The following is a 144,179-nucleotide window of genomic DNA, read 5'->3' on the forward strand; positions in this document are numbered from 1 at the left end:
TCGTCTTTTTAGGGACTGGACGTATAAATGATTAATGCTCTCACACCTCTATTCTCTTGACCATAATCGCTGTGATATTACAATCATACGGGCACATGTGCATGGTTACACCGAAGGGTGGTCCAGGCCACGGTGTAAACAAATATGTTTCTGGTTCCTTGTGGGTCAGAGAGTTGACTGGGTGTATCTTCGTTTTCATTAAGTTGATGAATATATTAGCACTCCTGGTGAAAGTTTTGCTGCAGCCGCGGTTTTGTGGTGCGGATGTCCAGATACCCAGTTGTTGTCGATGTCGATGTCGATGTTGGATTATTAAAGCCACAAAGTAAACACTGTTGCAACATTTTTGGCTTGTGGTTTTACACTCTTCAAAAAAGGAAACCCATAGGTGATTTTGAGAATATTGGACTCATGTAGCTGCGGCAAAAACGATACAAATATACTATTTCTTTCCAAAATGTCATCTTTGAGGAAATCATCATGCCACGACTGAGTGCCGCCAATCGAAACATCGCCATAGGCCGCCTTGAAGTTGGGGAGTCGCAGTCTGCAGTTGCCCGACATTTCAACGTTCATCAGAACACCATATCTTGCCTTTGGGATCGTTTCCTGCAAAACAATTCCACCCAAGATCGCCAAAGAAGTGACCGTCCAAGAGTTACAACCCAAGCCCAGGACCGCTACATCCTGTTTGCTCGGTGTCCCCTCATTACGCAGACAGCCGGTCTACTCCCATTTGTGAGAACTCCCAATTGTGAGATTCCCAGTTATGAGACAGTGGAGTAGGTATTTAACAAAGAAAACACACCATACCCCCCTGCCTGATAGAATGGATTAACCCAAGCTAATTACTGATTTGCTATGTAACTGAATCTTTTGGAGGTAACTTAATGAAACTTTATAAGATAAATTGATTAACATACTCCAGTAAATGTCCTTAAAAATTAAACACTTTGATAATGATAATAACATATGTTTCACCAAAATGACTTTCAAACTTCATGATAGCCAATAAACATGTGTTATCATAATTTTACATATAACATTCTTCTGAATAAATAACATTTTTAATGAACTATTTCTTCTGTGTAAATATAATCTTTGATAATCAATTTCATTAATCAACTCATCAATGAACTATGCCTCCTGTGGGTACTGGGCTGGGCTGATCCCACTTTCATTGTAGGGATGTGGTAACACCACCTATGTGCACTGAACCATTAATTAATGTGTCTCACAACTGGGAGTTCTCACAAATGGGAGGACACCAGACAGCCAGTTCGCAGACACATTAAACAACAACATTAACGGTTCAGTGAACAGCGTGTAGAGAACGGGGGAATTTGACAGCAAATCGGTACATCAACGAAGTACTTGCACGTCACATGTTTCCGATTATGGCCCGACAGAGGTTGATTAATGCTCTCACACCTCTATTCTCTTGACCATAATCGCTGTGATATTACAACCATACGGGCACATGTGTATGGTTACACCGAAGAGTGGTCCAGGCCACGGTGTAACCACGACAGGTCGACATATTCGAGTTGTTCCAGCAGGACAACGCTGCTTCACATACAGCACGGGTCACGGTCCGCTACCTTGCCAATTCTAAAGTCAGTGTCTTGCCATGGCCTTCCCTATCACCAGATTTAAACCCGATCAAACACCTGTGGGATTAACTCTATCGACGTGTACGTCAACGTCAAAACACGCCTCAGACACTTCCACAACTGTTCTTCGTATTGCAGGAAGAATGGGGAAGAATTCCGCAAGAGCGACTTCGTCGACTTATCCAGTCTGTGTCGAGACAGTTCCGATCAGTAATTGCTGCCAATGGTGGCCATGCAAAGTACTGACTTTGACGTCATCTTGTGGACTCAAGTAATATAGACAGAAACACAACAATATAGGCTGATGTTGTGTTGGCGAACTCTTTGTCTATAGACGTGTGAATATTCACCTTTAACATTTTACATGAAATAATTGCTCTTAAACTATCTCAATAAATTCTTCTTAAAATGGCTTTTGTATTTCTTTTTTTCTTTTTTTTTTGAAGAGAGTACTTGAATATCAAATAGTCGTTCACTTTCTAAGCATGACGCGACAGTGTAGGCAGTGTACGAAGGAAGATAACACTCCAGCTATGACAGCAGTATTTACAAAATCTGGGCCAGACAATCCAGTGATTGACATCATGAGCATCAATGAACGCAAATAGGATACGTGGACATGGATGAACAAGTCAGCGAGCCTGATCATCAGTTACCTTGCCACTGGTATAGGTTGCTGGAGATCTGCATTCTTATCTGGAATACCTACAGCTTGATGATGATGATGATGATGTATCCTTTCACTCACTCACTCTCAAGGGTAAGAGGTTGAAGTTAGTTGACTTGTCACGCCGAAGACCCGGGTTCGAATCCTACATGGGTGCAGTTTGAAACCCATTCTTACCAAACTCTCCAAGACTGTGGTGAGTAATATATGATATCGGCTCGTGTCGATATATACGATATCAAAACGTAAGGTGAGATTCAAGACCTAAGAGTGATGAAAGACTGTACTCACCCAAACCCTTTAGCCAGCGAACAAATACACACAGTGTTGCGGGCTGTCTTATGAAGTAAGTTTATAATCTCAAGGCACCTTTGTCGTATCTTTCAATTATTTTTCATTATTCATCCTACCGGCAACATTTCATATCACAGGTGCATGCAGCTGATGTGCTCAGTAGTACGAGAGAGGCTCTTGATTTCGCTAATGCTAGGGTTACACTATGTTCCCGGCGGCCACGGCAGCCCCCTTTCCCCGAAACGTAGTGTGCCGTGGGATTTTGGCTATTTTACCCTCCAAAGTCAAGTTTTGTTCGGTCCTGCCAAGTTTTGTCACGGTCTATCACGGTATCCGTGATCGGCCGTTGGGAAAAAGGGGCTGCTGAGTCCCGGAAGCTCAAAGGCGCACTACGGTTCAGCCCGCAGTCCACTACGGATGCCATTACGTTTCCTCCTGTCCTGTTGCGTTCTGTTGGGTTCCCTCACGTTTCTCACGTTTTGATCAAGGTTTAGACACGTTTTGGGCGTTCTGGCAAGACTTTATACGTATGAAACGCGGACACCGACCAGCTTTCGAGCACGTTTGTGCCCACGGTATAAAACTAAGGCCTCCCCAGCAATAGCAGCCATTGTATCCTGAGAGACAAGAGCAGCATGAACCCCCAAAATGAAGAAGATTTTGTGTTTGTATGTTTGCTGGGGCATACATCGAGTCCTTGCGTCACCAAGGCCAGCATCAGCTGCAGAGAGGGAATGCCAGAGAACGCAATGTGCCGCATCTCGCCTGCCCTGTAAACCGTCACACGCTTGGATGCGTCGTCATAGAACGGAGAAATAGGCTATCATACAACCTAGCTTGCCGTGATAACCGTGACAAAACGGGCAGCAAGGGTGAAACAACCGTGACAAAACGCCAAACAAACGTGGGCGAACGTGACAAAACTTGAAAGGACCGTGAGATGCCGGGGAATACACATGCCACTACGGACCCACTACGGACCGTCTACAAGTTTTGTCACGGCCTATTACGTGCTGACACGTTTTGTTGCGTTCCCCCCGTTTTACTACGGTGTACTAGGTTTCTCATGAGTACTGTGACTGCCGTGGCAGATATTTGAACAGTTTACAAATCTGGCACGGCATCCACGGCAGTCACGGACTGTCACGTTAGCTCATTCAGTTTATCATAATGCTCTCAAAGACTCAAGGAACGCTGTCATTTTTTAAAAATATTTTTGGCATGTATTTTTTACATTTTTGTTGCATTTTGTATTGTTGATTATTTATTTATTTATGCTTCTTCTTCTTCTTCTTCTTCTTCTTCTTCTTCTTCTTCTTCTTCTTCTTCTTAGGGACCGAACGTATAAATGATTAATGGCATCACTCCTCTATATTACACTCATAGGGGCAGATATGTATGTTTACGCCGTATTGGGACCCAGCCCCAGGGGTAGACGAATATATTCGAGGTTCCTTGTGAACCACCCCTGAAGATCCGGGCTACATCTGATCTTCAGGAACCCATGCTTGTCGTAAGAGGCGACTAACAGGATCGGGTTGTCAGGCTTGGCTGACACAAGTCACCGTATCCCAATTGCGCAGATCGATGCTAATGATGTTTATCACTGGATTGTCTAGTCAAAACTCGATTATTTGCAGATCGCCACCATATAGCTGGTATTATACCCGAGTACGGCGTTAAATAACAACCAACCAAGCAATCTTTGTGAACCAGCAAGTTCCCTGGGCTTTGTCTTCGTTTTCATTCATTTGATGATTTTATTGGCGCTTCGGATGGACGTTTAGCTGCAGCCTCGGTTTTGTGGCGTGGATTTCAAGATGAACGCTGTTAGTATGACACATTCGTCCCCACTCGCCCCTTTCCGTAACCTGCAAGAAGACTCGTCCCCCTCTCGATGCTTGTTATGTGCGAAAATACGACAAACCACTCAGAACGCGCGTAAATGACTGCGGTGCTTTGGTAAAAATAATCCTGAGTACTTAAATCGTTTATGGCATTATGGCATTGTTTAGAAAATCATGAAAAATATATATCGTCATATTGAAAGTACAAAGAACTTAGCTAACAGGATTTTGCTGCCTATTATGGTGTTTTTGATAAGAATCATGCGATTGACGGCGAGAGATTCAAATACACGCACGTGCGTTTGTTGACATAACGGCTCTCATGGGTCCAACTGAGGGTATTTCTGACGATCTTGCGTGCTTGCTATGGAGATTGTACGTGCGCTTCCAACAATTTTAGGAAATGTAATTATAAATCGCTACGAGTTTCAAAACAGTAATATTATATCTGTATGTAACTAATCAACTTTAATCTTTAACATTGGGCATATATTTCAATTCTCTGGGAATATTTTAGTCTGACCTTCTTGTGGTCATTCATATACTTTTCAGCGAATCCAGTTAAAAGTCCACTTGTGGTATGACAGCAAGGTTACACGTATGTTCAGTTTGAGAAATATTATAAAAGTCATTTTTTTGAGTTTCTGCTTTGGGATTTAATGTAGCGGGGTTTTTTTTACAAATTTTATTTGCATATTCAATAAAACAAATCCCATTTGTGATTATTAAACCCTTTTCAGGAATATAATTGGAAATATAAGGTGAATATCTGGTAATAATTGCGTCACAGAACATGTCTTTAGCAAATATGTTTTTTTTCCTTTCTTTTAGTTGTACCAAGGAGGTTTAATTCTTTAGAATAAATAGCAAAAACAAAAACAGCAATACAATGTATGAGTACTTCGGTGATATTAAGTACCATTGGAATCAAACAGGAATAGAGTTATCGTTCCTGTTTGAAGTAGTTCTGATGTTCCTACGCCAATATGAAATCCTTCAGAGGGGCACGAGTCGCTATTCGGCTTGTCCCCGAATAATACGAGTTGGTCACGAATGCCGCGGTGGCTGAGCAGTCTAGGCGTCCGACTTTGTGTGCTGGCGATTGGGTGCCTGGCTCTGAGGGTGCGGGTTCGAATCCCGGATTGGACTCAATCACTAAAAAACGGCTCTGACCTCTTTACCATCATCAAGGCCTTCGCAATAAAATCATACAAAAAAGGTTAATTGATTTGCGGTTGAGTCGCCCGGCATAAAACCCGATTGTAAATAGGTTAGGATATCATTATCTCTGAAGTAATTGAAAACATATTTAAATACACATTTTTCAAAAACCTTAGACAGACAACTCGTAAGCGCGACCGGTCGGTAGTTGGAACATTCGGTCTATTCTTTTATGAAGAGGTATGACTGACGCTTCTTTCCAGATGGATGGAAATTTAGATTTTTGAAGAGACAAGTTAAATAATTTCGTTAGCAAAGGAGATGAACTTTTCGCAGTTGCTCTGAGAAATCGATTCCCTATACCATCTGGCCCTGTTGCTTTTGATGGATCAAGAGAGAGAAGAATGTCTTGAATCACTTCAAGTGTAAGATTAATAGAACTAAGTGTATCTGCAGTAGATGCAAATTGGATGTCTGGAGGTTGTAGTCTACTGTAGCTTGATTTACAAAGAAATCGTTTAAAACATTAACAATGACTTCGGGGTGGTCGTAGATAAGATCATTTGATATGATTGGCGGAAAGTAGTTGCATTCAGATTTCCTTTGAACATATTGTTTGACCAAGTCTTAGTACCTACGGGTGTATTTGTTCTATCATCTATTCTCAAATCACATTTTCTTTTAGAATCGCGTTTCAAACTGATCACTTTGTTTCTACTTGATCGGAAATTTACCCAATCGGAAGGACGATTACGTCTTTTAGCTTTTTTATGAAAACGGTTGTGTTTTCGCATTGCAGAACGGATTTCGTTATTTATCCATAAAGGATCTTTGGTTCTTACATTAACCGGTCTATTCGGTGTTGTGATATTTAAAATATGCTTTACTTCGGTCGTTAGATCTTCAGCTACTTTGTCAATATCAGAAGAAAACATTTCGGCTGCATCAATTTCATTAAGACGTCTACCAGCACGTTCTGTATCCATTAAATTATAGTCGTAGACTGTTCTTTAATTGTTGCCTCGTTTTGATTAAGTTTATCTCTTATCGCCATATAGCTTGGACAATGATCACTACATACAGGGCCCAAGACGCCTGAGCTAAGCACGTTATTTTCACGTGTAACAAAAATCTTAATGTGCTAGAGCTATGCGTAATTCTTGTTGGTGCATTGATAATCTGACTTATCCCATAGAAAACGCTTCAGTGTTTCAATCTTAATGTTGTTTACATTTAGAACATCTATGTTAAAATCGCCGGTGATAACGGTAATCAAATTTATGCAGTTGTTATGAATATATGCTAAGGATGAAAAAATGAACATTATTTTTTTCGAAAACTCAAAATTTAAACTCGCTCGCCCATGGGTGAACATAGGCCCATGCGGTGCTTTGGTAAAAATAATCCTGAGTACTTAAATCGTTTATGGCATTATGGCATTGTTTAAAAAATCATGAAAACTATATATCGTCATATTGAAAGTACAAAGAACTTAGCTAACAGGATTTTGCTGCCTATTATGGTGTTTTTGATAAGATCTCATGCGATTGATGGCGATAGATTCAAGTACACGCACGTGCGTTTGTTGACATAACGGCTCTCAAGGGTCCAACTGAGGGTGTTTCTGACGATCTTGCGTGCTTGCTATGGAGATTGTACGTGCGCTTCCAACAATTTTTAGGAAATGTAATTATAAATCAAAAGTTTCAAAACAATAATATTATATGTGTATGTAACTAATCAACTTTAATCTTTAACATTGGTCATATATTTCAATTCTCTGGGAATATTTTAGTCCGACCTTCTTGTGGTCATTCATATATTTTCAGCGAATTCAGTTAAAAGTCCACTTGTGGTATGACAGCAAGGTTACAAGTATGTTCAGTTTGAGAAATATCATACAAGTCATTTTTTGAGTTTCTGCTTTGGGATTTAATGTAGCGGGGTTTTTTTTACAAATTTTATTTGCATATTCAATAAAACAAATCCCATTTGTGATTATTAAACCCTTTTCAGAAATATGATTGGAAATATAAGGTGAATATCTGGTAATAATTACGTCAGAATATGTCTTTAACAAATATGTTTTTTTTTGTTTCTTTTAGTTGTACCAAGGAAGTTTAATTCTTTAGAATAAATAGCAAAAACATAAACAGCAATACAATGTATGAGTACTTCGGTGATATTAAGTACCATTGGAATCAAACGGGAATAGAGTTATCGTTCCTGTTTGAAGTAGTTCTGATGTTCCTACGCCAATATGAAATCCTTCCAGAGGGGCACGAGTCGCTATTCGGCTTGTCCCGGAAAAACACGAGTTGGTCACGAATGAGGGGCACGAGTCGCTATTCGGCTTATGCCGGAATAACACGAGCTGGTCACGAATGGAATGAGTATGACAATGAGTTTAGTAAAACGAAAAATTGTGCTCCTTTATAATAACAGCGAGTGAGTGCTTTCAGCAACATTCCAGCAGTTTCAGCAATATCACGGCGGGGGCACCAGAAATGGGCTTCAAACATTGCATCCATGTCGGGAATCAAACCCGGGTCTTCGGCGTGACGAGCCAACGCTTTAACCACTAGACTACCCAACCGCCCCTGTAATTATAGAAGTGAGGTAATGCAGGTATGTTTCAGTGTAGTCTGGGCAATGGCGGTCGGTGTCCATCGTACTGTCAGAGAGTAACGAAATAAATATGTAATTAAAAACAAAGAATGATAAGTATTTGTCATTAATCCAAACATCAGTCAGAGGGCTGGAAATATCATCTAAAAACTATATTTTCACAGAACATGTTAGGAAAAAATAATGTCATGAAACAAAGAAGTTATTAGTCACAAAAAGTGTGGTTTGTCCAACGAATTGCTGAAAAACACAATTTTTCTTTCAGCAGTTAACAAAAGTAAAAATTGCAGGTCACAAACAAACCGCTGTTGCAATATCTTTGACCTTTAAATATTTGAAGCTTATGGTTTTACTTGAATATCAAAGAGTCGTTCCCTTCCGAGCCTGACGCGAGTTGACAAAAGGAAGATAACTCATGCCGGTTTATACAACGGCAGTAAGTTCAAAATCGGATAAACAAAAATTAAAACCGTTTCCATAAATTTATGGTTGACATCCCCCAAACACGACTTTCATTCTTGTGTGTCATCTAGTTTCGCCAACATTCATGAACCTTTTGATTTAGAGAGTAAATATTACGATTGGAGCTGCTCTTTACTGATTGTGCGTGTAAAAACGGACTCAGTGAAAAGATGTAAGAGTCGGCAAGATCATAAGCTTTCCATCAGCAGAATACGGATATTGGGTCTGGAAAAGGCAAACCATGCCAAATGTCTGGGAGCACGTGCACCAATCTAGGCCATCACAAGACTCTCTGAATCAATATAATGTACAGATTTCTTTTACTCTTTTATTTTTGACGAGTCTACACTTCTAACTAAGCATCTTTAATAGAATGAATAAGTTTCACTGAGAAAATATCCAAAAACATGTAACACTATTTCGATTTGCGTAGCGATCCTTTGTTTACATAGGTTGTACGGCTCCACGTGCTGTCATCGAAGCCGACGGAGAGCAAACGATGCAGCCAGTTGCAGCCAGTTTGATATCTAAATATGTGCTGTCATAGACCTAACTGTCTCAGTTGTGGAAGAATATATATGTAACAATGTAAAACATTATGAAAGGAGCGCCGAAAATCTTTCGTGAGTCCAGTCTCTTCTTATTATGAATATGCGCGTTTGATTACAAACAAGAGAAAAGTCCGGTCACGTGAAATGGAAATTAGCCTGTGGCAGTGATGTTATATTAAGTCATCGCTGTGCCGGAGTGTGCAGATACTCCTGTCACGTCCAAGCGGGGTAACTCTGCACTACGAAATGCCGCGCCCAAGACCTGGCCAACCAGACTTCCTCGTTTGCTGTAGGATTATGCTGACAGTCCATCAAAATAATTTATCTTACAACATTATTACTGAGCCCTTATTGTCTTTGAGGCGGTGGGGTATCCTTGTGATTAAAGCGTTCGCTCATTCGAAGACCCGGGTTCGATTCCTTACATGGGTACAATATGTGAATCCCAATTTCTGGTGTCCACTGCCCTGCTATTGCTGGAATATTGCTTAAAGCGGCATTAAACCAAACTCACTCACCCAAGGGCCGGGGGGTAGCCTTGTGGTTAAAACGTTCGCTCGTTCGAAGACCCGGGTTCGATTCCCTACATGGATACAATGTGTAAAACCCATTTCTAGTGTCCCACGCCGTGATAATGCTTGAATACTGCTAAAAGCGGCGTAAAATGTAACTCACTCACTCCTTATGTTCCATATTAACTTCCTGTCCAAACCGACGAGCAAAGTATCCACTTGAAACTTTTGTTTGACAAAAAATTTACAAACGCTATCAAAAGGTTCCTAAAACATGCACAGTTTGGGTCTAAAACGCAATACCCACATCAAAAACATGACCATCGAATAACCATATATTTTTTTTCATTTTTAACTATTAACAAACACAGGTGTCCTCTTTCATTTGCCAGACAGTTTGGTACCAGATGTTCAAACAAACAAGCACATAGAAGCTGAAATATTAGACTCAGCTGTGGTTTTCCATAAAGGTGATGCGATCGACCAAATTTTGGAGTTTTTCGTTCACCGTTAACGCGGTTAATTATATAATATTTCCTTGCGATATGTTGGTTTCATGTTGAATTCTTTACCATACAGATTACCAGGTAATTATGACTTACTATTATTTGGAATTCGACACATAAAACAAGGCTAAAATATGTCAAATCGTTTTTGGAAGCCTGTCCTGTTAAGCTCCACTCCAACAAAGCTTATTTTCAAGGTAAATGTGTAATCCCAGCAATGTATTTGAGCGAGTGAGTATGGTTTTACGAGGCTTTCAGTAATATTCCAGCAATACCGTGGCGAGGACTCGACAAATGGGCTTCACACATTGTGCCCATGTGTGGAATCGAACCCTACTGCTTGATGAGCGAACGCTTTAACGACTGGGCTACCCTACCGCCCCTGCTATGTGAGTGAGTTGGTTTGACGTCGCTTTGTACAGTATTCCAGATATCAGGACCACAACGCTTCAGCTGAAAGTGGGTGAGGTGAAATGGGGTGAGGTGAGGTGAGGTGAGGTGAGGTGAGGTGAAATGGGGTTTAACGTCATACTTAAGAATATTTCGCTCATATGACGACGTGCATGCGTGTGTGTGTGGCTGCTTGTACTAGCCCAGATTTAAGCTGGTTTTATAGTGCTAGCTCACTGAGATACCATGCCGCAGTGAAGCATGAATACCCCACTCAGACACATTATGCTGACTCCGAGCCGACCAGTCCTTGTTGTACCCATTAATACCAAGCGCCAGGCAGGGACCAACAAGTACCATATATAACGTCTTCTGGTATGACGCAGCTGGGGATCGAACCCGCGACCTTCCGCTCTCCTGGCGGACGCTCTAACCACTACACCACGGACGCAGTCCTGAGAGTGATCAAAACTACAGTCCTTTGTGGAAACCACGAGCATGGATATAGTGCTGCCAAACATAGTAAATATAATCAGGATGGGCCGGATTCGAATGGTTTGTTGGGGACGTAGATCTGCATATCGAAGTGCGGTGCCTTAGCCGACTAGGCCTTCCGAGCAATATGTAAACTACCGGGCAAAAGAAAGTTATAGTATGACCAGAAATAATTGAGAATTTTAGGAATATTTTTAATTGGATTTCTAGTATAAACAACCTTGACCAGCTATCAAGTGCTTGGTTTCATTCAAGAGAGACATCTCCGTGAATCCTTTTTCATTAGTTTGTTTACTTGCTAGCAGACGACATTTTCAGTGATCCTCAGTATGGATGATTTAGAGAAGAGGAAGTTGAGTTTAGAGTATTATAACAAGGACATCAGATCAGCTAAAGGCATCCCTTTGTCCACTGTTTATCGTGTTTTGAAAAAAATATTGCAAATGGATATGGCATTGAGCACCAGGGAGGCGCAGGTAGGCCCAGAAAATTGACTGTCAGTGACAGGAGGCGGCTTAGTATTCTTGTTTCTAAAAACAAACGAAGGAGTTTAGAAAACTTAAGGCTGGATATGATTGATAGAGGAACTGTGGCTGTCTGTAAGGAGACAATTAGAACTGAGATGCATGCAATGGGTTGGCAGAAAAGTCGAGGAATTCCATCACCGATCATGAAACCTGAACAAAAGGAGCGAAGGTTGAACTGGTGCTTACAGCATAGAAATTGTAACTGGGACAATGTGATTTTCTCAGATGAAAGTTCTGTGTGGCTGTTTCCTAATACACTGAAATTCTGGACCAAACAAACTGAAAAACCTTTGTGTCCAAAGTACAATCCGAAATTTAACGTGTCGGGTGGCATATCTGTGTTAGGGGCAACGCCCTCTGTGTATTTGAAGGGAATATGAACAGTGAGCGGTACACAGATATTCTCGAGGGACATTTTTTTTATTCGATCTGCTCACGTGTTCTATGGAAATTGTTGGATTTTCAACCAGGACAACGACCCAAAACATCGTTCAAAGCATTCACAGGCCTGGTTTCGGACCCAAAATATGACATTATTAGATTGGCCAAGCTATAGCCCTGACCTAAATCCAATAGAAAATGTTTGGGGACTTATGAAGGAAAGTATCAATAAGAAAAATCTGACAAATATTGCTGAAATGAAATAAGAGGTGGTCCGATATTGGGACAGCATGGACCACGACTTTCTAACTTCTTTGATCAGTAGTATGCCCCGCCGCATTGAAGCCTGCATTGCTGCCCATGGTGACTTGACAAAATACTAACTGTTCACCTGTCTTTGAATCTGGAGTTATGTTCTGCTAATATTCACATTTAATACGTGAGTAATGAGTGAACATTTTTTTAAATATTACAATCTTTCAATTCTCAATAATTTCTGGTTGTACTGTGTATCATCGACTTCACGAAACCAAAAAATAGAAATAAAGACGTATGTGAGATTTATGATAATTATTACAACCAGAAATCATTTCCCACAAATTTTTAAATCCATTGTAATGCTGGTCTTGCTTTTGCCGCAATTCATTATGAATGAGCCATGGGGTCAAAATTACAAATTATACAAATCAGAGTTCATTCAAAAAGTGCATAAAGAGTCGCATTATGAGACACAAGTCAAGGGACACGTCATCAGTAGCGGGTGTGACCACCCTGGGCATCATTACACGCCAACAGACGTCTCCTCACTGACGTCGTCAGTCGAGGATGACTTCAGCAGGAATCCTGTCGGTGGTGGTACACACTGGAGGTGGTACACACTGTCTTTAGCTGACGACCAAGATGATCCCTGAGATGTTCATCTATTCTGAACAGACTGAACCGACGTTCATCTATAAAGAGCACTCTCTCCCAGTCACGTCGCTGCCACCGACGTACAGTTCGTGCCCATTGCAGTCTGTGTTGACGGTGTACACGGGTCAAGGCAATTCCACGGAATGGGCGGTAGGCTCGTATACCAAGCCTGTCAAGAACTGTTCGTCTGCTGATGGCGTGTTCTAGTACTGTCGCCGCCGCTGACGTCGCCGTCACGAATCTTTTACGGAGGAGGATCTGTCAGATGTACCTATCTTCGGCCTGTGTCGTGACTCTTGGTCTTCCCGATCTAGGGCGGTCTTGGATCTGGCCTGTTTGCTGGTAGCGGTTTATCAATTTGCTGATGGTAGCCTGGCTGCAGTTGAAAGTTCTTGCCAGCAGATGCTGTGAAGCCCCCATATTGGGTGAGTTAGTGAGCTTAGATAGGTACGGTTTAGAAATATACAATTTATAGTTAAGTTTTCAATTTTTAATTTTCTTGCAAGGGATTAGTCAACAGAAAGTTTTTCTAAAATAAGAAATTATTGAAAACTACAAACGATATTTAGTCATGTATTAGTAAATGTCTGTGTGTGTGTTTTGTAATGCCTTAAAATATCCAGATCAATGTAGTGTGACATATGCTATAAGAGGTCCGTTGGTTACCTGGACACGGACCTCTAAATGTAACAGGAATAAAAATGAAAAAATATTTTTAAAAAGTAATAACTTTCTTTTGCCCGATAGTTTATATTTCTCCGTTTTCAGATGGGACGGTGGGGGTAGCCTAGTGGTTAAAACCTTCGCCTGGGTTCGATTCCCCACATGGGTACAATGTGTGAAGCCCATTCCTGGTATCCCCGCCGTCTAAGGCCATTTTGAAAAGTTCACATCCTGACATTTGATGGGGCGGTAGGGTAGCCTAGTGGTTAAAGCGTTGGCTCATCACGCCGGAGACCTGGGTTCGATACCCCACATGTGCACAATGTGTGAAGCCCATTTATTGTGTCCGCCGCCGTGATATTGCTGGAATATTGCGAAAAGCGGCGTAAAACTGATCTTAGTCAGTCAGACATTTAATTGGTCCCCCGACAGCACGAATCATGTTAAACCTTGCTAAATGAGCTTTGTCTGTCTGCTACGTTATTATCACTTGTATTTTAACCAAAACTATGGAATCCAAGAAGGTACATTGTCGCGTTGTCGCGCTGAGGTTTATTTTGGTAATTATGGTAATCATTATCATCCAGCGTATCATGTTTGGAATACTCACCAATTTACTTTTCTTTAAATGTATTTTCTATTTAGGTTTTAAATTAAAACAGGGAGGATTAGTAATTAAAAGATTCGGTAGCCACACTCATTTGACCCTGAAGTATATAATACGTGTGGGCGGTGAGAGAATAAATAACAGTTGTTTGGTGAACTGAGACATTATGTACCAGCATTCACCTCATAGTTACGGTAATCATTAATTATCAGCATTAACATTTAATAATTACATGTATTAACATTTTCATGTGATATTTATTTTGTAACAATGCATTATGTTAATCGTGTTTTTGTTATCTGTTATCCTGCCGATTCTTTCGTATATGATAATTATGAGTCGTTATGAGGCATGTGATTTCATCAGCTCTCGAAACTGTATGGGCGAGTCCTCAAAATAGTTTAAAAAATCCAACTTTGGCATATTTTAATGTCAATTGTAATTATCTTTTTGATCATAATTGCTCTATTGCAATTTGCACCATATAAACTTCTCACGTGTCAATAAATATTCGTAAAATAATATTTTCTTTCTTAGTTTATCTTTCCGAAAATGCATGTATGTGTACCAAATTATTTTTTCAACAGATGTCTGTACAGTCTAAATTATATGGCAAACAACATATATCTAGGAATTATGAATATATATTTTTTGGATATTATTATGAAACATATGACTGTCAGCTCACTCGCCACAACAAAATATTCCCAAATATACACACGAGTCCTAATATACGTGTATATTGGACCCAGCATTGGTCAAGGATTTGCGAAAGTTCGGATTTAAGGACGGGCTTGCTGAAACGATTTGGCATATTTTAGCCTTATTTTACGCATCAAATTTTAAATTATATTAATAGTGAGTGAGTGAGTATGCTTTTAAGGCGCTTTTAGCAATAATCCATCTATATCACGGCGGGGGACACCAGAAATGGGCTTCACGCTATATTAATATGTTAACCTGCATGGAAGCCATTGTGAAACCAACACATTGCAAAGAAACTTGGGCTGGGACGGGTCCAAATTTTCTACCCGGGTACCCAATCCCAAGTACCCCATCCCTATTACCCTACCCGACCCGGATACCCGTTTCGTTAATTGCTGGCATCAAATTTGCAAGAAATGACAATATTTATATTCTTCAGCTTGGAGGCTAGAATTTCGAGTTTTTCAACATCTTAACCATGTATATATATTATTCAAAAGAAGTGACTGTAAATTATGTCTAAATCTTCAAAGATAATACAACCTAACCATGAACGAATAACATATTACATAGTTTAATCTATTTGTCACATGATCATAATGGGTCCGGGTATTGAGAGGAATACCCGGGTCTAACTCATTACCCACCCGTCTCGGGTTTCCGGGTTACCCGATCCAGCCCTAAAAGAAACGTCATACAACTAACAGTGTTATAATAGAATTAAGCAAGTTTACATATAAATACAAATTTCTACAAAACCATACCAATGAACGCACAGCCGATCTGTTGTATAAGATCACTTCCCCTGCATTGTATAGCATCATTTCCCCTGCATTGTATAACATCGCACCACCCCCACCCCCACCCCCCCCCGGATTGTATAACATCACTTCAACTGCATTGTATAACATCACTTCCCCTGCATTGGATATATAACATCAATTCCCCTTGCATTGTATAACATCACTTTCCCTGCATTGTATAACATCACTTCCCCTGCATTGTATAACATTACTTTCCCTGCATTGTATAACATCACTTCAACTGCATTGTATAACAACACTTCCTCTGCATTGTATAACATCACTTTCCTGCATTGTATAACACCACTTTCCCTGCATTGTATAACATCACTTCCCTTGCATTGTATAACAACACTTAACCTGCATTGTATAACATCACTTCCTCTGTATTGTATAACATCACTTCCCTTGCATTGTATAACATCACTTAACCTGCATTGGATAACATCACTTAACCTGCATTTTATAACATAACTTCCCCTGCATTGTATAACATCACTTCCTCTGCATTGGATAACATCACTTAACCTGCATTTTATAACATCACTTCCCCTGCATTGTATAACATCACTTCCTATGCATTGCATAACATCACTTCCTATGCGTTGTATACCAACACTTCCTCTGCATTGTATAACATCACTTCCCTTGCATTGTATAGCATCACGTTCCCTTCATTGTATAGCATCACTGCCAGCAGGTCTGGTGTGACACAATGTGTCAGTACCACACCTCGTTGGGCACTGACGTATAGCATCACTGCCGGCAGGTCTGATGTGACACAGTGTACCACACCTCGTTGGGCACTGACGTATAGCATCACTTCCGGCAGGTCTGATGTGACACAATGTACCACACCTCGTTGGGCACTGACGTATAGCATCACTGCCGGCAGGTCTGATGTGACACAATGTACCACACCTCGTTGGGCACTGACGTATAGCATCACTGCCGGCAGGTCTGATGTGACACAATGTGTCAGTACCACACCTCGTTGGGCACTGACGTAGAGCTTCTCAGAATTCCATGTCTGATGCAGACACACAACCTGACACCTCTACAAGTCCGAGGTCAGTAACAGAGGCAGGGGCTATGTAACCGATAATAAAACTTCACTTATATCTGCATATCAATCCCACTGTACTGTTAATATCGAAATGAGAGAATGAAGCTAACCTCTACAGCATGAGAGCAACAGCCCCCTACATCATCCCTATAGATTCCATCTGTAACTTCTAGAACATGAGAGCAACAGCCCCCTATAACATCCCTATAGACTCCAGCTGTAACGTCAGAAAGAACAAACGGACAGGCAGACGGATGGATGTTATATTTTCGTCTCACTGCGGTACATCATACAACAGAACACGTTTGAAATAGGAGATAACGGAAACAAATACACTGCCGTGCGGCGTAAAACTAAACTCACTCACTCACTCTAATGGCTCTATCCCCTACATGTATCAAACCCAGGTGCGACGATGTAGGGGCCTCACATTCCTTGCTTGACACATGCGAATCTGTCGATCTCGACTTGTTAATGACATGACTCGAAATGGTCTTTATAGAGCCGGATACCGACAGCACACAGCTGTTTCATCGTTGCACTGTGTTCCTGTTGATGCAGTGACCCAATGCGGTTGATAGTGATGAGTGAGTGAATGAGTTTAGTTTTACACCGCACTCAGCAATATCCCAGGTATATGGCGGCTGTCTGTATATAATCGAGTTGCAGGCCTACCTTTTAGAATTCAGCTTCAACCACTAGACAACACTGCCCTCAAATTACAAATTACATCACAACGTACCTTTATATGATGTACCTTTAGTCAGCACCAAATTACTGAAACGTTGTTACCAAAATAATTGTACTCTTTGACTTCAGACTGCTGTTTGGTTATCGAGTGTGCCTAAGCGGTGGGCGAGCTGGCTAAAACGCCAGGCTAGTGATCCATCGAGCTTGAGGTGTCGGGATCGAGCCCACTTGTGACCGGGTGTAAAAACCTTGGAGTCAACTTTGTGTGCGGACTCTTCAGTGTTGTCACAATCCCTAGTATACAGTACACAACCCTGTGCACATAAAATGAATCCGTTGAGATTGATAATACGATGTGCCGTTGAGATCAGAGGGGCGTGTCACGCTTAGAAACAGCGTTAGAAAGATACTAGGGTAGGGTCTATATACCTATATGTTTTTCTAACGCTGTTTCTAAGCGTGACACGCCCCTGTGGTTGAGATTGACATCCAGTTATCGAGGGAAATACCAGCGCCTTGAGCATGTACACAACCCTGTGCACATAAAATGAATCCGTTGGTATATGACCAGATGATTGCCACATGAATACGTGCAAACACCTAGTTGCGGGTACAGCAACATGCAGTGAAGTTGGACAAAGTACTGTGACTATGTGTCCCAGTCCACCCAGCTGTGAATGGGTACCTCGTAAGAATGAGAAAGCCGTGAAACTCAGTGCGCCTAGTGGCTGCAAGAGTTGTATGATCCCTGGGGAGTTGAGATTGATAATACGATGTGCCGTTGAGATTGACATCCAGTTATCGAGAGAAACACCAGCGCCTTGAGCATGTACTAGTCACGTGGATATGTGCGCTATATAAATATTATATAATAGTAATGATAATAATAATAAGTTGCTCACAGTGTGATATCTTCCACAGTGAGATACCATGCTGCAGATTTACAAGGGTACCTGGTAGGAACAGATTCGCTGGCCTTGATTCATCCCTTTAGTGGCTAGCTCCAGGAAGGGTACAGACAAGTACCGTCGTTTATTTCAAAGTACTTTTGTTTGACAGAGCCAGGGATCGAACCAATGACCTTCCGCTCTGTGGACAGACACTCTACCAACTACACCAACTATAGTCTGTCATACAGACCTTGAAGCAAATATAAGAAAGCCCACGCAAGTCTAGAAAATGTGGCAAGTCTAGATTTCCAATCTGAAAATGAAGAAAGTCTCAGGGCTCCTTTTCATTATATTTTTTTTTAACTATGTACTTTTTTTCTGTAAAATATGTTCATTTCAGAGAATAGTTGTTAGTCCACACCAACTAGTGTACAACCAGCTAGTCCTATATACACAGACACCCTGTGGCATTACTGTTATGTATGTAGCAGCCAGTGGCTGTCGTAATGTTACGTATTGGAGATCAGTAATTGATCACTCTATATAAAATACCGAGTTTCATATTCCATATTTTCAATTTTTATATGCACATAAATAATGATACCATAAATAAAACTAACATGTTGTGTATATGTAGGTCAAGGAATATACTGCTTAGGTGTTCTTCTTGACTCAACTTTCATTCGCAAATATAGATTGTGTGGGCAGGCGAGTAATATTTTGAGAGCACAGGGTTCATTCGGCAGCCGTCCAAACGGAGGCGTGACCGCTTCGAGCATTCGGCAATCAAGGCGGAAAGTACCGATTGAAGAACGAGACGTCTCGAGCTTACACGTGGGAGAACCCGGCAAACACAGTGATGGATCAAATACATTCTCATTCGGTTAGAAGCAATCAGAGGTGATACAGGACTTTAGGATGCCTCCGATAGGCAGTGGGAAGGATGACCATCTTTTGGCCTCGGTGGACGGCAATAAACAAGCAAACGGACAGTCGTCAACACAAACTGACATTCAACCGAACACTGTTGTTGAGTTGAAAAAGCGGATCACGTTGTGGAATGGAGTAGCGATCATTGTGGGCTCTATCATAGGCTCGGGAATATTTGTCAGCCCTAAAGGTGTATTGAAACATACAGGATCGGTAAGTTGTGTTCAGTTTTATGTTTCCTTTGTTTATGAAGAAAACATTCAGTGATTTCGAGGGCGGCATGTCCCATATGTTACGAGTGTCAGACCCGCTTATATAGACTTTCAATATTGTAAACAAGACCGGCGTGTCCATAGACATGCCAACAATGATGCAATACCTAGCCCGGTGCATGTAACGATCGCATAAACGTGTTGAGCTTAAACGAACAGACAAACTAATCATATGTGAATGAAAGATCTGTAATTGTGTTTATTTTGTGATCATTAAAAGCAATGCTTTTGTGTGATTAGTATTTTTGTATGCAGATGTACTGGTAAAATCCTTCCTGAATCTTGGCCATTTCACTCAAGTCACTGTTGACAAAATTGACAATCTGCAAAGACGGGTCATGGAGAGACGGCAGCGTCTGATTTAATTATGTGTAGTTAAAATTATTACTATCCCCATATATTGTTTATATTTTATTATTATTTTTCTACAAGTAATGGTATTATTATCTGCTGAGCAGATAGATGCAAATTTGCCAAGATGGGATCTTCACAAACAAAGCATTCATTCACTAATTTCATAAGTTGTTCCAAATAATGATTCTTCATATTGACAAGTATGTACCACAACATATCATGCAGAAGCGATTATTTACAAACCACCCTTGCAGAGAGCAGCATTAAACAACACACACACAAAACATATAATAAAGAGCTCGTTTACAGTTGTCATTAACAACCCAGGGTTTTTAAATAGCTCTTTGAAACTGGGAGTCCTGGGGACTCTGGGCATATGTATTCTGAGAGTCCATTTCCAAAATTGGGAGTCCATCAATTTGCATGAAATTAATGAACCTGGATGCTTCCCATTTGATAATGATTATGTTATAATATGTGTTACTTTCAATGTCATTAGAATAATGATTGTAAGCAGAATGTTTATATTTTAATATCGGGTATCATTACAAACTCCTCGAAAATATTATATTGCGTCCAAAAGGACTCACTGGATTTTAATTTAGGGGTACTTCATCATATTTCTGTGTCCAATACGCAGGAATCACGCGTGCCGTAAAACCCTGACAATCCCTGCTTGTAAGGAAGGTGGCTAACAAGATTATGTGGTCGGCCTTGTTGAAATGCCTGGTGAATAGCATGTTATGTAAATCAGTGGTCATAATGCCAGTCACTGTATTGTCTGGTCCAAACTCTATTATTTACAGATCACTGTCATGTAGCTTGAAAAATAGACTAAGGCTTAGTCTCTTAATATATATAATTTTGATAGTAACAAACAAGCCCATTTATATTGAAAAGGAGCCCTAGGGAGACCAGAGTGGGGAAATCTAGACTTGCTTTATTTAGGGCTTTAGCACTGCAGAGAGGGCTTGGCAGTAGGGAAATTAATGTGGTTCAGGGACTGTGAGACAGAATCTAGACTTGTTTTATTTAGGGCTTTAGCACTGCAGAGAGGGCTTGGCAGTAGGGAAATTAATGTGGTTCAGGGACTGTGAGTGTCAGACAGACTACATGAAAAATTGCTGAGTGAAATGTTAAACAGGATACAAAGAAAACATATATAAACACATTATGTCAAAATATATTTTCTTAAGATCCTGTTTGGTGAGGAAGTTAGATAACTAAATGTCAAAGAGTTGGACGACATAACAACCCTGTGATCTATTTAATGACCTAAATACACAACTCAGTCTGTAGATAAACAATTCCATGGCTCTGGGATTCCAAAGACATTAGAAGATGGTGTTTGCGACTCTATGGGGATCAAACATACCGTGGGTAGCTGTCAACCCCTGAAAGTTCCAAGGAGTGAGAATCTGGGGTCCATGGTGATTTCCTGGTGGGGTGTGATGGCTAAGCTTAACCTTCCCTTTCCTCCCCCCCCCCCCCTCCCCTTTCAGACAAAAATGCATATTTGGGTTATTTAATGGTGATTTTTATGTCTTTTGATGCACCTTTAAAAGCCAATATCCAAACTTAAAACCACAAAATTATATTTCATAATTGTCTTATAAACCAGACAATTCCATTCTATAACAATGTTTTCTTAGTATAATAGCACGTTACATTCTTAACAAACATATTTTTGCTTAAATTTCAATAATGCATAAGTTTAGAAAGGTAATGTGTGAGTGCTTGACATTGAGGTAAAATGCGTGAGAGTTGACAGGTATGAAGACAAAGATTGGTCTTGAGTTTGGTGCCCATGTTTAACTAGGCCATAACCTGTCACTAACTAGCCAGCTTTGGAACGTGACATTAATTAAACTCCACTTCATCTTACATCTATAGGACTGAAGAAACAGAACAAATGTTCAGCAGGGTTATTGAAAATAAACTTGAATTTTGTTGATGGTCACAGCAAAAAAATGATTATTTTCTTTATTTTTAGAACAGTAAAACTTGTCTGGCCTTTAAAGATTTGCTATTGTAGTTAATAAGCTGATTCTTACATTTCTCACATTGTCGTGACACTTTTCGTGCTTTTGAACTGACATGTAAATGCACATATGTGCATACAATCTTATGGCATGTGGCCTAATCTCCTGTGTAGGCTGGATTTAGAATCAGATTGGTTCAGTTTCTAGGATCATTGTGGTAGTAAATGTCCTGATGATATATTTGAGTCCAGGTCCACGTTTAGCAATTTACATCAAAAGATGGTGATGAAATATAGGCACCCTTACAGAATAGTATCATCCCACCGGTTGCCTGTAACACAGCTGTCACTGATTTTGGCAAGTGTTAGTTGGTGCTATTTTTACCTGTTGCTAGTTAGCTTCAGGAACTTAGGAAACTAGGTTTCCAATCAGCAAAGATCTTGTTGGTATTGAGGGGGAATCCCCTTTAATAGTCACAGATGATTCTTACCAAAGCCTTCACTTGGAAAATTCATATGTGTTAGTAGATGTGTTTGTGCAGTAATTTACTTCCGTACACAGAAATATGACATATGTTATATATATATATATTGCTGGATAGTTTCTACATATGGAACATTTTGATCAGTCACAGCTGCCACGGCCTCACAACTTCTAGCTTCAGTAAATAAGTAAAAACAAAAGCAAATATCGTAATTCCAACAGAGAAAAATGTTAAGTGTAATACCGGTCAGATACCTTATTTGACCTTAATCCCAAATATAACATATGTTACATTTACCACTTTCTAAAATGGCATTGTGTATTTCACAGAAATATGTGTATGGATTGTTTTTGCAACAATGAATTTCAGTTAGTTAGTGTTGGAAATTGGTTAAAATCTCATTATTGATGATTGGTCCATTACAATCAATCAGTTATTGAAAATAATTGGTTGGTGCCATTTTTCTATTATGTTTGTTAATGCACACCAAAAAATAAAGAAAACATTATATAGTTCTTTGGTCTTTTTTGCAAATTGTACAAAATGCATTTGCAAATTTCACATCTTAAAATGATGGTGGTGGAATTGGGTTTAACATCGTGCTTAAGAATATTTCGCTCATATGACGACGTGCATGCATGTGTATGTGTATGTGGGGCTACTTGTACTAGCCCAGACTGAAGCTGGTTTTATAGTGCTAGCCCACTGAGATACCATGCCGCAGTGAAGCATGAATACCCCACTCAGACACATTATACAGACTCCGAGCCAACCAGTCCTTGTTGTACCCATTAATGCCGAGTGCCAGGGACCAACAAGTACCATATTTTAGGTCGGGGATCGAACCCATGACCTTCCGCACTCCAGGCGGACGCTCTAACCGCTACACCACTTAAAATGATGACTATTATGTCAGAAACATTAATTTCATCATGACTGGTGAAATGTTAAATGAAATGTAATTTTAATGACAGAAACAAATCAACCTTGTGAAAAATATTGTTAATGGAAACAAGTGTTCCAAAATTGTGTTCTATTATGAGAAAACATGATGAGTTGTTTGGTTGTTAAGTCACTGCGACCAATGATACGTTGATTGATCATTGTTTCGCAACGTAATTGAACACAGATGTCACTAGTGCTATCTCCACTGATGCAAGAGAGATGGCACCAATGTGAATCACTTGAAACTTAGTTGAACATATTTGAGAGTCAAACACTTGTTATAATATCCTGTATTTATAAATATAAGATTGTTGCAAAGTCTTGTGACGTCAAACAAGGTTATATTTACAGCTTAAGATGTATAGCGTCTGACCCTCTGACAAATCTGGCAGATTCGCCAACGGTCCGATAGAAGTCTACAACCCGCCAGCCCCAGTGTCTGACTGTATATTTCACAATGACTTTGACTGAAGTTGTTATATGTGACATGTGACACTTGTTGGCTATTTATAAATCTTATGTTTGTGAATAATTTCAATGCCAATATATAAGAAATGTTAAATCTGATTGTGTGTTTAATTTTATTCTATGGGTCCTGTGAATTTTCAGTGGGTCAGACAGACATCTGAAACTTACAGGACCCAATGTCCTGTTACTTTGAAACACCCTTCGTGAACACTGTATGGTATATTCCTTTGTAATGATGGGGCGGTGGGGTAGCCTAGTGGTTAAAGCGTTCGCTTGTCACGCCGAAGACCCGGGTTCGATTCCCCACATGGTTACAATGTGTGAAGCCCATTTCTGGTGTCCCTGCCATGATATTGGTGGAATATTGCTAAAAGCGGAGCAAAACCCAACTCTCTCACTCACTTTGTAATGATACTGACAAATACGTTCCTCAAATAAGGTATCTGACTGGTATTACACTTAAAATTTTTGTCTGTTGGAATTACGATATTTGCTTTTGTTTTTACTTATTTACTGAAGCTAGAAGTTGTGAGGCCGTGGCAGCTGTGACTGATCAAAATGTTCCATATGTAGAAACTATCCAGCAATATATATCAGGGATAGAAATACTTTTTTTTCTAAGTGTGCCTTAGGGCACCAGACAAATATTTTAGGTGTGCCTTTCAGAAATCGAGTATGCCCACATGTTTTTAGAATAAATGACAATGATGATGATATTTGAAATTTATTGTTAAATAAAAAAATGGGTTTATGAGCATTCAAATATGTATGGTATTATTTAATTTGGAAAAAAATAATTCTTTTGGGGATTAAATGACTAAATGTGAGTTATGTCACTGAAAAATCATGCGTGTCAAAGGGGCACCGAGAACATGTTTTAGCCGTGCCATTTCAATATTTGCCGTGCCATGGCACACTAATATATGGGGTATTTCGAACCCTGTATATACAAATACATTGAAAGCTGCAGCTAAAATAACTCAATGTTGGATTATTATTTTTGTGATTATAATCAATGTTTCAGCCAATCATTGCATCAAAATTCTTTGAAGTTATATTGTTGGACATTTTTTTTAACCATCACAGGTACATTTGTGTTCATAGACCCATGAAGATCCGGGTTAGAATTAGTCTTCAGCAACCCATGCTTGTTGTAAGAGCCAACTAATGGGATCAAACAAACAAACAGTATATGATGATAGTAAATAAGAGTCCGACTATTTTAGATTCTGGGGGTAGACATGATTTTATCAATTTTTGTGCTTCAAACAAAACACACAAAAAAGATTTGTGCTGATTGCTAGTTTCTGGCTTAGTTTACAGGAATATAGTATCAATATAGACGCAGTAATATTTATGTCCACATTATAGAACAGAAAATTGATTAAGTTGTAAAGAACCATGTCTAATCTATAATTTATCTCATATGTGACATTTTCATTGACCAAGTTTGTAAGCACATGTTCATTTACCTGACATCTCTGAAGGATACTTTGTATTTTGTTATTGTGCAGAAAGCTTTACTCTTAGACCTTGTAAGCATTAATCAACTACAAAATGACACGTCAGTTTGCCGGTAGCTCCATATTGAAAATACTTTTTAAAGACAAACTCGCTTCACATTCTTCGATCCTCCAACAAGTGTCACTCCATGCACAGGTCAAACCAGTTGAAATTATAGTCCATGTATAGCAAACTTTGATTCGGGAAGAAATTTTTCAATACTTTAAAACTTGTAGTGTTGTTTCCCTTTAAGGATATATGTGTAACCATGGTAACTGACATAAGCAAGCTTTCATTGTTGTCCATATAAAGTGAAGTTCCTTGATGTTCAGTGAGTGAGTGAGTGAAATTAGTTTTACCCCACTTTTAGCAATATTCCAGCAATATTACGTCTGGGACATAAGAACTGAGCTTCACACATTGTACCCATGTGGGGATTCGAACCTGGGTCTTTAGCGTGACGAGCCAACGCTTTAACCACTAGGCTACCCCACCGCCCCCTGTATTTATACTAGAAGTGAAGTAATGCATGCATGTTTCAGTGTACTCTGTACCATTTGTGCGCTGATTCACTTCAGGTATTCCCTCCACATAAAGCTGACAAACAATTAGGTCACTGAAATATTGTTCAAACCGTGACAATCCAAATCACTGTGAAGAAGATATATAGAGAATACTACACGAGGTCTCATTACATACGAATTAGAGTGTCCTTCCTATGGTATCTCAGAAACCATAGGAAGGTCACGAGTTTCGTATAATTCGTATGTTTTGAGACCGAGTGTAGTATTTTATTTATTACCCACGTCCTACATGCTTTAAATTGACAAAATAGTATTTTTGTTATTTTTATGGTTTCAAACTGAAACAGGTTTCATAAACAGGTTGCGGAAGAATGTTGTTCTGTAGTACACTTTTTGCATGACGTCACTACGCCTTGCTCGTCTGCCCCCTTGGTAACCGACGTCACGATGCATGTCAGTTGTCATCCACCTCGGACAGCCTCCTACATTATACTACTCCATAGCACCCTGTTTCTTGGTTTGCAGTTGCTTCACTCAGCTAACATCACTGGTGGAAACTTTGCGTTTATGTTTTTCGACGCATATAATGTCTCAGTTGGACTCACAATTAAACAGCGACACGGCAATGCTCGCAATGTTTACATTCCCACAATGCATTTAAGTTGTAGAATGAATGAATTCACGTGTTTGTTATGAATGATAAATAGTTACGTCAGAATGTGACCTAATTGAGAGGTCATCAGTTATCCAATCAAATCGTTAGAATCTCAGGTTAAGTCGTTACGACACAGGTCGACGCGATACGACACTCCTGTGACGTACGAGATTAGTATGCAACTACCCATACGTTGACCTCGTGGGTAATAAATATATATATCTGCCTGGTAACACATTCACATGAAATACATGTGCTTGTCCTGTTTAATTATTCAGTTCACTGCAAGCTCACTTTCTGGACATGACTTGTTTCTAGCCAGTGTGTAATTGGTATAAGATCTCATGAATATGGTTGACAGAGTCAGGCAGGCATGAGTGAGTGGCCCAGTGGTTATAACCATCTTATTTGTAGTTCCTGCAAGATGCACACGGTCACAGTGGTTGGGTAGACAGAGGGTTAGATTGGATCATCGTCTGTGTCTTGCCCAAACACTTTAGAAATTGGTGCTTGTTGTTAGTAGCAAAGTTACCTGGAAGGCTGTCAGCATAATGGGGGAGGTGGGGTAGCCTAAGGGTTAAAGTGTTCACTTACTCCACCGAAGACCCGGGTTTGATTCCCACATAGATATAACGTGTGAGACCCGTTTCGGGTGTATCCTGCCTGATATTGCTGCAATATTGCGAAAGGCAGCATAAAACCTTATTTACTCACTCACTCAGCATTAAAGGGATACAACAAGGATTGACTGGCTCCGTCAATATACAGTTTACTGGACTGGTATGGTATGGTATGGTATGGTATGGTTTGTTATGGTATGGTATGGTATGGTTATGTTATGTTTGTTATAGTATGGTTATGTTATGTTTGGTGTGTGTGTGTGTGCATGCAGCATACCAGCACAACAGTCACCTATATGCCCACTCAAACACACCTTCATATAAATGTAATAATCTTGAAACTCAGAAACTTCTAGAAATGCTTTATTCAGGTGATGCATGAAGTTTGTCCTTATCTGACTCTCCACACTGAGAATCTTGAACCAGTTAAAGCCCGTTTCCACCAAGACAAGAACTGTAATATTTCACCAGGGTAGATTAACACTGTATATTTTCCTACAATTGTCCTGAACGTCCCATCAATACTTGTCGTGAATACTTTAAAGAAAAGTTGTACCTCACTGCAGAACATGATGCATGGTTGACTGTCATTGTTTACTGCGAACAGCTGTTTTTCTGCCGTCTTCCCACCTGGTGTTGTGCACGTTACTAAGCAATCTAGAATGACAACATGCTGAGTATCAGCAGGTGTGTTGTGATACGAAACATAACCATATGGACCCATGATACTATTGTATCATGGTACATCACAAGGTATATTTAGTTAGTGAGTGAGTTTAGTTTTACGCCTCACTCAGCAATATTCCAGCCATATGGTATTATGATGGCGGTCTGTAAATAATCGAGTCTGGACCAGAACATCCAGTGATCAACAGCATGAGCATCAATCTGCGTAATTGGGAACCGATGACGTGTCAACCAAGTCAGCGAGCCTGACCACCTGATCCCATTAGTCACCTCTTACGACACGCATGGGTTACTGAAGATCAATATTCTAACCTGGACCTTCATGGGTCATCAGTAATATGAAAGAATATTATATGAAAGAAAGGATTGGGGTTTCTTCTTCTTTGATGCTAGTTTCTCACCATAGTCATGAACTTTTTCAGAAAGTTCCACCAGGATTTAATAGGGCATGTAGCGTAAGTTAAACTTGGGTTATACTTTCTCAGTAAAGGACAGATTCTAGTCCTTTTGTTGGGTTGAGTCCCATCCTGGATTTGAACCTTCACCAATATGAGTCCGGCACGTAATCGCTAGCAGTGTAGCACACAGGGTCAGCGATCTAACTTACTCGGCCACTCGTCTTCCAGATTGGATGTTCCGGGAAGGGACTCAGCCTAGCAAAAGTACAAGACTCTGTACTTTACTGAGAAGGTGTAATCTAAAATATAACATATGTTACATTTGTCCAATTACTAAATGACATTCTGTATTCTTAGCAGGGCATGTTGAGTACAGATTAACAATGGGGGAGGACCGTTAGTGGTTAAAGCTGATGTTATAATATTAGTGATATGGCATAGGCGGATCCAGAGAGGGTTGCAGGACCATTGAAACTCTCGTGAAATTGAAGTGTGCACCCCTTTCTCAAAAAGCTGTATCCACCCCTGTAAGGACTTCGTACACATTTTTGGTTTTGAGGGTTTGCCTTATTTTATCAGTATAAGACCAAAGGACCAAAGATGTTTGTTTCTTTATCTGGGTGCCCTTGTACAAAGCATTCTTAGCGCTAAGGTGACCGTTACACCCATACTTTAACACTGACTTAAGTTAGTCTTAGTGCTAAGGTGACTGTTACACCCATACTTTAACACTGACACTGAGCTTAAGGTGACAGTTACCCATACTTTAACACTGACTTAAGGTAGTCTTAGCGCTGAGGTGACCGTTACACCCATACTTTAACACTGACTCAAGGTAGTCTTAGTGCTAAGGTTGTTTTAACAACAGCACCCTGATATGTAAAGTGTCGATGATGGTGTCGGTTTTGGTATTGTATGCTATTAGGATTTACTCAGTATTCAGTGAATCCAACCGTATCTCTTCATAAATTCAGTTCATTATTTGCAATCCACAGAATTAAATCAATTTGTTTTTACTCAATTCGGTTGTTATTTATTAAATTAAAATATACACAATAGAATATTTCCATGTCAGGCAAGAAAATAGTCAACATTCTGATGAAATATTTTTAGAGTAATGTGGTCCCTGGTGATTGTCCTGATAAATTGACACTGTCAACATCGTCAAAACATGTCAACGAGTATATTTTGTTATTGTTTCTCTGAATGTAATGAATAATACTGGTGATGACCTTTTATTGTATTCATTACTGAACAGTCATATTCATTATCCAATATCCGTGACAGTATCATATTCCCCTTGTAGTGTATATGTGGTATATAGCATGCACTACCAGTGCACGGAACCCGTGAAGATCCGGGTTAGAGAAGCGGTATTCAGTTTCCCATGCTTGTAAGAGGCGACAAACAGGACTGGATGGTCAGGCTCGCTGACGTGGTTGATACATGTAGTTGTATCCCGATTGCGTAGATAGATGCTCATGCTGTTGATCATTGGATTGTATTGTCCAGACGCGATTATTTACGGACTGCTAAATTAAAGCCGGAACATTGCTGAGTGTGGTGTTAAAACAGCAAACAAACAAAAGGGATGCTCCAAATCCGCTATGACTAGCATGAGGCAGATATCATGCGTATCACGAATACTGGGTTGAGTTGAGTTGAGTTGGGCTTTACGTCACATCGGCATTATTCCAGCCATATAGTGACGAGAACAAGTCTGCATTAATATACATTGTAAGTACAAAGTGGTTTCGTTTCAAAGACACACGAATACTGGGTAACGAGTGTGGATATTGGCTGACAAATACAATAACATGTCAGCAGTTGATGTATTATTCAATAAATTCAGTGAAACAATCACAAAATACATTTTATTACATGCTGCTGACAGAATTAATTTCTTATGATAATGACCTGTGATCACGTTACAGTCAAATCAAATATATAACAGTGTTGACTGTTATCTAGCCTGGCGTGGATATATTCCGTTTAGCTTATTTTGTTTTGATAAATAACATTCAACTCCAGGTAAAAACACTAATTTGTATAAAAAAATCATGAATATTTATTTCTAGTTTTAAGCAATAATGAATAAAATTCACATAGGGATACAGTTTGAATAACTTATTACGCGAGTGAATCGTAAAAGCCCTAGTATGCAAATACCTCTTCTCCATTTTTCATATTTTGTTAGTGTCATGTTGCAGGTTTAACATCAATATTAATGGCTATTGGGCAATGATATGAGAAGCTCAGATCCATTAAATCATTTGTTTGCACCTGTCTGTGGTTGCGTCAAGGACGCCCTGACTTCAGTGTTAATTTGAACCACTGGGCATAACGAGTTTGTTTGACAGGTGAAGAGGACGTATTCACAGGTGTTGTCTTAAACGCGTTCACATCACGGAAAACGGCTCAGCTTCAAGTCTGTTTCAATAATTCACTCACACATTTGATGATGCAACACCAGGCAAGATGCATGACTCACTGTACCTAAGCCCCAACTATTGACTCTTTAAATCAGAAATTCAAAAGAAATTGCTGCGAAAATGGGGAAACATTTGTTTAGCGAACATAGTGGCTGATGCAATATTAGCAATCAATGAGAAAATGTCAGGTATTTTTATGTGTTTTATTACATGTTAACAAGGAGGATTGGCTTCAAAGAAGGAAACTTTTCAAATCAATCTTAGGGTCATAAAAGGACTTCTGTGTCTTGACATGCATCCATAATGTTCACCACCATTCCAACAGTGTCAGACTTAACTAGCACAAGGAGAAAATTGTTAGATGGCATCAGTGATGATGAAAGACTTGAGTTTTATGTTTGGGAAATATATCATTAATTAAAAGTCTGGTAAGTTTAGCTGAATGAAACAAATTGTCGTTAGTTAAGGAAGGGCTGATGCAAGACTTGGAGATTATGTTTCGAAAATAATTTATTATTATTAATTTAAGGTTTGGTAAGTCTAGCTGAATGAGCTAATTGTTGTGTGTCGTTAGTCTGGGAAAGGATGATGCAAGACCTGAGTTTTATGTTTCGGAAATAATTTATTAATCAAAGGTCAGATAAGTCTAGCCGAATGGCAAAATGTGTCGTATCTCGTTAGTTGGGGAAAGGATGATGCAAGACCTGAGTTTTATATTTGGGAAATAATTTATTTATTAATGGTATGGTAAGTCTAGCCAAATGGGAACAATGCTGTACATCGTTATAGTTGTGGAAGGGATCATGATGAAAGTCTTGATTTATATATTTGGGAAATAGTTTGTTAATTAAAACAATGAGTTATGGAAGCTCCAGCTGGTTGTGAAAATTGTAGATGTCGTTAGTTGTTGAGGGGATCGTGCAAGACTTCATTTTGCCTTTATGTTAACATATAATCAACCCGATAAATTAACACCATGGTCTCTTTGTAAGTCTAGCTCAAAGTGAAAATTGTTGGAATTGTCCTAAGCTGTGATGATGATGTTGTAAGATTTGTCTTTGTCTTTTGGGAAACAAATAATCAACATGATTAATTAACACCATGGTCTCTCGTAAGTCTAGCTCAATGTGAAAATCATAGGAATTGTCTAAAGCAATGGGGGAAAGGTGCAAGACTTGAGTTTGATATTTGGGAAATTATTGATTAAAATAATGAGGTCTCGTAAGTCAAGCTGGATCAGGAATTGTCATATATCGTAGTTGTGGAAGGGATTATGCAAGACTCGATTTTGCCTTTTGGAAAACTACTAATCAACATGATAAATTAACACCATGGTCTCTTTGTAAGTCTAGCTCAAAGTGAACATTGTTGGACTTATCCTTAGCTATGAAGATGATGATGCAAGATTTGCCTTTTGGGAAACAAATAATCAGCATGATAGTAAACCCTGAGGTCTTTCGTCCAGCTCAGTGTGGAAATTGTAGGAATTGTCTAAAGCTGCGAAGGGGATGATGCAAGACTTTGGGTGGTTGGAAAATAATCATTCTGACGTTGAATCGTACGAACAGCTTATATTTTTTACATGTATGTTCTTACCAATATTATCAAATATTGTCTGATCCCGACGTGATTGTTTTCAGACTGCTGTCATATAGGTGGAAATTGCTGAGTGAAGCGTAAAGGGGATAAAACATCATTATCAAGGTTTATCATGTCCAGACTTAATGACTGACAGACTGCCATCAGCATATCGTTGGGTTTGGTGGGAAAGAACTTACTGGTACAAAATTATGAAACATTGGCCTCATCATGCTCAGTGAGAACCAGATCGAATATTTTGCACTGGTGAGAGATTTACATCTTTTGATTGAAAGCATGGGTTGTTAATGAACGACAGATGTCTCGTTTTTAGTATGGATGATTTATTGCCATGTTTGTTAGAACAGGATCTGAAACATATAATATACATACAAATGGATACACGCATACATAAGTATGTAAGGGTACATCAGATTTACAAGTAATTATACTTTTATTCATTAGTATCAGACAGATGATGTAGTTATTTCATATTTTTATCAAATACATTCAAGGATTGCTTTTAAAGTTACACATACTATATATACGTGTCTGTATACATGCATAACATTATAATATGCATAATTATTGTTTGCATAGATACACAAAGAGACATTATAAACAACACCATGTTGGTTATACAGGGACTTTAGTAGGGATGGTAGTTGTATAACTGCTTCTAGATACAAATATAACGTTTATGTTTGTGTGTATTTATATTCACGTACATGTTTCTGTTCATATTCTGACCACTGTTGCCACAAATCATCCCTACTAATAACACAACCAGTGTTCATGATCACTACCTGTTACCATGGTTACATGGTGCAGGTTTATAAACTCCAGTGTTAGAAGTAAAAGGCGGCCCTACATCTATGACATGGTTGCCACCCACACCCTATTTGATACAGTATCTGAATTCTTGGTACATATCATTATGAAAATTGCTGGGACTCTAAAGGGCTCTCCATTGTGTCAACGATCCTGAAACTTCAAATGCAAGGATTAGTCTGTCTCACAGTCCCTGAACCACATTATTTTAACTAAATCCTTGCCCTCCCTGCAATGCTAAAGTCCTAAATGAAGCAAGTCTTCATTTCAACAGGTCTCTTTTTCAATCTAAATGAGTTTATTTGTTGCAATCAACATTTCATATATTCACAGATTAAGCGTTAGTCTAGCGTAGAGTTCAAATTTATGTAGAAATCTGTATTGAAAGGAAAAAAAACTTCATCAATGTTATCCCTCCATAAAAATGATCAATTTAAAAATTCGAAAGATAGTGTCATATTGATTCAAAAACAAATATCCAGCTTGTCGACCATCTGCACCATTATTTACATTTATGTGTAGATTCGCGATGTTTTGTTCACGTGACTATTCATCAACATGTCATGGAGGTGTCAATATGGCAGTTTTCAATATGGCCAAACAAAAACTATTCAGAAGACTAGAAATGTTGTTTTAAGGATTTTGGAAGCCTGTTTGTTTCAAAACTGCCAAGTATCTGTCATAGGCAGGGATGAGAATTTTCTGCTAATCCACAGAATTCCGCGGATTTCATCGGGCTGGGGTCACACTTGGGAATCGCCCCCAACACCACAGGCTCATTTTCCTCTTTTTTCACTCATACCCATTCTCATCCCTGCATAGTGCATTATACAGAGCAAATTGGACATTGTGTTTCAACAATGTGTAGACTATAGTTGAATGACTATGTTGAATAGTGCACTCTGATTTCATTAATTACTCAAAAATTGATTGGTCTTCCCAAACCAACCAGAGCCGCCATATAGCTGGAATATTGCTGAATGCAGTGTTTAACAACCAACCAACCAACCAACCAACCAACCAACCAACAACCAACCGAACCATCTTGTAGTCACATACAATGTTCCATTTTCAAACACAAACAATTTTCACCTCCCTCAGATTTCAACATGAACAACTGCTTTAATCTGCTACCAGGTTAACTTTGTATATAATTAGTGGCGTTGGGGTAGCCTAGTGGTTAAAGCGTTCGCTTGTCACTAGAGGTGTGACGATACGGAAATGTCACGATACGATACGTATCGCGATATCTTAGAACGATACGATTCAATTCAATGCATATCACGATATGCTATCTTTAGTTATTTTCTTTGAAATAAAGTATATTTTGATAGCAAGTAACAGTGTAATTTTGTACATAACCGATTTCTAGTGAACATTAACAATTATAAGGTCAATGATACATATCACGATATGAACAAAAGTATCGATATATATATTGTCAGATAAAGTATCATGATTATCGATACTACGATGTATCGTCACAGCTCTACTTGTCACGTTGAAGGCCTGGGTTTGATTCCCCAAATGGGTACAATGTGTGAAGCCCATTTCTAGTGTCCCCCCAAAGTGATATTGGTGGAATATTGCTAAAAGCGGCGTAAACCCAACTCACTCATATATGATTATGTAGAAGGTGAACCACAGTACCTGTGCAGTCAGACTGTGTCAGTGCGTGTGTTTATTATCCTAAATTGAAATGTATTACCCAACTAGAACAATGTACATTGTCAACCTCAGCTCCAGTTGCTCTGAATTAATGTTCGTCTCTGGGGCTATGAGTGACTTTTTCTAAAGTTGTTTACGCCAGTGTCCTTCAGGAATAATATGTTATGTCTTACGGGACACGCCTATCTAATGCATTACACATTCCATCAAATGTACCTAGCATTCTACCATGCATTCTCTCAAAAAGCCTTAAACTGACAGCTTGCATAGAATAGATTCCGATGTCAGTGTCTTGGTGCATTGACACGGAAGCAATACCGGGGTAACGATGTTTGTTTCCGACATTCCAGCTGACCATTGTTTCACTTGTGAAATGTTTATCACTTTATCACATCTGGGAAATGAAGCAAAACTATCATCTGTGTACTTGACCTACTTGTCATATACTTATTGATCCTAAAATTATTTATCGTATCTTTTGCAGGCAATCTAAAAAAGGTGTCATCTCTAATCTAGTTAGAATTTATTTTTTTATGGTTATGTGGGAGTCATGATGTCATCACCTATTGTACTATATGAGTGTGTGGGAAGACAACAAGAAATGCATATTTTGTTTGTGTGTTATTATGTTGACTTGCACAGATTGATGTTCATGCTGTTGATCACTGGATTGTCTAGTCCAGATTCGATTATTTACAGACCACCGCCATATAGCTGGAATATTGCTGAGTGCGGTGAAAACTCACTCACTCACTCACTCCCAGATTAAGCTGATGTAATGTGATACAGCTGTAATTCTGTTTAAAGTGACATTAATGATTAAACCATAATCGCTCACTCTCTCACTCACTCACTCACTCACTGTATATATACTCAACCCGGAAGATCCGGGTAATATAAGTAAAGTGATAGTAATAGTGACTGCGTAGATGGCGCTCATATCCAGGCACACTCCCTGCTGTCGGCACAACGTACATTACTATTGGTCTTCATCAACCCATGATTGTTAATTAACAGGATCAGATGGTCAGGCTCGCTAACTTGATTACACTTGTCTTCATATCCCAATTGCGTAGATTGATGCTCATGATGTTGATCATTGGATTGTCAGGTCCAGACTCAATTATTTACAGACCACCACCATATAGCTGTAATATTATAGGTTTCGCTTTAAGAAATGTTAACCTACTTCCACCAGGTGCAACCTAAGATAAAAACCAGCCAAATTCCAGTTGCACTGCTTTTATTGCAATATGTAATGTAAGAAATATGCTAATGAATTATTTAGATGTTTTATTCAGAGTTTATCCACTCAAAAATTGATTTTCACCTGGTGCTAGTTAGACTAATAACTAGGTTGCACTTTGTAATATTGGGTTGCACCAAGCAACAAAGCACTAAATCGAGCCCTGTATTATGACTTTGTATCATCTAACTCCTAATAACTCTTGGTTGTTTCCAGGTGGGGTTGTCATTGGTTGTCTGGGCAGGATGTGGGTTGCTGTCACTGATCGGAGCAGTGTGTTATGCTGAGCTCGGAACAACCATCGCCAGGTCCGGAGGAGACTATGCCTACATCCTGGAGGCATTCGGACCAGTCTGTGCTTTCCTTCAACTCTGGGTAAGATTGTTACCTTGCTGTAAATTTTCGGTTTCGATGTTTACATTTTCACCTTGCAGTAATCAAGTTTACTGGGGACGGAGGACTATGTATTCAGCAGCGTCCATACGTATGTCCGACCGTATGTACGTCCCGATTCTTGTAAACGCGATATTTCATGAACTGTTGTGCCCAATGTCTTCAAATTTGGTGACAGCCTACATTTGGGGATTACACCGACACCAGTCGATTTTGGTGACCTTGACCTTATTTTCAAGGTCACCACGACACTTTGACCACTTTTCAAACTCTTGTTAACGCAATATCTCGAGGAACTATTGTACCCAATGTCTTCAAATTTGGTGACATCCTACACTAGGGGATTACGCAGACAACAGTCGATATAGGTGACGTTGACCCTATCTTCAAGGTCACCATGCCACTTTGACCACTTTTTGAACTCTTGTTAACGCAATATGTCATAAAACATTGTACCCAATGTCTTCAATTATGTCGACAGCCTACATTGGGTGATTATACGGACACCAGTCATTTCAGGCATCTTTTATCTTTTATCAAAAATATATAAAGTAGTAAATGTGTTATAAATATTTCGTTCTTCTTTAGCGGCGGGGACATTGCCATATTAGTGGCAAACACTTGTCATATATTGAATGAATCTTAAGTTCATCAAATAACATATGTCCATAAAGTCTTTTCTGAAACTGCTGTGGATCAGTGGATGAAGCTAAACATTTCACGTAATTTCACACACCATCTAGTTCAGAAAGATCAACTTCAATTTTCAATATGGCCCGGCATGGCAGCCATATTTAAAAACCTATTTATAGACATTTCTTTGTCATGTTTGTGCAGAATGTAATGAAGTTCTGGATATTATTGGGTTACGCCGCTATTAACAATATTCCAGGAATATCGGGCTTCACACATTGTACCCATATGGGGAATCAAACCCAGGTGCTCAGTGTGATGAGCGAACACTTTAACCACAAGGCTACCCCACCGCCCGCTTACTAAATGAAAAGCTTCTATTATAAGTAGCCAAAATCTAATGGTGGAAAATCTTACGTTGTCCTCAAGCTGTTGCAGTGTAATCATCTGTTTGTGATTTGAGGTTATCTTGGTCAAATCTCAGTTCCTTCTGTTATCACAAATTACGGTCAAGGACAAATATCAGAACTCTAATGGCCATAGTTCGATGCTACCACATACATGAAAAACAAAGTAAACATGCTTCAAAACAATAAACAAACTGGTGTGTGTTTGTGTGCCTTAAAACATACTTCTATAAATACTATGATGAATAATATTTCAGAAAATAATAAACTGTGATATTGCTGGAATATTGCTAGGGCAGAAAAAACTAAACTCACTCACTCACTCACTCAGTAGAGATTAATCCTCATCACAAAGAGGTTCAGGTTTTAATCACTCACTGATAAAGTGTCTAGACAGACCCTGGAAATATGCACCATAACGATTCACTGTCCCCTGTTTAGAAAAATACACCACTAACTTTCTGCTGAGTAATCGCACTTGGTATCTCTCAGACTCATTTCCGAACTTTCAATTTTAAATTATAGTTAAGCATGTTAATATGTTTAACTTACACTTGAATTATGCCGGATGCATTTTAGAATGCATGGTGTTTTGAGCCATAGACTAATGCTTGTCTCTGAATATATTTAAATTTAATAGTTACAAATAAATCCATTTAAATTCAAAAGGAGCCCAGTGAGGGAGCCTGAAGAAATCTAGACTTGCTTTATTTAGGACTTTAGCATTGCAGAGAGACTAGACAGTAGGAAAAGTAATGTGGTTCAGGGATTGTGGGACTGACTAGTTGAACCAGAGAATAACAGGTTGTACTTTTAATTGTTTAATGTAACCATTATGCTTACATAGATTACATAGTGTTCCCCCCTAGGATTCAGAAAGGGCAGGGTAAATTAAACAAAAAGGGCACTTCATAATCTAAAAGGGCACTTTGGTGAGGATTATTGAAAAAATAACAATCACAAAATGTATATGAAGTCAAATGCTCTTATAATTTTATTTCTAAAGTTCATTTATTACTCTTCTCATTTTGTATTTTAAGATCAAAATTTGGAAAAAAAAGCATTTCAAGACATTAACCTGTTGTCACATTTGTTTACAATTTCACAAAACATGCAAACAACAATTTACAGTCTTCTTTTCTTTCTTGCCAAGCATCTGTTCACAACTTTTTTTCAAGTCAATGTCTGAAACTGACGATGCATTCAGGCTAATCATGAGAAGTCCGTTGCAATTTTGAACACTGAGTCTGTTTCTATGATCTGTCACAATCAGTTTCACTTTTGAGAACACACTCTCAACTTCAGAAGTGGACAATCACAGTTGCATGAATGGACAGTAATTGAACAATGTTTGGATTCAAGTTTCCAAGTTGAGGCTTGAGTCTTCAAAATGGTGGAGGGTGAACTGGTGTCAAGCTCCTTTACTTGACTCCACTCAATCTGTGTTTGGTCGACATTAAGTCCATTTCTGCCCTTGGTGTTCCACTTAGAACAAAATGAACAAAACATCATTCCCTTCTTTTTGTCATCTTCTGAGTACCTCGACCGGGGACGGTTTTGTTGCCACTTTGTGTCAAATGCAGTCTTGTGACCACCATCTTTCTTCTGTGTTGGATTAACTGACTCTGTCTCGTGTGCCCTTGAATTTTCATAGGAAACTACCTCTGACTCGTCCGGTCTGAAAAAAAAAAAAAGTACAAAGTTCATATACTAGTACCATATTCAAAATATTCTTAGATATTAAATTTGCAACATAATTATTAAAACAAAAATATCACACAATAATACACCTGAACGTAAGTATCTACTGTGGAGAGCCTCGACATTGTTTGAAATCGTAAAATAGTTTTACGCCTTCAAGACTTACATTTTTATGAAATCGACAGTAAACACTAAAAACAAGGCTACCAAGTGAAGCTGTTATGCAAGCTGTATTAACTATTTCATTTCCCAGGACAAACAACAAAATAATTCAAGATCAATTTCAAATTGCCGATGGATTCAAAATGGCCCGGACATTTCGAGTTTCAGATTTTCACCTAAACAGCACAGTCACATGAATATCGGTCCCCCAAACGTACCAAAATACATCCCATGTAGTTCACACATCGTTGTCTTTAATAAATGAAGGTCTTATTTGAAAGGCATGTGAAATTGAAAAGGAAATCAGCGGCCGAAAAATCCACGAACTTAGAGGCACATACCTGTTAGGAGCGAAGAAATCTATTAGTCGTGACACTTCCTTGCTTCAACCTTCACCGCTTCTTCTCTTTTCCATTTGATTCTTTCCTTGGTAGGCATTGTGATTTGTAAGCGAATTAAACACATTTGACTTAAGCCATGGTTTAAATGCCAATTTCTAATCATTATCAAAACAATTTGGTGTCTCCCATTGAAAGGGAGAGAACTCCGTCCTTAATAAAATCCGAGAAAATACACACGGGTTGTTGTAAAATCAAGCACAGCTGGAAAAAACTGGGATTGAGGCGAAAAGGACAGGCGCAAAACAAAAGGGCGCCAAAAATCAAAGGGCAGCTGCGGCCCAAAAATCAAAGGGCAGGCATGGGATGCCCTCTAAATGTCTCATGAGGGGCCTCACTGGTGTGAGGTTAGGATGGTCGCCGAGAGCCGGAAGTGTCTCATGACCGCCAAACCAAAAAGCGTTAAAATATGGTACTTGTTGGTGCCTGGAGCCGCATTAATGGGTACAACAAGGAGGCTCGAGTCAGTATACTGTGTCTGAGTGGGGTATTCATGCTTCACCGCGGCATGGTATCTCAGTGGCGTTAGCACTATAAAACCAGCTTCAGTCTGGGCTAGTACAAGCAGCCGCATTAATACATGCATGCACATCGTCATATGAAGAAATATTGGTCGGCCGCGACAAAATCTGTGGCGTTAGTGTCCCAATTTCACCTCACCTCATAGTGTCATATTTTAATCCATTTAAAAAGAAAGTCTAGAATAGGGCTGGCAAGCTTCAAACTATCGATGCATTGCAATTGTTGAGTCTCTGATAAGGCTCCTTTTAATTATGAAAACCAAACTGCAACTTATGCATCGATAGTATCAATAGTTTACGTAATTGACTTCCGTTGATAAAGCGAAGCGCTTAGATACAGAGATGTTTTGGTACAGACTTGCAGCTTCATTGAGGTTATGTTTTATCTGTTAACTTGATTTGTGTTTCAAGTTTCTTGTCACTCATTAAAAGAGACTGAAACTACTTCAACTTGTTTTTATTTCATATAAACTACACATTCATTTGGGAAGTGAATTCAAATGAGACAATTCAAGGAGAGAAAAAAATCTATTGCAATAGTGGGTCGAAATAGTCACAATAGTATGTTGCAATAGACTATCGCTATCACAATAGTAAATGGTTCCCCTCAACAGTCACCCCTGGTCTACACACACTTTTGTGCCCATATTTTCATAACGTAGCTTCTTAAAGATGTTACACTGAATTATCCAGTCTGTCATACAGACCCTGGGGGCGGTGGGGTAGCCTAGTGGTTAAAGCGTTGGCTCGTCACGGCGAAGACCCGGGTTCGAATCCCCACATGGGCACAATGTGTTAAGCCCATTTCTGGTGTCCCCCGCCGTGATATTGCTGGAATATTGCTAAAAGCGGCGTAAAACTAAACTCAGTCAGTCAGTCAGTCAGTCATACAGACCCTGAAACAAATATATCCAAGAAAGTCTAGAATATGTGGCAAGTTTCACAGTTTCAGGAATGAAGAAAATCTCTGGGCTCCTTTTAATTATGTTTTATGAATATTTTTTTGTTGTTGACAGTTTCTTTCAGTAAAATATATATGTCCATTTCATAGACTAGATGTTATAGTGTAATATACTAAGTCTATAAATCATCCTAAAGTTAGATCAATCTGTTTTCGTTTGTGTGCTCTGACTATAACTGTTTGATCTAAGTATTTTTTATATAACTGCTCAGAGCCTAATGGACACCAGCTGATGTGTGTACAGGTGTTGTGTATTCATTCTGCTGACAGTAAACTGTCAGATTGACATAGGTAATGAAACAGACCATGTGGTTGATGTGACGTGATACTAATTTACTGCTGGTGCCACTGTCACTGGTGCTAGTTTCACTATGAACTATTGGCCACGTAGCAAGGATGGAAATTACCAGTGGCTTGATAGCCAGTGTTATACAATCAAAGGGCTTCAACAATCGTTATCCCCCTGTCATGTAATGTGGGGGGATGTAGTAAATGCCTCATCTGTCTGTCCATTCATCTGTAATCATTTGCTTCTGGAACTTAACTCGAAAACCTTTCAGTATCTTTCAACAAAACTTGGCAGATATATCAAACAAATCCCAAAGTGGTGCCTTTTGCTATTTGCGGAATTTTGGCATTTTTTTTAATTTTTATTTTCCATGGAAACAATTTGGACTCGGTCACAAAAGGGAGGGATGGGCATCGTTTCCAAAACTTGGCAGATATATCAAACAGATCTTGAAGTGGTCCCTTTTGGGCATTTGCTTTTTGTATGATTTGCATGGAAACAATTTGGACCTAAGAAGTCTTTATAAAAATCAAGTTGGACTTTAACTGTCAGATGAATTGTTCTTTCAAATTTGTGGGGGGAGGGGGGATTTGTCATCTTCTGATGACTCTTGTGGTAATTAATGTTTGATTTATGTTGATAGTTATCATGTGATATGTTTTGGAAACAAAATAATATTTCCATTTATTTCTCATTTCCAGGTAAATTTGATAATTATTCGACCTACAGCTCAAGCAATCGTGGCCTTGACCTTTGCAAATTATGCACTCCAACCCTTCTTCGCGGACTGTGTTGCACCCGACGCTGCTGTTCGCCTGTTGGCTGCATTGTGCATCAGTAAGTAGCCTGTGTTTACATCTGTACAAGCCCCGAGAAAATCCATTTGCAATCTCAAATCCTCAGAAACCCATGCTTTTTCGTAAGAGGCAACTAACCAGTCTTCAGGAGACAAGGGCGGTGGGGTAGCCCAGTGGTTAGAGTGTTCACTCGTCACGCCATCGGTCCAGGTTCGATTCCCCGTATGGGTACAACTTGTGAAGCCCATTTCTGGTGTCCCCACCATTATATTGCTGGAATATTGCTAAAAGCACCATAAAACCATACTCACTCACTCAGAGACGAATGGATGATCAGACTTGCTGACTTTGATCGTACATATGAATGATCCCAATTGCATAGATCGATGCTCGTGGTGTCAATCGCTGGATTGTCTGGTCCTGAACCTGTTTCATTACAGACTGATTTAAAGTAGTCCAGACTGCTGGACAATAATTCTAAATAAATAATAATAGATTCAACATGGATAAGATACCAGAGTGTTATTAAAGTGCAGTAACATCTGGTACAGGCTTCGGCTACACTCTCATGTCAAGCTGACATGCTGTGATGTACCTGCTTCTAGCGGCCTGTTACGATTTACCCACTTATTCAGTAAATTATACAGTATGCCTTCATGAGATCAATTCAACCGCATCCGTGGTGTAGTGGTTAGAGCGTCCACCTGGAGAGCGGAAGGTCGTGGGTTTGATCCCTAGCCGCGTCATACCTAAAGACTGAAATATTTTACTTGTTGGTCCCTGCCTGGCACTCGGCATTAATGAGTACAACAAGGACAGGTCAGCTCGGAGTCAGTATAATGTGTCTGAGTAGGGTATTCATGCTTAACTGCGGCATGGTTTCTCAGTGAGCTAGCGCTATAAAACCAGCTTAAGTCTGGGCTAGTACAAGCAGCCACACATACACATACACATGCATGCACGTCGACATATGAGCGAAATATTCTTAAGTATGACGTTAAACCCCATTTCACCTCACCTCACCTCATGAGATCAATTCATTATCTGTGAATATTAGAATCAAATATTCATGAATTTTTTAGTGTGTTTTATATGCGTTTGGGTATTATTTATCAAAATGCAATATGCGAAATGGAATATATCCAAACCAAGCAGAATGATAGCCATCACGCATTTGATCACACATCAAAAAATTAACAACCCGGGTTCGATTCCCCACATGGGTACAATATGTGAAACTGGTGTCCCTTGCCGTGATATTATTGGAATATTGCTAACAGTGGAGTAAAGCTAGTCACACACTTTCAGGGCTCCAGATAATTTTTCAACATCAGGAGTAGGTACTCCATGTTCTCACTTCAGGAGTACTGGAAAAACTTGAGAGTGCATTTAGAGTACTGAGTGGAATTTAATGGCGTATCAGTAATCTTGTGTTTCGTTTTATATATGCACCAACATTGCTAGTCTTGTGTAAACTGGTCAATAAACAATAAAACAATACTTTTCAGATAAATATGTTTGTAAATGATTCTAAGACCATACACCATTGCTGTAGTGCATAACTGCTACGTTTTCTAAATTATTTCCTACCGTATCGTGCATATTTTTTATCCGTACATACGCCGATACGGCCCTTATCTGGAGCCCTGCACTTTCCTTCAGAATCTCTCCTAATCTGCCTCAACTTCCTCCATCTCCTCCCGCCGTGATGTTGCTGGAATATTGCTAAAAGCGGCTTAAAGCCAAAACTCACTCAGTCCTCCATCTCCTCCGCCTGTTCTTCCAAAATATTTTATTTGAAAAAGAGATTTTGTTCGAGTTTGTATTGACTCAGGGTGAGTGATGTGTGATTTCTGTCCATCCATCCATTTTGTTTCCAAAGCTTAACTCGGACTATCATGTTAGCTGGTTTTGCAAGACTATAAAGCATGTTCAAATTATGTGCATTTTGGTAATTAACAAATAATCCATTTCATTTTGATTTTGATAAACAGGGGCGGATACAGCTTTTTGAGAAAGGGGGGGTGCACACTATTGAGAAAAGGAGGTGTGCACACTTAAATTTCACCTGAGTTTCAGTGGTCATTTAACAAACTTTCAGCACAAAAGGGGAGGTGTGCACCCCTGCACCACCACCCCAACCCCCCCCTCTGGATCCGCCAATGATAAACCTTGTGAAAGTTAACTGTACTGGGTATAGGAACTTGTTGTGTCATTAGTGACATCTGCTCATCTTTGAGCAATGTAAATCTAATTAGGCCAGACCAATTTTATTTCTTGTTTTACAGATTTTTATCCTCAGAAAACCAAAAGGCAGGAGGCAAAAAAATAAAAAATTAAAATCACCAGTCAAAGTAATATTCCTTTTAAATACCAAAAGTATTTTCATTTTTGGCAATTTATGAAGTGTATTTGGGGCAAGAAAAATATTTAAAAACATTTGGGGGTAAGTTTACATTTTTGGCCAATAAAAACATGATTTTATTTTTTGAACGGGGAAAATTAATTTATTTATTTTTCTTATTCTTGAAACAATACAACGGAAGGATCCTTAAACAAGAAATTATATTGGTCTGGCCTTACTGAACAGTTACTGTGATGTGATAACACCATTATGGCCAACTCTAACAGTCAAATAAGTGGCAGTTAATGACAACTTTGATGTTCCACCTGCACCAGCATGTAGTCAGACTGGAACTTGGGTAGCTAATTGTCACTCGTGGAAGCGTTGTAGAATAATGCCACTATTGTTAAACTTGATCAGAAGGATGCCAATTTCTTCATTCACTTAAGGCCAAATGCCTAAAAGTATATTTCTCAAAAATCGTTAAGTATGAGAGAATCAGAAGGTTCGTAAGTTTTTGAGTAGGACATGGAATTTTAGCTAGAGAACATAAAGACCTTGAGACAGGGTTAGAAATCTCTTTGAAAAGTCTACTAGCCATGAGGACTAGTGACTCTCACCAAACTACTAGTCCTCACACAATTTTGGTAGTCCTCAAATTTCAATCTTTTATAAACCAAATAATTAATTTGACTTAGTCAAGCAATATTTGCAGAGGTGTGGTATCATAACAAACAAACACACAATATGTTTTGGCATAGTTTAATTCAGTCATGACAGATGGATATGATCATATTATTCAAATAACACAACTACAACGTAAATAAGTTAATATTTAATGAAAATGCAAGCTTACACATTTATATTGTCCAGATAAATCTCGAAGGGAGCAAACAATGCAGCGATTTTTTCCATTTGTAACATGTCATAATTATCCCCTTACGTTCTTCTTTTCTATTTTTCATGTTTACGCAATCGGAAAACTATTATAAAGATATTTCTCAAATAATATGTATGGTCGTCTATTTCCCGATAACATTGGCCTTCCGCTCGTTCACGTGATACAACAGTGGGAAATACCTCCGTTTTCGAAGCTTCGTATAAAAAACATGTGAGGCGATTCGTTTGATGTCGGGTATCGTTCGAAAGCTCTGAACATCAACTATATCACTATACCCTTGCCAAGAGTATTTTCACTCAGTATTTCAGTTGTAAGAAGCGATTTGATTGGTTAAAGATTGGTTTCTAATGACGCTTTTCTGTCATAGTCTGCTACGAGTATCGTGATTGGTCAAAATCACACACGTAACCTAAGGCAGCCAATCATATTACAGCAATGAATACCGACTTCGTAAACGAAAACTTTTAGATTCAGACGAAAGTTTTGGGTAAATTCATGCTATTCTGAACGTGTTACGCACAATATCACTACCTATACGTATATTCTGGACCTTAGTGGACGTATCGTGCTAGGTTATGACCTGTGACAAAAATGCTTCATGCATATATTTTAGCGTTAAACATCGTGTCGAAGTTGGAGGCGACGAAAGCCGAGATGTCACTTGAATTACATTACACGATCGCACAATAAAGATGGGAATAGTAAGTTATAATGTAGGTTTGACAACTTTTATGAGTACCGTTATTGAATATATTCTTCAGTTTATTCAATTTGTTTAATTATCATCTCGAAACATCGTTACTTTGCTCTTTGACAACTTTGATGTGGACCTGTTGCCGAAGCATGTGTCCGAGAATTGTTTTTTCCAATCAGATTGCGAAAAATATCTTTTAATTTTAAGTTTGTCGATAATATATGGTCATTTGAAATGTAATAAGTGTTTTTAGACATTGTGAAAAGTGATAGATTTAATTAATGAATCATATGTTAGTTAGGTTCCTAAAGTTATATATCATTTTGATGCAACTACTGCCTAGTAGCCCGGCGGACTAGTATTGTTAGATGTTTTGGTAGTCCTCCGGGAGATTTACTACCCTTGGGCTAGCGGACTAGCGTAGATTTCGAACCCTGCTTGAGACTATACCTGGAATAAGTGAGAAGTTTAATGTTTATATGATAGGTATCGTAAATGTAACATAGAAGTGTGGCATTTTGAACAATTGTTTCAATAGAAGAGGAGATTATGTGTGGCTTACAAGATCCAGAATAATCAGAAATATTCTGAATATTCTGCAATTTTTTGTGATTGTTGTTGTGACTCCGTTCAGGGACAGATTTGACAGGTATTCGGTTACTATGGGAACTTGGTCAACCCTAAGTGCATTTCCAGATGTCTCAGCGAGGAATCAGATTTAAGTGCAGAAGTGTAGTGTTCTTAGTGACTGTTTATCTGGAGTTTCACAGATCCACTGATAAGAAGGGAATCCTCACAATCACAAAGAAATTTTGTGTCTGTGGCTTCTTTCATGTGCAGTAGAGCGCAAGAAATGTTCTGCCTTGAGGAAGGTATTTGGCAGTTGTAAAGGACCTGATCATTGTGCCAAGATGTGTGGACATTCTGGTAACTATGGTAACAAAACAAGAGTCGTTATAACAAACCTAGACTAATGCTTAGTTTCTGAATATATATAATTTTGATAGTAACAAACAAGCCCATTTAAATTGAAAAGGAGCCCTAGGGAGACCAGAGATTCAGAACCTGAACCTGAGGAAATCTAGACTTGCTTTATTTAGGTCTTTAGTACTGCAGAGAGGGCTTGGCAGTAGGGACAATAATGTGGTCCAGGGACTGTGAGACAGACTATAACAAACCCAGCAGACTAATTTTAGTTTGTTTTAACCATATTTTGTTACACATATTTCGATTAAGCTACACATCAAGTAATCAGAGAAAAAGCAGTTCTTTATTTCTGTCAGATGGTTATTACCATGATCGTTATGAATGTCGTTTACTGCGTAAAATGCTCAGTTGTTGACGACGGCAGTTTGGCAATGGTCCAGATTGACTGTAGTACCAATGTGAATAATCCACCATGGCAATACTTTCCAGATGTAGCATGGGTAATGTGACAGAAAGGGTGGGAATGAGGCATGGCAACTAGAGATGATTGCATTACTGGTTGCCAAGAATCCTTGTAACAGTAAAAAGTAAAGTGATGATTTTGTTGTTGTTGATGACAGAAGTGGCTGCCATGTACCAATGTTGGCATCTGGGTGTCTCAGCTGATGGATATTGTCACCTTGAATGTTGATAACTTTGAAAAACAACAACCTTGGAATTCTGGGATAGACTTGTTCTCTAACAACCATGGTGGTCCTTACAGTTAGTGTGTCTCCAAATTAGATCTCCTGTTTAGAACTGGGCTTCACTGCCCCTTGAGACACAGAGAGATCATGACAGGAATCTGAAGAGTTGTTTCAGCATAGCTAGGAGTAAGGCATGAGGGTCAAACAAATGCAACTCCATCAATACAGAAAGGAAGAGTCATGCCTGGAATGTCTTTAGACATATGGAAGGCTCATGCCTGACCCCTGGCAAGATGGTTGACATGGCACATGGGTCCAGCGACTCAACAATACAGCTTGGGTATCTTTCAACAGGTCAAACGCTGGGTGTCGGTCCAGTATTGCATGTAAGTGTCATGCACTAATATACAACACTGGAACCTTGGAGGGGTGAGGGGGAAGAGAGAAGATGTGATGGCGTAGCCGAGCTTGTCACACCGAAGGTCTGGGTTTGATTCCCCATATGGGTACAATGTATAAAGCCCTTTTCTGGTGTCCCAGTTGCGATATTGCTGGAATATTGCTTAAAGCGGCATAAACTAAACTCACTCACTCTCTCACTCACACCTGGTGTGTAATCTGAGCAAACACGGACAAAAAATATTTCCGATATTTTTGTTGTGAAGTTTCATACTTACACAAAGAGTTTTTTCTAGGAAAAGCTGGGCAGTGGGGTAGCCTAGTGGTTAAAGTGTTAGCTCTTCACGCTGTAGACCCAGGTTCGATTCCCCACATGGGCACAATGTGTGAAGCCCATTTCTGGTGTCCCCCGCCGTGATATTGCTGGAATATTGCTAAAAGTGGCATAAAACTAAACTCAGTTAGTCAGTCTAGGAAAAGCTAGTGGTGCATTAACAGTGTTTTTCAAACGCTTCACACTCAAATACTGGGGCATTGACTGTCCAGTGTATTTCCAATCTAAAAAATGTCTGTAACCTCATTGAAACCCTAGACCATACACTCCCACATATGTCAAACATGACCAGAGTATTGTCTATGTGGCTTTATATGGAGCTGCATCACCATTTTAGACTATGCACAGCGTACAGACAATGATGTAATGTACAATGGGATGCTCATGAAACAGTGACAGGTAACTAAGGGTGGGTATTGCACAGAATTTTCATACTGCAATATATTGCGATGCGAAAGCATGTATTGCGATATGTATTGCAATATATTGCCTGAAGTATTTTTAAACAAAAAACTACTTATAAGCGAGTTAATGCTTGATTTATAGAGCAAAACCACAACAAAATCACTATGCTTGATTAAGTTTTAATAACAACTTTTAATCATGATAAAATAAAAATGTGAAGAATATTTGGCACAAATGAAACAAGGAAATAACCGAAGATTTCCGAGTGTTATGAAGTCAAAATACCGGTTTTCAACCAGCATATCGCAATGCGTATCGTTTTCATGTCTGAACCGGTAAATTGCGCAGCCCTACAGGTAACTGCACTAAAACATTTTAAAATTGTCACAAGCAAATGGCATTACTTACCTCTCTGCCCTTCACGGCTACTATCTCTACTTCTTCCCCTCCAGGACCCGTGAAGATCCGGGGTAGAATAGGTCTTCAGCAACCCATGCTTGCCACAAAAGGCAACTATGTTTGTCGTAAGAGGCAACTAACGGGATCGGGTGGTCAGGCTCACTGACTTGGTTGACACATGTCATTGGTTCCCAGTTGCGCAGATCGATGCTCATGCTGTTGATCACTGGATTGTCTGGTCCAGACTCGATTATTTACAGACCGCCGCCATTTAGCTGGAATATTGCTGAGTGCTCACTCACTCACTCTTCCCCTCCAGACACAGGTTATTGGTAGTTACACACTGAATATGTCTGGAGTGTGATTCTGGTTGATAAACATGATGAGTTCTATACTTTATTGACTAATGATGATATATTGGATATCAGAGTGAGTGAGTTTAGTTTAACGCCGCACTCAGCAATATTCCAGCAATATGGCAGATATCTGATATCAGTAGGGAGAGAGGGAGTCAATGAGCTGGATTTTATGCAGCAATATCACGGCAGGGGACACCAGAATGGGCTTAACACATTGTACCTATGTAGGGAATCAAGCCCTGGCCTTCAGTGTGATAAGCGAACACTTGAACTACTAGACTACCCTACTGTCCCTGATGAGATTCCATATGAGATTCCATATTCACTCACTCACTCACTCATTCACACTCACACTCACTCACTCATTCACACTCACACTCACTCACTCATTCACACTCTCACTCACTCACTCATTCACACTCACACACTCACTCTCACTCACTCTCACTCACTCTCACTCACTCACTCACTCACTCACTCACTCACTCACACTCACTCACTCATGCTTACACCAGATACTCTCCTGAAACACTTGTTCTCAGCTGACACACTATGATATATAACCTGAATAACTTATACACTCTTCAAAGTTGATATACCTGTCAACTTTCAGTAGTATTTTGCCGAGGTAATCAGTATTATTGATGAAGTGTCAACATTTAAAGAGTGTTCAGCCCACAAAGAATACCAGCAGCTGTGTTCATTACAAACACTGTAAAGTCCTCAAACCAGCTCACCGATGCATTAAAGCATAGAAATTACATGTTGTGATAATATCCTTTTTATGGCTCTCCGCTTTCGGATGTGGGAGCCGTGCGAATTTACACATGTCAGCAGATGGGTACACAAACTCTGTGATCTAGACTACAAGTTGTCCAACTTCCATATTTATGGAAGCCGTGGTGGCTGCGCGGGTTAGGCGTCTGACTTTGTGTGGTGGCAATTAGGTGCCTGACTCTGAGGTTGTGGGTTTGAATCCCGGATGGGACACAACCCAAAAGGTACTAGAACTTTACTAAAAAAAGTGTAATCCCAAATATAACATATATTACAATATCGTTTTTGTATACATGCTGACTTTTAACAGCTCGTCCAGAGTAATGTTCCCAAAACTAAAGTATGCAGAGAGTTTTTCAGATTTCTTTATTGGTTTCATGCCACTACCAACTAATCGAGCTCCATGACAAAAACCTGTAAACATTTTAATCTGGACCAGAAAATCTCGTGATTTTTGTGAACAATCATCCAGATGGTCAGGGTACGATAAGATGCAACCAACCGCCACCCAATCCATTTGGTCAACTCCGTGAACCAGAATATGTTGCAAAAGATCTATTCTGACATGGAATTGTCACAGCGTGTTGTCAGAATAATGAATTGTTGGGTTGTTATTCAGAGAATGCAAAAAGAACACCTTGAAAGTGACAAGTGACCCCTTAAACATCCTGACAGAACAAGTGTAACCCTTATATTATGGACCGCCTCCGTGGTGTAGTGGTTAGAGCGTCCGCCCGGAGAGCGGAAGGTCGCGGGTTCGATCCCCGACCGCGTCATACCAAAAGACGTTAAAATATGGTACTTGTTGGTCCCTGCCTGGCGTTCGGCATTAATGGGTACAACAAGGACTGGTCGGCTCGGAGTCAGTATAATGTGTCTGAGTGGGGTATTTATGCTTCACTGCATCATGGTATCTCAGTGGGCTAGCACTATAAAACCAGCTTAAGTCTGGGCTAGTACAAGCAGCCGCACATACACATACACACGCATGCACGTCGTCATATGAGCAAAATTTTCTCAAGCATGAAGTTAAACCCAATTTCACCTCACCTCACCTCACCTTATATTATGAAAGATAAATTTGAGTTGGATATCCAATATTTTACTTCTGAAGTATATTTAAAATTGGTTCATGCGGTACCATATACACTGGTATTTTGATATCTGGATGAATTCTGGCAGAAACTGGCACTGGACATTACAAGTCTTTGCACTTCACACATGAATAGGATTCAGATTCATGGTGTGATATACTTTCATGATTATTTAGTCAATAATTTCCTTCAGGAACAGTCATCGATATGTTTGCCTCCTTGGTCCGAGGTTTCCATCAAACAAGCCAAACAAGCAAGTCAAACATTGTCTCAGCTCGTAATGATGTGGAGGTTCTTGGGATAACCTGTAGAGCCTGGCTGTGATTGCCAGTGCTATCTATAACATTGTCATTGATTTTATTAATGCTATTCATTGGAAAGGCTCACAGAAACAGAAGGAAGTGCATTCTTGTGCTACAATAGCCCTCTCATTTGAAAGTCAGGTAGTTCTCTGAGACAAAGGTTTATACTGCAATGTCATTATGTGGGTGTGTGTTCGATATGTTATATTTGTAGGAATGTGTGGTTGGATCCTTACGTCATTTATTGTAACCGATAGAACATTAACTTCTCGAGGTGAAGATCTCGGAGCTTAAAGTGTTTGTATCTTTGTCCTGTCTTCAGGCATTGGGTTTTTACTGTCCTGTGTGTTTATCACTAAAGTTGATCAGTGTTATTTATACTGCTTATCCTTCATCAAACTTTCTGGCACTCACCCACTCAAAAACTCACTCAAAATATCACTCACTCACTCACCCACTCAAAAACTCACTCAAAATATTACTCACTCACTCACCCACTCAAAAACTCACTCAAAATATCACTCACTCAAAACTCACTCAAAACTCACTCACCCAATTTTGTGATCCCATCTACAATACATTGACACTTTTACTAGTTTTTCTTTTGAATTTTTAAAAGGCTTTTGAAGACAAATGTCAAATCTGAAAAAAGGCAATTAGCAAACACATATGCAAGCTGATAGGTCGACTGAATTCAAGTCTTTCTGAGAGCATGAAGACACAAAACATCAGATCTTTTATTCCAGCTCATTACCTCTCTACGTGAACACTGACATCAGAGAACCACAGTCAGAGCATTACAGAACCACAGTCAGAGCATCACAGAACCACAGTCAGAGCATCACAGAACCACAGTCAAAGCATCACAGAACCACAGTCAGATCATCACAGAACCACAGTCAGAGCATCACAGAACCACAGTCAGAGCATCACAGAACCACAGTCAGAGCATCACAGAACCACAGTCAGATCATCACAGAACCACAGTCAGAGCATCACAGAACCACGGTCAAAGCATCACAGAACCACAGTCATCACAGAACCACAGTCAAAGCATCACAGAACCACAGTCAGAGCATCACAGAACCACAGTCAGAGCATCACAGAACCACAGTCAAAGCATCACAGAACCACAGTCAGAGCATCACAGAACCACAGTCAAAGCATCACAGAACCACAGTCAGATCATCACAGAACCACAGTCAGAGCATCACAGAACCACAGTCAAAGCATCACAGAACCACAGTCAGAGCATCACAGAACCACAGTCAGAGCATCACAGAACCACAGTCAGAGCATCACAGAACCACAGTCAGAGCATCACAGAACCACAGTCAAAGCATCACAGAACCACAGTCACAGCATCACAGAACCACAGTCAGAGCATCACAGAACCACAGTCAGAGCATCACAGAACCACAGTCAGAGCATCACAGAACCACAGTCAAAGCATCACAGAACCACAGTCAGAGCATCACAGAACCACAGTCAGAGCATCACAGAACCACGGTCAGAGCATCACAGAACCACAGTCAAAGCATCCTGGGAGAACCACAGTCAAAGCATCACAGAACCACAGTCAGAGCATCACAGAACCACAGTCAGAGCATCACAGAACCACAGTCAGAGCATCACAGAACCACAGTCAGAGCATCACAGAACCACAGTCAGAGCATCACAGAACCACAGTCCAAGCATCACAGAACCACAGTCAAAGCATCACAGAACCACAGTCAGAGCATCACAGAACCACAGTCAGAGCATCACAGAACACAGTCAGAGCATCACAGAACCACAGTCAGAGCATCACAGAACCACAGTCAGAGCATCACAGAACCACAGTCAGAGCATCACAGAACCACAGTCAGAGCATCACAGAACCACAGTCAGAGCATCACAGAACCACAGTCAGAGCATCACAGAACCACAGTCAGAGCATCACAGAACAACAGTCAAAGCATCACAGAACCACAGTCAGAGCATCACAGAACCACAGTCAGAGCATCACAGAACCACAGTCAAAGCATCACAGAACCACAGTCAAAGCATCCCACAGAACCACAGTCAAAGCATCACAGAACCACAGTCAAAGCATCACAGAACCACAGTCAAAGCATCACAGAACCACAGTAAGAGCATCACAGAACCACGGTCAAAGCATCACAGAACAACAGTCAGAGCATCACAGAACCGCAGGCAGAACATCACAGAACCACAGTCAGAGCATCACAGAACCACAGTCAGAGCATCACAGAACCACAGTCAGAGCATCACAGAACAACAATCAGAGCATCCTGGAGAACCACAGTCAGAGCATCACAGAACCACAGTCAGAGCATCACAGAACCACAGTCAAAGCATCACAGAACCACAGTCAGAGCATCACAGAACCACAGTCAGAGCATCACAGAACCACAGTCAGAGCATCACAGAACCACAGTCAGAGCATCACAGAACCACAGTCAAAGCATCACAGAACCACAGTCAGATCATCACAGAACCACAGTCAAAGCATCACAGAAGTCCACAGTCAAAGCATCCCACAGAACCACAGTCAGATCATCACAGAACCACAGTCAGAGCATCACAGAACCACAGTCAGAGCATCACAGAACCACAGTCAGAGCATCACAGAACCACAGTCAGAGCATCACAGAACCACAGTCAGAGCATCACAGAACCACAGTCAGAGCATCACAGAACCACAGTCAAAGCATCCAGAAGCACAGTCAAAGCATCACAGAACCACAGTCAGGCGTCCACAGAACCACGGTCAGAACATCCACAGAACCACAGTCAGAGCATCACAGAACCGCAGTCAAAGCATCACAGAACCACAGTCAGAGCATCACAGAACCACAATCAAAGCATCACAGAACCACAGTCAGAGCATCACAGAACCACAGTCAGAGCGTCACAGAACCACAGTCAGAGCATCACAGAACCACAGTCAGATCATCACAGAACCACAGTCAGAGCATCACAGAACCACAGTCAAAGCATCACAGAACCGCAGTCAAAGCATCACAGAACCACAGTCAGATCATCACAGAACCACAGTCAGAGCGTCACAGAACCACAGTCAGAGCATCACAGAACCAGTCAGAGCATCACAGAACCACAGTCAAAGCATCACAGAACAGCAGTCAAAGCATCACAGGGAACACAGTCAGCAGCAGAATCACACAGAACCACAGTCAAAGCATCACAGAGAACCGCCAGTCAAAGCATCACAGAACCACGGTCAAAGCATCACCAGAACCGCCAGTCAAAGCATCCCACAGAACCACAGTCAAAGCATCACAGAACCACAGTCAGATCATCACAGAACCACAGTCAGAGCATCACAGAACCACAGTCAAAGCATCACAGAACCACAGTCAAAGCATCACAGAACCACAGTCAGATCATCACAGAACCACAGTCAGAGCATCACAGAACCACAGTCAGAGCATCACAGAACCACAGTCAAAGCATCACAGAACCGCAGTCAAAGCATCACAGAACCACAGTCAGATCATCACAGAACCACAGTCAGAACATCACAGAACCACAGTAAGAGCATCACAGAACCACGGTCAAAGCATCACAGAACCACAGTCAGAACATCACAGAACCACAGTCCAGGCGTCCTGGAACCACAGTCAGGCGTCACAGAACCACAGTCAGAACATCACAGAACCACAGTCAGAACATCACAGAACCACAGTCAGAGCGTCACAGAACCACAGTCAGAACATCACAGAACCACAGTCAGAGCATCACAGAACCACAGTCAGAGCATCACAGAACCACAGTCAGAGCATCACAGAACCACAGTCAGAGCATCAGAACCACAGTCAGAGCATCACAGAACCACAGTCAGAGCATCACAGAACCACAGTCAGAGCATCACAGAACCACAGTCAGAGCATCACAGAACCACAGTCAGAGCATCACAGAACCACAGTCAGAGCATTCAGAACCAGTCAGAGCTACAGATAATTTTTGGGGTCATTGAGTTATGTGTGCGCTTGTGTTCATCTCAAATGGGTATCCTAATTTTCCTTTGAGTAACCAAATAAATTGGACCCACCTCACTCAAACTCAATTGGATATTTTGCCATTTTCCATTAATTGTGAAAACATAATAAAGTTTAAATGTTGGTTTACGTGTTTGTTGTATATATTTGATCAGTAAAATGCAGAAACGATAAGAATGACTGCAAGTTGCCAAGTACATGTGCTGAAATAGAACCTCTCAATATACTTCAGCTATCCTCAATAACCTCCAAGCTAAGATTTGACATTTTTGTGTGTACGTATGTAAACCCAAATTTATTGAGTATGTACAAAAATTCAAGCATACTTGTACACAGCAGACATAATAGGTATTGGGTTTTCACATAAATAATTTATGCACATATGCAGCTTATCTGTACCTCTGCACAGTGTCGTTAAACTATCAAACGATTGATACCTGTGTCAAGATTTGAGGACACGTCCATAGAAGGTCAAGTCAGCCAATCAGCAGTGATTCTTCTGAAGTCATTTACACCTGGGTGTTGTATTTCTGTATCATAAGATACATAATATCATAGTATCATACATAATATCATAAATAAAATCATAAGATACATAATATCATACATAATATCTATCAAATCTTCATATGTAAATGACCTGAGGTAATCAGTGTTGTATTTTTGCAGGTATTCTGACATTTGTGAACATGGCCAGTGTGAAGGCTGCCACGCGGATCCAGGACCTGTTCACAATAGCCAAGCTTCTCGCCTTAATCACCATCACCATCGCTGGCATCGTAATGATAAGCCTAGGTGGGTACAACGATATAAAAATATTCTGACACTGTCATCGTGATGGGTCCGTATAGTCTGGTGCCCAATCATCATTGCTGGCATCGTAATGATAAGCCTAGGTGCGTACAACGATATGAAAATATTCTGACACTGTCATCATTTTGGTCTGCCTAGTCTGGTTGGTACTAAAATAGATCAGTGATTGGTCATTTCAACCTGCAAGATGGTGACTCCTGCTTAGTGTAGACCAGCAGTTGAACATGTTTTTCCCAATCCAAGCTACATTCATATCTATTCAACAAAGCCCTCAACATTGTCGTATAGGGGGTTTTGAGATTTGTTCATACTGTAAAGATTCATGTGACTGGATTCTAGCCTTATACATTTTCGAATTTGCATGTATGTGTATGCCTTCATCATGGAGTAACACACAGGGAGTATCATTGTTTTGTCATCAAATAAATGGAGTTTGCCTACCTATTGAAATTTGAGATGAAATTCTCTTATTCATCAGCAAATGCGAAGACTTAGAAACTGATTTGGGACAGGTCAGTGGACAACATTGTTGTGAAGGTTCAAGTTGTACTTTAGTCGCATTATGTTGTATCGTAATGGGGAAAAACATATTGTATATATTTAAAGTTCACAATACATGGCAGTCTGGTGTTTAACTTGTACACAGAAGGCCCTGATGAACATGATGAAAGAACTTTAATCTCAGTCATCAAACTATCTCCCATTGGAGATGTGGATTAGAATTAGTCTTCAGCAACCCAGGCTTGTCTGCCTCAGTGAAGATCTGGGTTCAGATTGGTCTTCAGCAACCCATGCTTGTCTGCCTCAGTGAAGATCTGGGTTAAATTGGTCTTCAGCAACCCATGCTTGTCTGCCTCAGTGAAGATCTGAGATAAGATTGGTCTTCAGCAACCCATGCTTGTCTGCCTCAGTGAAGATCTGAGTTAAGATTGGTCTTCAGCAACCCAGGCTTGTCTGCCGCAGTGAAGATCTGAGTTAAGATTGGTCTTCAGCAACCCAGGCTTGTCTGCCTCAGTGAAGATCTGAGTTAAGATTGGTCTTCAGCAACCCAGGCTTGTCTGCCTCAGTGAAGATCTGAGTTAAGATTGGTCTTCAGCAACCCAGGCTTGTCTGCCGCAGTGAAGATCTGAGTTAAGATTGGCCTTTAGCAACCCAGGCTTGTCTGCCTCAGTGAAGATCTGGGTTAAGATTGGTCTTCAGCAACCCATGCTTGTCTGCCTCAGTGAAGATCTGGGTTAAATTGGTCTTCAGCAACCCATGCTTGTCTGCCTCAGTGAAGATCTGAGATAAGATTGGTCTTCAGCAACCCATGCTTGTCTGCCTCAGTGAAGATCTGAGTTAAGATTGGTCTTCAGCAACCCAGGCTTGTCTGCCTCAGTGAAGATCTGGGTTCAGATTGGTCTTCAGCAACCCATGCTTGTCTGCCTCAGTGAAGATCTGGGTTAAGATTGGCCTTTAGCAACCCATGCTTGTCTGCCTCAGTGAAGATCTGGGTTCAGATTGGTCTTCAGCAACCCATGCTTGTCTGCCTCAGTGAAGATCTGGGTTAAATTGGTCTTCAGCAACCCATGCTTGTCTGCCTCAGTGAAGATCTGAGATAAGATTGGTCTTCAGCAACCCATGCTTGTCTGCCTCAGTGAAGATCTGAGTTAAGATTGGTCTTCAGCAACCCAGGCTTGTCTGCCGCAGTGAAGATCTGAGTTAAGATTGGTCTTCAGAAACCCAGGCTTGTCTGCCTCAGTGAAGATCTGAGTTAAGATTGGTCTTCAGCAACCCAGGCTTGTCTGCGCCCAGTGAAGATCTGAGTTAAGATTGGTCTTCAGCAACCCAGGCTTGTCTGCGCAGTGAAGATCTGAGTTAAGATTGGCCTTTAGCAACCCAGGCTTGTCTGCCTCAGTGAAGATCTGGGTTAAGATTGTCTTCAGCAACCCATGCTTGTCTGCCTCAGTGAAGATCTGGGTTAAAATTGGTCTTCAGCAACCCATGCTTGTCTGCCTCAGTGAAGATCTGAGATAAGATTGGTCTTCAGCAACCCATGCTTGTCTGCCTCAGTGAAGATCTGAGTTAAGATTGGTCTTCAGCAACCCAGGCTTGTCTGCCGCAGTGAAGATCTGAGTTAAGATTGGTCTTCAGAAACCCAGGCTTGTCTGCCTCAGTGAAGATCTGAGTTAAGATTGGTCTTCAGCAACCCAGGCTTGTCTGCCGCAGTGAAGATCTGAGTTAAGATTGGTCTTCAGCAACCCAGGCTTGTCTGCCGCAGTGAAGATCTGAGTTAAGATTGGCCTTTAGCAACCCAGGCTTGTCTGCCTCAGTGAAGATCTGGGTTAAGATTGGTCTTCAGCAACCCATGCTTGTCTGCCTCAGTGAAGATCTGGGTTAAAATTGGTCTTCAGCAACCCATGCTTGTCTGCCTCAGTGAAGATCTGAGATAAGATTGGTCTTCAGCAACCCATGCTTGTCTGCCTCAGTGAAGATCTGAGTTAAGATTGGTCTTCAGCAACCCAGGCTTGTCTGCCGCAGTGAAGATCTGAGTTAAGATTGGTCTTCAGAAACCCAGGCTTGTCTGCCTCAGTGAAGATCTGAGTTAAGATTGGCCTTTAGCAACGCAGGCTTGTCTGCCTCAGTGAAGATCTGGGTTAAGATTGGTCTTCAGCAACCCATGCTTGTCTGCCGCAGTGAAGATCTGGGTTAAGATTGGTCTTCAGAAACCCAGGCTTGTCTGCCTCAGTGAAGATCTGGGTTAAGATTGGTCTTCAGAAACCCAGGCTTGTCTGCCTCAGTGAAGATCTGAGTTAAGATTGGCCTTTAGCAACCCAGGCTTGTCTGCCTCAGTGAAGATCTGGGTTAAGATTGGTCTTAAGCAACCCATCCTTGTCTGCCTCAGTGAAGATCTGGGTTCAGATTGGTCTTCAGCAACCCAGGCTTGTCTGCCTCAGTGAAGATCTGGGTTAAGATTGGTTTTCAGCAACCCATGCTTGTCTGCCTCATTGAAGATCTGGGTTAAGATTGGTCTTCAGCAACCCAGGCTTGTCTGCCTCAGTGAAGATCTGGGTTCAGATTGGTCTTCAGCAACCCATACTTATCTGCCTCAGTGAAGATCTGGGTTCAGATTGGTCTTCAGCAACCCAGGCTTGTCTGCCTCAGTGAAGATCTGGGTTATGATTGGTCTTCAGCAACCCAGGCTTGTCTGCCTCAGTGAAGATCTGGGTTAAGATTATTGGTCTTTAGCAACCCAGGCTTGTCTGTCTCAGTGAAGATCTGAGTTAAGATTGGCCTTAAGCAACCAATGCTTGTCTGCCTCAGTGAAGATCTGAGTTAAGATTGGCCTTAAGCAACCCAGGCTTGTTTGCCTCAGTGAAGATCTTAGTTAAGATTTGCCTTAAGCAACCAATGCTTGTCTGCCTCAGTGAAGATCTGAGTTAAGATTGGCCTTAAGCAACCAATGCTTGTCTGCCTCAGTGAAGATCTGAGCTAAGATTTGCCTTAAGCAACCCATGCTTGTCTGCCTCAGTGAAGATCTGAGTTAAGATTGGCCTTAAGCAACCCAGGCTTGTCTGCCTCGGTGAAGATCTGAGTTAAGATTTGCCTTAAGCAACCAATGCTTGTCTGCCTCAGTGAAGATCTGAGCTAAGATTGGCCTTAAGCAACCAATGCTTGTCTGCCTCAGTGAAGATCTGGGTTAAGATTGGCCTTAAGCAACCAATGCTTGTCTGCCTCAGTGAAGATCTGAGTTAAGATTGGCCTTAAGCAACCAATGCTTGTCTGCCTCAGTGAAGATCTGAGTTAAGATTTGCCTTAAGCAACCCATGCTTGTCTGCCTCAGTGAAGATCTGAGTTAAGATTGGCCTTAAGCAGCCCATGCTTGTCTGCCTCAGTGAAGATCTGAGTTAAGATTGGCCTTAAGCAACCCATGCTTGTCTGCCTCAGTGAAGATCTGAGTTAAGATTGGCCTTAAGCAACCCATGCTTGTCTGCCTCAGTGAAGATCTGAGTTAAGATTCTTAAGCAACCCATGCTTGTCTGCCTCAGTGAAGAGAGTTAAGATTGGCCTTCAGCAACCCAGGCTTGTCTGCCTCAGTGAAGATCTGAGTTAAGATTGTGCCAGCAACCCATGCTTGTCTGCCTCAGTGAAGATCTGGGTTCAGATTGGTTCAGCAACCCATGCTTGTCTGCCTCAGTGAAGATCTTAAGATTGGTCTTCAGCAACCCATGCTTGTCTGCCTCAGTGAAGATCTGGGTTCAGATTTGCCTTCAGCAACCCAGGCTTGTCTGCCTCAGTGAAGATCTGAGTTAAGATTGGCCTTAAGCAGCCCATGCTTGTCTGCCTCAGTGAAGATCTGCCTGGTTCTCAGTGAAGATCTGAGTTCAGATTGGCCTTAAGCAACCCAGGCTTGTCTGCCTCAGTGAAGATCTGAGTTAAGATTGGCCTTAAGCAACCAATGCTTGTCTGCCTCAGTGAAGATCTGAGTTAAGATTGGCCTTAAGCAGCCCATGCTTGTCTGCCTCAGTGAAGATCTGAGTTAAGATTGGCCTTAAGCAACCAATGCTTGTCTGCCTCAGTGAAGATCTGAGTTAAGATTGGCCTTAAGCAACCCATGCTTGTCTGCCTCAGTGAAGATCTGGGTTAAGATTGGCCTTAAGGATCCCAGGCTTGTTTGCCTCAGTAAAGATCTGAGTTAAGATTGCCCTTAAGCAGCCCATGCTAACATGAGGCAACTAGCGGGATCAATTACAGATGCTTACTGACTTGTTTGAAGTGTGTCACCATATCCCAATCATTGGTGGATCCAGAGGTTCAAGGGGTTCGGGACACACACACACACACCACCACCCCACCCCCACCCCTTTGACACAACAACACCCCCCACCCCCCGTCAAAATTCCTGGATCCGCCGATGCCAATGGGGTTGATACTCATGGTGTAAAAGTGGGCAGTGGTTGAAGTGTTCTCTGATCACGCCAAAAAGAGATCGATTAAACACATGGGTACCATGAGTGAAGCCCATTTCTGGCGTCCCCTACCGTGATATTGCTGGAATATTGCCAAAAGCGGTGTAAAACCAAACTCATTCACTCACTCAAGATGTAAATAAATCACTGAATTGTCTGGTCCCTGCATCCATCATTTACAGACTGTCATCATACTGCTGATTGCAGTGTTTAGAACAAATAAAGTATCGACCAAGTTATTAAAAACACAGTACATTTACTGTTTTATTACAGGTGAAACGGAGCACCTGGACACAGGCTTTGAAGGGTCATCTGGCAGCGTGGGAGATATATCATTAGCTTTCTACTCCGGTCTCTTTGCTTATGCTGGATGGTGAGTCTCTGTCAGAGAGATATTTGCTAATTGTGTTTTGATTCATTTATATATGTACAACTTTCTTAGTCAAGAAATGGCTGAAATACTGCCGATGTGATTTTAAATTTTAAATCACTCACTCACTCTTTCAGAGAGAGAAGAATTAGGGTTTGAGTCAGCCATTCTTGACAGCTTTGAAGAGTATTTCAGCTGCAGGATTTAAACATTAGCTCTTGGTTTTGCACTTTAAACGGAAACTGTCATATTATAGCTTGATGAATGTCTAACTTACAGAGCAGCTGAAACCCTTTCTACAGGATGCGCTTTTTGGGGGGTCATGAAAATTTTGCTTATCTGCAGTAATATATACAGTAACCAATTTTGATGACAGTGAGTGAGAGAAAGACTGTATGGAGTATGCAGACACCTGAAGTCGCCACTTGTTAGATAGAAAACCCTTTTGTCACCTGTCCAGCTGGCGCTGTGACTAAACAGTGGTTTTAGTACTGATCATGGTGTTTGAGGTAGCAGGGTGGATTCCCATCCTGTTTCAGACCATTGAACTGTGAATGCAGGTTTTTTTTTCCAATTCTAATGTTAAACCCTTCAGCAGCTCTCACTTGAATGTAGGGTCAGTGGGATAGCCTAGTGGTTAAAGCATTCGCCAGTCACGCCGAAGACCCAGGTTCAATTGCCCACAAATAGTTCAATGTGTGGAGCCCATTTCTGGTGTCACCCTGCTGTGATATTAATGGAATATTGCTGAAAGCAGCTTAAAAATAAACTCACTCACTCTCACTCTCGGGGCGGTGGGGTAGCCTAGTGGTTAAAGCGTTCGCTCGTCACGCCGAAGACCCGGGTTCGATTCCCCACATGGGTACAACTTGTGAAGCCCATTTCTGGTGTCCCCGGCCGTGATATTGCTGGAATATTGCTAAAAACAGCGTAAAACAAAACTCAGCCAGCCAGCACTCTCGCTCTCACTCACTCACTTTCACAAGGTTGTTGTGATATAGCTACATACCTACAATGCTAAAAGATAGGCAGTAGTTTATAAGAATGGTTATCATATTGATGAATGCTTTGTTTTTCTTCCACAGGAATTTTCTCAACTTTGTAACAGAAGAAATGATAGATCCTTTTAAGTGAGTACTTCTTTTGTTTTGCTGGAATATAGATCTCATATATATGGGATATACTATAAGTTGTTCACTGGTCACCAGGGGGGCATGGGTTGATGTACCCTCTATGTTTGTTTATTATTATCATTATTATAAATGAACCAATCGAAACATTTTCCTTGCAGGTTAAAGGATACTGGTTATGTTGTAAACAGTAATACTATTGTTGAAATGTTTCTATTTGACTGGGGGGTGGGGTAGTCTAGTGGTTAAAGCGTTGGCTCGTCACGCCGAAGACACGCCGAAGACCCGGGTTCGAATCCCTACATGGGTACAATGAGTGAAGCCCATTTCTGGTGTCCCCCGCCGTGATATTGCTGGAATATTGCTAAAAGCGGCGTAAAACCAAACTCAGTCAGTCAGTCAGTTCTATTTGACTGTTTTAAATGTTTAAGGGAGTGTTGTTGTGCAGTGGTTGTTTCTATGTTATTCAATCTTATTCCTTGCTTCAGAAACCTGCCGCGGGCTATCTACATCTCCATCCCCATAGTAACGGTGGTCTATGTGATGGCCAACGTGGCATACTTCGCAGTCATTTCACCGGCAGATATCTTAGCGTCAAATGCTGTTGCCGTGGTGAGTAGATTGTACGAAATTGAAATGTTCTTTCTAAGTCCACTTCTTTTCTGAATCTACTTTGATTGGTATGTTTGGTATGTTTGTTGTTTAGCATTGCCCTTAGGAAGTTCCAGATAGCAGACTGAAGTAATTCATTCTTGGTCAGGCATTCCGTGAAGGTCCAGGTTAGAATTGGTCTTCAACAACCCATGCTTGTCATAAGAGGCGACTAATGGGATCGAATGGTCAGGCTCACTGACTTGGTTGACACACGTCATCGTATCCCACTTGCGTAGATCGATGCTCATGCTGTTGATCACTGGATTGTCTGGTCCAAACTTGATTACTTACAGACCGCGGACACATATAGCTGGAATATTGCTGGATGCTTTGTTAAACAATGGGCAAAACAAAAAATCTTTGCTATTCATGCATTAATGTTTCTTAGTAAAAACAACCGGTCATACCAGGAAAACGTGGTTGACCTCCTCTAGTTACAGGAGGAAGCAGTGTGGGGTGGTAACCTAGTTTTTAAAGTATATCCTCGTCACCCACGGGTTCAATTACCCACATAGGTACAAAGTGTGAAGACCATTTCTGGTGTCCATCGTCATAATATCGCTGGATTATTGCTAAAAGTGGCATAAAACCTGACCCACCCACTCATAACATGAGTGAATGAGTGAGTGAGTATGGTTTTATGCTGCTTTTAGCAATATTTCAGCAATACCACGTCGGGGGACACCTGAAATGGGCTTCACACATCTTACACGTAAGGGGAATCGACCCAGGACTTCGGCGTGACGGGCTAACGCTTTAACCACTAGGCTGAATTTTCGATTTTCCACATGCTGGTATCATCGTGATGATAAGGATGATAAGGACTGATAAATATCATCATCACTGGTATCGGTGTTATGATCTTTGCCTGAATTTGTCAAATCCAATTCTAAATGACTACAAGCTGATGTTAATCAAATCTCCAGAATCAGACTGACTGACTGACTGAGTTTGGTTTTACGCCGCTTTTAGCAATATTCCAGCAACATCACGGCGGGGGACACCAGAAATGGGCTTCACACATTGTACCCATGTGGGGATTCGAACCCGGGTCTTCGGCGTGACGGGCCAACGCTTTAACCATTAGGCTACCCCACCGCCCCTCCATAATCAGAAACACTGTCTGAATGGTCTGAGTTGTGAATATCAAGAAGTGGTTGACCTAGTGCTAGTATTCAGATGAAAGGATACAATTGTACTGGTCTATCACAGCTGGTATGTGTATTCATGAATCACAATGAAACAAAGAGTCAAGCTTATTTTGGCGCATTCATGTATGAGAGAAGAAATATGATACTTGGTATGAACAGATCATGTTATCAAAATGTATGAAGTGTTTGAAATTGAAAAGTAATATCTTGTCCTAGTGACATTAAACCCTTGATGTCAGAAAGCCCTAGATTCCTCTGTGAGGAACTAGATCAATGGGTCATGTACTTGAAATGTAAGCCTTGGACCTAGAGGATGGATCAGATGGTATAAAACACGACACCTGTTATTGTGAACAAAATACTGCAGATGCTGTGTTCTTCCATCACAGAATGTCATGCTTGTTGTGAAACTTGTTGCTTCATTGATGGGCATTATCACTTGCTTGACAGCGACATTAGAATCTATGTCGAAGCGTCACTTTCACAGAATAAAGAAGTTATATACTAGTATCCATAAAACTATCATCATTCTTTGTCAAGTGCTGCCTGTGCACTAACATCACAGAATAGATTTCATGAATCCCATGTTTGTCATGTCAAAGGTCATTAAAACATGGTACTTGTTTGTTCTCTGCCTGGCATTCTACACCGAGAGTATAAAACAAGGATATGCAGCTAGGGTAAGGTGTCTGAGTGGGGTATTATGGTATCTCAGTGAACCAGCACTGTCAGTCGAGACTGGTATAAACGCCAACACACACATGCACGCACATCACTATATGGGTGCGGGCGGTGGGTTAGCCAAGTGGTTAAAGCGTTTGCTTGTCACGCCGAAGACCCGGGTTCGAATTCCTGACATGGGTACAATGTGTGAAGCCCATTTCTGGAGTTCCCCGCCTTGATATTGCTGGAATATTGTTAAAAGCGGCGTAAAACTAAACTCATTCATTCATTCTATGTGAGTGCAAAACCATGGAGTTAACATTAAGCCTCACCTCACCTCACTATGTTTAATGCAGTGTTTTGTGTTTTCCAGACATTTGGAGATCGCCTGTTTGGTGTCATGTCCTGGATAATGCCAGTGTTTGTGGCACTCTCCACATTTGGAGGAGTGAATGGACTTCTCTTCACCTCAGGAAGGTAGGAAAGCATCACATAACCTTTGAACTTTAGTGAGTGAGTGCGTTACGATTTTGTGGTTCATGAGTGGACAACAGTGAACAACGTAAGTAGACTAAGGTTACCTTGTGGTTACTATGGTAACTGCTCAACAAACTTAGAAAAATAGGAGCAAACACAGAATTTAGGAATGCCAGACTTTCAGCAGTTGTAATGGAATAGTCTTGTGGTAGTAGTAAAATGATCTTTGATACATAATGTTCCACTGCTGCGTGTGACCCAGTGCACATTACTTTGATATTCTGTGTGTATTCATCTGTGATCCAGCTTGCAATTCCATGCTTGAGCAAACCTTCCACCCCTGTTGCATTAGTCATTACATGTTTAGATATGCTTACTTCAGCGGATCACTTTGGTTCTGTTTCCTAGAGTGTAAGTTTTGTGAATCATGTTCCCTGTAGTGTTGTTTCAAGACTATTGCTGGTTGAAACCATTTTCACTTAAACCATGTGATAAAACTGGAATATTGCTGAAAGATAATTTTATTTCGTTCACTTTTCAGTCTCTTGCAGATGTTAAGGTTGTTTTATATTTTTGTTTTTCAGAATGTTTTTTGTTGGGGCTCGTGAGGGGCATTTACCAGACTTCCTAGCTATGATCAACGTGAATCATTTCACACCACTACCTGCAATGTTTTTTACGGTAATTGTCATGCACATTGTCTTACCATTAAATCTATCACAAACCTTAGTGACTATGTATATTAACAGGCCTTCCAATGTGTCAGTCAGACACAGGTAGCACAGTCGACTAGGGTGCCAAAATTTGCTACATGGAGTTGTGTCCCTTGGGCACACAAGAAACTCTGGGTTTGAATCCCGGCATGTCTGATTAGGTTTCCAGGTTTGTCAGGACCATACCTTGTGGGTTTCACCAAGGTGATACACAACCAAGACCTGCATCTATCTGACAGGCTGGAATACTGTTCTAACTGGCTTTAAACCCACCTCACTCAGTATTTGCGGGGGATAGTTGGGTAGCCTAGTGGTTAAAGCGTTCACTCATCACACCGAAGGCACGGATTCGATTCCCCACATAGGTATAATGTGTGAAGCCATTTCTGGTGTCCCCCGCCATGATATTGCTGGAATATTGCTAAACACGGCTTAAAACCCAACTCACTCACTCACTCAGTATTTGTTAGTCCTTGGTACTCCAGATTTGGGAAGTTTTGTTTGTTTGTTGTTTAACGCTGCTCTCAACGATATTCCAGCTATGTGGCTGTGATCTGTAAATAATTGAGTCTGGACCACACAATCCAGTGATCAACAGCATGAGGATCGGTCACCTTGGGTAGTGACATCCCTTGCATTGATATTGGTGTAGGGTAGACTCTTTGTCCAGCCACAGATAGATATCAAGTATATGCAAATGATTGCCAAAAGTGATTGTTAATCCCTATGTAGTAGTGATTGTTGTCATGGTTACAATATTCCTTGTTAATCCCTGCTGTAGTAATGATTTTTGTCATGGTTACAGTATTTTTGTTAATCCCATTGTAATTATTATTGTTGTCATGGTTACAGTGTTCGTCATTCCTGATGTAGTAATGATTGTTGTCATGGTTACAGGGTGGCATGTCCATCTTGATGCTGGTGTCCAGTGATGTGTACGCCCTCATCAATTATCTCAGCTTCGTCCAGTGGCTGTCTGTTGGGGCATCCATCTTAGGGATGTTGTATCTCCGCAAAACTAAACCGAATCTGCCCAGACCTATTAAGGTGAGTGTTTGTGTACCTGTATCACCTGTAACAGCAGGAAGATGATACTGCCAGTGCCCCGTTTCTTGTGTTACCAGCTGCTGTGCTGGCCTCCGATAATTGTCCCTATCCCTACCTTTCAGCACAGAGTTATGGACTGATCACTTCAGGATGTCCATTCCGAGACTAACACGTGATCTCTGAATAAATATAGTTATGCTAATAACAACTAACTCCATTTGAAATGAAAAGGAGCCCCAGTTACCTTCGGACCTGAACCTGAGAAAAATCTAGACTTGCTTCATTTAGGGCCTTTGCATTACAGAAAGGGTTGGGCAGAAGGCATAGTAATGTGGTTCAGGGACTGTGAGACAGTACCCCCACCCTACCTCAAAATGTTTTGGTGACATTTTTCCAATCCACACGCCTCCTGCCCACCTACAACCAATTGCCAGTCCTGAAGAAATGTTCAAAATTATAAATCTTCTTTTTAAAAAAGGAACTGTGTAATTATTTAATTAACATTTAAATTCAGATTACATTATTACTAAAAGAGTCAACATGAACATGAAAATGGCCTACATTTCTGACAGTAAAAGGTCACAACCTCATGAGGATGCAATGGCAGATTGGGTACCACTGTGCCCTCTGCTTACTTTCATGTGAACACAAGTGACCTTGACTATGTGCGGCCTAAGGATTGGTGTTTAGAAGGAATGGAGTTTTATGGGTGTCAACGTCTTTACTATGACGAACACAACGTTTCGGAGTGTATCCTTACTCCTTCATCAGGTGAAGACCGCCTCCGTGGTGTAGTGGTTAGAGCGTCCGCCTGGAGAGCAGAAGGTCGCGGGTTCGATCCCCGACCGCGTCATACCAAAAGACGTTAAAATATGATACTTGTTGGTCCCTGCCTGGCGCTCGGCATTAATGGGTACAACAAGGACTGGTCGGCTCGGAGTCAGTATAATGTGTCTGAGTGGGGTATTCATGCTTCACTGCGGCATAGTATCTCAGTGGGCTAGCACTATAAAACCAGCTTAAGTCTGGGCTAGTACAAGCAGCCGCACATACACATACACACGCATGCACGTCATCATATGAGCAGAATATTCTCCAGCGCGACGTTAAACCCAATTTCACCTCACCTCTCTGCCTCATAGCAATCATTCACCTGATGAAGGAGTAAGGATTTCCTCTGAAATGTTGTGTTCTTCATAGTACAGAAGTTGACGTCCATAAAACTCTCTTCCTTCAGTGTATCACTTCTAAGGAGTAAGGATTATCTCTGAAATGTTGTGTTCTTCATAGTACAGAAGTTGACGTCCATAAAACTCTCTTCCTTCAGTGTATCACTTCTAATTGCCATTCAAAGACTTACTGTGTAACCTGAATAATGTCATACAGGTCCTGTGTGGCCTGTTGCCTGGGTCTCACTTGTCTATTTACAAACTGCCATAAGGCCAGACCAATTTTATTTCTTGTTTTACGTATTTTTGTTCTCAGAAAACCTGAAGGTAGGAGGGGGAAAATAAATCACCAGTCAATCACATTCTAAGTAATATTCCAATGCAAAAATTAGGACCTTTTATTTTTGGAGCGTGGAAAATTTATTTGTATTTTTTTCTTATTCTTGAAAAAATACAACCGGCGGATCCATAAACCAAGAAATAAAATTGGTCTGGCCTAATAGTAATTGTCGCTGTTGGTGGCATAAAATAACATCCATTCTGTAGCCAGTTGTGATTATTGCGTTTGTGTTTTTCGTTGATCATGTTATTATATATAGACATATATTATAGTCTGTCAATATATTGTCTTTCATTTTTCAGTTTCCCGTGTTTATTCCTGTTATATTTTTGGTGGCTGTCGTCTTCTTGCTGATCGTGCCGCTCTACGCGGCCCCTCGGGACACTGGGGATGGGAGTCCTAATTGTGTGTTCCGGAATTCCTGTATATATAATCGGCGTCAAGTGGAAGAGTAAACCCAAGTCTTTCAACACTTTTGTTCGTAAGTAGCACTTCATCTTGCAATTTATTTGTCAAAGAAACCGCTGCCATCACAATTTGACATTTGGACTATCTTCCCATGGGAGAGTTAACTGACTATGAAAGTCCAAGCTTTGCCGAACTAGGTTGGAATTTCAGGGCTCCTTAGACGACCGGCAATGCATGTACCGGTATATGAGTTATGTCCCTCTCATTGACCAATCAGGTTCCACCTCTCATATCACTTGCATTCAATCAAAATGGCGGTACCCAGTCAAGATGGTCTGATCAAATTGATCAAACAAGGTCTCTCTTTCCCTGCCTCACAGAAGCTCCATGTGTATGGGTTGTAGCAAAATGCTTGAGCACATCAATTTGAAATATGAACAGATGTGGAAAATATCTGTACACAATTTCTGCTCATTCTGTAGTCATCCAAAGTCTACATAGTTGTCGCTCAAATTCTGCTTGGTAGTTGCTCAAAATGTGCTTGGTAGTTGCTCAAACTGTGCTTGTAGTTGCTCAAAATGCGTTTGGTAGTTGCTCAAAATGTGCCCGTAGTTGCTCAATATATGCTTGGTAGTTGCTCAAAATGTGCTTGGTAGTTGCTCAAAATCATCTTGGTAGTTGCTCAAAATCTGCATGGTAGTTGCCACATTGTTTACAAACAGGATGTTGATTTAGTTACTTGATTTTGATTGGACTAAACAAAACATTTGGCCTGAGGTGGGTCTATGGGACCCGTAAACTGCCCGTAACTCAATTTCCGTGCAGTCACTGTGTGGCGGCAGGCGGCGGTTGTACAATCACCACACGATTCTACGGGCGCTGTAGCCTCTACGATTTTGTCACGAAGTGTGACAAATTTGAAAACATTGTAAACACGTAGGTGGCACTGCACGGCCACCACACGAATGCCGCTTGCTGATCGTGCGGTAATGCAGCCTCCGTGCAGTGCCCGTGAAATTGCACGGACATTGTGTGGTCATCCCACACATGATGGACCAATCATTTTTACCATGGGTATATATACATTAGCAATCCCTAGCAGTTCTATCATTTGTCTCAGTTCATGAGAAAGGTGTACATGATAAACCGATCTCCGTACGATTTCTGTGCAGCATCCATGCAGGTTTGTTTCGGCCTGTCCCCAAGGAAATCGCACTATGCCCGTAGACAATGTAAACACAAATGTCTTAGCCCACGGTCATCCACGATGCCTAAAAAATCTTGCAGAAAAATGTAGACCCATTTGTCGTATGGTGCCTGTGGCAAATGTTATCCAGGTCTTGGAGAAAGGGTCATCAGTGGCTCACTTGTGTAAGTTGTCACATTTGTGTGTAAAGTTGTGTCACTTGGACATTCCGTACCTAAACTCAGCTAGGCCCTGACCCAGTGATAGCTTGTATATATAACGATGGCCTGACCTCATGAACTATTTACTAATTTGGCTTTCCATATATTCCAAGCCCTTTTTTATCCAATTGTTTTATGACCCCTGCTTCTATAACTGACAAAAATACCTTGTCATTGTCAAAATAACAAACATCAGTGACTGAAACAGATTATTTCATCCCGAAAAAACGAACCGACACTATCAATTTGATGCCACTTAAAAAATTTAGTAGTGGGTTAGAGAAGAGTCATTTATAGCATGAGACGATAGCCCTGAGATGCTCTGTGAAGTACAAGAATATATTACCCACCAGGTGTTTGTCCTTGTGACACAAACAGTCCATAAATTCTTGTTCTTCTGGAGAATATAATACATTCTTGTACTTAACTGTATCTTAAGTCATAAATCATACCACAGAAAGAATTACTTACACAAAAAGAAATCAAGAAATGTGTTCAGTTTTACCGTGACCTTCAGCGATTTTGTTTCTCAGACCCCTTCACACTGTCATAGTTTCCATGATTTTATCAAGCCTTCCACCATGTGTTTGTGACCCCAAACATTTAAGGAGAATCCCAAGATGAATATCTGAGCCCTCCTTTGTGATGGAGTTGCTGGATGATGTGCCATACGAGGGGTGTCACGATTCGGTTCGGTTCAGCGAAAATCGAATCAATAGATGTACGATTCGATTTTGATTTCAAATGCATCCATTTCGATTCGATTCATAAAGTATCGTTTACTTTCTAATACTAAGAGTTTATTTCACCTGAAATCGTAAGAAATTATGTTGAAATTCGCTGCTATAAGTGTGGCCAGTGAGAGGGTATTCTCCACTGCCGGAGACATTGTAAGTGCCAAGAGGGCATGTCTTTCAAGTGAAAATCCCTTGCACAGAACATGGTCATTCCAAATGACTTACAGTGACATTACTGTCACAATGAACACTTGACACCAGAGTTCGTGACTGAAACTTAATTTCATGATCACTTGTTCAGTGAGTATTTGTTGACAACTTGTCTTGACAGTGTTCTAATTGTGCATTGTGCCAATTTTCCAAACTTTGCCAAATTAAACTGATATTACAACAATTTTGACTTTGTCCTCAGCTTTGGTGAATCGAATCGAAATTAGTCGAATCGAACGAATTGAATCGATAATCGTATCTAATCGATGTGACAGTGAATCATGACACCCCTATGCCATACAACCCTGAACACATCACCTGTAGTGATTGGCCGCACTCAGCATTATTCCAGCTATATGGCGGAGGTCTGTAAATAATCGAGTCTGGACCAGACAATCCAGTGATCAACAGCATGAGTATCGATCTACGCAATTAGGATGCGATAACATGTGTCAACCAAGTCAGCGAGCCTGACCACACGATCCCATTAGTCGCCTCTTACGACAAGCATGGGTTGCTGAAGGCCAGTTCTAACACGGATCTTCACGGGTCTCATCTTATTATGAGAAGTGTCTTGAATAGAAGGCACTATTCAATTTGATTCAGTTTGACAACTGTTTAATTACATCACTTTTACACAAAGTATGTCGAACAAGGTTCAGCGGATCAGAGCACATGGTTCAGAGGAATGACACGGGTCACAACAATAATAAGTAGGATTAGGAATGGACATTAAACGGAAAAGGAACATATAAACGAAATGGGATTTAAAATTATCCCCGAAACTCTGGAACACTTCCTGACACTTTAGGACAAGAAGGGTAAAGTAAAAAAACACTCAAAGGCATCATTAAAGTTTAGGACAAACATATTTCATTATAAGCAATTTCGACTACAATTTACAGCAAGGGGTCATGAATTCATCAATTCATTATAAGTGTATTATGAACCTCGTTTACTGTATTTCCCAGACTGGAAACAGAATTCAGACTCCTCTTCACAACAAAACTTGGAATGAGTTTAAAATGAGAAATGGACTGAGATTTGAAATCAGTGTCAGATAAGAGTACTCTGGTATAACTCCACTGTGGACAACTGAAGACAGCTGTGCCATGACCGATATAGCTTTGTATCTTATCTTATCAAGCTGTTACAGATGCACGCACACCCTCTTATAGTTTCCTTTTTGCACTGTCATCAGCTATCGATTTTGTCTCTGTAAGGAAATTTAATGGAAGTATAAAAATGCCTTTCAAACACTTCAATGGAAATATTCTTTGACATATCGATACACAGTGATTAAAACATAAACTAGCTTGGAGAATCTGTCGGGAAATATCATGGATGATTGGTTTAGATTATATATGGATACCTCTTGAAAAAAATGGATATTACCGTCAGTTTGGATTGGTTTCATATTTTTTGTATTTTCTTTATTTTGTGTATGTGTTTGTGAGATTTTGTTTAACTGGTGGGCGTGGAAGCCTATTGTTCACTTTTAGGTCTGTATTCAAGGGAGCGATTCCCTACGTGTCTAACCCTGCAGTGATATTGATTGAGGATGGCTAAAATGCACTGAAGCCAAACTCACTCACTCACTCACTCTCTGTGTTGTAGCAGAGTGTCACCCCAACCCAAATGTGTTTTAGCAATGATAATGGTGAATAAGGTTATGAAGCCAGTTAATCCCACCTGTCAAAGTGACACATTTACTCGCTCATAAACTAACAGAATTCTAGTAAATGAGAATTATATAATGACGGTTAGAATATGACAAGATCACGAGAATGAGAAATCGGATCTCACACCTCGTCAACATTGTTGAGTGCTGCTGTACCTAAAGCAGTAAATGTCATGTCACATATGGTTCCAACATTTTCTTATTTTTGTTCTTACATATTACTTTGTCATACAGTTCCTATGTAACATTGCCAAGCATGGCCAGGACACGGGGTTGCCAAGGTTGTGAGCAGGATCTGCTGATGGTGGGTTCGAAACCATGAACCCCATGATGACCCTTTCAGTACTTATCGCAGTTGTAAATGTCTCGATGTTCTTCACGGTTAGCTTTCCCCATGTAAGATCTAACATTGTGATATTACTGTGATACTTGTAGGAATGGTCGTTATAGGCGACTAACAGGATTGGGTAGTCAGACTCGCTGACTTGCGTAGATTGATGCTCATGCTGTTGATCACTGGATTGTCTGGTCCGGACTTGTTTATTTACAGACTGCCGCCATATGGCTGAAATATTGCTGAGTGAAACATTAAGCAACAAGCAAACCAAATCAAACCAAACCTAACTTGTAGAAATGCTAGAACCTCACTCACTCACTCACTCCATTGCTGCAACCAAAGAAACTCTGCTAGTATATTTGAATTTACTCCCATTCATAAATCATCACCAAAAGATAACAGTCAGTTGTTGAACGAATTTCAACTACCATCTGAATATTTTGTACATAGGTCACGTATATTTTGACATTCGTGTTGTTTTCTCACATTTCTCACTGATAGCCTCATTTTGAGCCAACGTTAGGTCATTCAAGGTTGACTGTTATTAATGACATTCTTATCGTGAGCTTCTGTCTCGTGTAACTGACAGCTGGAGGTTGTCAACATGGCCAAGGCTTGGAGATGTATTCATTGTCCCGAGATGGACAAAACCTTGCATCACTGGTTCGGGAGGATAGTTCTCGTTTGTCTGCCAGGTCTCTCAGTTTATAATGTGATCTTGCTAACATCTATGTCAGGGATTGGGTGATACACTCGGTAGTTACACAGTAATGTCATTGAAAAGATCACCTTTTGGTACTGGTGTTGGTCTCCATTGTCTCCACAAGTATCCCCCAAATATGGTGTTTGTACAGTAATGAGGCCATACTTATTATAATTTTTTAAGATATTTAATTCCTTCAGAATAAAGCGACCTTTGTAAATTATTTTTCAAAACTTATTTTACCAAGGGTATATGAACAGAATGCTTATAATTTTATTATCCCCCGGCATGTAACTCAAAAACCGTTCAATACTTTTCAACAAAACTTGGTAGATATATCAAACAGATCCTTAAGTGGTGCCTTTTGCTATTTGCAGATTTTTGGCATTTTTATTTAGTCCCAAAAGGGAGGGTGGGGTTTCGAGCATAACTCAAGGCTCAATATTTTTCAACAAACTTGATAGATATATCAAACTGAACCTTAAGTTGTTGGCAGAATTTTGGCTTATTTATTTTTCCCGGTTTTCATGGAAACGATTAGGACTTAGTCCCAAAGGGAGGGTGTGCTTTAGCTTCCGAGCATAACTCAAGAACTGTTCAATATTTTTCAACAAACTTGATAGATATATCAAACTGATCCTTAAGTTGTTCCTTTTGCTATTTGCAGATTTTGGGCATTTTATTTTTCCGGTATCCATGGAAACGGTTAGGACTTAGTCCCAAAAGGGAGGGGTGGGCTTCGTTTCTGAAAACTTCTTGATATCTTTCATCAAAACTTTGCAGATATGTGAGGTAGATCCCAAAGAGGTGCCTTTTGCTATTTGCAGATTTTTGTGATTTATTATTTTCTCTGTTTCCATGGAAATGATTCGGACTTATTCTCAAAAGGGAGGGGTGGGCTTCGTTTCTGGAGCACAACTGGAAAACTTCTTGATATCTTTCAGCAAAACTTGGCAGATATGTGAGGCAGATTCCAAAGTGGTGCCCTTTGCTATTTGCAGATTTTTGTGATTTATTATTTTCTCAGTTTCCATGGAAACGATTAGGACATAGTTTTAAAAAGTCAAGCTGGACTTTAAGTAACTGTCAGATGATTTATTTTTTTCAAATATGTGGGGGCCGGGGGGATATGTCATCTTCTGATGAGTCTTGTTTTATTTTTTATTTTTTTGTTGACAGTCAAACATATATGTTCTTTTGGTTTGTTTATATCACTGACCAAGAAGAAAAAAATGAAAATAGAAAATCATTTATATATGCATTTTGGTTGGCTGAGCGACTCAATCTTACAGTTTGGCGAAATGCAACAACTACAAGGTTCTATCATCCTAAGACACCCAAAAGGTCTAGGTTAGAATATTGATCTTCAGTAACCCATGCTTGTCGTAAGAGGCGACTAACGGGATCGGGTGGTCAGACTCGCTGACTTCGTTTACACATGTCATCAGTTCCCAATTGCGCAGATCGATGCTCATGCTGTTGATCACTGGATTGTCTGGTCCAGACTCGTTTATTTACAGACCGCTGCCATATGGCTGGAATATTGCTGAGTGAGGCGTAAAACTAAACTAACTCACTCACTCACTCACTCACTCACTCACTCACTCACTCACTCACTCACTCACTCACTCACTCACTCACTCACTCACTCACTCACTCTATCATCCTAAGAAAAAGTAAATATAATACTCATAGAAATCTTGATTCTAACCAAAACCAATAAATTACTGTTGAGATATTTTGCCATGTCAGAACTTGTTGGGTTTTTTTTTTTATAATAATCAGTCTAAATCTTAAAGCTGCAATTCAAAAAGCAAAAGCTTTTGATCAGCTACATTGAATTTTAGTGATTTTAAGCGAAACCAAAATTGAAGGCCAACAGTATAAACAGTTGATATTTTACTTTGTGTCTGGTATTTATTTGATGAAGTTATTTCTTGCGCAAACACATTATTAGCACGGATAACCCAAGTTGCCTCTTAGGTGCTAGAAGGTTATAGTCACATGACTTATCCCACTGGGTACCCATTTTCTGCTGGGTGAACAGAGGCAATTTTGAACAAACTGAATTGCCTAAGGTGAGACCACATGGAGACAATTCTAATATTAAGTCTGGTTAAATGATGAAAGTAATGGAGTGTTGGATAATGCTATCTAGACTCAAGGCTATCTAGACTCAAGGCTATCTAGACTCAAGGCTATCTAGACTCAAGGCTATCTAGACTCAAGGCTATCTAGACTCAAGGCTATCTAGACTCAAGGCTATCTAGACTCAAGGCTATCTAGACTCAAGGCTATCTAGACTCAAGGCTATCTAGACTCAAGGCTATCTAGACTCAAGGGCTATCTAGACTCTCAAGGGCTATCTAGACTCAAGGCTATCTAGACTCAGGGCTATCTAGACTCAAGGCTATCTAGACTCAAGGCTATCTAGACTCAAGGCTATCTAGACTCAAGGCTATCTAGACTCAAGGCTATCTAGACTCAAGGCTATCTAGACTCAAGGTATCTAGGGGCTATCTAGGATCTAGACTCAGGGCTATCTAGACTCAAGGCTATCTAGACTCAAGGGCTATCTCTAGACTATCTAGAAGGGCTATCTAGACTCAAGGCTATCTAGACTCAAGGCTATCTAGACTCAGGGCTATCTAGACTCAAGGCTATCTAGACTCAAGGCTATCTAGACTCAAGGCTATCTAGACTCAAGGCTATCTAGACTCAGGGCTACATTACCTGGAAACTGTCATCACTTCCTGTCTCCCCCTCACATTAATCATACATGCTGTGACAATGTATTGTTGTGTTCAGGGCATAAAACACGTCTCACTCAGTCAATAATTCAACCAACAAACCTGCTTCACATTTTGCCTTCCACCCACATGAAACTGACTTAGGGACCGTTCATAATTTTTGGCTAGAGGGGTGATGATGATTTTAAGGGGTGTCACCCATTTTGTTCTGGCAAGCTGGGAGGGTGGGGGGTTTTGTCAACAATTTTGTACATAAAAATATGATTAAATTTATCCTTAGAAATTATGGGGAGGGAGGGGGTCATTGATTTTGTACATTGGGGGGGCACTTATTTTGTACATAAATTTTTGGGGGGTGTCATTCACATTGTACATGCTTCTCCATAAAAATCATCATCACCTCCCCTAGCCATAAATTATGAACGGTCCCTTACTATGTCAAAACTGAAGTTGTGTTCAAAAGCTAATAAATCTTCTCAATGAATCTTTCCACAAATTATTTATTACATTTTTACAGTTCTTTATTATATATTTTTTCAGAAAAAATAACACAACTGGCGCAGAAGCTGTTCCTTGTGGTATCCGAAGAGAGGGAGAGTGACGATACAGACACGGATAAAATCGACCATGTAGAGTGACCACTCTGGTGTCATCACTACGCTTATAGAACTTTCTATGTCTATGCTCAATGGTAATGGACAGTCTAGTTCTAGGGACCGGTCGTTTATAATTGGGTGTGTTCGGTCTGAATGAATCAGGAGAGTGGCATCAAAAGCTCTAAAGATAAGGTCATTAAAAATAACTTATGTTTTGGGAGGGTGATAAAAAATGGACATTTTATAATAATGCATGTCTTGAAGGGAAGGTTATTAGAAGTACCATCTATTTCTGGAGGGTCTTGAAAAAATGGGCATTATGTAATAAAATACACAGTGCATTTGCATATTGTTTCTTCAGGGAGGGTCTTGTAAAATTGACATTATGTAATAAAATATACAGTGCTTTTGCATATTGTTTCTTCAGGTAGGTTCTGGAAAAAATGTCCAAAGACGTGAGGATCATTCTAAATATGGTCAGCTTGAGGGGAGGGGCATTATTTTCAGTTTTTTACTGATCAAAAAAAAAAAAAATACCCAGCCCACCTGAAATAAATGACTGGTCCCCTAAGCAGCTTAAATGTCATATTCAGTATTTCTAATTGAAATACATGTTGATGCATATCTGTGACCACAAGTCACCTCAATTATTGTTTTGACGATAAAGTTCGGAAAGAACATGCTTCAGTACTCCCAGGTGTTATGTCATCTCTTGGATGCAAAATATGAACATTTAGAAAGTCAACAGTTCAAACAATCAATAATGCCCTCAACATTTTTTCATTTAAGTATTCCAGGAATTGGTGTTCCTGGGTTCAATTTGATTGGAGACAGTTTGAGATGGTATACAGCTATATATACACTAGGTGTACACAGAGATGATTTTATCGTATTTGTTACTGAAAAAGCAACACAAAATATGTGACTACGATAGCAGTAAAAAAATATGATTTAAAAAAATATATATATTAAATTATCAAATAGCATCCATACCATCCACAATAATTTCAACCACATTTTATTCAGTATCAAGCTATATGTGGATACTCACTACTGATTTAGGTGAGTACAATGTTAATAACAAGTTCTTAGACTATCTCTCTATATTTTTTTAATAGGAAAATTCTTTTGAAAAGTTAATGCTAATTTTGGCCCCAAAATACTAATTTTTGCATCAGTTTTAGCCAAATATACTAATTGGCATAGCTGGAAGCCCTGTGTACAGTACTCGTGTGTGTACAGTACTCGTGTGTGTACATGTCCTATATCGTACAGATGCACTGCCAACAGATCAACATTGCAGACACAGACGAGTATTCGTGACTAATGCACAAATATTGTTTGTTTTATGTTGGCTTGTGTAAACTATTGTTGTGATAAAACTTGAAGTTGTATAATTTGGATATTTTATTGCTTTTCTCAGGAAATGTTGTGTTAGGGATTTGGTACATAATTCAAACATATTCTAAACTCTTTATCACTAAAATATAGTAGAAAAACATTTTCTCGATAGTTTTCACAAAGCTGATGTTTTAGCGACATAAAATAGGTTTCTGAAGAATGTTGAGTCAAACACGGTTATGTCTAATGGATGTGTCAAGCTTACCCTTGTTTAGTAAAGCTAGGACCCTGCCTACTCATTCTTTAGTCTTCTTTCTGTGTTCATCTCGAGCCTCAGATAACTTGAAGTATTTAGGAAGGTAAATTTCAACTATGTTTGGAATAATTACAAAATGACATACAGAACCAGACCCCACTGCAGCACGCAGTTTACTGTTACAAGATCTAAATATTGCCAATGCAAGTCAACGAAAACCTGTATTTCCTCTGCCGACCTTGTTTTGTTGTTTGCTAAGGCCACATGTGGGACAATGTCTCCTGTCTCAAACACGTAATGACTGTTGTAACTATGGTGTTTTTACTGAATTACCAATTTTTAAAATATGTCTTAAGCAGGCATGCAAACAGTGCAGGGTAAATTGATTGGATGTATTTTATCTCCACTGGATTCTAATCTCCATTAAACCATGACTAGGGCTGAGATTTTGTTTTGTTACTTCTTTTCTGTGAATAAATATTTAACTTGTTTTTGACTACTGAATGTCAGGCATGGATAACTAAGTCGTCTAAGGTGCTGCAATTTGCTGTGCAGAGTTGTGGCCCTTGGGAGTGCCAATACAGAGATGCCAACCTCTACGATTTTATCGTAGTCGCTACGAATTTTAGCCTCATACTACGCCAATACGATTGCACTAGAAATTCTACGAAATGTGAAGAAAATTCATTATAATTCGGATATATAGAAAAAAAAACAGAAATGGGCTTCACACAATTATGCCCATGTGGGGAATCGAACCCGGGTTTTTGGCGTGATCAGCCAACGCTTTGTCCATTAGGCTACCCTACGGCCCCTTCACCAAAAAAGAGACGACAAGAAGAAATGTAATGCTGATAATTTGGAAATCTGCTGTTGGAGGTACATAAATTAAAGCTTCACCCGTGATTAGTGTCATATTATCTTTCTCAGAATCCATTATGATTTTAGGTATTTAGTTGACAACTAATTTTATGGTCAAAGTACTAATATTGATCCTTGAAACTACTATTTGCAACACTTTGGGGTTGGCATCTCTGCTTGTAACTGTGGTTTGAATCTGATTTCACCCTAGTTTTGTTTCTTGTTTGCACTGCCAGTACTTATGGGATTGTTATACTGTAATTGTAAATGTCTCACTATATAGTCAATATACACCACTGTTACACCACTAGCACTTCAGAGCCTGTATGTTACAAAACCAACACTCATGACAGATGACCGGTGAAGTATTATCTGGCTCTTTTTAGCTAAAATGTTTCTTGTAAGTTTTTGTCATTTATTGAAAAATATTAAAATCACGATATTAAAATATAAACTTTATGTATGTGTAACGTATATCCTGTGTATGTGCATTGTAACTCTTTTAATGTTTTGAGGAAACCCTTATATGACATTTATATTATGTGAGAGAAATTAATTCTAACTTTAAATTATTGGAATGTTTAAGTGAGCTACAGAACCTGACTATTGAGTTTTATTATTTAAGACATAATTGCTTCATTTTGGATATGTGCCAAGCAAAATGAGAAAATTCTACAATTAATTGAAATATGTTTATTTCAAACTAATATGTATTGGTTTAGTTCGTTCCTTTACCAAGCATGACAGGCCCTTAATTAGTCTTATAATGAACAAGAAATGTTTTAAGATTAACAGTGCCATTAATACTAATTTAAATTGTTTTTTCCGTATGACCGATTTGCAGTGGTACCCTCATTTTACCAGCTTTGTAAACCTGGATGAAAGGGTTTCAGGTTGGATGTTGGAGTTAACCAGAGAGGTTCCTTAACAAGATTATTGATGTGTAATATAAATATTTATTGGACTGTTCAACATAAAGTTTATTGTTATTCAAACATCAGTCTTGAATATTAGGAACAAATAAATCGATCTGTGGCCCCTAGTATTGCATGTCTTTCACGTGATAAAAGGGTTCATCGCGGAAGACTTGGAATATTTGATACTGATACCCCGTTCATTATCATGTTGTGTTATGTTGCATACATATGTATGAAATATTGGGTGTGTTATGAGTTTTGTGATGAAACATGGGCATTGACAGGTGATGATATACACGTAATTATTATGTTATACTTTTCTTGTATGTCTGTATGCAAAAGATATTTTTCTTAAAGTGTACATAATTTTTTTATTATTAATGCAAAAAAGAAAGTAAATATGGTTACGCCATTTTTTTTAATGATCTGATCTGGTGTTGACATTAATAATGAGATCCATGTCATAATCATGGAAGAATATTTGAATTGGTATTGAATATTTTTCTAGAAATGAATTATCAATGTCATTATAAACAGGGTTCATAAATAATATAAGATTAATGCAGTCATGTGATACTCACATGCACCTGGCAGGCCTGTTTAGTGTGCAAAACATGAAGTCGCGTATCCAATTGTGTTGTTAATATCGTAGGGTTTGCTTTTCTCCAAAGAATGGTAGTGATTTAATTGGTCCAGCTGTTCACAGCAGCCAATATGGGGTAATACACAGTGCATGTGTAATGTATAGTCAATTTTTGGTTCTCCATTTGAATTTCTAACCGGGGAGATTCCAGACCAACACTACTGAGTGAATACAGTTCATCCTTGTGTCTGTACATTCACCTTGTGTCTATGTATGTGCTTTGTGTCGGTACTTTTGCTTTGTATCGGTACATAGTCATTCATACCTTGTATCACGTTATATCTGTACATTCATGTTCAGGGACGGATACAGGTTTTGGAGAAAGGGGGTGCACAATTCATTTTCACCTGTTTACACGAGAGTTTCAATCCGCCTACGATGTTGTATCAGTACATATGCCTTGTATCGGTACATACACCTTTTATCAAAGCAGATGACGTGTAAAGGTCAGTATGCTTGTGTCGGTACCTATGTTTCGTATCGGTACGTACAAATTGCGTCAGTATATGAGCATGTGTACATTGTTTTGGTACATATGCCATGTATCTGTACAGATGACGCGTAAATCTCCATATGCTTGTGTCGGTACCTACACGCTTCGTATCGGTACATACAAATTGTGTCAGTATATGAACATGTGTATATGAGTACATATGCCATGTATCTGTACAGATGTGTAAAGGTCCATGTGCTTGTGTCGGTACATACGTTTCGTATCGGTACATACAAATTGTGTCAGTATATGAGCATGTGTATATGAGTACATATGCCATGTATCTGTACAGATGACATGTAAATCTCCATATGCTTGTGTCGGTACATAAGTTTCGTATCGGTACATACAGATTGTGTCAGTATATGAGGATATCAGTACAAATGATGTGTAAAGGTACATATACCTTGTGTTAGCCTTGTATTGATACATTTTCCTTGCATTATTTTTATCAGTACACTCAGTTTCGTTACCAGTATTGGATCATAAAGCCATGGAAGGGTAACCTGTGGAAAAAGTTTATAACCATATTTACTGACTTCCACGTAAATTTAGAAGGCAAAGTTTACTACGGTTGAATTTCTCAACATATCTGACTATTGTCACAATACCATGAGAACATGAACCCATTGAACCTTCACAGGGCATTAATGAAGTTAAATAGCTAGTCGGGGCATAGGTGACCAAGTAGTCACAGAGTTGCATTCCTTGGCATGCCAAGATCCTGTTATTATGAAGTCAAACTCAGTGACCTTAAATACTGTGTATGATCCTTGCTAGGGTTGTGGTTTCACCAGTACGGGGCGGTGGGGTAGTCTAGTGGTTATAGCGTTGGCTCGTCACGCCGAAGAACCGGGTTCGAATCCCCACATGGGTACAATGAGTGAAGCCCATTTCTGGTGTCCCCTGCCGTGATACTGCTGGAATATTGCTAAAAGCGGCGTAAAACCAAACTCAGTCAGTCAGTCAGTTTCATCAGTACAGTCTTCACTGTAGACCAGCATCACTTCATTGACCCACAGAACTGAATTTTGTGTGAAAGCAGCATTAAACCAAACTCACTCACTCACTGTACAACCCTGATGCTATATGACTGTGTGTGTCACTGCAGTTTTAGATATAGGCGGTGTTCTGAGATTGACGTGTCAGCTTATGTTCAGGTGGCTGCAGAGAAGGCAAGATTAATTTCTTACGCTTAGCGTATATGTGTCACTTAAATACTTACCTCCTATTTATTTTACGCTGAAGTAAGGGGCTGGTCATTTATTGTAAAGAGGCCTCGTGTAAATAATGTCTCAGAGAAAGGGGGTGTCACCAAGATTTATCAAAACTTGGAAAAAAATTAAGTGGGTGTTTTTTTTATCATAATGGACAGCGAAATATATGATATGATGTAAAACAAATCCAGAGTGTGTGTTATTTGAATGCAAATATTGCTCCATAGCTCTCAAAACAAGTTTGATCAAATGAAAGCAACTTCATTTTTTATTCAATGGCGATATGCAAAGTTTTTTTAAATAGACAAAGAATGAGTGTTTTTTAGAGTTCCAAAGAACATTATCACCAAGCATTATCATGTTTTCAGAAACAGTAAAATCAACAGCATCGCCTCAATTCACAACAATCAAACAATGATTGCTCAATCTGCACAAATCAAATTGTATAATATATTTGTAACTTTTCAAATTTAGGTAATTTTGCTCAGAATATATTTTTTTATGATTCATAAGTGTTTAGATAGTGGGAAGGGAATGCATCCAATTTTCATTTACTTTTTAAGGGCTGGTAGCATGGAGTCAAGGCTGTAGTGATATACTGCTCAAAAAAAGTTAAGGGTCAAAGGTAGATTTCAGCATGACATTTAGTTATGCATAGCATACATATATCCTGTCTGATTCACAGTATGCCCTAACGATATGCTCTATGCTTAGGAGCACGTGGTGGTTTCGCCCTTTATTGACATACCCATTATTTCCAGAATTGATGAATTTTCAATTTTGCTTGCAATCGTTGAGCTTGCATAGAGCATATGATTTGCACACAGTGCTCAGCTTTAGGACAGCATAAACCAATTCTAACCATATTCAGACTTGGAAATTCTGTTTTGTATGTTTCTTATTCATAATTAAATGTCATGCTGAAATCTACCTTCTTTGACCCTTAACTTCTTTTGGGTACCCGGTAGTATATTTCTTCCATGTGTCGACTCATAAACTATGACACAAAAGTAGAGGTCATGTAATAATCAATATTTGTTTGTTTATAAAGAATAGGATAAAATTAGTCTTGAATACCACTTCTAACATTGTGATATTCTATATAGGTGTCACCTGCCACCTGTGTATCACTGTAACTATCTCTTATTATTCGTTTCCATGATGATACTTTGTAGTTACATATTTTGTCCTTGTGGTAAATTAAACGCTGTATATTAGTGACAGATAAGCCCTAAATCATTTTCTGTTGTGCTTTTGGGTATGCAAGTGTCATGTTTAGTGTTATTTATTATTCTGAAGGACAGGATTAGGTGTGAAATTGTCTTGTCCATGTCACAAGTCCTGTCTGTTTATTGAGGCAAATGAAATATTTTCCATGTCTTAGTGAACCCTGTTTAAAAAGTGCTGAATTGTCATGGTCGATAAGGCCAAACTTGGGCTCACCAGAGCTTGAAATAGAAATGGAAATATGTACCTCGACATTATTATGTTTCATTTTGCATTTAGCTGGTAGAGGTGGGCAGAACTAAATGCTGAATGTTTGTGTTAACTGTGATACACAGCACAACTCATTTCATTGTGTATTGTTATTTTATCAGTTGGTCACAAACAAATTGGCCTAAATATGAAGTTGGTGATCTGTGGGGAAAATACCAAACCAATTTCTGGATTAGTACAGTTACCAATGAATGAAAACCACACTCTCAGGATTACAGAAATATTGCAGAAAAATGGTTGTGAAATAATGCTGAAAGATAATTGATAATCAATTAATTATTAAACTTATTCACATTTTAAAAACAGCAGTGATAGAATTTCATAGTGTTTGTTATTTTACCTGATTATGAAACAGATTGAATAATTTTGTCAAAAATCTATTGTTTCTAATAACATAAGCTAATTAAAATATAAGGCCTTATATCCGGTAATTCATTGTTCATAAATGATTTATTACAAAATTAATTTACATATGTCATATACATTATTTGTTGTCAAGATATATGTATAATAACTATCTTGTGCCGTATAGTGTTTAATATGATCAACATGACATCTTTGTGTTCATTCATACAAGCTGCAATATATGACATGGGGTAATATGTTTGGCTTTGGTAAAACATGTGGTTATCGGTTTGCGTTTTTAAACATTAATTAGGTATCTCTACCGTTATCCCTGCTTCACGTGGGTGTAGGGATTTCTTTTTACCTTGTTTTTGTCATGTGTTCATCTCTTGTGTGTCGCTTGGCAGCCTATGATCTGATCTCATCGTGCTTGTACTACAATTCCATATCATCTGAACAGACCCACAGAACTCTGACATCTGAAAATACTTAAAATCTTTGAGAAACATTGATTTAGTGTAACAAAGTGGACCTCGTTCCACAAAATGATCGTAATGTTAAGTTGATCGAAACTCCGTAGCTCCCTGTTTAACTTAGGACTGTGTTAGTCGTTTAGGTAGATTATTTAGTGGAGCATGTCCCTAGTGTTTCAACAAATATATCTTTAGTCTCGTAACATGAACCTTTTATCCTCCTAGTCGAACTAGTCTAGCAAAACACCAGCTTGTCAATACCTAGAGGATACAATGTAACAATGCAAATTCACTATTTATTTAGATATGGTGATTTGTGAAAATGCACATGAATGCTGTAGGTCGTAGAAGAATTTTAAGAACTTGCAAGAATTTTATTCCATTCTTTGGTTTTTAAACAGTACCAATGTGTTCAAGGTTTGCCCTTAATAATTGTACTCAAAACATGATGACAAGAATGCAATAAAAACTGTATGAAATATGAATACTATTTTGTAACCAAGTGTATGCTACAGGTGCCCTTCCTCATCTGGACGTTGAATAGTTTTTGTTTAAGTTTACAAAGAAAGACTGTCTAAACAGTAACACATTTTGTATAGAAGTCTTTATTAGCAGAACAGTTGCAAAACTTACAATCTTAGATACATGTTTGTAAAGAAGATCAGTATATAATCTTGGTAGAAGCTTTTAGAAAGAAAGATACGAAAAGACTATCTAAACAGAAGTCTTTGCAAGATTTACATCTTAAATACATGTTTGTAAAGAAGATCAGTAAATCATCTTGGTAAAAGCTTACAGAAAGAAAGATACGAATAAGAATGTCTTCCAAATGTTCAAAAACCTGGAGGTGCTGGGTCGACCATGGAAACTGATAGCTTCTTGCCACATGATTAGTGAAAGTCTTTCATATTTTGTACTAATGATAGTCCTAGAGTTATGGAGTATTTTAGTGTATTTGAAGCGTGGTGTAGAGCAACCATCAGCTGTAAATGTAGGTGTATATGGTAGTGCTAAACTATCTAGTGTGCAGTTTCTGTGGATGCTGTGAAATTGTATTATTTATTTTTCTACTGTCTGTTACAGGTGTCTTTTTGGAATCTCTGTATGTTCATGATTATCTTTGTTTCTTTCATGCTTGCTGTTCAAGTATCTTACATTTCATCATTTTTATTAAACATATGTGATGATTAAACTGCTGTTGTTGTTGTTGTTTTTGTCCTACAACTTAATGATTTGTCCAGTAAACTTTGTGTTCCTTAGCTGTACAGAGGGTACAGGTGGCCCAGTCGTTCAAGCACCACATTTGGTTATGTGGAGTTGTGTCCCTTTGTCATGTGAGGATCCGAGCTGCACGACAGTGTACTTGAAATGCAAGCAAGACATTTCAAAGCCTGGTCCAAATATTTAGCATGCTTTTCCTGAATCTTGCCAATCACATTGCTGACAAAAGGGACAGAAAATTCAATAACATAAATAAATTCATCAAATATATGGCTTTATCAAAAAGGACAAAATCGGGTTTGTTGGCAGGAATTCTTCTGAAGCTGTAAATGGGCCTATTCCAAAGAAATTTAAAAGCATCATTTTCCATGACACCCTGGACATGTTCTGGGTCGGTACCATGGATGGTACCACGGTACCATAACCTGGGAGTCAAAACCACAGGCATGGGGAAGATTGTAGAGAAGCAACGAGCCATGATGTCGTTTAAGGTATGCTGTTTGTGCCAAGGAAGGGCATCCACTGAAGTGCAGGTCAGTCTCTGTAAATACACTGCAAAGTCGGCAGACTTGGTGAAGGACTTCACCTGGTTTACATTCAGCAGTACATTGCCGTCAACAAAATCAGCCTCAAATTTCAGATTCTGTCCAGCAACCTTGGCAGGCTTAAATAGCTATGGAATTCCTTGTTTTCATCATGTCTTGACATGCATCACCAGAGGGTCATCCGATAAATAAATATGTGCAAAAGTACACAATATAATTCTATCATGAAGAGCCTCCGCATTAATCAAACTCCGACCTCCAGAATTGATTGGCATATATAAACAAATAGGGAAAGGCACAAGGGTGGTGAGCTCTGTTATCAGACATGACCCTTCTGGTCAGGCGGTCAAAACTCTGGATATTATTATTATTTTATTATTATTATTATTATTATAGAATATTTATATAACGCACATATCCACGCAACAAGTACATGCTCAAGGAGCTGGAGTGTTCCCTTGATCAACACGTCTTTTTTTTCTGGCATTCTTTTAACCAACTCAACTCCCTGGGGAGTATTCAACTCATGAAGCCTGCAAGGCGCAGCACAACGATGGTTTTATCCAAGTGCTAAACATATTGGACCTTCATAATGTCAGGCTTTCAGCTCACATCAAGTTGACAAACCATATGTAACTTGAGTACTGTTCAAACTCGCTCATTCAATCTCTCTCACTCAATTACTAGGGTGTCGTACCTGGAAGTAGACATTTGTTATTACAGTAAAAATCCTTTGATGTTCGGCCGAGGTAGATACATGTTGTTTTAAAGGATTAATGAGATGGGTGACACTAAAACTTGAACTGGTGAGTGAACTCGGAGTTCACTAATTAGTGATATGAACTCACTAGTTCTAACTATGAACATAGTTGCTGATATGAACTCACTAGTTAAATGACAAATAACACAATTATGATTATTTGATTGATATCAACTCACAAATTAACTATAGAATTTAGATTGATTGATATAAACTCACACTGGGTATATATCATGGTAATTCCACCAAGAATCTATCTACTAGGGCGGTGGGGTCTCGAGTGGTTAAAGCGCCCGCTTGTCACGTGGAAGACCAGGGTTCGATTGCCCACATGGGTACAATGTGTGAAGTCCATTTATGGTGTCCCCCGCCTTGATATTGCTGGAATATTGCTAAAAGCGGCCTAAAACTAAACTCGCACTTACTCCGTATGCACAACTGAATGTGTGTAACTTCTAATGTTTCAGCATCTGCTAAGGCATAATGCCTCACTCACTCATTCACTGAGCTGTCATATATACTGGAGTATCACTGTGTGCATCATGAAACAACAACCCAAAACTCACTCACTTGTAGTGGTCTAGTGTCCTTACCCGTGAAGATCCGGGTTACAATATTGATCTTCAGTAACCCATGCTTGTCGTAAGAGGCGACTAACGGGATCGGGTGGTCAGGTTCGCTGACTTGGTTGACACATGTCATCGGTTCCCAATTGCGCAGATCAATGCTCACGCTGTTGATCACTGGATTGTCTGGTCCAGAGTCGATTATTTACAGACCGCCGCCATATAGCTGGACTATTGCTGAGAGCAGCGTAAAACTAAACTCACTCACTCACTCTAGTGTCCTAGCCGGGCGACTGAATCAGGGGGGAGTGGTCCGGTGTAGTACCGGGCAGATTCAATCGGATGGGTCCACCTGTGAGTGATTTTAGGGGTAAGGCAGGCGAGTGGTCAGTGATTGAGTGAGTGAGGGAACCTGGGGGGAGTACTCCTCTTTCACCGTGGACATCCAGAACATTCCATGTCGAAGCGGGTCATCATGACAGATAGTGGTAGCTACACTGGACAGGAGCTGCCATTATGCAACAGGCAGTGATCCATTCTTTCTTCAGGCACTATAAAAGAACAAGCGGCGGGTGAGGTGAGGTGAAATTGGGTTTAACGTCGTCAGTGGTGGTGGAATTGGGTTTAACGTCGTGCTTGAGAATATTTCGCTCATATGACGACGTGCATGCGTGTGTATGTGTATGTACGGCTGCTTGTACTAGCCCAGACTGAAGCTGGCTTTATAGTGCTAGCCCACTGAGATACCATGCCGCAGTTAAGCATGAATACCCCACTCAGACACATTATACTGACTCCGAGCTGACCAGTCCTTGTTGTACCCAGTAATGCCGAGCGCCAGGCAGGGACCAACAAGTACCATATTTTAACGTCTTTTGGTATGACGCGGTCGGGGATCGAACCCGCGACCTTCCGCTCTCCGGGCGGACGCTCTAACCACTACACCACGGAGGCGGTCTAACGTCGTCAGTGATCCAAGCCATAATATAATATCGACTATATATATATATATGTATATATATATAATATATATATATACATATATATATTATATATATATGGCTTTGGATCACTCACTTCTATAAATATATATATATTGCTTGTTTGTTGAACCACGCAGTCTCCATCTGTATGACGGCGGTCTGTAAAGTCTCAAGACCAGACAACCCAGTGATTAACAGCATGAGCATCGATCTAAACAGTAGACACTGGACGACATCCATCAACCGAGTCAGCGATACTTGACAACCCGATCCTGTTTGTGATAACGCTGTATTTTATGACGTGTTTGAGGATTTGTGTTAGATTTTGAGACCATTGAAACCTAGCCGATATTCAAGGTCTTACGAAAAGCTATAAACCTATATACTGTCTCATGGGGTTTTATATCTTGAGATTCAATCAAAACAAAGTGCAAACAAATCCTACTTAAGTTGTTCTATGTAAATGCTTAGTGTATTTATTTGTTCGCTCTGTTTTCAATACTTAGAATTAAGGTAAAAGTGCATTAGTGTCAGAGACAAAAGTTAAGAAACTGGACATGGAATGACGTCAACTGCATTTTTCTGTTTTTGCATTAAAATTCATCCGTTTTATTTCTCGAAAACGCTGACAAAGTGCAAAATAATGTATGGGCTTTCACGGTTGCTTAGCGGGGAAACATACATGAACATTTTTCGCCATGGGCATCGCGATATTTCATCCTTTTGATGAAATGGATCCTTCCCAAGTGGTGTCATAGTTCGCATACCTGAGAAAATATTTTTCTTATAAACGAGTGAGTTGGCTTTCCAGCTAAATCCCAGCTTAGGTCAGATATGTTTTACTTGGTTGAACATCGTTTTATCTATATCACAGTAGCCACATGGCTGAAATATTGCCGATGTGACTATAAATTTTAACTCACTCACTCTGAATCACACTAAGTGACACACATATATATATATATATCTTACTTGGTTGAACAGTTTCATTTAAGTCACAGTTTAGGTCGTGCAAGTTGCATTGAGGGTCAGTGAGGTAGTAAAGTGGTTAAAGTGTTTGCTCGTCACGCCAAAGACCCTGGTTCGATTCCCCACATAGGTACAATTAGTCTGTCTAGGGTACAAAGTGTGAAGCCCATTTCTGGTGTCCCCCGCCGTGATATGGCTGGAATATTGCTAAAAGTGGCGTAACACCCCACCCACCCACACCAGGAAGAAGTTCGACCAAATGTAACAGGCGTAACATAAAACAAATTTCCAGCCAGCTTACAGCTGACTCACTTAACTGGTTGAACATTGTTTCACTTAAATTAAAGTTCAGGCCATACTGGGCTGAACAGTGCTTCATATAACATCACAGCTTAGGCCACCCAGCTATGGATACGCATCGGCAGATTTTAATAAGCCTGGGTTTTTTTCATGCTAATACAGTCCCCTCCTACGACAGGCATGGGTTGCTGAAGACCAATTCTAACCCTGATCTTCGCGGATATCAATTCAAACAGTACATAATAAACTGGAGTGAGTGAGTTCAGTTTTACGTCGCTGTAAGCAATATTCCAGCAATATCACGGCAGGGGACACGAAAATGGGCTTCACACATTGTACCCATGTGGGGAATCGAACTCGGGTCTTCGGCGTGACGAGCGAACGCTTTAACCACTAGGCTACCCCACTGCCCTATTGAACGAGAAGATGTCATGGTAGGAGAGAACTAACGTGTCCGAAGAACGATTTGTTTCTCTCTCCCAACCAGTGTATGAATTAATTTTGAAAAGTCACTGGCCAGGGGGGCTTGATAAGTAAAAATAATACAAACCCACATCATACTTCACTGGCCCTACAAAACATCAGTATCAAAATGCACATCGGTCAGAATTGGTGTGATGTTTAGTAACTGGAGATGTAAGTTATTGTCGCCCCTTGGAAACAATTATTAATGAAGCAAACACAAGCAATAAGATTTGTTTCTCTAGTCCTTAAAAAACAGGTTGAAGAAAACATTGCTCTTATATGCAGCTCACTCCTAGTGCAAAAGATAAGCATGAAAACAAATGCCGTCATTAGAACAAATTATCTGAGATTTTCAGCTAGTAGCCAGTCAGGATAGCTTTAACAATATATATAGTACGTTTGGCTCAAAAGCGGACCGATGAGTTGCAATCTAACTGAAAACTTATAAACATGTAATACTCAATGAAACGCTGATCATAATCAAAACATCAGACCAACTCTGTGATTTGTGTGCAGAATTTATGTCCTAAAATTAAAAAAGTTGTTTAACAAACTATCACTAAAATATTGACACAGTTCACTATTTTGCACGAGGGAGGAGTGCAGAGAAAGAGACAGCCAGGTGTGCGAGAAAGGATGGAGACAGCACAGCACAGGTTAATGAATCATTAACTTTGTCGGCACTTGTGCACGTGCTTCTCTAACACCTGGCTGTCCCTTTCTCTGCACTCCTCCCTCGTAACAAATAGTGAACTGTGTCAATGTTTTAATGATATTTTGTTAAACAACTTATTTCATTTTAGGACATAAATTCTGCACACAAATCACAGAGTTGGTCTGATGTTTTGATTATGATCAGCGTTTCATTGAGTATTATATGTTTATTAGTTTTCGAGTTAGATTGCAACTCATCGGTCCGCTTTTGAGCCAAACGGACTATAAGTATAACTGGCCTGATTCACAATCGGCTAGCAGGCCAGTAGCTATTTGGAAGGCTGCTCCCAACATGTCACCGTATTGCGCTATTGTATTGCTGTCGTAAGATGACACGGGTTTGTGAAGTCATAAATATCCATATCACGAGTATTGGTTGACGAATACGAAGATTAGCTATGGACATTGTGACAAATCAGCAGTTGATGTGTTTTTTAATATATTCATTTATACAATGACAAAAGGAAAAGTTTGACATGTGTTGACCATGACGATAGTGAAAATGAACAGTTATACTGTCTGGCGCGACTAACAGGATCGGGTGGTCAGGCTCGCTGGCTTGGTTGATCGATGCTCATCATGTTGATCCAGACTCGATTATTTACAGACCGCCGCCATACAGCTGGAATATTGCTGAGTGCGGCGTAAAACTGAACTCACTCACCCACTCACTCACTATACTGCCTGGTTTGTATATACATGTATTCCATTTTGCTCATCACCTTTTTGATGATTAGGATAAACGAAAATAATGAATATTCAACTCCAGTGATCACGAATAACGAACTGAATTCATTAAGTGATACGGTTCAATTCACCGAATACAAGAGTGGTTACCACCCAATCCTTGGGAACGCTGTACAGCCGGACTGTCGAAAATTGAAACTTTATAAATGCGATGTTTCGGGTATTACGTATGGAGGTAATTAGCTATGGCGTTCGACGCTCCGGGCATTAAGGAAAACAAAATACGTTATACAGTACATTCTTTATTGTGCCCACTTTATTGTGAACCACGAGGATGGCGCCAGTGTTGATTATTTTATGTCTGCTTCTAGAAATGGCGCCATGTGAAAAATTGAAGCGTTCATAACAGTTCGCGATTGTTAGCTGTTCGATTGCATGACAATCAAAGATACTTAAAGTACAGATCACAACTGAACGTGATGTACGTCAAAACTTTTTAATTAAGTTTAAATAATTTTACATTACTCTAAGGGCGGTTAACCGCGTATTCGTTATCCCTGTGTTTATAAACATTGACACGTGGTCCAACTACTATCCATACAACTAACTACAATGTTCGAATACTGCATCTGCATTTGGGGAAAATTTGTGTATCATATCATGCTCATATTACATTTTATTATCTGGTTTATCATCAAACATTGTTTTTATTATTTTTGTTATTGAAGAACTGAATTATTTAAAGTCAGTAATAACACAATTGGCTATCTGTAAGCTATCGTCTTCAGGATAATAACATGAACATGTTCTGGCGTTTTCGAAAAGCGTCTTCTGCAATGGTTTACGCTTGCAATGCAATAAATTACCCGTATAAAGGCTCCAGAACTACAGTACACGACACACAGCCGCTAAGCTCACGATGAGAAGTCACATTTTGCACAAGGTAAATGCATAACGTCAAACTATACAGTAATGTTGGATAACGACATTTTACCTAGAATTTAGAAACTGCACGGAGTAATACGAAGAAAATGGAGCCTTGCATCTTCCATACGGACAAGACCGGGTTTGAATGCTTACGGCGACAGTTACAACTATTGAAGGTTTTACCTCGTCACCTGTCTCAACGCCTTGCGATGGCAGTCTGTTCGTGCAGGAAGACACGTAAGAATTTCTTTCATGATTGTAACAATTTTATCAACTTTACGACGCCATTTTCAATATTCCAGTAATATCATGGCGATGATGCACCAGAAAAGACCTTTACACAATATTTTTTATATGCATGTGGAAATCAAAACCAGGTCTTCATAGTGGCGAATGCTTTAACCTCTAGTCTACTCCACTGCTTTTAATCTTAAGTGTGATTACTTACATCAGGGAGACTATATAAGGTTGTGTAGAGTATCCCTGCTTACATTAAGACCACAAGAATGGTTACTAGTATACACATAATATCTTTCATCTGAAGAACAACCGATGGTATAATGCTGATTCACCGATTTCATACTTAAGGGATTGGGTGGTCAGGCTCGTTGACTTAGTGAACCCATGTCATCCCAATTGCGTAGATCGATGCTCATGATGTCAATCACTGAATTGTCTGATTCAGACTCGATTATTGATATACAGCTGGAATATTGTCACATTTATGCACACACACTCAAACATCAATAATACAAATAATGTAAAACTTATTTTTCAGGCACAACAACAATCAACATATCAAATGAAGAGTTTTCAGAACTAAAACAGACCTTAAAGGGACATTTCAACCAATGGATCAACACAACCTCTTCATCTGCTTTGGCAGTTGCTTGTAACATTCTCCATACAGACTCTTCTCCAACATCAAGTGAAAAGCATCTTCTGTATATCATTGACCGCGCCTTAAATGGGGACTTTACACTCCTGGAGGCAGAAAAGGAGACCTCTAGACGGAGCACTGTGACCAAAGATGCCGAACCAAGCTGTGGAAGCGACAACAGTGACAATGCTGTTAAACTGACGAAGAGACAAATAGGTCTGATGGTTAAGAAGCGTAAACGCAAAATGCCCATTAAAGAGGGAGTCAGTATTCCACTACACAGAAATTACATTGAGCCGCTTCAGAAGGTTGTTGGCGCGCGCTTTGAGAAAATATGTCAGAAATTTAAATGTGTCGTAGAGGTTGACTGGGACGCCACAAACAGCAACATGCAGAGTGAGGTCAAGCAGACGAAGTTGTTGGTGTGGTGTCGGTCAAGTCAGACAATCAGTGACATCAGACGTTACCTGCTGGAGATTCTCAACGACAGGCGACTTGTACAGAACACACTGAATATGAAGGTATATTTGCATGTTTGTTTGTTTTGTTTATTTTGTTACCTTGTGATTCCATACCTTATGGGGATGGTGGGATAGCCTAGTGGTTAAAGCGTTCTCTCGTCACGCCAAAGATCCAGGTTCGATTCCCCACATGGGTACAACGTGTGAAGCTCATTTTCTGGTGTCCTCAGCCATGATATTGCGGTCGGGGATTGAACCCGCGACCTTCCACTCTCCGGGGCGGACGCTCTAACCACTACACCAGGGAGGCGGTCCGTCACGCTGAAGACCCAGTTTCGATTCCCCACATGGTTACAATGTGTGAAGCCCATTTCTGGTGTCCTCAGCCATGATATTGCTGGAATATTGCTAAGAGCGTAAAGCCAAACTCACTCACTCACAACAGGAGGAACTGATGGTCTTCATGTCTATCAATGACTGTGGGTTTGAATGTTCATGGCTTTCGTAGAAGTGATAAATGTCGGAGCGGTGTAAAACCATACTCACTCACTCACTCATCCATACCTTATGTGTCATGTGCCAAGTGTGTATCTTTAACATTGACATCAATGTTGTGTCTACATACCAGTTCCTCAGTTTAAATATTAATTGATATTAATTAATGTGTGCGAAATACACATTTTGTCAGAAAACGCACGTTAAATGTCCAAATGATGATCATCATCATAAATATTTATGGTAGAGATGACTTTATATAGTATAATAGTCTGTATTTGTATATTTTCAGAGATATTCGCATGTTAACGGAGAGACAGAGATTGTGCGAGATATTGTTCTCAGTTGTAAGTATTGCTTTTATGAGTGTACATCATTTTGTTATTTTTTGGTAGGAAATGGTCTTATTTTTGTCAGTAAAAAATCCTTTTTCACCACTCACATGGATGATGGAATCAAATTATACTTCTACTGCACATAGAGATATTGCATTATTCACCAATGAAAATGGAACATGTTACTTTACAATCAACTTTTCTGGTTTTGTGGACTGGTTGTTTGCTGTAATTGCATTGTGTAACCTTTATGATCAGAAGCATTCAATGCAAGAAGCATTCTGATGAATATTTTTTTTTTATCTGATGGAAGTATTGAGAATTTCATTCAAAACCTGTTATCTTTTCACAGGACAGGAAAATACATGAAATATTTTGTGATATTTTTTTCCAGATTGTATTTTGTCCTGTAATTTGTTACTCTTGTTTCAGATCAGCTGACAGATCACTTTACTGAGAAAGTCCTTGGTCGGAAAAGACACCGCAACAGGTAATGTGTCCCATGATTGTGCAATGTGTCTTCACATATACTCTTAAAAAAAGTAGGGGAACCTGAACTTTCAAATTTGGATAGGATGTATAAGCGTTAACAAACTTTTCAAAGACAGACATCTTATGAACGCACCACCATTTCTCTTTATCACCACCCCTAAACACAACACATGGGAAGCATGTGCTCAACGCCATAGCCCCATACACGTGTATGGGGTGTCATTCTTGATTTTGACGGTTTTCAAGAAGGTCTATAAATCACTGTAGACCATTAATTCTGACAATCATCTTGCTCACACAGTTGTTAGTGTTTGTTTCTAGCCTTTTCTTTCTGTTGAAAATGAAAATTGTACACATGCAAATTTCACGTCATACACTAATCATCTTTCAGGAGCGATTACTGTGCAACCAACTATGGTCATAAGGAAGTGCAAGTGGTGATGCGCTCTCAAAACATTCCTTATTATCATATCAACATTGATTGACTCCGATATCTCTCGGAATTTTTTCAATCATAAATAAAAAATTAAGTTCACCAACTTTTTTTCAAGAGTATATGTTACCATAGCTGTTTAATGCAGATATTCTGCTATCTGACAGCATCTATGATATTCCAGTGATTGACATCATGAGCAACAACTTATGACATATGCCCACAATGACATGGTCATCACCTGGAACCTGATGGCAAAATACATAAATATTCCTGAAAAAAATGGCATTGAAAATCTTAAAGCATCACTTTCACGTTCAACAATCAACTCATATGTTGGATATATGCCGAGATGGCGTAAATGTATACATTATTATTTGTTTGTAGGACGTGGCAGTGCCGTCAGCGTGTCAAGTCACTCCCGTCGGTGCTGGACACGATGCTATGTAGCAGGTGTCATCAACCCTACTCTGAGGTTCTGGTCAAGGATACACCCTGCAACTTCCACCCGGGACAGAGAGGTCAGTGTTAGCATACAGCTCAGTCTAAGTAAACTTAGGCTCAGTATTATTCGTTACACTGCTATACAGAGCCTAACAAACTCTAGTAGAAGGTGGCATCTGCTAACCTTTTGAATTGATGAATCAGAACACAGCTTACCAAATCGTAAAGTTAACATTTGCACATACTATTTGATCCTTTACCTCGAAAACGTTTGTACTCGAACGATTCCTAATGCTATTTTAACCACAATCGCTTCCAAGTAATACACATGGAGGAAACCATTATTCACAACAACAGTGAGTAAACAGTCACTGAAAATAATGTCTTTGTCAATATTCCAGGATGTCATCTTGCGGAAATATAAGCTAATAGTAACCATGTCATCAGAAACCCTGAAATGTATATACTGCTGGTCAAATATCTTTGTTTTATGTGGATTTTCGTTTGTTGAGAGATCAGTGTCAATATCATCTTGCATCGCCATTTTGTCCTGTGGAAATCTAAATATAGCCATTGTCTGATTGGTTAAATCCGTTTGTCTGTCTCGCGTTTAATTGGATGGTTACAGGTCGCTCAAAGGTTAACTGACGAGACCTTCTACTAGGGTTTGTTAGACTCAGTATAGCAGTGTAACGAATAAAACTGAGGCTAAGTTTACTTAGACTGGCCTATGTTTGATAAAGTCAACACAGAGTACATCGATATCTGGCCAAGACGTCAGAGTTATGTCCCTTATATGTGTCATGATCCTATAATTGCTCGTTATAGTTCTCCCTGGTCGTAATCTTTGGCATATCAACCCATACTCATGGCTTCAAATCATCATGTACTTTACTTACACCTTTTGGTAGCATGAAAGTAACCAAAACTACAGCTCGTTCAGCTTGACCTGAGCTACTCTACATATGCATGACCCGGGAGGTCAAATGCCACAAACGGCAGGTCGAGTTAACTTCATTAAATAGGGGAGCAAAGAATATTATTAATGTTGCGTTGGTGCAAAACATGCATACATGGCTTCGTTACAGAGTTTGTCCCGGAAACACACACTTCTGAAAAAACCCAATCATTTCATGTTTTAATTGAATTGTTTATACAGTCATATGCTTATCTTGTTTGGTTTACTAACTTTACAACGTACAGACGCCAGTTACTTTCACAATCCGTTCCACTCGCGCGCTATCACTCTCTACACCCAGTTCAATTATCACTTTTTCTATTTCATGTTCAACTGCAATATGTTTGTATCTTCATTTTTAAAGAAAGTTAGGATATTGCTGACGATTTCTCGACACTGAGATGTGAAACGGCGATCTTGTCTCGGCTGTTCGGACATGTTGACAATCAACTGACAAAGATGCACCCCTTCACAATAATAGACCCAACCAGTTGTGACACGGTCATGCAATTCATTAGTATTCACTTGATCAGGTCAAGCTGAACAAGCTGTAGCTGAACATCCAACTTAGAACTGGTCTTCAGCAAACCTAGTCCAGCATATAACTAGACGACTTTGCACTATACCAAGGTGTGCTCGATGTAGGCCTTGGCTGGAATACGAGTTTATTCATATGAACTACAGCAAACCATGTTTATCGTAAAAGACGACTAAAGAGATCGGGTAATTGCTGACTTGGTTGATCCATATAATCTTATCCAGGATGAGTTTGTCTATGCTCATAATGTCTGGAGACTGTCTGGCCCAGACTTGATTATTTAAAGACTGCCTTCAGGAGATGGAATGTTATTGAGTTCTGCGTCAAACAACAAAGAAAGATATAACTGCAATATTTGAATAACTGCAATATTTAACATTAGAATGTTAAACACAATCTGACTTACATATCTCCAGTGTTTTTGTCAAATCATTTCTTGGTACCTTGGTATCCTTCAGATAGTGGACATGGTTGGGGAAGGCCTAGACTAACGCTTAGTCTCTGAATATATATGATTTTGATAGTAACAAACAAACCCATTTAAATTGAAAAGGAGCCCCAAGGAGACCAGACATTCAGAACCTGGGGAAATCTAGACTTACTTCATTTAGAGCTTTAGCATTGCAGGGAGGGCGAGGCAGTGGGGAAAATAATGTGGTTCAGGGAATGTGAGCCAGCCTAGGGAAGGCTAACCTTTGTACTAATACCTGGTGTCCCTATTTGATAGTGTTTCATAAACTCATGCTTACAATGTAGACAGAATCATACCATGAACTAACCCATGAAGACCCCAGATTCATTCATTGAAGATGCTTTTGTTTCTGATACCAATATGTCAATCTCTTGAAATATGCACTGCTTCCCGTGTGAAACATTCTAATCTGGCTTGTCAGTGAAGATCTTGATTCTTGAGTTCCAGGCCTTGGGTTCCGGTGATGATCCGGGTCAGAATTGATCTTCAGCAACCCATGCTTGTCGTAAGAGGCAACTAACGGGATTGGGTGGTCAGGCTCGCTGACTTGGTTGACACATGACATTGTGTCCCATTTAAGTAGATCGATGTTCATGCTGTTGATTGCTGGATTGTCTGGTCCGGACTTGATTATTTACAGACAGCCGCCATATAGCTGGAATATTGCTGAGTGTGGCTTTAAACAACAAATAAACAATGGACTCTGGCTTTAATGGGGGTGTCTTCTGATGTGTGTTTGGGTGTTTCTTTAGTTTGTTTATTTGCTTAGATTCCCTTGGAATATATTTTGCAATTCTGAGCAGCACCTAAATAATTACATTTCTCTTTTGTTCCAAACATAGATGAATCAAACGGTGAGCTTATCTGGAACTGTTGCCACAAGCAGTCGGAGTATGGAGACATTGCAGACGACCATTTGTACACTGGGTAAGATTTCTTAGGTGTTACTGAACAGCTATTGTAAATACTTGTAGTTTGGCAGTGGAGAGAGAGAGTGTGTGTGCATCTACGTGTGCTTGTGCCTTGACTGATACAAACACTATGAGCATGTTTAGACATCATATCAAAATACTGACACATCTTAATAATGGTTTTAATCCTTATTCCACAAAAAGTGTAAATGTTCAAGGATAATATGTCCCATCTTATATGGCTCTGCACAGAGAAGTTCAAGTAACACCAGTGTATGAAATAAGCCAAAAACCCAGCCAGACATTTGGGCTGGTAACTTCAAAAACTTACCAGCCCAGAAGAGATTTAACCAGTCCTTCTTATATACTAAATAGACAGTGCCATTGGACACGTTATCTGAATATTTTTTTTCACCCATCCATCGGGCTGGCTAGCTGTAAAATTAGACCATCCGAAAGAAATTTAGCCTGTGTCGGGTGGTCGGACGGGCCTTATTTCATACACTGGTAACACAGAGCCACAGAACTGTAACATACAAGATAAACAAATGTAGATAAATTTTTGTAAGTGATGACATACATCTATTTGTTTTGATAAAGGACTATGAATCACCTAGAACTTAATTGCATTCCCAGGTAAATAAACTGTTACACTTTTTCATGTCTGTAAGGTGATAGGTCCAACAATATCTGTGAAGAATAAGAAGACAAGCAGAAAAGATTTTCACCTTCTTTCTGAATAATGCATAAAAATTATGAATGATCTTCCATAATAGTTGCTGGACTGGCAGTCACATGTGGGATTCCACCAGCTTGACAGAGGCCCTCACCCCGAGTTCTGCGACCAAGGTTCCAGTCAAGCAGAGGCACAAGATGAACTGGGCAGTTGTTGGCTATGTGAAGGCTTTCTGATCAGTGACTCTCTAGCCTAGATCCTCCTCACAACCAAGGTTCCTGTCAAGCAGAGGCACAAAATGAGCTGGGCAGTTGTTGGCTATGCAAGATGAACTGGGCAGTTGTTGGCTATGTGAAGGCTTTCTGATCAGTGACTCTCTAGCCTAGATCCTCCTCACAACGCCTGCTACTGAGGTTCCTGTCAAGCACAAGATGAACTGGGCTGTTGTTGGCGACATCAATGCCTTTCATCAATGACTTGTCTTGACCAGAATGATCCAAGTACTTGTCACACAAAAAGAAACTATGAGGAATTCAGTGAACAGACTTGCTTTACTGTTTGTTTTTAACAACATATTCAGCAACATTGCAGCTGTATGCTGACTATCTTTTGATAATCAAGTTTGGACCAGAAAATCCAGTGATTCCCATGCCTGTGACAGTGAGAGAACTGATACATGTGTGACAGTGAACCATGCTAGATATGAAATATGAAATATGCTAGATTTCTTATCAGTGAATATAATAGATTCCGGTACATCATTTGTATTTGTAATACAGATAAATGGTGCCATTTTCGCTTGGCCTTGACCTTCAGCTCAAAACTGTGCTGAGTAATCCTGTATCTGTTTCTACGATGACGGTGTTGACCATGACATGTTATGTAATATAGCAAACGAATACATGGACCAATGTATTTTCTTGCTTTGCATTGACACATTTCTGCAAAATGGGAGTCTAAAATGTTACAACAGATCTGTGTGTTATGCTTTTTCGACATGTTTCATATGCATTTTTATAGAAAATTTAACTAGAATCAAGCCTGACAATATGTGTCGTAGACTCATCACAGACTCCTAGATGTAGTATGATTTTAAGGCAATTTAACCTAATAACACTACATAAAGGTGAGCTTCTGTACCTCTCACCAGCCACCATGTACATGTATAAATTATGTAATATATGAAACGAAACATGTCAATCTGCACCAATGACTTTTATCTGTCCTACAACGATGTCAGACGTATTAAACCTTACCTGTGCTATGAAAAAATGTTTAGTTTCTAATCATTCTAGACTTCCTCTTTTGCCAGTTGGTTTAATCATTTCCTTTTATCAAACCCTACAGTCAGTTGTTGATAAAATATTAAGTTTTGTAAACAAAATATATTGAAAACATAAGGCTAGTATATTGTAGCATGCATAGAAAATTCAGTTTCAAATACTGTGTCATTTGTCCATATTCTGAAAGTGATATGTAAAGTACTTTGAGTACTGGTAAAGATATAAATGGCTGCTTCATGCACTGAGTTGGAGTCAAGCAGGGAGACAGTGTGATTTGTTTGATAAAGACAGTACACACATTATAACAGATACTTTATTATCACATGTTTTCTGAAACTAATGTACTTGTAACCTATTGCTGTATTTAGGATTATTACAGATCTCAGAAAAAATCTAGTTAATCAATAGTGTGCCTTAATTACATACAGTGAAATATTTCTATTCTATAATACTTGAATCTAGATGTACATGATGAAAGATCTGATACTTCTATTCTTGACACTTATTGGAAACAAGGTCAATGATATAAGAGTATATTGTTTTATGCCACACTCAGCAATATTCCAGCTATATGGCGGAGGTCTGTAAATAATCGAGTCTGGACCAGACAATCCAGTGATGGACATTTTGAGCATTGATCTATGCAATTGGGATATAGTGAGGTGTCAACCAAGTCAGCGAGCCTGACCATCCGAAGATCCTGTTTGTCGCCTCTAAATCTGGAATAGTTATCCAGCTCGCGACAGAGTAATAATATGAATATCAAAGAAGCGGAATATCAAAGAAGCAGAATATCAAAGAAGCAGGTGATCCTGATCATATTTTGAGCAGCATACATATGCCATAGACAGCATAGTACAGCTATATCACGACAGGTGCTACAGGCTCTATCTCACATATCTAACGTATTGCTGCGATTGCCCAACTCTCATAGTTGAACAGACTTACGACAGTTGTTGCAATGACTCCTACATTATGGCCCTAGACAACCAATTGATAGCAGTGTATGTGCCATATCACCTTCTCTCCAATCGCAATCAAACCTAAGTTAAGTAATCACCTGAGTGAGTTACTGAGATACTTTGGCAGAGGCTTATAAACCAAAGTAACAAGTAATTAAAATAAATGTTTCAGATTACAAAACAAATTAGTTCCAAAATAAATTATTCATATTCATATGCCAATACATGTATTTAAACAGTAGAGGATGCAACCCACCAAAAACAGTGCTCCATATCTCTATTTTGTTGTATCAGTGATTGAAACTCTTTCCGGTTTCTGTAATTTACATGTTTTCCAAACTGTAGGTAGACATTAGTGAGTGAGTATTCCACAGTTCCAGTCATAAATATCGCATTAATTCAGCTTAGTGTACAAGGAAAGCTTCCAACGTCTCCGACATTTATCACTTCTACGAAAGCCATGAACATTCAAACCCACAGTCATTGATAGACATGAAGACCATCAGTTCCTCCTGTTGTGAGTGAGTGAGTTTGGCTTTACGCCGCTTTTAGCAATATTCCAGCAATATCATGGCTGAGGACAACAGAAATGGGCTTCACACATTGTTACCATGTGGGGAATCGAAACTGGGTCTTCAGCGTGACGGACCGCCTCCGTGGTGTAGTGGTTAGAGCGTCCGCCCGGAGAGTGGAAGGTCGCGGGTTCAATCCCCGACCGCGGCATACAAAAAGACGTTAAAATATGGTACTTGTTGGTCCCTGCCTGGCGCTCGGCATTAATGGGTACAACAAGGACTGGTCGGCTCGGAGTCAGTATAATGTGTCTGAGAGGGGTATTCATGCTTCACTGCGGCATGGTATCTCTGTGGGCTAGCACTATAAAACCAGCTTAAGTCTGGGCTAGTACAAGCAGCCGCACATACACATACACATCGTCATATGAGCGAAATATATTTTTTTAAGCATGACGTTAAACCCAATTTCACCTCACCTCACCTTCAGCATGATGAGCGAACGCTCCAACCACTAAGCTACCCCAACAGCCCCAGACATGAAGAATTATGAATCGTAATCAATGGCAGATAAATAAGTAAGTTTAATAACAAATATGTTCGGTACAATTTACCAACGAAAAAACAGTGCACGAAACATGTTGAACGGAACAATCACTGACCATTAAACATAACAAAATTTACAAAAACAAACAATTTAACTGTACATTGTAGTTATAATAATTAGATACAAAAGTCAATATACACTTTCAGCAATCTGATCAATGATTAGAAAAAACCCAAATAGAATCATATTTCTGAATACCACTATTGAAATTTGAAAGATTGTCTGTGTGCGTAAAATATGACTGACCATGGAAAAAGTGCAAAAGGTTATATGAATACTGGTTAGTAACTGTGAACATGATAACAATATAAACATACAGTATGGCCATACAACAGCCATCACAACAACAGATGTAAAACATACAAGTACAACATCTTTCTTTTTCTTATATTATGTACCTGTTTTGTTTGTTGTTTATAACTGTGCTCAGCAATATTCCAGCCATATGGCGTCTGCCTGCAAATAATCCGGTCTAACCAGACAATCAACATCATGAACATCAATCTACGTAATTTGGATACGGTGACGTGTGTCAACCAAATCAACCAGGATTTCTTCGAAACAAACTTAAGTCTGAGTTTCGACTTAAGTTAGAGTTTTTACTCAAATTTGAGAAAATGCATTTCCAAGAATGAACTAAAATCGACATTTAACTCAAACATAGTAGACAATTTGAGTTCGGTGGATAGATTACTTAAGTTGTTTTGGCTTTTTTATTTCAAAATGCAGTTTCAAATTGTCCAAATTTGGGTAAAAACTTAAATTTGTTTCGAGAAATCGGGGCCTGATTCTGTTAAAAGAAGTTAAGATCCACTCCATATTTTCATATGAAGATCATTTGCCAGTCTGATATTACTGATGGAGATTGTTATTTGCAGATACAAAATAATGATTGTAACTATGGCAACCACAATGTCACAACAATCATAGGAAGACCAAAGAGCACAGCTACAGTTAGCTGATCAACTGAAATGTACAGACCCAGTGACAAGCAGTAATTATAAACATTGGAAATATATATATTCCTGAGAACATTTCTAGCATAATAACAAATTGTAAAAACAATATATTAACAGAATATTACTGTATTTTACAAATCACATGAAAACATTAAGGTTAGAAATATGCACATTGAATCAGACTACCAAAGGGTACAGAAGCTCACCTATCACCTACATTTATAATATTAATATCAGAGGCAACTGAAATTCATAATAAATATGAAAACAATTGAAAAGGTATTTGTAATATAAAGAATTCTAAATAGATTCTTTGAAAACAACATGAACATATTGAGAAGAAAGTTGTTCAGGTACCCTGTTTCAGACCATTTCCATGGCAATCTTTATTAAGTGTTCATACCAGTTTCTGGAGGATCTCCCCAACATCAAGTGCACAATACTAATAAGGACGTTTTTGTTTCTAACTTTGATTGTTGTGTTGTTTGTATTTTGTTTTCAAAACTCACTTTTGCAGCACAGGACATATAGAACAGGTTCATCAAATGTGAAATTCATCAGTTTCGAAAAAGAACAGTTTAGAGGCACACTAGGTTAAAGAGGGAGAAAAAGACATACCGGTATATATTTATGTTCTTCAGTGATATCCCCAAACACAGTAACCATGGTAACAGCTAATTAAATGTGTTGATCACAAATGAATATCAGTGAACCATGTTAATGTCAGAGAGATGTAAAAATTGGACATGCCAACAAGCATAAACATGACAGACACACAGTGTTGTAAACACAGACATGGGGTCAGCTTTCTCATCTGCAAAGATTATTCTATAATATACAGCAACTGGAACTGGGAACTATCACTGTTTTAACCTGGGCAGAGACAGTGACATATATACGAACCAAAAAAAATAATTTTGAATGAGCACAATTCTTAGACAATGCTTGTGTGGTTAGCTTGCTTGTATGAGCTGATGAAACAGTTGTCTAAAGGTACCATAATTACAAGCTCATCTGTAGTGTGAAAATGACAAGTACATTAACAGCAGTGGAGGTGAACACTCAACATGGCTCATCAATACTTCCCATCAAAAGTTTAGACTCACTAGTGTAAATGTAGCCACTTACTTCAGTCAACTGTTCTAAACTATATTTTGCAAAATATTCCATACTGTTTAAAGGTACTGTTTACACATGAACTGATGTATTGCAAACAAATTCGTAATGTTGAAAAAAATATTGTCATGAGTTCAATAAATGATGAAACTCAGTGAAAATTGGCGAATTCTTACAAAAACTTTACACCAAAACGCAGCTGTTCACATGCACGATATTTGCACATGCTTTTCAGCAATTTGATGCATGATTCTCATGCAATTCATCTGCATACTAAAAATGTCGCTTATAAAAATGTGACTCGATATTAATGCAACTTCCCTCCAGCCCCAGTGGATTTACAGGTAAATATAGTAAAGTAGAGATGCATTTAAGCCTTATCCTAATCCATCCAGAATGGTAGATCTGAGAAGATGTGTGCTGAAGCCTATCCATGAGCACTGGATCGTGTCATCCTTTGATTTTCAGTCTCCAAGAACAAATATCTGGTGGTGTCTTTCTGGACTTTATGAATAGTCAGAGACTCTGTTTGACATGAGTGAGTAAAACTCTTCACCAGAGCAATGATAACTCACCAGATGTCAATTATGCAAGTTTTTGTGTTTGAATGACATATTGCTACTGGTAGATACTTGTCAAATCTCTTGCTCAATACAGTGTGATGTAGAATAGAGAGTTGTTTGATTTTAAGTTAGTATTTCTGATATCCAAAATGATATCATGTTATCAATCATGCTTAAACATAATTGTGATGCCTAATACCAGTGTAGGAAAGATGTAGAAAATCTAGCCTGTCCTCCAAATATAAATAAAACACCTTCGGCAGTAAATATTCAAAAAGGTTATAATCATTATATATATGTCATTGGTTTGCTAAAATTGACCCGACATGAGGACGGACTAGATATTTTTTTAACCCGTCCTCCACAAAATTCACCCGTCTCGGACGTTGGGACGGGCTATCTTTCCTACACTGCTAATACATGCAAATAAAGATCTTTGCATTTCGTTGCATATAATTCTCTCTTACATTCATTGCAAGATTTACATGATTTGGACGTTCCACATTTGATTTCATGGAAGTTAGATGATGTTACATCACATGTCTCATGTTAACTTTATGATGCTAGGTAAACACTCAAATTTGGGGATTTATTATATTCATGTTTACCTGTAATTCATGCGCCGAAGACCGGGTTCGAATCCCCACAGGTATGTGTGATCAATAATGATAACAGATGTCTATATCTTTGAGCACTAAATGATGTTGATGATTTGAGCAGGCTGACAACTGTCATTTAACAGTGGGGGGAAAGATCACAAAAGTCCTTGTTGTAGTCTGTGTGTGATCTGGTCCGAACTACGCAGGGCAACACTTGGGATATTTCTCGTTGTTCTCCATGTGTGTGGCAAAACAATGATGAGTCCTTCATGGTACTGTTTATAACTGAAAACCTTTTTGGGGCAGTTCATTGACAGTCATAAAGGATGTTGTGAGGCACAGGTTGATATACTGGCAATGTTTTCTAAAGATGGAGACCTATTTCAGGAAGGAAATACCTATGCTACTTCTTGACAATGAACACTCTTGGAGCAGAGTTCCTTTGTCGGCTGAATATTTCAGACAGTGCCATCAACCAGCTTGGTTCCACAGTCATGTCCTGATGTTGCCTTATTCTGGGTCAATAAGGGGAGAGAACTCAGTAAGTGCTGACTACAGAAATACCACTTCCTGTTTTGATCTATACTGTGCTTTGGTAACCGGGTGGTGGAGGTCTTGAAGGGTGCTGCCCAGGTGCTCTTTGGGGATAGGGAGGTCCTTGTTGGTAGGATTGTGCTTGAGGTTGTGGTCCTCGTGGGAAGGGCTGTCCTTGTTGATAGTTTTGGTAGTTTTGTCCTTGCTGGTACTGTTGTCCTTGATAGTATTGTCCTTGATAGGATTGTCCTTGCTGGTACCCTGCTTGTGGGTAGGGCAACCCTCCTTGTTGAGAGGGTGGTCCTTGTGAAGGGTACGGACCTTGTTGATAGGGTGGTCCTTGCTGTGTGGGTGGTCCTTGTGAAGGGTATTGACCTTGCTGAGGGGGTGGTCCTTGTGAAGGGTACTGACCTTGTTGATAGGGTGGTCCTTGCTGAGAGGGTGGTCCTTGTGAAGGGTATTGACCTTGTTGATAGGGTGGTCCTTGCTGAGAGGGTGGTCCTTGTGAAGGGTACTGACCTTGTTGATAGGGTGGTCCTTGCTGTGTGGGTGGTCCTTGTGAAGGGTATTGGCCTTGTTTATAAGGTGGTCCTTGCTGAGAGGGTGGTCCTGGTTGAGATGGTGGTCCTTGATTATAAGGAGCACCTTGAGGGTAGGTTGCAGGCATGCTCTGATTTGGGGGCAGGGCTGACTCTCTGTGAGTAGAGGGTGTAGCTGATGGTTTGTTGGAAGGTTCTGTATCAGCTGGTACTACAGCAGGCCTCTCGACAGGTGGTGAAGGGCGGATCCCTCTCATCTTGTAGTACTGTGTCACTTGTTGAGGTACTTCAAACAGGACGTGTCTGGCAAGCTCTACCTTCGAACTCTGAAACACAACACAACATATTATTGTACAGCACATGAATCATATCACAGAACCCTAAGTGAATATAACATGTCAATATTAGAGATTAATTCGTCTCAGTTATCTGCCCAAACATTGGGTATGATAGGCAAAACTGTGAAAATGATTTCAGTATGGATTACTGAAAAGAAGTGATGACACAAAATGTTTGTGAAACCAAACTCCAGGCCATTGCCAAAATGATGTTGATGAAAATCCTTGTGACCTTCACCTTTCATAAACGTCAATCAAAATTTAGAGGACTGTCATGTTAGAAAACAAAGGGTCAGACTGGGAAATGGTTATACTACGACTACTGTGGCTGCTGCTCATACTACTACTACTACTACTACTACTACTACTACTACTGCTACTACTACTATTACTACTGCTACTACTACTACTATTACTACTGCTACTACTACTACTACTACTACTACTACTATTACTACTGCTACTGCTACTACTACTATCACTCCTACAAGTGCTGCTACATCTGCTGCTAAAGAATATAGTAATGCTAAATGTGCATAAAAAGTGTTTATGAATGCTTTTGAGCATGACATTCTGTTTATAATGAACATTTGTATATGTGTGAACTTGGTGTCGAGGCCACTTGGCTGAAATACAGCTGTGCAATGCTAAATGTTACCAAACTCACATCATCTCCTACTAATAATATTGTTATTGTACAACTACTACAACAACTACTACAGCTAATACTGCTACTACTACTACTTTTACTACTACTACTACTACTACTACTACTACTACTGCTACTACTACTACTACTACTGCTACTGCTGCTGATACTACTACTACTACTACTACTACTGCTGCTGCTGCTGCTGCTGCTGCTGCTGCTGCTGATACTAGTATTACTACAAATACAACAATGTAGTTTCTACTACTACAGCTGCTACAGTAACTGCTGCTACTGCCACTACATCACCAGCTGCTACCACTGTCCCTAATTCTGGCAAATTACACCACAAATACACTAACACACAATGTCAAGGTAGACAGTAGTTTATTCAAAAGAATATTAACATATATAAAACATTTCAAAGGAAACAAAGTGTCACATGAAAAAAAACCGGGTACAATGACCAATATTTCAAGTCAGTGAATATAGGTTTATGGTGCTAGCAACATTCTTCCAGTAACACATGTCAAGTGAACGTACTGGAAACACACTACTGAAAACACATATGAAATGTTCATAAAATGAGCACTATATGACTAAACCAAACAACTAGAAATATCTCTATCAAAAGTACATTTATGAGATGAAATAACACATAAATATGATCAAGTTTTGATGAGGACAATAATGTATTGCCAGTGTATGAAATAAGGCCCGTCCGACCGACCGAGACGGGCTAGATTTCTGACGGACGGTCTATATTTACAGCTAGTCAGCCCGATGGTCTGGTAAAATTTTTAGATGTTCCATACATATGAGTAACATCACCATATTTGGTCTGGTTAAATCCATTTTGGGCTGGTAACATTTTGAAGTTACAGCCCTGATGTCTGGCTGGAATTTGGCTTATTTCATACACTGGTATTGTACATTTGTTCAGAATCTAACAGATATGAAGTATTCCTGTTTATACATTTCAAGAGCAGGATGAGGTAACCGGACCTGGACCAACTGAAGACTTTGCCTCCACAAAGAAAAAATAACTTTTTGCAAGTTGTCTAATAGAGCACACTGGCTGCACCATTGTCTAGGCCAGACAATGCAGTGACTGATATTTTCAGCACCAGTCCACACTCTGAGTACAAGGACATGCTCCCAACCAACTTACAAATTCAGTTTATACAATACATATGAATATACAATAATACTGCATATTCATCTCGGAAGAATATCTGGAACTGTCAAATCTGCAAGCAATTGAATTCTGTTCAGATCTTTTCTCTCATATAATGACTCAGAATGCAGGCCTGACAACAAATCCACAGAATGTCAAGGCCAAAACTTTCTACTCAACCAATCAGCATTAAGCGACATACAAGCATGCAAAACGTCATTACCAGCTGATTTCTGTTCCAGGAAAATGAACTTGAATGACTAGCTCCTGTCATAGACAATAAAGGAATTTCTGGTTGCCATGGCATCAACTTCAAAATGAGGGTAACACCATGGGTATATTTGTATATTTTTCATTTGCTAGGATCAAAATTTCCGAATTAAGGCGGTCAAGAAATGAATCAAGATTGTTCCAGAAAGATTGTCACAAGACTTGATGCAGGCTCTATGAAGATGTCAGATTTCAATGCAGACAGGTGAAGAGGAAAACATCTGATATTAATGAGCTTGATGTTGGTAACATATATTCCTTATTCATATGAATAACATAAGCCCTATACTGTACAGAAGAGTGAGTGAGTGGGTTGGGTTTTACACCCAGCAACATCACGGCAGGGGACACCAGAAATGGGCTTCACACATTGCACCCCTGTATGGAATCAAACCCATGACATGAAAACACTTTAACCACTAGACTACCCAACTGGCCCCTGAACACAAAGTACATTTAATGAGCATGGACATGAAACAGGAGAACAAGGGTGATACACAGGTATCATTATACAGAAGAAAGACACAAGCTCATCATGAAAGTTTACATAAACAAAAACAGGTTGGTTCATCAAGCCCAAAGCTACTTAACACTGTGAATGCTTCGGTAGCCTTTGGTAGCCATATATTAAACTAGCGTCTTCCACACAATAAGCCCTCTACAAGTACAGTCAAATCCTGATGAGTCGAATCGCTGGGGACCAAGTAATAAATTCGACTTATCGATGTATTCGAGACATAGGTATGTCTATGCGGGTATAAAAAAAGATGATCCAGTCCTAATTCCTCCGCCTAAGCATTTGTTTATCTAATGATTTCCCTATCACTAATAGGGGCACCTTATCAGTTCCAGTCTGATTAGCACAGACAGTGATTTCCGTAAAATCACTAGTCTGCCTATTGAACTCACCCGTCAATGGCGGAAAGGTGTGAGCCGCGCTGGTTCGTTAATTGGATCAGCTTGCTACACCAATCAACTTCTCATTGACTGACTTCGGCATATGTATACAAGATTGCTGTTGTTTGAATCTCATGGGACCAAATTTCCTTCTCGAGTCATCGTGTGTATTTATGAGACGAATTCGTGTAACCGGAAATCAAATGATGACAACTATAACAGGGAATGGTCGGGACCGACAGGTACTTCGAGTTATGCATAATATTCGAGACACCGGCATTCGACTCATCGGGATTTGACTGTATGTGTAAAAAACCACTGCCATGCCATAACAAATTAACTGTAATAACATGAAAGAATCTGGTGGCCCTCAGCTTGTTTTAAGTAGTATAATATTACAATAACATATCTGTTTATAATGACATATCAATTGAAAAATCACAGTCTAAGTAAACTTAGGCTCTGTATTATTCGTTACACTGCTATACAGAGTCTAACATAACCAAGTAGAAGGTCGTGTCAGCTAACCTTTAGGACTGACCAATCAGAACACAGCTTACCAAATTGCAAAAGTTAACATTCGCACATACTGTTTGAACCTTTATCTAAAAAACTTGAATGATTCTGAATGATAGTGATACACGCGATAAGTAAACAGTTGCTGAAAATAGCGTTTTTGTCAATATTCAAGGATGTCATCTTGCGAAATAGTATCCATGTCATTAGAAACCATAAGCGTATATACTGCAGGTCAAATATCTGTGTTTTATGCGGATTTTCGTTTGTTGATAGATTAGTGTCAGCGACCAGGGAAAAGGAAAAATAAAAACCGTTTTGTAAGTCCCGGCGAACCCTAACAAGTAGTCGTTGTCTGATTGGTTAAATCCATTCGGCAGTCTCGCGTTTGATTTGACGGTCAAAGGTCGCTCAAAGGTTAGCTGACACGACCTTCTACTAGGTTTTGTTAGACTCAGTACAGCAGTGTGAGGAATAATACTGAGCCTAGGTTTACTTAGGCTGGAAAAGTCAAAGACCACACGAATATGTAAACAATCACAAACTTACAAGACAGAGATACTGTAATCAGCAGTGAGTTTAGGCTAAAACACTTCAGTGGCAGTAATATCGCATCATGATGTTGGAAGAAATATAAACAGATACAGGATGTACATATTTAAATATTGAGAAACCAACAAGCACAGGTAAGGTGCTAACAAATCACAGATCACGGTGAATCTGAGCATCGAAACCCACCAACCTGAATGGTGGCACATAGCCCACCTGGCTACCTGTGCCCACAGAAGAGGGTTTTGAACGATGGACACATGATTGAAAGGCACAAATACTTTCCTCAACAACATTTAACAAGAATAACTTAGCAACAACAGCTCCTAAGAACAGTGAGTGAATATTGATTGATGCAGCATCAGCCATCTTGCAGCTGGTGGTGGTGACAAGAATATTATAATCAGCATGACCAGTGGTACATTTATAATCAGCATGACTCTGAGTTTGGTTTATGCTGCTTTTACATTGCAACAGAGACCACCCACACCAATACAATTTAAGCATTAGGCTACCCCACAGCCCACCAAGATTATCAGCTTACAAGATTATGTTAAGATGGTCAATAAGTTTGTCCTCTTTTTGCCAGGAGTCTGGGCCCCATTTCACAAAGCTATCGTAGCGCTACGACCGTCGTAAGTCTATGTTACGGTATAGCTTTGTGAAACAGGCCCTGATCCACAAAGCGTTCATAGTGCTGCGACTCATCGTCACTCTATACTTAAGCACTGGCTTACAAATGGTGTAGTGTTTACGGATAGGGTCCCTGTTCGATTAAAACTAATACTATATACTCTGTCCCACTCCTGATAAGTGATCTCCACCACAGGCCCTCGTGTCTTTGCGAAGATTAATGATTTAAAAAATATTGTTTTTTAGATGACCCCCGACTCAAAATGCTTCACAGTACAATACATCATGACAAGTCGGACACTCCGGTATACCCCACCCGCCTGCTTTGCCGATCGCTACGCTACCATCGCATGCAATCGATTAAAACTTGATGTCCTGAAAAGTGATCTCAGCTGGGTGATTGGTATGATAGAAGACAATCTAGTCAGTTTCCAGTGTGAAATGTGTTAACTCCGCATCTGTTTACTCCCCATCTCATAAAGTGATCATACATGTAAGTAACATTCTGTGTGTTTTCAGATCTCAGGCACTCACGTATGCTATCGGTGTAGATGATCTGATAAAAAAATCAGAATGCCCTTATTCATATATATGATGATATGAATAACTGCTGCTTAGTGTGGTAATATATTGCAGGCCTAAGCTGTGACTAGTTTCTATTTCATGTACATCTTATTTTACAATGAAAATATCTGGTTCTACCACTGTATCAATGGAATGAATATTTGGGGGCTTTTTCTTATCATAAACAACTAGTAAGCTATATACAACACACAAATCAAAGTGTCATCAATATAACGATAATAAGTATGATCAATTTGTGCACTGTACAACGAAGAAATCAGACTCACCAAACAATGATGGGAGGCTACAAACTTGATTAAACATATAAATAAACCATATAAAACTTGAGTGCTCATATAGAAAATCATATAAACTGATCACAATAAACACTGTGACAAACATGGCCACACCTCTACTGGCTTCAGTCATATATCAAGTTATACCATTCTAGGGAGGTATATAATCATTATAATGTATTGATAACCTAGTTTACCCTTCATAAACACTGTGACAAACATGGACGCACAGCTACTGGCTTCAGTCATGTATCAAGTTATACCATTCTAGGGAGGTATATAATCATTATAATGTATTGATAACCTAGTTTACCTTGCCATCATGAAATGCAACAACATTGTAACTATATATCATCAATAATTTGGGTAGATAAAATACTTTTGGTTCAGGCATTTCGACAAATTTCATAATATTATTTCAACACTATGAAGTAATGATAAGTATATATTTCAGTGTTTGTCAAACTTAAAAGAAAGATGAACTTTAGGAATGTTTACAGATAGAGTGACATGGGTCCCATGTAAATAGTTATGAAATAACATGTATCGTTGCTCAAGTATCCCAGCATATCTGTGATTAATTTTTGCCTCAAAGTTTACATAAACATGATAAATAGTCTATCAGGGTTTCAGATACCTCTTTTAGCCATTGAGTATTTTCTTCAGGTATTCAAGATGTTTTACTTCTTTGGGTCTGTTGGGCATTTTACCCCAATGAGTTGACATTTGTAGAAATAATTCGGCAAGAATTGTTGGATAAGGTAACATATGTCTCCAGTATCATTCTGCCCCACATGTGTAACACGCCTCAAAAGCTTATAACAGTGATATACATGTCTGTTTAACAATAAGTGACCCATAGCACTTTTCTATGCATTATTCACAGAGTCCAAACTTCATAGGTAAATAAATATATTAGTTAATATCCCAGTGTTGTTAAGTGAATTCTGTATGTCTTAACACTTACACAACCAGTTTATTACAATATAGTAAGGTTTTATGACGCTTGTAGCAATATTCCAGGAATATCACTGCAGGGGACACCAGAAATGGGCTTCATACATTGTACCCATGTGGGGAATCGAACCCTGTCAGCGTGGTGAGCAGATAATGTTACCATTAGGCTATCCCACCGCCCACAGTCTTTGACAGCAATACGATGCAGGTACAGATCATCAAAACTGTGAATCCCATTCTGTTCTTGAGTGGAGATGGTATCATCAACAACATCTGTTTGACTACGTCTACATGTGCGACTACACCATTGTGACACAGAAGCCCTGCAGACTTAGTGTCACCTTATAAGGAATTCGGCTGTCGTTTATGAGGGGATTGGGTCCATCTGCTGCCGTTTGTTGGGGTGGATGCCTTGAAGTCGGTAGTACTCAACGACCTGTTTGGGTACTTCGGCTAACACATGACGAGCCAGTTCCTCTGGGGTACTCTGAAAAATGTCGAAGGGAACCTTTGAGTTATTTATATCTGTCTTATCAACCAGTACAGCAACATATTTTTTATATTGCACACTTTATATGGTTAAATAGTGCTTATGAAAATTTAATCAATCATTCTGTTTGATACAGATTTTCAAGCTTTCACATTTTTCGCACATCTTTCCAATTTTTGGCTTTTATTAAATGTTATATCTTAATTAATTTCCTGATCTTCTTCAAGACTTAAATGTACATGTTATAATGGTTCCCTTGAACATTTTTCACATACCTGGTCAGTAGGCAAAAACAGCAGCAGTATTTCATCACAAAACTGTTTATTGTGGTCATATATGAAATGCACAGTGATATGGAAATTCAATGCTTGATATATGATTTCCATGCACCGGTACCTTATTAGTGCTGACAGCAGTCTGATTGTAATAAATTCACTTCTGTTGTTTTAGAAATCACGGGATATCAAACTGCAAAATCACAGGTGGTGATTGGTTTCATTTGTTTGGTGTTTAATGCCGCCCTCAGCAATATTCCAGCTATATGGCGGCGGTCTGTAAATAATCATGTCTGGACCAGACGATCCCGGGATCAACAGCATGAGCATCGATCTACACAACTGCGATACAATGACATGTGTCAACTAAGTCAGCAAGCCTGACCACCCGATCCCGTTAGTCGCCTCTTATGACAAGCATGGGTTACTGAAAACCAATTCTAACCCGCATCTTCACAGGTTCACAGGTGGCGAAAGACAGAGGAAATTAGAAAAGATAGCTGACTTTGTCTACTGACAAGTGAATTTTTAATTGAATTGTCCACAGACAAGTTGACAATCCTGCTAAGGCCAATTAATTTCCTGTTTTAAGGATTTTCTGTGACAAAACTAAGAAACACTATCATTCATTTCTGAAAATTTCCTTTGACATTAAAAATTTAACAAAGGATAAAAATGTTAAAAAACATATTTTTCTTTCCACAAAATCTACTTAGGTTATCCTTAAAACAAGAAAATGAATTGGTTGGGTGTAAAATCTGGACAAGTTTGCCTACCTGCTTGAACTCCCTGAATGGCACAAACTGCACGATGTCCCGCTTGACGGGCTCCCCGCTCGGAGCTCTCAGCAGCCCATCATCGCCATCCAGCTCCTCCATCATAGAGAAGTCAGCGCCACCTACACCTACGATGATGAGTGACATTGGTAACTTGGATGCCTCCACGATGGCCTGCTTGGTAGAGCTCATGTCACTCAGGACGCCATCGGTCAGCAGCAGCAGGATGTAATACGCCTGTATAATGGACAAGCAACTTATTGTCAGGTAGGTGAGTGAGCGAGCGAGTGAGTGAGTGAGTGAGTGAGTGAGTGAGTGAGTGAGTGAGTGAGTGAGTGAGTGAGTGAGTGAGTGAGTGAGTGAGTTGCATCATAACACCATCAAGCAAGGGTGTCTCATGAACAACCTTATGATCTCAGAAGGAAATGAGCAGAAAACCAATCAATTGACACTGACATGATAAGGGGAGGCAACTCTGCAGAAAGACCACTAGGACATTCTTGCCCATTACATGAACAATAAAAGTTCATATTTGAAAAGTTAATCACACACATATATTTAACAAGTAACATTTTCATAACATGTTTTAAATGCATCAATTTGGACAACAGCAAAGTTTGGCGAAAAAGTTTTTACAGTTTTGTTTTGGTAAATAACATTCCATCTGTGAAGACTCACATGTGCCCCTTTTGTTTGTTCTTCTCTTTGAGCTGCATATGCGAACCTAGCAACATGTCGGATGATGGGCGACACATTGGTGGGTCCGTACAGCTGGACGTGTCGGATACAGTTGGAGTAAGCTCCCAGCACACCGTCAATTCCTGGAGAAAACAAATTCACATTTAGTCGGATGACATGGATCACTACACCCGCGGATGGATTTCGTTTTGGTAAATAACATTCCATCTGGATGGATCACATGGATGGATGGATGGATTCCTGGATGGAAAACCAAATGGATGATGAAACACATGGTGGAGTGGATGGATGGATGGATGGGATGGATGGATGGATTCCTGGATGGATGGATGGATGGATGGATGGGATGGACTGGGTGGATGGATGGTGGGTGGGTGGGTGAGTGGTTTGGGGCCCGCATTTTTTATACAAACAAATCATTGCCATACATGTGAAGCATGTTTAGAGTTACCTGCCCTTGCCTGTACTTCATGTATCTTTTATTATCAGGATTTATTTTCAGTGACATGTAACAGATTTTCATCCATAATGTCCAAAAATATATTTCAAATTTTGTAATGATTTAGAAGAATTTTCTTTCACCTGTCATTGGGTAATATACCACACAAAAACTAAAGCTGAGTGAGTGAGTTTAGTTTTATGCTGCTTTCAGCAATATTCCAGCAACATCACAGCCGGGGACACCAGAAATGGGCTTCAAACATTGTACCCATGTGGGGAATAGAACCCAGGTCTTCATCATGACAAGCGAACACTTTAACCACTAGGCTACCCCATCGCCCCAAAAGCTAAAGAGCAACTTTGTGTTTTTTATGTTGTATGCAAATAACAAACAAATGCAAAAAGAATAACGCATCCTTAGGATATACTAGTAATCTGTAAGTCCACCTATCAGGACTCATCCAGTGGCTTCAGTACTCTGTAAATTCAGCCCCGACAAAACATAGTCTAGAACTCCACCAGACAGCACCTCACCTTGACAGAAGGGATTCTGCATATCGAAGTTGACAGCAAACTCATGAGAGACTTCCATTGCTGGGGGAATCTTGGCTCCAAACCCAAGGGCAGGGAACATCTTGTCACTGAAATGTGTAACATTTGTTTGAAAATATTCTAGATAAACCCACATGAATCATGGTGAAGATAATCATGATTATCAAATGGAGCAAGGTTATGGAGTTGATATCAATACAGTAACACATTTATTATGAACATGCTTATAACGAACTGATGGAAAGTATTAACTGTTGTTTGGTCCGATCCACTTTATGTGTACTTCAGATATAATGCGTTTAATGAACTACTAAAATTAGCGGTTCGTTTGAGTTTGTCATAACTGTAGTTTATTGTAGTTCTCCTTTCATAGGAAACAACAGAAAATACCTAAATGTCAGATGACATCTGTTTAAGAAAGTATCACTTTGTGTCCAGAGTCCACGAATCTGACCCTCGGACAATTAAGCAAAACGGTCCGATAGTCTCGCCAGCCCCAGTGTCCTACTGTATGTTTCACAATGACTTTGACTGAAGTTGTCACATGTGACATGTCACACTTGTTTGCTGTTTATAAACTTTACGGCTTGTTAATAATTTAATGCCAATTATATGAAATGTTAAATCTGAAATGTGTTTGATTTTTTTTCATGGGTCCTGTGCATTTTCAGTGGGTCAGACAGACATCTGAAACTTATAGGATCAAGTTACTTTGAAACACAGTACACTGTGTGTCTTGTGAAAATTTTTGCGGATTATGTTCCTTAATGTAACTCATGGTTTTCAACTAGAAATGAGAGCACAGTAACTTGTCCCAAGGTATAATGGAAGGTTGTAAAGTCGTCTCCCTTGAACAGAGGCAAACTATGACAATCATGTAAGTCAACATGTTTATGACAGTTCTTGCAATGCAAACACCAATCATAGCAGTCCTTGCAAATACTTGTAACCACAGTGGACTGAGTCTGTAATTTGGGAGCCTATTTCCACAATATATTGTACAACAGGCAACTCATCTGTTCTCAAACAAAGGTATGTCTTTTATAATTTTCCTATCCCTTTACACTCCCACCACTTTCCTCTACAATGGTGTAACTGCTTGTGTAAACAAAGGTGTAACTGCAAGTGTAACTACAGGTGTAAACAAAGGTGTAACTGCAAGTTTAACTAGGAGTAACTGCAGAGTGTAAACAAAGGTGTAACTGCAAGTGTAACTACAGGTGTAACTGCAAGTTTAATTGACTTAAATCGAGGGTGTAACTACAGGTAAACCGAGGCGAAACTGCAAGTGGCGTAACTAAAGGAATTCATCTACAGGTGTTACTGCAGGTGTAAACAAAGGTGTAACTGCAACTACAGGTGTAACCGTGTTAGGTGGTATCTATTTGTAATTAGTCCACAAAGGTGCTGTATTCTCAAAAAGTTCGGCCCATAACATGCAATACAGCAATTAATACTCCTTGTTGTAACCGTGTTAGGTGTATTTGTCATCATTCCTTGACAGTTAATGAATTTGTGTAAACAAAGGTGTAACTGCAAGTTTAACTACAGGTGTAACTGCAGGTGTAAACAGTGTTTAAGGTGTAACTGCAGGTGTAACTACAGTAAAACCGCGTGAATGTAAGGATTAACCGGGTGATTGATTGCCCATTAAGCTTATTTGCTGTTTTTAAAGAAAGCGGACATTATGGTGTACACCAATACGGTAAAAAGGTGTAACTGCTTGATATTGATGGATACATTCTCGAACAAGGTGATCTGTTTTAATTTTAATGTTGCGTCAATATTGTTTTATTCATTTGTAGCTATCATTGTTTAACTGTGAAGTGTGTAACTGCAGATGTAAACAAAGGTGTAACTGCAAGTTTAATTAAAGGTGTAACTGCAAGTGTAACTAATTATGATTATAAGACAAAGGTAAATATAACAGACTATTAACCAGGTGAATGTGCAAGTGTAACTGCAGGTGTAAACGAAGGTGATAACTGCAAGTTTACATAACTGTAGCCCGTAGGTGTAACTGCAAAGAGTTTAACTACAGGTGTAACTGCAGGTGTAAACAAAGGTGAAACTGCTGCAAGTTTAATTAAACAAAGGTGTAACTGCAAGTGTAACTACAGGTGTAACTGCAAGTGTAAACAAAGGTAAAACTGCTTGGCTACAGGTAACTACAACCGCAGGTGTAACTGTGTATGATATTGTGCAAAACTAGCAAAGGTGTAACTGCAAGTTTAATTAAAGGTGTAACTGCAAGTTTAACTACAGGTGTAACTGCAGGTGTAAACAAAGGTGAAACTGCAAGTTTAATTAAAGGTGTAACTGCAAGTTTAACTACAGGTGTAACTGCAGGTGTAAAAACAAGTGTAAAACTGCTTGTGTAACTACAGGTGTAACTGCAGGTGTAAACAAAGGTGTAACTGCAAGTTTAATTAAAGGTGTAACTGCAAGTTTAACTACAGGTGTAACTGCAGGTGTAAACAAAGGTGAAACTGCAAGTTTAACTACAGGTGTAACTGCAGGTAACTGTGTGTAAACAAAGGTGTAACTGCAGGTGTAAAACTACAGGTGTAACTGCTGTAAACAGGTGTAAACAAAGGTGAAACTGCAAGTTTAACTACAGGTGTAACTGCAGGTGTAAACAAAGGTGAAACTGCAAGTTTAATTAAAGGTGTAACTGCAAGTTTAACTACAGGTGTAAACAAAGGTAACTGCAGGAGTAAACAAGTGTAAACAAAGGTGTAACTGCAACTGTAAAGGTGTAAAACACTAAGGTGTAACTGCAGGTGTAAACAAAGGTGAAACTGCAAGTTAAAAAAGGTGTAACTGCAGTGTAAAGGGCAACACTACAGGCATAACTGCAGGTGTAACTACAGGTGAAGCTACACGTGTAACTGCAGGTGTAACTGCAGGTGTAACTACAGGTGTGACTGCAAGTGTAAACATAGGTGTAACTGCAAGTGGAATTAAAGGTGAAACTGCAAGTTTAATTAAAGGTGTAACTGCAGGTGTAACTACAGGTGTAACTGCAAGTGAAGCTACAAGAGCTACTTACGAATCATAATCCTGGCACACGTCCCCAACAGCTCGTATTGCCTGCATGTACTCGTTAGGCTGGTAGGGGTTGATGTAGTGCAGCGATGTGGGGTTACCAGGGTTACCATTGGAGGCTGTGAAATCTACACCTACCTGAAATCAAATAGTTTGACATCAACACCAACTTAAATGAAAAGTCATTCACAGTTACAAACAGAAACAATGGTGTTGTGACAAAATGGACCACAATGTGAATATGATTATCCCATACTTTAACATCAAGTTACGACAGTCGTAGCAATAAGATTGCTTTGTGAAATAGAGCTCTGGGCTTTATACTGCAGTCTCACTGCATACTACAGGTTATCATGGTAACAGTCTCATTTTAGTCATGATTAAAGCCAAACCATCAACATACTTACTGTAAAATTGATCTGCATGCCCCCCGAATATGAATTCTAAAAATGTGTGTTCCTTCATGATCTGCAATAGTGAATGAGTGAGTAATCATGGTGATATCACAATGAGGGGTATTTCAGTGGCAGCAAAGAGTCTCAGCTTATTGTGGGGGTAAATGGTAAAACCCAGGAACACTGATAAAGTGTTATCAGCACAAATCAGCATCAATTAGTGAGTGAGTGAGTGAGCAATGTACCTGCAACTCAACAGAGGGGGCACCAAAAATAAACCTCACACATTGTATCAATTCACAGGGTGGTTGGGTAGCCTTGTGGTTAAAGCATTCGCTCGTCATGCCGAAGACCCAGGTTCGATACAATGTGTGAAGCCCATTTCTGGTGTCCCCCCGCCATGATATAGTTGAAATATTGCTAAAAGCGGCATAAAACCAAACTCACTCACTCACACATGCATCAGTGGAGTCAATGCCAGGTCTTTAGTGTGACAAGTGCTCAAATCACTGGATCACCCACGACAACAGGTAACTGCATATGATCTGACTTACAGTTACACCACTCTTAGAAATAATCCAGCAATATGATGCAAGTGACACCAAAACTTTTACTATTCCCAGTGGGGAATAGAACCTGAGTTTTTCAGCGAGATGAACAAACACTTGAACAACTTGGCTACCCCTCCACCGCTCCTGATCAAAGTATCCACACTGATAGCTAAACATCACAACAAAAGTTAGTTCAACATTCAATGCCATGTACATACCTTCATGGATGTTAGCAAACATATTCCTGAATTGGTATAATTTTTCTTTTTGGACTTTTTCTTTGGGTTGATGACCGGCCAGGAATACTGGAACAAGATTCACAACAAGTGAGTAAATGAGCATACTATCCAAGTATGGAAAAACGCAATACAAATCCACTATTATTATTACTGTTACATTTTCTACCGTGCACAGGTGCTGGAACAAAAGTGTCCATTCTATTTGTTCACATCCACTCACAGCAGATCCTGGTGCAACAAAGGGATGTAACTTTGCATACCAAACTGCAGAATCTCGGATGACTTTACTTTGAAGATAGGAGAAGTTTGCAGTTTAAAGACAGACATTTTCAGTTAAACTCGAACAGTCCACAATTCAATGTAATCCAGTAGAGCATCCTAGTCTTCAGATATTCACTAATGTGGAGACAGATCGACCAGTGTTTCAGCCTGCAGCACCTACCTCCTGGTGACTGGCTTTCATCATCTCATCCACGGTGGTGGTGAAGCCAGCCGATGTAGTCGTGACTCCCGTCGCTGTCCCAGTCATAGATATCAAACTGAAGATACACAAACATGTCACAACTAGGATCAGGAACAACGACAATTCAGGGCAATGTAATCTCAGCTCTATGTCTGCCTTAGACTTTGTCAAGTATGGGGGCTATGATCATCGTGGAGGTTCTGGCTTCTGAAGACGTTTCGATTCATTAATAATTGCACCCGTCGTTACAGATTAACAAAGTCAACTACATCAGGTGTGATGGAATGGGGTTTAACGTCGCACTTAAGAATATTTCACTCATATGACGATGTCCATGCGTGTGTGTGTGAGTGAGTGAGTGAGTGAGTTTAGTTTTACGCTGCACTCAGCAATATTCCAGCTATATGGCGGCGGTCTGTAAATAATCGAGTCTGGACCAGATAATCCAGTGATCAACACAATGAGCATCGATCTGCGCAATTGGGAATGTGTTTTTACGTAGAGAGGCACTTTGAGAGGAAGTCAGTTCTCACCGAATCTCCTGACTTCTGTTGCCTGCACACAGCGTCGACAGAGGAACCTGGAATGGCCGCCAACTTGGGTTGAGAGAGTTCTTGATGACCTGGATCAGAAACAGTGTTATTACAACCACAGAAATATACTGGTTCCACTTCTTGCATTCTTACTCTAATCTGTGACTATTTCTTCATGTCAAGATTATGACATGATTCTAGAATCTGTCTGTGCAATGGGTCCAAAGTAAGCACCACGACCCCACTGTTTTATAAGCTCCAGGCTAGCTATTCTCGAAACGTTCGTAGTCCTAAGTTCTTAGGCCTACGAACACTTCGAGAGTAAGGGCCCTGCACCAGGGCACCATTCCACAAAATAATACTAGTATTACGCTTGTTTGTTTGTTGTTTAACACCACATTCAGCAATATTCCAGCTATATGGCGGCAGTCAGTAAATAATTCAGTCTGGACCAGACAATCCAGTGATGTTTCCGTTTTTATGAATAAAGATTAGTCTGATAAGCTCTTTGATAATAACTGACACAAGCGAGATCGATGATTGACCGATTATTCAATCAGTTGGTCCAGCACTAACCACAGTGGACTCACCTCAGTTCTGTGGACCACCTGCCAACTACGGTCCATTGTTGAGCGAAGAATCTCCAAATATGGATCAGACTTGCCAAAAAAGTCCTGCAAAATGAATTCCCCAGATAAGTATAAAATATATTAGCTTTAACATTAGCCAAGCCGAAGACTGATTTTGCTTTTCAAGATTCAATCTATTTTGTGATTATCAAAATGAAAAGGTTTTTACCTGTGTTTCCACATAGATATATACAGTCAAATCCCGATGAGTCGAATCTCTGGGGACCAAGTAATAAATTCGTCTTATCGATGTATTCGAGACATAGGTATGTCTATGAGAGTAGAAAAAAAGATGATCCAGTCCTAATTCCTCCGCCTAAGCATGTGTTTATCTAATGATTTCCCTATCACTAATAGGGGCACCTTATCAGTTCCAGTCTGATTAGCACAGACAGTGATTTCCGTAAAATCACTAATCTGCCTTTTGAACTCACCCGTCAAAGGCGGAAAGGTGTGAGCCGTGCTGGTTTGTTAATTGGATCAGTTTGCTACACCAATCAACTTCTCATTGACTGACTTCGGCTTATGTATACAAGATTGCTGTTGTTTGAATCTCATGGGACCAAATTTTCTTCTCGAGTCATCGTGTGTATTTATGAGACGAATTCGTGTAACCGGTATTCAAATGATGACAACTATAAAGGGAATGGTCGGGACCGACAAGTACTTCGAGTTATGCATAATATTTGAGACGCCGGCATTCGACTCATCAGGATTTGACTGTATATATAAATGTTTTCCCCACACCATCTAAGAAGATCAACACATATAACAAATAGAAATATGAAAGGAACTGTTGAAACTAGTGAGTAAAATACTATCAAAAAGAAGCAATATCGGGGGTAGCCTAGTGGTTAAAGTTTCTGCTCATCAGGCCAAAGACCCATGTTCGATTCCCCACATGGGTACAATGTGTGAAGCCCATTTCTGGTGTCCCCCTCCGTGAAATTGCTGGATTATTGCTAAAAGCGGCATGAAGCCCAACTCACTCACTCACTACAGCAATATCACAGCAAGGGACTCTAGAAATGGGCTTTATCCACTGTAGACTGTACCCATGACAGGAATCGAACCCAATTTGGCCAGATGTGCTTTATCCACTAGGCTTCCCCATTGCCTGTCATATTTCTAACCAACTGTGACCATAAAAACTATCAATTTTTACACACACTACTGACAATACCACTGGTGTTTTCAAAATTACTAAAAATATAGTACAACCGAAAGGCAAACAGGTGCATAGCATTGATATGACTGTTACTATGGTTACGATATGACTGTTTCTATGGTTATGCTCGTACCTTCTTGTCCAGGTTTTTCCCTCTAAATGTCATGTAAGCTATCTCGCCTCCCTCCTTCACCTCTTCTGCTCGAACCTGAAGCCAAAATATGCAATGAGTTGCATATCACTGACACAAAAACAGTGAATTTATTAACAACCTATAAAGTCAAGGGGTTAGAAGGTACTTGAGGTTTTAAGAGGTTTTAAAGCAAATAGACAAGTTCCTGCTATGAACTAACTATCTTGAATCTATAATGCTGCTACAAACATACTATTATAACTCCATTTCCAGCTGTCAGCCCCAGACGATCCGGGTTAGAATTGTTTTCATTAACTCATGCTTGTCGTAAGAGACAGGGAGACGATCTGGGTTAGAATTGTTTTCATTAACCCATGCTTGTCGTAAGAGACGACTAACGTGATCGGGTGGTCAGATTCGCTGACTTGGTTGACACGTCATCATATCCCAATTGCATAGATTGATGCTCATGCTGTTGATCACTGGATTGTCTGGTCCAGACTTCGATTATTTACAGACTGCCGCCATATAGCTATAATATTGCTGAGTGTGGGGTTAAACCACAAGCAAACCAGCTCTCAGTTACTATAATGACTGTTAAGACTTGATTTACCAAAACAAACTTACTATTAAGGTTCCATTTTGGGAGACAAACTTACTATTTGGACTTCATTTCCCGAAACAAACTCAATATTAGGATGCCAAAATGCCCCACCATTAGGGACCATTCATAATTTATGGCTAGAGGGGGTGATGATGATTTTTATGGAGAAGCATGTACAAAGTAAATGAAACCCCCAAAGATTTATGTACAAAGAAAATGACCCCCCTGCATGTCATGTACAAAATCAATGACACACCCCTACTTCCCATAATTTTTAAACATAATTTTAAAAATATTTTCATGTACAACATAGCTGACCCCCTAGAACGTGTGTACAAAATTGATGACCCCCTCTATCATATAGGTGGAATATTGCTGAGTGCGGCTCACTCCTATCTACCCAATACAAAATGGGTGACCCCTCCTTAAAATCATCATCACCTCCCCTAGCCATATATTATGAATGGTCTCTTAGTACTCCCATTCCTGCTATGAACTTACTGTTATAACTCCATTTCCGGCCTTGGTTCGACCATCGGGCATCAACAAGTTTTTAGTGAAGGGGTTGCTGGAGACCAGCTGAAACACACAGAAAATGGAGGATGGGAAACAGGTAGACATGATGCGAAACATTATAAAACTCAACATGTTGGATAGTTCTCATGATTTGCCAGTTTGTGAAGAGACTCACTATTAAAGTACTGTCGGAAATAGAAAAAAACCCTGATTTTTCGCATCATTTATATCTACAATTTATGTAGTTGATATGTGAAAGTGTGAAATATCTGTTAAACTAAGTTCGGCCTAACTACAGTCTCAGTGGTAGAGAGATAGGAAACGTAGAAAAAGGACTTTACTGAGGAGAGATTAGTGCAGAAATAATCAATGCAGATTTTTCTAAGTCCAAAGCAACTTATTTGGAACAGACCATGACTTTATGCAAATTAGTGTACGATGATACTGTATTGCAAAGGACACTTTTTAAATACCCATTTCAAAAATAAACTTATCTTTATTATACAATAGCTGACGTAAACAATAATAACTTTAATAGTAATACTGAAACTATGAAGGATGTAGCTACCATGGAGTCCCACTATCACTATACAAAGAAACAGGTAGGAGGGGTCGTCTCAAACGGTGTGTCAGGACGGGTGTGACAGACGGTGGTTGGGGTCGGGCTGGGTGATAGAGATATCAGCTGAGATAAGATAATCCTTTTGGGGAAATAGATTGGGGAAGCAAACGGCATGTCATAACAATTTCCAAACACAATCCAATCCTGTCGATCTTCGGGTGGCCATGCCACCTATATATTCTGAGACATTTAATGCGAAGGCTCATTTAAGCTTTTGTATGCGTATCATACTCTTTTACATATCTCAACATAAACTTTGTGAAAGAAAGACACGTAAGATGTCAATCAATAGATGAGACACATTCAACACACATGATAAAGCATAAACTATCTTTGAGATGACCCCTTGTGCCCGTAGGTAGCACGTGCATTTCATACCAGGTGAGTCGACGGTCCGTCGTCATACTCGTTATTTCGACATAAGCCATTTGCAATTGTGTAAATTTTAGAGATACAGAGTAACAGCCTAAAAACAGTTTTTTTCTAATTCCGACAGTACTTTAGTAGTGGTATGCTATGAATATATATGCAGATAGTTATCTCCCTTGAACCGCCATGTACCGTTGAAAAATTGTTAAGAAAAACATCTGACTAACAAGTTTGAAACACCGCGACTGTGACTGTGAGTGTAAACGCAAAGTTAGCGCTTCATAGCATGAATCAAGCCCTAGCTAGCCTGTCAATATGTCAGTCTTGTATTTCTCGAGATATCATCCATCAAAAATAAACTCCAATTTCACAGCCTAAATTCGTCATGTTCTCTCACGAACACATACAACTGTGAATATGTACAGTCACAAAACAACAAGCTACTGACCTGACCCAGGGTACAGTCCAACTGACCGAGGAAGTCGTCATCAGACAGTTCAGGTGTTGCGTTGTCAAGATCGTACACGGCTATCCGGCATTTCTGAACTTCTTCAAAATAGTAGTTCACTTTAAAGCATCGGGAGAACTTGGGATCCAAGCAGTTCTTTATGTTTTCTGTTCTTCCAATCTAGAAAAAATTACACAGGATTCAAATACGAATAGGGACGTTGGGGTAGCCTAGGGGTTAAGCGTTCACTCGTCAAGACCCAGGTTTGATTTCCCACATTCACTCGTGAACGCTTTAACCATTAGGCTAATACACCGCCCCTTCACAATAAGTGAGTGAGTGAGTATGGTTTTACGCCGCTTTTAACATATTCCAGCAATATCACGGCGGGGGACACTAGAAATGGGCTTCACACATTGTACCCATGAGGGGAATTGAACCCGGGCCTTCGGTGACGCAGAGCTTAACGCTTTAACCACTAGGCTAACCCACCGCCCCTTCACAATAAAGGTAAAACACTAGTTATAAACATTCTTCTTTCTTTACATTTCATTTATTAATAGACTATCAGAGCTACAGATAACTTTTTGGGTCATTGAGTTATGTACTCTTTGTGTTCATCTCAATTGGGTATCCTAATTTTTCTTGGAGTAACCAAATGAATTGTACCCACCTCACTCAAACTCAATTGGGTATTTTGCCATTTCCCATTTACTGTTAAAATATAATAAAGTCCAAAGTTGTTTTAGGTGTTTGTTATTAATGTTTGATCTCTAATATGAGAAACGATAAGAAGGTGAGGTGAAATTGGGTTTAACGTCGTGCTTGAGAATATTTCGCTCATATGACGACGTGCGTGCATGCGTATGTGTATGTGTATGTATGCGGCTGCTTGTACTAGCCCAGACTTAAGCTGGTTTTATAGTGCTAGCCCACTGAGATACCATGCCGCAGTGAAGCATGAATACCCCACTCAGACACATTATACTGACTCCGAGCCGACCAGTCCTTGTTGTACCCATTAATGCCATATGTTAACGTGCCAGGCAGGGACCAACAAGTACCATATTTTAACGTCTTTTGGTATGACGTTCATGTCGGGGAATAGAACCTCATAACCAGTTATCCGCTCTTTGGGTGGGCTTGGCTCTAACCACTACACCACGGAAGCGGTCAAAACTTAATAAGAAAGACTGCAAGTTGCCAAGTTTATGTGCTGAAATAGAACCTCTCAATATACCTCAGTTATTTTATCTATTTTGTGTGTACAATGCTTGTAGTTAAGTGAAGATCAAATTTATTGAGTATTTTACAAAAAGTCAAAATTGTAATAGTTATAATTACAGTACCATGTGTACGCTAAATCACTTAATAGGAATTGACATTTTCAAATAATTATTTATGTAATTTACGCAGATAACGCAGCTTATCTGTACCTCTGGACTATTATATATATAAAGAATAAACATACTGTTTAATGGCCATGGTGTGACCCAACTGTGTGACACATGTTCTCTGCTTTTTGTCTTTGTTGTTCGCTGGTGCTTTTGCTTGCAGTCTGTCAATTTGACAACCAATGATTTTGCTGTATATAGTTATTTATTTAACGAATACCAAAGAAAACAGAATAAATGAGTTTTTTTCAAGACTTTTCTTCTTTACCAGATGCAGATTTCCCATACCCTCTCATGGAGGCAAAATATAGCAGAATCAAAGTTGCAGGTGTTTCTGTCTTCTTTTATGACATCAATATGAATCTTTTAATTCTTATTTTTTCTATTTTATACTGACGACCGACTGAACTTTAGACCATGGTGGCTACGTGAAACACACACAAAAAATGCTGCCCGTACAAGCATCTACCAGATCCATGAACGTTTCGAGATGCCCACTCCTACACCTCTACCCAACACATCAATTCCCAGCTTACACCAATCCCCAGCTGCCCATGGACTGAACTATCAATGGGCAGCTATTGGACAGGTACTGAGGTAGGAATAAACCAACATAAGCAATAAGTTTCACATGTTCAACTGGCTTATTAATGCATCAACAAGCATCAAATACTCACAATAAAATTCACATCCCCTGTTAAAACAGCTTGCTTGGTAAATATGTTAAACATATCATAGAAAATTACATAAATCTATTTCGATTTCTAAAATAACGATGAAAACAGTGTTAAATTCAAGGTTTAATACACGTAACACTCCTTAGTTGTATAAATACAAACAGTGAAACGTTATGAAAGTTACACGACCACCGCAAATTAATTATTAGATTTTCAACCAAGATATCTGTACACAGTATTCACGTTTTTGGAAATGATTAAACAGGAAGTATTTACATTTTTAACGAATGTTTTGTAAAACTGAACAAGGCATCTGTGTATTCAGATATTCATCATGGGAGTCATTTTTTACGCCATTCATTCAAATAATTTAGTTTTAATGAGCTTGATAAAAGATAACATAATCATATTCTTTACAGTATATAAATAACATATGTTTGCAAAACCTATGTTATTAAGCACAGACCTCCAGTGCATGCGCACTGTGGTCTAGCAGCCAACATGGTTTCAAGTATGGAAAGACGATCTGATATTCTTCTCAATTCTTCTAATATAAGACTCTGCTGTGCATTATTGTAATGTACACGTTCTTCTTTATCACATGATATAATAAATATTTCCAATATGGTGGTATTTTCGCCTTGATTTGCGTAAAACAGCCGGTGTCTGAACACACCTTGCTCACTGCACTGATTATTGTTAGTTTCATATCACTGGGCTACGCTTATAACCACAGCTCTATAATGTACACAAGAATGCATAGGTTTAGTTTTGGTTGCTTTCAGCAATATTCCAGTGGTCCACAACAGAAATGGGGACACACATTGTAGCCATGATTGAATTGAACCCGGTCTTCGGCTGATGAAGGAAAGCATTAACCACAAGGCTACCTCACCACCCCAATTCAGCAATATCACTGGACAGGTCACCTAAATAGGCCTTCACCATGTTCACACATTGTGAATACTTGGGGTCCCATGTAGCAGCCCAGAATAACCCCCCACCAGATTATACCCTGGGGTAAACTATAGGCTAGCCCAGTTTTTACCTGAATGTATATTCTGGACCAGGCTAAAGTATACCCCTACAGCCCAGACTATACCCCCCAAAAAATTATGTTGACAATTCACTCAATATGAGTGAGTGACTCCAGGCAATGGTCTCGGTCAAATAAAGGTATTTGTAGGTGCATTTCATTTATTTTACTGCATAATACAAAATTTATGAAGTTTTTGTAAAACCTATGTTATGAGTTATGTACACATCTCCCTCCCTCCCTCCCTCCCTCCTCTCATGCGTGCGTGCTATGGCCTAGGTCAGGCGTACTCTGGCCACTTACACCGGTCTTAAGCATGGTGAGCAAACACTATAATCACTAGCACCCCCCTATTGGTAGTGAAGGTAGCAGGGATAGAAAACTCCTTGTCTGTGTATTAGAACCTTAAACATACATACTACTACACGAGAGAAAGACAAGTTAGAAAGGGTTAGGCTTTGAACATTAGCATGTTCAAACATGATACAGGGGTGCACAGTTACCATATTTATATAAAACATCAGGAGATATCGTTCATGTGATCACAAAGAGAACACAATGCTTTTCTTTTATCCCCTGTAAAAGGCTTAACCCAGTTCACATAGGCTGCATGGTTCCCCATTTAGAATTGCAGACGCAAAGACCCGTTTGCTATTCATATTCATGAGATGTTTCCGTGACACAAAATTGTTATTTGGAACAATTTGTATCAAGCTACGGAAAGATACTGAGATTGCCAAAATAATCTGAATGCAGTAACCTTCCAGTTTACTTGTGATTACGGTCAACAAACAAGTAAAACTTATAGCAAAATAGCATTATTTATGACATTTTCAGTGGTCTATTCTCTTGTTTTAATATATCAAGTATATTTTCTAACTATGTAAGTACTTTTTCATAATTTTACAGTACTTTTCAAGTACTTTTTGTTATTTTCAAAAACTCAAGCACTTTCAAGCACCACGCAAGTATTCAAGGACTTTCAAGCATCGTGTGAACCCCTTAAATCAGGGAGAACAGAAGATGAGGCACACACTAATTAGTACAAATGGTAGAGAAAGCAAGACAAGTGACCTAAAGCTGTTGAAGATGAATTACATTTTCTGGTTAACTGTGATTATTATTCAGATCTCAGATATAACCTTTGGAAAGAAATAACCAGTGTCCATCCTCTATTCCCATCTATGTCAGCAGTAGACAAAATGGTACTTTTACTTACAAATAACCAGTTCGTAAAGCCCCTTGCCGCACTCCTCCATACTATGTTTAGGCGCCGAAATATTTCCGTTGAATAGTCTAATCTATTTTGTTAATAAGGTCAGCATTCACTCAACATGTTTGCTATTTACATAATTTATGCTTTTTAGCGTAAGAAGGTGAATGTGTGTGTGTGCGTGCATGCGTGCATGTGTTTGTGCACATGTTTGAGCTTGCATGTGTTTATGTGTGGGTGTGTTTTTATTACCAATGTTATTATACAACTGTGATATCTGTGTCTCACAGGCCATACGGCCGGATGCTGTTTTTAAATCCTGGTAATAATATAATGTCTTTTTTAATGAATTGCAGCATGTGACACGTTTATAAACTATATTTCTTCTTCTTTCCATCCCTGGTGTAGATTATCCCTATGTAAATGAATAAGACAGAAAAGCTGATGAGACAGAGTTAAGACGTTTTTGGTTTCCCGTTTTTGTGTGAAAAAAAGTATTACATTGCAAAAGGAAAAACAACAAATGGTACTCACGTATTACACAAGACATGTACCTACTACATTGGATTAGGTCCCTAACCCTAACCCTAAACCCTAACCCTAACCCTAATCCCTTGAAATAATCCTAATAAATAGAATGCATTGACCGAACCACCGGACATGTACCTACTACATTGGATTAGGTCCCTAACCCTAACCCTAAACCCTCAGCCCTATCCCTTGATTGGAATTTGGGACCAAGAAATTCTTTTGTTACCTCATCCCAATGGCCTCCTCGTCGGCTCATGTAGAGTACCGCACATGGATCTGATTTCGACATTACATCCTTGTCCAGTAGATTACGACACTCAATCCGCAGTTCCACTTTGGACACACACTGATCTGCTGTGGTTGGGGGACGGGGTGCATTTGGGTACATTTGTGGTTGTGACATTCTTAAACCTACAAAGAAAATCAAAATACTGTAACCATGGTGACAAATAACACAATGACAACCACACGACCAAACAACACCATAATTTAAAAGAGGATTTCAAAAGTTTGGAAATCATTTTTTATTTTGTTTAATAATTAGCACATAAATACAGACATAACATCTACCATATCACATAAATGTAGAGCCTATATTACATATATCACACATCTGGGAAGACTGTTCCCTGTTCTGGTTGCTGTGGTAACAGAGTCCATTACAGAACTGGCAGAATTTGGGGTTTCCATCCGACATGCTTGAATGAACATATGATCAAAAGTTAATGAAACATACCATTCAAAAACGTAGGTGATACTCCATTTTGCAAGCATACCTCTAGCCACTGACAATGCATATGACAAAAAGTAATATATATCCATACAGATGAAACATTTCCAAAAAAATAGAACAAAGTGTCACATTTTCTCTTAATGTCTCTTCATCATCTGTTTCCTACTTGGCTTTATCACTTGCATTTTATCAATCTTGTAAATCCAATATCCCCTACTTTTTTTTTAATGGTATAATATAACTGTCTGCTGAAATGAAAAATGGCCTGCAATAAGATTGTTTATACAGGGATGAGAATGAAGTTTTGAGAAAAACTCTGAAAACTAGCCGGGGGTTTAGCATCTATCGGATTTAGACGATTCACAAAATGACCCTTGGCCTTATGAAATTCCCTGAATTCCGCGGATCCGCAGACAATTCTCATCCCTGTTTATATAAATCATGGACATCTGAATTCTGACATTCTTGCTTTACAAATGACAGGTTGTCAGCCAACTTGAAATAAACCAGTTTACGAACTAGTTGACATCTGCCATACCAAGGGGGTCAGGACATGTCCGAATCCTGCATCTGGTACCTGTAGCTGACAACTACTCAGCAGCCCCACCCCTACCCAACTGCACCATTTTCTAATTCTAGGGAATTTCTAGGAAATAAACTCTATCACTCTCTTGATGATTTTAAGAACAATCTGAAGACAGACCTTTCCACAGTGGCTAAGGAATGATTTGTACATTCCATGCACATAGATTTAATGCGCCATAAGCACTAGTGGGTGGACACGGCGCCTAAAGAAATAGACATTATTATCATTATTAACTTGGTGATTATAAACAATGAGAGGACATCATTATCTACAAGCAAAGTAATTCAACAGCCTATAAGTGTCACTGTCGTTTGTAAAAAACATGAACAATATCTGACAAAATACCAACAAAATTATAACCCATACTTTCCATTGCCTGATATTTGAAATGATGAGTCAGATCACAGGGCCTTGAAATAACATTGTATACAAACAAACTCGTAGACGAGGACGAAGTGGTCAGACTGAACCAAATTTAAAAATCATTTGCACTATGATTCGGACAGGTCATGACATATTCAAAGAATGATGGTTCAGATAGTCTAAATTTTCTAAATTCAACACTCACAGTGTAGAAAGCTTACTTTATGTGTCAGCCCGCTAAGTCCGTCAGAGTAACTCGTGATTTTAGTGACTTCAGCTATTATATACTGTCTACGTCACTTGTTTCATTACAACGGACGCTATTTGTGCACAGCAGACGCTTGCAAAACACTACGATAATACTATTTCCTGCTTCCGTTTTTATCACGTTAGAGTTACCTGCCCTTAGATCTCCCTGTCTGACGTCATATTGCATTTGTCTGGATGAGCTGACCGTCAAGGGCGTGTGTTATCGGACAGAAGTTGTGAAATAGACTGACGAAGTTTATCTTGCATCATTTTAACTGACGTCAATGGGACATAAAACTGTTGAGGATTCGGTCTATAAATAGAGCACAGTGCTATTAATACCTTGTGATAGGTATTTATAAGTACGTGAAAAGATAAGGCATAATGCAGTCCATTTAAAGGGGCACTGGTCTGGAGCCTATATAGGTGAGGTGAGGCGAGGTGAAACTGGGTTTTACGTCGTGCTTGAGAATATTTCGCTCATATGACGACGTGCATGCGTGTGTATGTGTATGTGCGGCTGCTTGTACTAGCCCAGACTTAAGCTGGTTTTATAGTGCTAGCTCACTGAGATACCATATGCCGCAGTGAAGCATGAATACCCCACTCCCCAGAATACCCCAGACACAGTATACTGACTCCGAGTCGACCAGCCCTTGTTGTACCCATTAGTGCCGAGCGCCAGGTAGGGACCAACAAATACCATATTTTAACGTCTTTTTGGTATGACGCAGTCGGGGATCGAACCCGCGACCTTCCGCTCTCCGGGCGGACGCTCTAACCAGGAGCCTATACCGAGAATAAGGTTGTTGATCATGATTGGGAGATTTAACGTGCGCTTTCCGACATAAAGCGTATTTCACTCACGGGCCCACCAGGCCATTTAGTGTTCGATTGAAAGAGGGCTGATTTAACCGAAATATGTGGCAACCTGAAGGGGGCGTTTAGGGTGCATAATAAAATTTGTATGAATTTTGAATTTGAAAATTTGCCAGAAGATGTAGGGCGGATGAACTACGGGATGGTTTGGTTGGTATTTGTTTTGTTTGTCTTTGTAAATATTTTAATGTTGGCACTAGTTGGCTATGTGGGATTAAAAGCGACCTAGAAGGCCAGTTTTGATAACAAATATACCCAAGGCTTTGAAGATTTCGATATGTTATTTAGTGGGCTAAGGAGTGTTTGTAGTGTTAGGTGTGTGTTCGTGTCCAGTGAACTCTGGAGCACCATTCTGCGTTGTTGGTAGTTTATGCAGTGTAGCAGGACGTGTTCAGGCGTTTGTCTTAGGGACAGTTCATAAGTTTAATTTATGGCTAGGGTGGGGGTGGGTGGGGGTTGATGATGACTTTTATGGAGAAGCATGTACAATGTGAATGACCCCCTCCTAAAATTTATGTACAAAATAAGTACCAGTTTCCCACCCCCTGCATGTCATGTACAAGACCAATGACCCAACCCTCCCCTTCCCATAATTTCTAAGCATAATTTTAAACATATTTTTATGTACGAAATTGCTGCCCTCCCTGTCTCCCAAGAACAAAATGGGTGAACCCCGCCCCTTAAAATCATCATCACCCCCCTAGCCATAAATTATGAACGGTCCCTTATCTGTTTGGTGTTTTTTGTACTGTTTTTCTTTTTATGTAAATGGGAATTAAAATTTCGTGTGACCTGATGTAAAATGGTTACCGCCCTGTCATTATTTTTATATTTATGGTATACATAGTAACTGTTGTTTAGTCTTTTGAGTGTGTTTTTTTTCAGTAGATTTGTAAGTTTAGAAATTGAGTTTTGGTGTTTACTTTGCCACTTTAGGAGGCTGCTTTGACTGACACTCTAGACGTTGAGGAGATGGAGAATGTGGATATACAACTTCTTTATTCTGTATAGGCGACGTTTCGACATAGATTCTAATGTCGCTGACACTTGATGGCGCAGTGAAGATGTATAGGAGGTTAACTCTCGTGTTAAAAAACGAATACTCTTTGTTAGGAATATTATACAGCATTTGAAAGCTTATTTATCAAATATTTCATATGTTGTCAGGTTTTACCAAGAAAATGTGAAATGAAGGAATAGTGTGGCTTTAGTTTAGATGTTTTCTGCGAAGGAGCGAAATCGGCGATGCGGTTTTGATGTTTGACAGAATTTAGAGGGTCATTATTCAAATTGGGAGTGAATTGTTGTTTATATGAGTAAGAAGAAGTATTTCGCTCATTTTAGTTCTTGAACTATACTAAAAAAAAACAGAAAAAGGAGCCCGTGACAAAATATCTATCAACCAAAGCACGAACGTACAGCGCTCTATACTCGGTTTGCACTGTATGAGATCATACACTGTGAAATCTGAATTTCTACGTGTTGAATCTCTCTATAGGACAGTGGAAAAGGTCGAAAACCAGGACATTTTACCTAACAACCAAATGTAATGTGGATTCATTACGTCTTACTATAGGTAACTTCTGGTGAAAATCCAGACAAATTCAGAGATGGGGAAATATCCAGTATAGGTAAATATGAGGAATTTGACGGTTTTCGTCAAACAAATAATCTGTTTCACCCGCTGACGAAATGGTCGTCCGGGATGCTGTAAGGAAAAAGAATAAGAGTGAGTGAGTGAGTTCAGTTTTACGCCGCTTTTTACAATATTCCAGCTATATCACGGTGGGGGACACCAGAAATGGGCTTCACACATTGTGCCCATGTGGGGAATCGAACCCGGGTCTTTGGTGTGATGAGGGAACGCTTTAACCATTTGGCAACCCCACACACCCCCAGATGTAGTAGTAAGTCGTAAGTATTTTTAATGCCCACTAGGATAACGGAAGCTGTTTCACAATGCCAGGCCATTAAACAATATCTGTATCAAATCACAAACGACCTCGTCCAGACTACCGCTTAGTCTCTGAATATATATAATTTTAATTGTAACAAATAAACCCATTTTAAAGTGAAAAGGAGTCCCAGGAAGACCAGGGAACCTGCGGAAATCTAGACTTGCTTCATTTAGGGCTTTAGCATTTCAGGGAGAGCTAGTCTGTAGGGAAAATAATATGGTTTACTCAACGGTTCAGGGACGCTGAGACAGACTATTAGGCCTCGTCAGACATACATAACAGAGAGGAGGGTTACCATCCCGGACCTCCTCTGCACAAATCCCTAACACCGCTTACTCATCTCCTTTGCATGGACTGACTGACTGACTGAGTTTGGTTTTACGCCGCTTTTAGCAATATTCCAGCAACAACACGGCGGGGGACACCAGAAATGGGCTTCACACATTGTACACATGTACACATGTGGGGATTCGAACCCGGGTCTTCAGCGTGACGAGCCACGCTTTAACCACTAGGCTACCCCACCGCCCCCTTTACATGGATGACATCGAGCTCCTTGCCAAAGGAGATACCAATTTGAAATAACAGGTTCTCCTTGTCGAGTCCTTTTCTAATGATACAGGCATGACATTTGGGCTCGACAAATGTAATACTCTTCATTTGAAACGTGGAAAAGTAGTTAATGGTGGATCGGTCAAGTTACGGGTGTGGGGGTGGGGTGGGGGTGGAGGAGGAGGAGTTATTGAGCATCTTGTGGAAGATCAGGCCTACATCTATCTTGTAATGCAAGTTAGAATGCCCAAATTCAGGACAAACTTCGGGCCGAGTACAAAATATCGCTTAAAGAAAATCTGGAGCTCAGAGCTAAATGCTCGAAACAAGGTCAAAGCCACCAATACTTTTGCTGTGCCAGTCCTCTCCTATTCCTTTGGAGTAGTTGACTGGACAAAACAAGACATCTAGAGTCTTGACCGCCTGACCAGAAGGTTCATGTCTGATAACAGAGCCCACCACCCTCGATCCTCTCTTAACCGTTTATATATGCCAATCAGTTCTGGAAGTCGGGGTTTGATTAATGTGGAGGCTCTTCAGGATAGAATTTTATTGTGTACTTTTGCACATATTAATTTATCGGATGATCCTCTGGTGATGCATGTGAAGACTCATGATGAAAGAAAGAAACTCAACAGCTATTTTAAGCGTGCTAAGTTTGTTGGACAGATCTGAAATTTGAGGTTGATTTTGTTGATGGCGATGTACTTCTGGACGGTACAGCGATGGGAGTAAACCAGGTGAAGTCCTTCACCAAGTCTGCCCAGGGTCGGTCATTTGTGGAGAAGCTTTCTGAGAAACCATTGCATCGTGTTTACATGCAGTGTGTGGAACAGAAGAGCAACCCCCCCGACTCCTTCGCCTGGATGAAGTCGGCTGGTCTTAAATGTGAAACTGAGGGCTTCCTTTTTGCCGCTCAGGACCAGTCACTTCCCACTCGTAATCGCCAAAATGTGATTCTTAAAGAAAATATTAACATGAAATGCCGACTGTGTAATGAATTTACAGAGGCTGTCCAACACCTTGGATGCCCTTCCTTGGCACGAACAACATATCTTAAGAGACATGATGGCATGGCTTGTTGCTTTTATTACCGTCTTCGCCATGCCCGTGGCTTTGACTCTGAGGTCCATCCATGGTACGAACCAGAACATGTCCAGGGCGTCATGGAAAATGATGCTTTCAAACTTCTCTGGACTAGGCCCAGCCTCAGAAGAATTCCTGCCAACAAACCTGATCTTGTCCTTTTTGATAAAGCCAATGAATTTATTTATATCATTGAATTTTCTGTTCCTTTTGACAGCAATGTGATTGGCAAGATTCAGGAAAAGCATGATAAATATGCGGACCTCGCCTTTGAAATGTCTCGCTTGCATCCCAAGTACACTGTTGACAGGCTCCCCATTGTTCTCGGTGCCTTTGGTTTGGTACCTCCTGATCTCTTGGCGCAGATCAGGAGAGTGCCCGGGTTCTCCACCGGGAGCACAGCCCTTCTGACACTCTGGGTAATGCAGAAGGCTGCAGTGTTGGGGAGTCTACATATTCTCCGGAAAGTTCTTGGTGGGTTCGACTAGGCAGTGTTTCCTGGGAGAAGTCCTATTCGCTGTCTGGGCTGCGTGTAGAGGGGACACGGGCCCCTGAGCTGATGTTGAGCCTTACCAGCCTGACTGCCAGAATCACCCGAACCCTATCTGCTGCATTTTCATCTTTAATCTGTAAAACATAATACCAATACAAACTGAATCATAGAGTCTCTAAGACAAGCAATCAACATTCACGACACAACAGGGCATTGTAAAACATTCCGTCAAACAACAGAATGAAATATTAATTCTAACGGACATCATCAGTATCACCTCGGACGTCACTGACGTCAACGTATATAGTCTCCCTGGTTAAATGTTGTGTCGTACGAGCCGACTTACGGGTGGCTTCATGATGGCAGTGGTGATACGCAGTGGGTAAGCGTACCCCGTCTCAAAATAATACTTCCAGCGTCGTGTGGTCCGGACTCGGGTATGTACAGAACACCGGCATGTAGGTGTATTTTAACTGAGAACGATGTAACACAAACAAATTAACAAATCAAACTAAATCTGCGGGGCTGCAGCTAAGGGACACAACTCCGCACAAGATGTCAAACCATACACCCAATGTCAGCTCGAGGTGTGCAGCATCGATATATTTATGGGACGCATCCCTCGCAATTTGTTCTGGTACTGAGAATGTTCATCTGCGCTTTCTAAAGTTTTTAACCTCACTCAGAAACATCATCAGAATTAAGTTACTCCTTAGTATAAAAAATAATTATTACTAACAGTGAAGTGGCAACTATTACCTACGCGAAACAGTACCCACCCCAAACATCTGCTGCACATACTTAATGTTTTGAAAACAATGTGTCAGAGTTACAAAAGAAAATGTTCCGGTTAAATATACTATAGTACTTCTTTCTGCTATTTCTATTTTCCTCTTTCTTTATTTCAAATCAAACCTGGGTCAGGATTACACAACCAGGCCGCTCAACAGTGCTGTTAGCCTAGTGGTTAAAGCGTTGGCTCGTCACGCCGAAGATCCGGGTTCGATTCCCCACATGGGTACAATGTGTGAAGCCCATTTCTGGTGTACCCCGCCGTGATATTGCTGGAATATTGCTAAAAGCGGCGTAAAACTTAACTCAGTCAGTCAGTCAGTCAACAGTGCTGTACGTAAACCCATCCTCGATCGTGCAGAGTATTTAACTGTATTATGATACCCGACCTTGATCAATACCATTGCAGTCCGATATGAATATGAATTTCTATTTTACAAATAGTAAGTAAGTCTGACCAATACCAGTGTTTGGGCCCACCTACTGCGTGAAAAATGGCTTCATAATATACACAAAGAACTTAATGAAGCACCCTCTGTATTTTAGCAATGATAGGTTTTCAACACGTACATAAAGTATTCGTGGTAACCACGATGGAAAAACAGGGATTGGGACAGATAACTTTGACAATGGGCCATTTTCAGGATTATTAGTTACATGTATTTTGTTAAGTTAGAATGGGCTACTGCCCTTCCATCAATAGTAAACTTAAAAATTTAATGGGCCATTTTTCATTCTAATGTGCAAAATGGCACATGGCCCCTGCCTTTCCTAATCCCTGGAAAAACATGAAGTTTTATCTGACCCGTATGATCCTTTGACACCATAAAAAAACCGACAAAATGATTGGAATCCATGTTGATTTTATGATGATAATTGCTCATTTTTTAAAAACAACACTGATTTTCATACACCACCAGGTCTGTACAAGTATGGCCCTGGAATGTTTAACGTTGAATTTATTGGTGAATGTGAACATTCCGAATGTCATTATGCGTGTCTTACACGATTCAAGGTCAATACCTAGTGTAAACTCATACCCTTGTCAGCCTCCTGATCCTCTGAAGGGTCAGTCTACGCCATTCCTGGTGTAGATCAGCTTCCAATTGGGCCAGGTTCTGTACAGGAGCATCCTTTGCTGCACAGGACGACCAGTCATGTCCCAGATATGCTCCAAAGGCTTAAGATCGGGGCTCATTCAATAGTGGGATATGTCAGGGGGTGCTTAACTAAGTTCTTTGTGTACACATGGACTCAAACTTCGAAGTATATCGAACCAGGATGTGTCAGTTTTCGTGATGAGCCTAGTCCTTCATCACTAGAGTACCCACAACCCTTTAAATCATACAGGGAAATTTTTTTGATACAACCTCATTTGTTGGGTCCTGTTAAAACCATATCTTAGTGCGCAATGCCACAACTTTGTATATACCTTTGTAAGGTATTTGGGTTGGCCAGGTGGGTAAAGCGTACTTCTCGTCAACCTTAGGTCAGTGTTCGATGCCCAAGGTGTACAATGGTTGAAGCCTCATTCTGGTGTTCCCAGTCATATGGCTAGGATATTGTTAAATGCGGCGTCAAACACGACTCACTCTCTATATACTTTGAAGTGGTAGCGGGCACTCATTTTAAGGAAATTGGTATAAAGTGCATGTCCCTTGGAAAGTGTATAAATGGGTCAGTTCCAGCACTTCCAAACCTAAGAGAGAAAAACGCTTGAGAAGCCGGGGTCCCAGAGCCGCCCTCCCCGACCGGGTCCCGAAGCCCCCTTGAAGTCAACTGCAACTTCCCTGCTCAGAGTCACTGAAAACGATGTATTCAAACCTATTTGTTTGATTTTTAAAGGATTTTTAAAAATTTATTTTTTATGTGTACCCAGTTAGGCGTGAGGCACAGGCAAACTGTAGCGCAAATATGGCTGCGCAACAAGGAGAAACATTACCAGTCTTTTTTTTTCGCATATAGAGAGACTGGTCATTTTCTCTTTGTTGCATAACCCTATTTGCGCTACAGTGCCCGTGCGTGAGGTTTATCAGTTTTGTTGTGAGAGCGTGACATGAGTATTAAAAGCGTGAGTCTCAAACCACGTTGGCAGGTTCAAGCAGCATTTTCCTCCGCATGATGACTAAAACTCTTCTGTAGGTGATATCATCTGCGGTCGTCCATCGTTTCAGTTGTCTGTCGAATACACGGGACCCTCGTGTGTTAACTCAATCAGCCGAATGTATTGCACACTGTGAAATACACCGGGCAATCACGACCAAGAAAAGTGAATTATCTCTTAAAGGGTTATCTCAATAACGGTCTATCAATGCCTGGCTTCTTTGAAAATCCAGCATTATTAGGGTAACAGAAGGATCATTAAATTGCCTTTATGAAATCAATACATGTCCAAGTGGGGAAGAATGCGAGGATCCAATTCCACAACCGTCTGTGTGAAGGGATCCAATAACCTGCTATTGCCGTACATTGGTTGTCAATTTCATCCCCGGTTGCCGAGGGAGATTGTGCACTGCATCTTGAGATGGGAGCCGCTGTTATGTACAAGGTCTGACGCTTGTATATTTCTGGAACTGAGTCTGCATAGATTACATTCGCTTAGTTCCGGTTATTTGGCTGTCGTTCGCTTTTCAAAAGGACACGGAAAGTTCCTGAACCAGTTTTATGTAATTTCACGCCCCCCTGCTTGTTAAATGGGGTTTCGATGGAGTCCGGTTCTCGCAGTGTCCAAATT

The 144,179-nt window shown here is 39.8% G+C and overlaps 3 protein-coding genes and 2 long non-coding RNA genes across 6 annotated transcripts; 2 read left to right on the forward strand and 3 right to left on the reverse strand.

Annotated features, from left to right (window-relative positions):
• The first annotated feature begins 19,197 nt into the window (after positions 1 to 19,197).
• On the forward strand, positions 19,198 to 80,271 carry LOC124259315 (Y+L amino acid transporter 2-like). The gene is made up of 12 exons (XM_046693425.1): positions 19,198 to 19,513; positions 36,164 to 36,322; positions 42,114 to 42,249; positions 56,522 to 56,647; positions 61,888 to 61,987; positions 63,070 to 63,114; positions 63,603 to 63,726; positions 65,956 to 66,059; positions 66,644 to 66,740; positions 67,670 to 67,819; positions 69,631 to 69,809; positions 78,102 to 80,271. Exons 1-11 carry the CDS (start codon positions 19,289 to 19,291, stop codon positions 69,781 to 69,783), a joined length of 1,419 nt encoding a protein of 472 aa, XP_046549381.1. The 5' UTR covers positions 19,198 to 19,288; the 3' UTR covers positions 69,784 to 69,809; positions 78,102 to 80,271.
• On the reverse strand, positions 26,207 to 47,326 carry LOC124259316. The gene is made up of 3 exons (XR_006893821.1): positions 47,317 to 47,326; positions 42,504 to 42,523; positions 26,207 to 26,370 (listed from the first exon to the last, which is right to left on the reverse strand). It is a non-coding gene; the product is annotated as an uncharacterized LOC124259316 (long non-coding RNA).
• An 11,020-nt stretch (positions 80,272 to 91,291) lies between the features above and the next one.
• Positions 91,292 to 96,071, reverse strand: LOC124259304. The gene is made up of 3 exons (XR_006893819.1): positions 95,999 to 96,071; positions 95,204 to 95,211; positions 91,292 to 91,335 (listed from the first exon to the last, which is right to left on the reverse strand). It is a non-coding gene; the product is annotated as an uncharacterized LOC124259304 (long non-coding RNA).
• LOC124259303 lies at positions 94,198 to 102,704 on the forward strand. Of its 2 annotated transcripts, none has more exons than XM_046693412.1 (8): positions 94,198 to 94,574; positions 95,116 to 95,738; positions 96,466 to 96,520; positions 96,941 to 96,998; positions 97,821 to 97,954; positions 100,688 to 100,772; positions 101,533 to 101,659; positions 101,790 to 102,704. In XM_046693412.1, exons 1-8 carry the CDS (start codon positions 94,442 to 94,444, stop codon positions 101,796 to 101,798), a joined length of 1,224 nt encoding a protein of 407 aa, XP_046549368.1. In that variant the 5' UTR covers positions 94,198 to 94,441; the 3' UTR covers positions 101,799 to 102,704. The 2 variants fall into 2 exon arrangements, with proteins under 2 accessions (XP_046549368.1, XP_046549366.1); XM_046693410.1 differs by having other exon boundaries at positions 94,199 to 94,574; positions 101,533 to 101,720; positions 101,756 to 102,704.
• A 5,150-nt stretch (positions 102,705 to 107,854) lies between these two features.
• Positions 107,855 to 135,812, reverse strand: LOC124259302 (copine-3-like). The gene is given in 17 exon segments (XM_046693409.1): positions 107,855 to 108,993; positions 109,174 to 109,432; positions 117,494 to 117,730; positions 118,172 to 118,314; positions 119,168 to 119,274; positions 122,238 to 122,371; positions 122,641 to 122,664; positions 122,666 to 122,701; positions 123,398 to 123,484; positions 123,861 to 123,957; positions 124,415 to 124,503; positions 125,005 to 125,088; positions 126,345 to 126,419; positions 127,450 to 127,527; positions 128,904 to 129,083; positions 133,981 to 134,165; positions 135,658 to 135,812. Coding segments are annotated over 16 exon segments (2,187 nt in total). The 5' UTR covers positions 134,158 to 134,165; positions 135,658 to 135,812; the 3' UTR covers positions 107,855 to 108,613.
• Positions 135,813 to 144,179: the final 8,367 nt, after the last annotated feature.

This window comes from Haliotis rubra, unplaced genomic scaffold (assembly GCF_003918875.1).
Source record: "Haliotis rubra isolate DU_JTF1 unplaced genomic scaffold, ASM391887v1 Scf717, whole genome shotgun sequence".
Classification (NCBI taxonomy): domain Eukaryota; kingdom Metazoa; phylum Mollusca; class Gastropoda; order Lepetellida; family Haliotidae; genus Haliotis; species Haliotis rubra.

Excerpts from the sequence above, each read along its gene's own strand:
- LOC124259315 (XM_046693425.1), top strand. The coding sequence starts at position 19,289 with ATGCCTCCGATAGGCAGTGGGAAGGATGACCATCTTTTGGCCTCGGTG. Across the intron at positions 36,323-42,113 it reads GTGCTTTCCTTCAACTCTGG|GTAAATTTGATAATTATTCG; the intron begins GTAAGATTGTTA and ends TCTCATTTCCAG. Across the intron at positions 63,115-63,602 it reads GAAATGATAGATCCTTTTAA|AAACCTGCCGCGGGCTATCT; the intron begins GTGAGTACTTCT and ends TCCTTGCTTCAG.
- LOC124259303 (XM_046693412.1), top strand. The coding sequence starts at position 94,442 with ATGGAGCCTTGCATCTTCCATACGGACAAGACCGGGTTTGAATGCTTA. Across the intron at positions 95,739-96,465 it reads AGAACACACTGAATATGAAG|AGATATTCGCATGTTAACGG; the intron begins GTATATTTGCAT and ends GTATATTTTCAG. Across the intron at positions 96,999-97,820 it reads CGGAAAAGACACCGCAACAG|GACGTGGCAGTGCCGTCAGC; the intron begins GTAATGTGTCCC and ends ATTTGTTTGTAG.